This window comes from Phyllostomus hastatus, unplaced genomic scaffold (assembly GCF_019186645.2).
Source record: "Phyllostomus hastatus isolate PE091 unplaced genomic scaffold, TTU_PhHast_1.1 phas_scaffold_182, whole genome shotgun sequence".
Taxonomy (NCBI): domain Eukaryota; kingdom Metazoa; phylum Chordata; class Mammalia; order Chiroptera; family Phyllostomidae; genus Phyllostomus; species Phyllostomus hastatus.
The window spans coordinates 19,731,457-19,873,459 of NW_025334013.1; the positions used below are offsets into that span (position 1 = coordinate 19,731,457).

The 142,003-nt window shown below is 47.1% G+C and overlaps 4 protein-coding genes across 4 annotated transcripts; 2 read left to right on the forward strand and 2 right to left on the reverse strand.

Annotated features, from left to right (window-relative positions):
• Positions 1-9,084: 9,084 nt before the first annotated feature.
• SNRNP40 (small nuclear ribonucleoprotein U5 subunit 40) lies at positions 9,085-34,014 on the reverse strand. The gene is made up of 10 exons (XM_045859094.1): positions 33,825-34,014; positions 31,558-31,687; positions 30,197-30,290; positions 28,990-29,155; positions 22,548-22,670; positions 18,121-18,241; positions 16,118-16,200; positions 14,279-14,340; positions 10,314-10,417; positions 9,085-9,589 (listed from the first exon to the last, which is right to left on the reverse strand). The coding sequence occupies exons 1-10, from the start codon at positions 33,966-33,968 to the stop codon at positions 9,540-9,542; spliced, it is 1,077 nt and encodes a 358-aa protein (XP_045715050.1). The 5' UTR covers positions 33,969-34,014; the 3' UTR covers positions 9,085-9,539.
• Positions 34,015-34,189: 175 nt separating this feature from the next.
• On the forward strand, positions 34,190-87,840 carry ZCCHC17 (zinc finger CCHC-type containing 17). The gene is made up of 8 exons (XM_045858859.1): positions 34,190-34,289; positions 44,824-44,944; positions 52,791-52,848; positions 64,201-64,301; positions 65,690-65,781; positions 72,758-72,858; positions 74,522-74,664; positions 86,943-87,840. Exons 2-8 carry the CDS (start codon positions 44,879-44,881, stop codon positions 87,102-87,104), a joined length of 723 nt encoding a protein of 240 aa, XP_045714815.1. The 5' UTR covers positions 34,190-34,289; positions 44,824-44,878; the 3' UTR covers positions 87,105-87,840.
• A 755-nt stretch (positions 87,841-88,595) lies between these two features.
• Positions 88,596-95,395, reverse strand: FABP3 (fatty acid binding protein 3). The gene is made up of 4 exons (XM_045858860.1): positions 95,240-95,395; positions 92,232-92,404; positions 90,273-90,374; positions 88,596-88,871 (listed from the first exon to the last, which is right to left on the reverse strand). The coding sequence occupies exons 1-4, from the start codon at positions 95,310-95,312 to the stop codon at positions 88,818-88,820; spliced, it is 402 nt and encodes a 133-aa protein (XP_045714816.1). The 5' UTR covers positions 95,313-95,395; the 3' UTR covers positions 88,596-88,817.
• Positions 95,396-121,180: 25,785 nt separating this feature from the next.
• Positions 121,181-139,056, forward strand: SERINC2 (serine incorporator 2). The gene is made up of 10 exons (XM_045859064.1): positions 121,181-121,332; positions 129,510-129,671; positions 130,459-130,649; positions 131,087-131,166; positions 131,625-131,762; positions 132,918-133,087; positions 134,734-134,824; positions 135,148-135,277; positions 137,369-137,575; positions 138,495-139,056. The coding sequence occupies exons 1-10, from the start codon at positions 121,294-121,296 to the stop codon at positions 138,628-138,630; spliced, it is 1,344 nt and encodes a 447-aa protein (XP_045715020.1). The 5' UTR covers positions 121,181-121,293; the 3' UTR covers positions 138,631-139,056.
• Positions 139,057-142,003: the final 2,947 nt, after the last annotated feature.

Here is a 142,003-nt window from a genome sequence, read left to right on the forward strand (position 1 = left end):
CCAGAGGTGAGCCCTGCCGTTCCAGAACCCACGGCGGGAGCTTCCCAGTCAGGCTCCTAGGGGCGGGTCTGCCCAGGGGGGCAGCTGTGCCCAGCCCCCAACCCAGGCTGCAGTGGACAAGGGAGTCGGGAAGGGCTTGCCAGCAGAAGACAGCTCTCTCCAAGACGCCCTGGGGAGGCACTCAACGCTCAGACACACCTCAGGTCCATCTCATCATCATCCCTGCCCCATGCCTAACGTCTCCTAGTCTCTTGGTGATCAGGATCACTTAGGTGGGAATCCCTCATCCTCCCTCCAGGCTTCTCTCTCCCATCTGACCTGTGAACGGCACCTTCCAGCTAGTATTTATGAAATACCTACTATGTGCCAGGCTCTCCACTGGGGAGAAGGGGAGGCACTGGTCTCTGCAGTTACTGAGAGAAGTCTAGTGAGGAATTGTCCTTAAAACAAGAAAACACATAAATAAATACATAATGACGAATTCTGATGGGCGCCTTCAAGGGTAGTAAGGAGTAAAAGAGAGACTGAAGGGGCATAAATCAGGTCTGGAGACCAGGAAGGACCTCCCTGAGGAAATGACACTGATACTCGAGAAGGTAAGAGGAGAGAAGGAGAGCAGAAGAGTGGAGAATAGTATTCTGGCAGAAGAAGAAACAGACCAGATGTTTCTTATTCTTGCCATTCCTCCCCACTCTCACTAGTCCTCTCGTCTCAGAAGGCAGTATAATACTAAGACCACGGTTTGGACCCAAACAGCCTGGGTTCCAGAGCCAGCACTGCCACTTGTAAGCTGCTTACATAGTAAGCACTCAAATGCATTATTATCTACTTCCTAGGACTGGCTACATGATTTGTGGGGGCCAGTGCAGAATAAAAATGCAAGGCTCCTTGTTACCAAATTCAGAATGATGACAGGGCAGAGCATTACGCCGAGCACAGGGAGGGCCTTGCAGGACCAAAGCCAGCCCCATCTTCTCGCCGGGCTATTAAAATGGTCTCTTCACTGGTCTCCCTCCTCCACCCATCCCTTTGCGTGCCGCCTGGTGTTTTAAAGCATACAGGATACCCACAGAATTGCAACAGCATGGGCTGAGGCTTCCACTTGGAATAACAAGGTGAGATCATAGTGGGAACTTTTCTCAGCCATGCTTGGGCGAGAAACAGCTGTGTCCAACCAGGTTCCATGACTAGCAGGCTCCCAGGAGTCTGTGAAGTCCCTAAAATAATCTGCAAAGCTTCCTGTGAGCAGATGTGCCTTTTTCTGGGGAGAGGGTTCACAGCTTTCGTCAAATTCTCCAAAGAGTCCATTTCCACAAAAGAAGAACCACCAGCCCACAAAGGATCAGCTGAGATGTAACAGTCCACTACCAGACCCTCCGTGGGGCCTCTTCCAGAGGGAGCTTCTGCCGATTGCCTCTGCGATGCTATCAATGCGGTTCAATAGCAACAACCACAGCTACCATTTACTGAGCACTCTCTCTAAGCTAGGCGCTTCACATACATTGTCTCATTTAATCCTTACAATCGCAGTGGATTTCGCTGGGGCTGCGACTAGCCCTCGCCAGGTTTGTGGCTGCATCGTGTGTCTGGGACACCTGTTCCAAGGCCTGACTGACTCACTCTTAAGTCTGTCCCGTGGGACCAGGGGTGGCCTGGCTGACCTCAGCAGAACTAGCCTCTGGCCCCACGTCACTCCCACCTACAACAAGTCTTCCTGAAATAGGAATTCTTCAGACAAGAGTTCCTATTGAAATTTCAAATCTCAGCTCAACTGTCACTTCCTCCCCGAGGCCTTCCTGACCACTGTGATCTGGGAGAAGTGCCCTCTCTTTGAGCTCATGCGTGGTTTGTGATACCTTTGTTATAGCTTTTACTGAGATTTACTCTACTTGTCTGACTTTGTTTATTTCCCCCGATAGACTGTGAGCTCTACGAGGATAGCGACTGTGTTGTAAATTACCTCCACATCCTACAGGGCTGGGATCATGTCCGGAGTCAGCAAACATGTGGTGAATGAATGATCTTCCCAGCCCCAGGCCCCAGTGTATCTTGCGTCCTCTTACCCCTGGAATTCTGGGGTTCAAAGTGGGAGGGTGATCTAATTATAGGAACAGATGGAACTGTCCTAGCAAGAAGTTGGAGGGGTTTAGGAGCTGGGGATGATGTCGGGGGCCAGGTGCTTGTGAGTCCCCATAAAGGATGACTCATCCCTCAATCAGGGAAAGGTTGTAGGGAAAATGAAGCAGGTTTTAGTAACACAGGACAGAGATGATTCAGAACATGCCCACGCCTCCTGAGTGAGAAGGCAGAATCATGGTCAGCTCTAGAGAGGCGCAGTACGAGCTGCCGAAGTGATGAGATTCGTGGGCTGTGCAGAAGTTCCTTCCTTGACCTAAACCAAGGTGGGTCAGTGTTTGAACTTTTGTCCCTCTGGGAGTTAAAACACTGAGAGCTTTTGAGAAAGTTTGCTCATAAGATAGTCAAAATGTTCAACCTATTTCTCCCTCTTCCAAGTTAGAGGACAGAATGTGCTCACTAATTATAGTTTCTGGAGTGTTTTTCTTTCTTTCTTTTTTTTTAAAAAAGATTTTATTTATTTATTTTTAGAGAGGGGAAAGGGAGGGAGATAGGTTGAGAAACATGGATGTTCAAGAGACATGTTGATCGGTTGCCTCTCACATGCCGCCCCCAACTGGGGACCTGGTCTGAAACCCAGGCATGTGCCCTGACTGGGAATTGAACTGTCAACCTTTTGGTTTGCAGGCCACCACTCAGCCCACTGAGCTGCACACCAGCCAGGGCCTGACCAGCTCGGATGGCAGTAACACTTGTGGAAAGTTTCCTCTCCTCCCCTGGGCCTGTGGGGTCCAGATTCCCTAGCACGGAAACTTCTGACAGCCGAGACCCATCTCCCTTTGCGCCAGTTCTTGGAGGCCGCACAGGCTGTCAGTTAAATGCTGCCCTCAGGCCAGCTTAGCTGGGGACACTGAGAGGTGGCAAGTGGTCCCCTCCAATTGCTCCTGCAGCAACTCATTGGGCCCTTACTATGTTGCACTGGGCTTGTCCAAGGGCCAACCGGGGAGAGAAAAGCAGCTCAGGCCAGGTCCCTCCAGCGGGCCCCAAGTGCCCTCGTAGGGTTCTCAACCCCCCTGCTGGCTCCCCACCCCTTATTTTCCCCAAGTCCTCACCCAGGCGTCCTCTCACAGCGAACCAATTCATTTAATCCTAAAATCGCCATCTTAGAGTCTAAGGAAGACCACAGAGGTCCTCTAATGGACCGGCTCCCACGTGTCAGCGTACAGACCTGCACCTGAATCAGGGCCCCACACGAGCCCAGCTCAAGCAAAAACTCTGGAGTTGGGACCTGATGACGGGTATTTTATTTTATTTATTTTTTATTTTTTAAGTGACATTTTTAAAAAAGATTTATTTATTTTTAGAGAGGGAAGGGGGGAGAAAGAGAGAGATAGAAACATCAATGTGCGGTTGCTGGGGGCCATGGCCTGCAACCCAGGCATGTGCCCTGACTGGGAATTGAACCTGAGACACTTTGGTTCACAGCTTGCACGCAATCCACTGAGCTACGCCAGCCAGGGCTGATAATGGGTTTTAAAAACATGCTCCTCAGGAATTCCGACGAGCAGCTCTAACCCTTGATGTCAACACAACACAGGCGCTCCTGTCAAATGGTCACGCAGCTTCTGCTCACACACGTCCAGAGGGGAGGGACGCTGTGTCCACCCTGCGGACACCTCTGATGGGGCCGAGCTCTCTGTGGGTGTGACTCTGCCTTCTAACACTTTGTCTTGGCTCCGCACACTGAGGCCTCCCCGAATGAACACTGTCTCTTTTCCCGGATAACCTGATGTTTAAAGACAGCGATCGCATCTAGCTCCCTAGTTCCTACAACCGTTCCCCACAATGCTCTTCTCAGTGGGTCCTCGGAACCAAAGCATCCTCGGGTGTGGCCCTCTGACCACAACCAGGAAAGCTCTGCTGGCTCCCTTCCCACAAGACAAAATGCAAAACTGCCAGCCTGGCTGTGAAGACCCTTTGCAATCAGGCTGCCACGTTCTTCAAGGTTCCCACTCATCTGTGGTTCCTCCAGGGCGTCGTTACCACTGCACGCTATGTCGTGTTTGAAGGCACCCAGTTTGATCTCTGCTCACCCTCATTTCTCATCCCTGTTTCCCCCACCCCAAGTCTGTATTCCCCCCCTCCAACCTCCCTCCCTCCCTTCTTCCCAATTTCCAGTCCTCCTTTAGGATTCACTTTAAGTGTCAGTTCTGTAGTAAAGTTTTCTCTAATCGCTCCTCCAGTACTGCCTCCTCATTCGCCGGCATCCCTCTGACAGCAAGCATGCGTTGGATCGTGTTTGAATTGCTTATCTGTATGTCACTAAACTGTGTACGTGAGAAGACACAAAGCACAGATAGATGTGGTACATCCTTCTGGAGTGTCGCTTCTTATTTGGCGTTCAGTGATTTAAAACACTTATTACTGTAAAACAAGCACAACTCTTTTTTATGGAGCAGCACACGAAACACATATATTTAAACAGCTGATTTCACTGGGAAAAGAGGTAGGGGGCCTATTTTAGATGAAGAGACATCAGAGAGACAGAATGCCAAATGCGTGCAACTGGGTGGATTCCAGATTGAAAAATGCTGTGAAGACGTTTTTGATACTGAGGAAGTTCTAACAGGATCATTCGGTGGTGCTGGCGTTACAGAATCGACGCTAATTTCCTCAGGTGTGGTGATGGTGTCGTGGTTATAAAAGAGGATGTGCTCAGGAGAGACCTGCTGGAGTATTTAGAAATATTTGGGAGTAAAGAACTCTGTCACCACCTTACTTTCAACAGTCACCGGAAACGATGGATACTGACTGGTACGTGCGTGTGTGAGATCACTAAATCCAGGTGGAAGGGAAAGATGGGTTTTAACCTGCCGCAAGTTGAAAATATCGCTGAGTCCGAAGTGTATTTAATGCTGCCCCGTGGAGCATCAGTTGTTTACCCCCATGATTGTGCGGCTGGTCTGGGAGCGGTGGCTGCTGGCCCTGCCCAGCATCTTGAGAGAGTATCTTACCACACATTGCTAGCACGGGAAGAGATCAAAAGTCAAAATCCACCATATACTTTCTACTGAGTATGTATTGCTCTTGTACCACTGTGAAGTCGACCCACTGTACGTCAGCGGCTGTATGTGTATAGATAATTATGATCGAAAAATTTCCAAAGACAAAACAAAGTTGTAGGGCAGGAGAGTCATACATTTTACAAATTCATGGTAAAATTTCAAAGTTATTAATCTCAGGAGTCCCTCCCTCTGTTCCCGTTCTCCTCTGCCAAGTAAGGACACTTGATGGAAAAGCTTGAGGAGCCCTTGGTTTTGATCTCCCCACCATTCTGCTCTGTGAGCCTCCAAAGGGGCTAGGACTCAGTTTGTAATCTCGGAGCCCAGTACAGGGTCTGCCATAGAGGCGTGTTGAGTAAATGCTCCCTGAATAAGCAAAACCACTAACTTACATCCATGTGACCTTGGCAGAGCTGTATCTACACCGTCTCCCCTTCTGTAGGAGGAGGTCGGACTAGATGACCTAAGGTCTTTCCCTGTCCTAGCACCTTTGGATGCTGTAGTTGGGGCTTTCAGGGGTCAGCAGTCTTTTTCCCTGCACAAAACCCCAGAGTCCTACCAGGCAGAGATGACCAGTGAATCAGCCTCTGCTCTTTGGTCGAGCTCCTAAGACTTAGCTCAGCCTGGGCTTTGGGAGATGTGTTCTTGGCTCACACAGAACATGGGATTGAGCAGTGGTTTCCTTGAGATCCAAGGGGTGGCAGGGGAAGTCAACTTAGCTTTCCACTGCCCTCTTGGCTATAGTCATAGCTGTGGCTAAACTGGTGTCCTCCACCTTGATTACACATTGCAATTACTTAAGGAAACTTTAAAAAACCCCGATTTTCACCCTAGGGATTCTGATTTAATTGGTCTGGGGTATGAGCCAAACATCTGGATTTCTAAAGGCTCCCCAGATGACTCTGTGCATTCTAGGGCTGACAGCCTCGAAGGCCTACATCCTGGTGATGGGGTAATAGCACCGTTTCTGTCGCTGGGTCTTGAGCATTACTTCTTGGACCTGTTGACCTGTATGTGACAATCCAGTGAGATCACACCCACAGCACTGAGCCAAAAAGAACAGCGGAATAGGTAAGAACAGCTATTCATGAGCCAACGGGAGGCACCTTCGTGGCTCTCCTGGGAAAGAGGAAAACTTTCTGAGCCCGAAGAGCAGTGGTCCTCAAACTTGTATCAGAATCACCTGGAGGACTTGCTAAACCAGACAGAATACCTCCTTTCCCCAAAGTTTCTGATTCAGTAGGTCTCAGGTGGGGGTCTAAAATATGCATTTCTATCAAGTTCTCAGGTGATGGTGCTGCTGCTGCTGTTCCAGAGACTACCCTAGAGCACCACCGTTCTAGAGCAGGGCGTCTCAACAGCCCCACCCACGGCACTTCGGAGCACCTTTGGCCTCGACCCGCCACAGGTGCACGGCATCTTGCCAGTTGTGGTAACAAGTGTGTCCCCAGACGCTGCCACGTGTCCCTTGGGTGGCAAAATTGCCCAGTTTTAAGAACTACTGGTCTAGAGGACAAAAGTTAAAGAAGACTGTAAGAGTCTAGGGGGTTTCAGAGGCAAGTGAGGAAAAGAAGTCAAAGCCTGAAAGGAGGGAAGAGTCAGGATAGCTCAGGGCTGGCTGCAGAGAGGGCGGGCGCCCTTTCCGGAGAAAGATCATTTGGGTCTGGGGTAGGGACAATGAGCAGGCTCGGACCTCAGACTGGGCTCCAGTTGGCCCCACAGGAATGGGGGCTGTCTTTTAAATCTGGTCCCTCCCTCTGTCCTGGGACACAGCTGTCAAACTCTGGTCTCTTGGAAGGAGCAGTCTTGTCCTAACTCAGATGGCCTGACAGCTTTTCCCTCAGGCTCTGCCGCCGGCAGCCCCAAGTTGCCCCGAGCTCTCTCGCACCTGTCTCCCAGCACAAGCCTGGGGGTACCGACGGGAAGCAGGCCCTAGGGCCACCCGTGAGAAATCAGTACCTCGTAGCTGCACCATGCAGCAGCTCTGACAAAGGCCCTGACCTGTCCGAATCCGCCTGCCAATTCTGTCCACAAAACTCAACCAACCAGTGGGGAAAAAAAAACAACCCTCGGCTCTTTTAAATGCTAACAGTATTAAGTGCTAGAGACGGTAGAAGTCATAAAGGGAAATTAACTGAAAACCAGAGATGCCATTACTCATTCGGGAGCAATCTATCTCTCCCAAAGTGAGAATACAATTCACACCCTCTGGGGATATTTTATACTCAACTCTTTATTCCCCAGGCTAGGGCCTCTATTTCCTTCACATGCTAAGTGGTGCTGTTTCCTGCTAATGGCCTCTCCCCAGCCTCTGTAGGCACTTGGCAGGAGTGAAGAGGCTAAGGCTGGAGGGAGGCCTGTGCCGTCTCCAGGGCCTTTGTTCTACCCAATCACTGCCAACTTCTCAAGGTATTATTAATTAGGCTTTTAAAAGTGCAATGTCAAGGTTCAAGCCTTATTTTATCCCATGCCAAGAAAGATGGGTGAACGGAGGGTACTGGACTGAGGTACGTGGACCTTCACAGGGACTAGGGAGTAACCCGTGATAGTGCGCGAGGTGTGACGAGCAGCTTGCCAGACATCTTTGGCTAAACCTCTCCTTGTTAAAGGCATAATCACATATTGATAATTACTGCCCAGGCCTGAAATCTGAGTCACCATTCTCTTAGAAGATTCCACTATACTTTGTATATTAAAGGCTCTGAACAGTTCTGTAGTAATCTGTCTCACCATACTTAACCCAGGCTTCTTCAGATTTATTTGAGCATGAAATCTTTACACCCCAAGGTTGCTAGCGTACCCGGGACAGCGTTCTGTGGAATACACTTCAGGAAACTCAGGATTTGGCTCCTAATGAAGTCAGCAACTTTACCACCTGCCGCCCCCCACCTGTAACAATGCTGAAGTTCAATGAGCATGTTCCTCGTCCGCCTGGCAAAGCCCCCTCCCTTTTTAAGTCCCAATCTGAGCACAATCACATGATCTGGGAAACTTCCTCAACTCTCCCAGGCACAATCAGCTGCTATTTCCAGTGGTCTTTATTAAAATTTTATTCACTGTATGAAAAGTAACTGATCTGACAGCTTCAGCATCCTGTTAGTTCCTTCATGAGTAAGTTAAATATTGAGCATGTGCTCACTTTACCATCTTCTCTCTCGTATAATTTAAGATACAGAAGATTCAGGTTTGTGAGCTAAAAGTATAAAAAAATGTATTTAGAACAGGCTGGAGGTGTGAAGACCTCTGTGTTGAGATATGAGATTTCAGAAAAGACACGCTCCACTCCCCAGTGTCACGTGGAATCCACCAGTGCTGGTGTGTGCTCGGCACGGTCACCCCGTGATCCAGGGAGACAGCAACCTGTCTTGGGGATAGAAGACAATAAACAGCATTTCTTAATACTGCTGTCAATTTAAGAGAGACAAATAAGCAGAAACATAAACAAGTCTTGATATCATGGCCCAGTTATACCAAACTCTCATACCCCTTTTGAGCTGATTTGATGCAGACTCTCAGCCAGTGTCATTCCCGCCTGGTGAGACTGCCCCCAGGCTGCCCACTGCAGGAACCCTGAGTCTAGCAAACACTGCTCAGAAAAGCACTGTTGTTTTTTTTTTTTGGCAGGAAGGAGGGAGAATGGACAGACCCGTTCATTCAAGATCAGGTAAAAGGAAACAAGGTTCTTTCAGACCTTACTTGTCACTTTACTGCCATGGTTCCAACAGGGTAGCAGTGTTCGTTACTGATCACTATTCTGTCATTTTCACAAGAGTGAGTAAACCTACAAACACGTACAGGCAGGGGGAGCCCAAAACATCCCAACAAACAGCTTTTTGGAAGTCTAACTGAATTATTCCACCTGTCCACACCATGCCCCGCTCATATTTACAGTGATCAAGCAAAGGACGGACAGCAATAAATCCAGTCTGCACAGCTCTAGTAAAAAGGCATCTATTTGGCTTTTAATACAAAATGACTCAGAGAAACACAGAAAGAAAATATACAAGCCAGTTATTGAATTAAAAAAAAAAAACCAGCCCAAATTTCAGTCACAGTCTGTCTTCAGTCTGGATTAGAAAACAGGAAGCTGCACACCAAACAATGTCTGTTCCTTTGAAGGAATATTAAAAAGAAAAAAAAAAGTGAAGAAACAAATAAACAAACAACAACAACAAAAAAACAGTCCCTGAAATCTGGCAGGTGGTTGTTGAAGAGGCCACTGTACGCTTGCCTTGTTCAACCCGGTGAAATGAGATACACGTGGTGGTTGGAACACGGCCGCCTCCTTCCAGTTTCCCGGTCTTCACCCGAAGGGAGGGTGCTGGCCTGGGCGCCACTGGGCGCCGCGGACGCAGCCTGAGGTCCAGTGGCCCTGCAGTCGTCCACTCCTCATCCCCATCCTCACTGAATCTCCCCCATGTACAGTCTCTTGTCGCTGGACGCGGAGAGAACTGAGGTGAAAGAACAGAGAAGAGTAACCGGTCACAATGCAGGCTCAAGGAGACTTGGTTGGTGTTCAAGGGCTCTTATTTCAAGAGCCAATTTTGATATAAAAGAGCAATCGGATTTAGCTCAAATCCCCCTCCCCCTAAACACTATTCATGGGTAATTGTAGCCTGGCTTTCAACCCACGTCCTCGCAGGACCCCTGGGTGGACTGTGCCGCAGGAAATAACATTATCAGGTTCCAAATCCTGATGTGTCCTGTCAGTCACACCGTGGGAAAAAGATCATCTCAGTCACTCCAGAGAAGAATCAGTGCCGATGCTAGTCATTTTCAAAGTGTGCTTAGCCCTAGAGAGAGCCACATTTTCTCCTTAATTTCAAGGCCCATTATTTAGTTTACAAAATGAGTGGCTAGCCAATAAAACGTGAGTTGTTACAATTCAAATTTGAATATTAAGAAATATCATTCTTTTATCCAAATACTTAATTGAAACAGACTCAAAGCAAATAAACTCAAAGGAACGAGACCACCCAAGATCGCTCTGAGACTGAGAAGAAAATGAAACACTGCTCTTACCCCACCACTTACAACGGTGAGACTATAACGACAGCCACACAGAAAGTGTGCATGGACACACAGAAAATGGACAGCCACACCTGCCTCTGTATTCTCAGGGCCCCTTTTGGGGGATTCTGATAGTTTCCCTTTCCATAGTCTGGACAGACTTACTGATGGGCTCGTCGGGGTGGAAAGCGACTTCATTGATGGAGCCAGCATGGCCGGGCAACTTGTACAAAATCCTCCTGCTTGTGGTATCCCACACATACACAAACCTGCAAGGGATCATGAAGAAAAAAGTTAAGGCCTTTCAGAGCTGAGGATAGGGGAGAAGTATGGCTTTCTAAGGGGAATGGATGTAACAACTATTTACTCACCCATATTTATTGAACTGTATTCCGACTTTTAGAAATTAAGAATAAAGACTTTGACTAAGGCATGGACCTGCCCTTGAGCAACTGAATGGAGAACTAGAAAGAGCCAAAAATATCAGGATGACTGGTATTTTCAAACACAAGCTTATGAAATAGGAAAGAACATGGAGGAGAAAGAGTTTTCCCAATAGACCCCATACAGAAATCTTCCTCAAAGAGCACCCCATATAATTAGGCCGTTGTTAACATCATATGCATCCAGGAATGTCTTAAAGGTAACCCAATTCATGGTAGGTTGGGAACCTAGGTTGTAGAGGCACCTAAACTTCTAATACAATATTCAAATCACAGAGCCAGAGAAAGAACAGGAAATCTGTGCTATATAAACATAACCCAAATATACACTTGACCCAAATCTTGCAGTGAAAGAATACTGAATTCTAGCATGGGAAGGGGCCAAGAGAAATCAGGTAGTCTGAACTCATTTTACAGTAAGAAAACTATGGTACAGTGGACTTTTCCAAGGCGACACAATTCATCAGCGGCAGAACTAAAATCAGAATTCTTAGGATATCCCAGTACTCTCCTTTGTCTTACCACCCTCACACACCTTGTCCCCTCACCTCCTCCAAACGAAGTTCCTTTGACCCTCAATCTTGCTTGGATCATTTTAAGCTAAATAAAGGTAAATAAAGAGATATTGTCTTCATATGACCCCGCAAAGATAATGTTGGTAAATTTAAAGAACTCATGGTTTTCAAACAGGTTGCATACATTATTTATTAACACAGTAGTTTTGTTTGGGCAACAGCTAGCTAAAAGGGCACACTCACCAATACTTGACTATAATAAAATGCCTAGTTCTGATGTGGTAGTATTGAGTTGGCCAAAAAGTCCATTTAGCTTATTCCACAAAATAAAAGACACAGTTTTCATTTTCACCAATAACTTTATTGACTTGGTATTTTGAGTATGTCGGATATCTCCCACTATTGACTTCTAGTGGGTAGAAGCCAGGAGCGCTGCTCAGCATCTTCTCATGTATAACACAGCCCCGCAGCAAAGAATTCTTGGCCAGCACGTCAAGAGCACCAAGAAACTTCGCAAACCACTTCTGACACATTAATTCAATCAGGCACAGCACCTTCTCCACACACTGCACAAACTATTTTTGTGTTTCAGTTGTATTTTTACCTTTTTTGAAATAATAAAGCACAATATGTTGAAAATGTTGCTTATTTCCTTCCACATTCAATATCAAAATGGCTGCACAAAAATTCACCAATTTGGTTTTTTTTTAAATGCACACTGATATGACAGCTGTCACAATACAATCTAACAAAATTGTTTCAAATGAAGTTAAAGACAAGTAAGTGCTACTAGAGCCATCATAGGGGAAAAAACGAAACAAACTTTTTGGCCAACACAATAAACACTTTTGGTCTAAAATGGTGAAAGTGTCTATGAGTTCTGGAGTCAGAAAGACCTGGGTTCAAGTCTCAATGCAACTATTTAATACCTAAGTAATCTTAAACAATCATTTATATAACTTCTCTGAGCTGCTCTTTCCTTAGTTGTAAGGATGGAAACAATGCTGATCTCACAGTTTGGCTGAAAGAAACAGTAAGATAATGTATGCTAAGTGCCTAGCACACACAATTAATGATAGCTATTGCCATGACAAATACACTCATTATCAAGCAGAATCATATAAAATCAAGAGGTTGAATAAATCATTTATAGTAGAAAGACTGGCCAGTCTTCCTGTAGTCTATGATATTGACCTAAAAAATATGATAGGACTTAAAAAAATAGTTTATTTTTTATTGTATTTTTTTCAGTTACCATTTATCACCCTTATACCCTCTTCCACCCCCACCCGCCTACCTCCGTCATGACAGCAGTTTTGAAAGGTTTCAAGTCTGAACGTGAGGAGGTAGATGATTTGCAAGTAGAGAGAAAAAACTGGCCAAATCCAGGCCAAGCTGAAAAGCAGTTTTCTGAGAAGGAAGATTACATTTCCCAGACACATGAAGGCCAGCAGAACCCCAGATCTTTAAAGGTTTACTTCAAGGCCTCGCTCTCCATGGCTGCCAATTAGATACTAAATTTAGAGAGGTTCCATGTCCTATCGCTACTTTGGCATGGCAACATTCGGCAGGAACCCGCTCTTTATGTAACGGAGCTGCATGCTGACTTCGGGCTAATTGCAGAGGAGGCTTGTGATATCTGGCCAACTCCCAGCAGGTAGACAAGCAGACTTTCCCCAGGTCAGAGCCATGCTTCTACATGTAAGGCTTAAAGAAAAAGAGGGAGAAGAGGGAAGAGAGGACACTGAAGTCTGTGCCAATGTCAGAAACAAACTGCTCAGGAGAAGAGCTTAGGCGAACATCACTTAAAAACTTGATCACATAGGAAAGACACAATATCTCTACTGAAAACAATGTAAAAATACTTTAGGATGGTTCTTATTCTGTCAGAATGCAAGACACCTTCTGCTGTGGACCTGTTTAAGATCTTCAGCAGCTTGACAACAGAAAATCTCCTAGATTCCGCTTTAAGGAAGCATTCTAAACCACCGGGCCTCAAACCATCACCTGGACCTTCTCCTTCCCCCAGAAGATAGTCGAACACTTGTTCATTTTTCCTGCATTAACCTTGCCAGGAAACAAAAGCCCACTCTGGAATTTCGGGTATGCTCACAAACAGAAAGATGTGGGACAGGCCAAATGAGGCTTCTCTGTCCTGGCTGTGCCAGGGCCCCAAATAGGAGGAGGCCCTGGAACACACTGAGAGTCTAGGAAAGGCTTCATATCTGTGGGACGGCGCTTGTTTCAGCAGGGCAGCAAAAAAATCTCTACAGGGAAGAAAAGATGGGAGCCAAACCCAAAATTTGTCACCAGAGGGCTTCCTCCTCCTTTGCCATCCCACATCTATGGCCCAACAGCCTGGACACTTGGACACCCCTATTCAACCTCTGACCCCCTCCCAAGATAAGTCTCACCATATATATGCAGGGTAAAATTTGACTGCCATCCTTGAACGAGGAATTCATTCATATAATACTCACTGAGCACTCAGAATAGGGCTAAGACTCATTCTCGGACCTCTATGAGCAAATACTGTACAGGGGGTACCCCACTGTCTGTCTGACAATACGGTGTAATAAATGCTAACAAAAGTTAGGTGTACACAGTGTGACTACAGCACAAAACAGAGAAATTAGTCATGCCCGAGAGTTAAGGGAGAGGGACGGCCAGGAAAAGTTACGGACATAACAGAGAAAGGTGATCACCAGAGAGAGGAGTCTGAATATGGAGAAGAGGAGGGAGGGGAAGGAAGCCTGGGGGCACAGAGGATGCGGAACAGGGGACGCTCCGAGTGGGTGAGCACTGTGGTGATGGCGGGTGAGGAGGGTACACAACAGGTGTTTAAATAAACTGGGGCATGGCAGAAGAATGTGATAAAAAAAGAAACACTGGAGTCAGATTATGAGTCTGAAGTTTATTGTGGTGGCAAAAGGAATGCAACAGAATCAAAGAAATTATTTACCCTTCCGGTGTAAAATGTATCCAAAGTGGGCAGAATCGGTGTGTTTGTCTGATATGATCTTTAAGCTCTACACAGTGCACTCGGCTGCATCTCCGACTACAGCTATAATTGTATGTCTACTCCAGCTCAGAGTCTGCACTCAATGCGTCAAACATGAGAAGACACCTGCAGAGCTCCACCGCTCTTTACCACTCGCCCAGTAACCCCTACCTGTCGGCGGAGCCAGCTGCTATCTTGCTTCCATCAGGTGACCAAGAACATCTCAGAAGATTCTAAAATGATAACAAGCAGGAATTCAATGAAGACACTAATGTACTAAACTCTTCTTTATTAGACTACAGAATCATTGATTTCAAGTTTCTTAAGCAGAGTTTTAATTCCCCCCCCAGAAAGATGATTAGCAATTATTTTATATTCTGTGACCCAATACAGCATACTTTATAAGTTCACAATATAAAAACCAACTGCAGAAAATGCTTAATTTACAGTAGAGTGGACCTGGCAATAAAATTTTGTTCTACCTACAAAATGGAGGCTCTCTTTCCTCCATTTACCCCGACCCTCATTAAAAATTCTGATTATCTCAAAGAAAAAGAAAACCAAATTCAACAACAACAAAAGACTTGGTTTATAAAGTATAACAATCTCAATGGGATCTCAAAAGAAAACCATTAGTCTCTCTTATCAAAGTACCTGGGGGAAAGCTGCTTTCAAGAGCTGACCTGGGATGCCCTGGCTGATGTAGCTCAGTGGATTGAGCACAGGCTGCAAACCAAAGGTTTGCTGGTTCAATTTCCCAGTCAGGGCACATGCCTGGGTTGAGGGCCGGGTCCCCAGTAGGGGGAGCATGAGAGGTAACCACACATTGATGTTTCTCTCCCTCTTTCTTTCCTTCCTTTCTCTCTAAAAACAAATAAAATCTTAAAAAAAAAACCCACAAAAACCCAACCAACCAACCAACCAACCAAGAGCTGGCCTGGGATTTAAGAATTTAGAAAAAATTTCTGTCTCTCAGAATTTGGGCCACAGTAACTTGCTGAGGAGAGAGACGTATTGTATTTTGCCATGTATAGTGTGCTCACATGTACAATGCACACCCAAGTTTTTGGCCCAAATTTTCAGGAAAAAAACCTTTCATTTTAATTTTTTAAAATAATTTAATTTTTAAATTTTATTTATTTGGGGGGGAAGAAACATCAATGTGCGGTTGCTGGGGGCCTTGGCCTGCAACTCAGGCATGTGCCCTGACTGGGAATTGAAACTGCGATGCTTTGGTTCACAGCCTGAGCTCAATGCACTGAGCTACGCCAGCCAGGTCGTTTTAATTTTTTAACTCAAGTTTTTATTCATCTATATTTAAATATTTGTTTTTTGTATTATAAAGGAATTTTAGCATTTATTTTTGAACATATTATGGTACGAGAAATTTTGTGTAACAAATAATTACAAAACATAAGAACAGATACAAGGTATTTCAGGTACTACCTATGTATAATGGGCACCCTTATTTTTCCCTCAAAAATTTGGGCCAAAAAGTACACATTATACACAGTAAAATACAGTATTCTCTGGGCTCTAGTGGCTGGTCCCTGGGAAGAGGAGAGAGATTGTCTGGGTAATAGCCATGGGAGCCTGGGTCCCATTTGGAACACTAACCTAAGAGGGTCAAGGTTACCAAAGAATTAAAAAGATAGGAGTGAGTGTCTCGTTGAAGTTGGAAGTCCTACACTGGCGGGTTGGCCCCATGACTACTTATCTATGCGACTGCCTTCTAGCCTGTCCACCTATTAGTTTTGTTTCTAGCAAAAACAGTTTTGACGGATAACAGTGTTACTGGAATGCAGTTCTTCTTAGTGGAGCTACTGATCTCTATCCTCAGCACCATCTCTCCTTTTTAATTTAAACTGAGATAAGACTGACATAATACTGTATTAGTTTTAGGTGTACAGCATGATGATTTGATGTATGTAGATACTGCACCTAAGCACTCTTTTCAGTATTTCCTTGAATCAAATGGACAGTAGAACTCCTTTGCTGTGCGGAACTCACCTTTTCAAAGTTGTGCACATTTCCTTGAAATATCTTTACACATCTCTCTTTGGGAGCAAATGGTCGGACATCCCAGACCCGCACTGTGAATTCGAATAAACAGAGCAAAACAGTTATCAGCCCGAGGCCTCCTGAGAACCCAGTTGAAATCAGTATCCTGACAACAGACGCTGTCTCCTGGGGGGAGAGCGCGGAAAAAGGTCAACATGGTACACTGGAACCTGTGAAGGCTCTTTTTAAGAGGAATAAAAAATGCATTCAAGCCCCACCAACTGGGCCTAAGGGCACAGAGGAAACCTGAGGGGACAGGAAGGAAAAATGTCAAACACAATGCTGGGGACCTGCAACAAAGAGTAGCTGCATTTAACATTAATTTCAACAAAACATTTTATAAATGATTCCTTTTCCAATCCAAAGAGTTACATCTAGCAAAGCTTTGATATGGCAATCTAACCATCACTGACTGCTGAGACATTCAGTCTGTAAAAATCAAACTCAGGAATAACCTTTTCTAATTTTGCTCAGAGGGGCAGTTGCTGACAGTCTAAACTTGAACAAGGTCGGTCATGGTATGTGTGTGTGTGTGTGTATCTCAAAAGAGCCTGTATCAAGAATAAAAAAGTGAACTTTGATTCTAATTTTAGTTCATATATATCTATATCTATATATCTATATCTATATCTATATCTATATATATATATGGTGGTATCAGATAAATAGTGAGGTCCTTTGTGTTTTGGTCTCCTCTATAAAAAGAGAATAATACCACTTTTTTTTTTAAGCAAAGAGTATTTAAAAATCAAGTAAGATGACATATGTGAAAGGGCGCTAAAAGATTGGAGGCAATTAACAAAAATAAAGAATTTGTAATTTTATTATATAGCCATAACAAGAAATTCCTTTTCTCCTTATTTTAATAACCATTTTGGGAAGCTCATCTTTCCTTACTGTGAATAGTGCTAGAATTAGTCAACGGTAAATCCATCAAAATCAGAACATACGTGAGCAGTGTGGTGAACATACACAGCCACAGTGAGCAGTGGCTATAAGCTGTCATTTTAAATGTAAAAACAAAACAAAACAAAAGCACCACAAAACAGTCCTTGAAATCAGAGGTATAAAAAGGCAAAACTACGCATAAAGGTTTGCTACAGAGCTGACAATACAGACAGAAGGCAAACAATGCTCATTTGTTCAGCAAGTATTTACTGAGCGCCCACTGAGTGCGTAGCCACTGTTTTTATCACAAAATGTCAGTGAAAACTCTTTAGCTCCTGACAAGCCTATGAACTCGTATACCAGAGGGACATTTCCAAAGATATTAAGCATATCATCCAACAAGTCATCCTCCTTTTCTGCTACACCCATCCTCCCACCCAACAACTTAAAAACAGGCAAAGAAAAGAGTGGGTGTTTGTGTAAATTCAGAACGTTGAGGCGTTTTAATGAAGACCTGTTGTCACACCAATGCTTTGGAGTGGGAAAGGAAGACATAATGACAAAAGAGCACAACTGAGATCCAATAGGTCTATCGATCATCTGAGTTTGGTGCTCTTTGAAAATGCCTGAGAACTGCCTTGGATGGATTCCGGACTCTCATCTTTCTCAATAATCATCAAGAATTTCTTGTGTCCTGCTTGAATCCACAGTCTTGGATTCATAGCACAACAGAGCTAAAATAGGCCTTAAAAAGGAAAGACCAGTCCTCTTTTTTTAAAAAAATCAATGTGGAAGCCAATGCCCAGAGAGGAGAAATGTTATGAGCAAAGTCGCTCAGGGATTAGGTGGCGGAGCTGGGACTGGCATACTGGCTTCTGGACCACCTCTTCCAAATGCCTTCTATTACATGTCCTCCTAAGTGCCCTGGTGAAAATCTGTGAGCTGTCCTAACTCTTTACTTGGGCCCCCATTTATCCCAGCACACATTTCTAGCACCCAATGACCACTTTTCTTTAGGGTCCACAGAGACCGGGTATTTGAAGTGCTTTCCTTTCCAAAGTCACCTGTATTGTCCATTGCATTGGACAGGAGATAAGAGCCTTCAGAACTCAAACTCAGGCCAGTCACCGAATCTGCATGGCCTCTCATGGTGTAGGTCAGCTTGTTTTGGCGCAGGTCCCAGACCTGCACAACAAAAAAGGTGCTCTCAGAAATCAAGTTGTGAACAGCAAAGGAATAAAATTACTAAAGAGCCAATTGCCCGGAGAAATTGGTATCCCTTCTTAATCTGGCTCAGGATCAAGAATTACTTTACCACAAAATATAGGATTTTGTGATAAAGTAAAACTTTCCTCACAAAAACTTTCCTCTTTCTGAAAAGGGAGTCAAAGTTACTAAATATATTTGATTAGACAGATACAAACAAATTAATGTCAAATATTAAGATAAAGTTTAACAAAAAAAATAATGGAATTTATGGAACTATTTTCTAATCATAACAAAATATATCAGAACTAAAAAAACTAAGTAGCATTTAAAATGCTTAAACTATGATTCTTACCAAATAAAAACATACTATTATAACTATATAAAAATAAGTAGACGTGTTATATAACAAGGCATTATGATTGCAAGTACATTGTATATAACAGATAACATGCAAAAATATAGAGGCTTAAATTTTTTCATTTAATGTCATAATACGTATCTACAAACACACACTTCAGCTGAAAATAACCTAATGTCAAACAAAAAAATATAGTTATGGGTCACAAACACATTGCAACACTGTGAGTTCTCGTGCTACAGGTAGGACAGCAGAGTGGAAAGAGCAGAAATTTAGGATCAGACTAAACCAGTTTTTGTTACTTAAGACTTATATGTTTTGGCCACTAACCCTTTCTGACCCTGTTTCTGGTCTGTAAAATGGGAACAGCAACATTTACCCCTTGTGGTGGTGTGTGGATAGAATGCTTAGCAACATGTGCCTGGCACATAGCAGGCCCTCAATAATTGGTAGCTTTCATTAAACAACTCCTAAAGATAACTCTAAAGTTAAGCAAATATGGGAAATACAAAAATATACATATATTTACACGGACTATAACTATGTGAAAACTATATTAAAGCCAATAGAAAGGGTCTGAAATATCATATAGAAAAAGAACAGGCCCAGCTGGTGTGGCTCAGTGGATTGAGCACTGACCTGTAAAACAAAGGATCGCCAGTTTGATTTCCACTTGGGGCACATGCCTGGGTTGCAGGCCAGGTTCCCCAGTGTGGAGCATGAGAAAGGCAACCACACACTGATGTTTCTCTCCCTCTCTTTCTCCCTCCCTTCCCCTCTATCTAAAATAAATAAATAAAATATAAAAAAGAAAAGAAAAGAAAAGAAAAAAGAAAAAGAATAGCGCCCTGACTGTTGCAGCTCAGTGGACTGAGTGCTGGTCTGTGAACCAAAGAGTTGCCGGTTCGAGTCCCAGTCAGGGCACATTCTTGGGTCCCTGGTGGGGGCTGCGGGAGAGGCGACTATACATTGATGTTTCTCTCCCTCTTCCTGTCTCTCTCTAAACAACAACAACAACAACAACAACAAGAAAAGAATAGCAATTTCATTAGGGTCATTGGTATCACACATAATTTCCTCCAGATTTGATTTAATATTGCCATTTACCAAGAGTTTTTCTAAGTAAAAATTTTGCTGTCCCTTTAGGCAAGACACTTTTTCCTCATACAGAAATGAGGAAAATAGACAACTCCACTTCCTCATCAATAGCTCAATCATGTGTGGGATCTAACACACTTTACATATAGTCATTTTTCCCCATCAAGATGTGTACTGGATCAATAACCAGGAAAATTTTAAAAGGCTGATTTTTTAAAAAATTCAAACTGTTGTTCCTTTTTCAGAGAAGGCACTGATGAAATCTTTAGTTTTATAACAACTAAGAGAATGCAATTCACCATCTCTTACAGCGCTTGAGTGCTATTTCAGACTCTCCCCATTAAGGCCTGCACATAGTGTTTGTGCAAGGCCAGAATGTATATGGGGTTTGCCACACGAAAAGTGAGCTTATGGTAGCTGCACAAATCTATGCAGTATTAAAATTCATAAACCTGTACACTGAAAAAAGTTAATCTCACTGTATGCAAATTTAAATACTAACAGTAATACTAGTAATAATTTTAAAAGTACAAAAATTATCGTAACTTAATGACATTAACCTACTTTCATGTGTATAAGAAGGCTTCTAGCGATTCTAATGCTAGTGGGCTCCCAAACCTCACTCTGGGAAATAATGCATTAGCTATTAAGACGGTCTAATTAAGTTCCCATGCTCTAATTCCACACTTCCCATATCGTTATATGGTAGAAAGGATGAATTCTTGAAATGGTGAATTCTGAAGTACTTATGGGGACGCCGAGTAGCTGGTTGTATGCAGGGGTCTGAAGCTGAAGATCTGCTCTGGGAATACAGAGCCATCAGCCTAGAGGTGACAAGGTCATGGAAGTAGATGAGAACTTCCCAGGAAAAAGGGGTGGAGTGAAAAGAGCACCTAGGAAATCACTTTGAAGAGTGGTATTTAAAGAATGCACAGCAAGACTAGCTCACAGAAGTATTTGGGAAGAGTATGTCAGAGGGGTAGGAGATTATGTTGTTACAGCCAGTTGAATTAAAAAAAAAAAACAACTAAAAGAGTTTACTGGATTTACTTTTTAGAGCTTAAATTAAAAAAAAAAAAAATCCTGCCCTGGCTGGCGTAGCTCAGTGGATTGAGCGAGGGCTGCGAACCAATGTGTTGCAGGTTCGATCCCCAGTCAGGACACATGCCTGGGTTGCAGGCCACAGCCCCCAGAAACCGCACATTGATGTTTCTCTCTCCCTCCCTCCCTCCCTCTCCCTCCCTCCTCTCTCTAAAAATAAATAAATAAAATCTAAAAAAAAATAAAAAATCCTTATTTGATATGTTTATTGAATTTAGAGAAGGGAAAGAAGAGAGGGAGAAACACTGAATTGAGAGAAACATGGATCCATTGCCTCCTGTACGTGCCCCAACCAGGGATCAAATCTGCAACCTAGGTACGTGCCCTGACGGAGGATCAAACCCACAACCTTTGGCGTATGGGGACAATGCTCCGACCACCAGCAAAGGGCAGGTTTACTGGATTTAGAGATCACTGGTGACCTTGAGGAGAACAGCATCAATGACAATGGAGACAGAAGCGGATATGCTGAGGAGTGAAAGGGAGGTGGGGATTTAAGGCTGCGAGTGTAGGGAATCTTCAAATCTTCAGGGGGTTTCCCACAGGCACTAAGAGCAGGACCTGGAACCGAAAATTCTGAGGTCCCATCGCTATTAGCTGTATAACCTTGGGTTAGGTTGCTGCATCTCTCTTGGCTCAGTATCTTCATCTATAAAATGACATTAATGTACTTATTTTATAGTGTTGTTGTGAATTATTATTTTTTTTTATTATTAATCATTGTTCATATACAGTTTTCTCCTTTTTACTCCCAATCCAGTTCCCCCTCCCACCCGCCCCCCATCAATGTGTGGTTGCTGGAGGTCGTGGCCTGCAACCTAGGCATGTGCCCTGACTGGGAATCGAACCTGCGATGCCTGGTTCGCAGCCCGAGCTCAATCTACTGAGCTATGCCAGCCAGGGCTGTTGTGAATTATTAAACGAATGAATAACGTGAAGCTCTATGAACACGTGACAGAAAGTAAGCACTGTGGAAGTGTTAGGTGATGACATTATCATCACCATCACCATCACATCATCTTTCAAAAAGGCCGTGAAGGCGAAGGCAGACAGAACAGTAACAAGAGAATGCAGACTTGAGAGAAGATTCCTTACAACAACCTTGAGGTAGATGGTGTCATTATTACCCCGATACACATAAGGGAAAAACAGACACTTAAAGAAGTTAAAGGACTTGCTTGATGTCACAAAAAGTTAGAAAGTGGTGGAACTGGAATTAGAACCCAAGTCTTAAATGCTTGGGCTACACTGTACTGCTGCATGATCTACTGTCCCTCTCTCCGATGCCATTTTTCTCTCATTCTTACTTGTAGACTCTCCACAACTTCCTTTCGGAAGGAAGGAAAGGAAGGAAAGAACATACTGAGAAATCAGGGTAGAGAATCACCCTAACTGACTCACTGCTATTTTATTAGGCCAGCAAAGTCTTAAAAAAAAAAAATAAAAGAGGTTTTGCATGTCTTTAGGCAGGAAAGTGCACTCTTCATTTTCAGAGTGCCCCCACAGGGACCCCACACTTCCCATTAACTGCCTGGTCCCTGAGAGTACTTATTTGAGCAACCCTTGCCTTAGGAAGTCAATCAGGATAGGACAGAAAGAAAACAAGAACTATCTTCCTTTTCATTGGTATTAAGTGTAAGCTACCACAATCTCAGAAGTCTGAAAAGATTCACTTCTGTGAGTAAAGACAATGAAAGGGAAATGTAACATAAACACCAAACATACCTTGATATCATTGTCTATTCCACCAGAAATAATTTGGTCACTTGTGTCATTGAAGGTCACAGCTAATACCTGGTAGGTATTCTGAAATGTCTGAATGGCTGCTTTCTTCCGGATGTCCCAAAGCTGAAGCAGAAGAGGAGGAGAGTCTATGTGAACAACACTCCGACAAGTAATCGCATAATACACTCCTTGGCCTGAGGACTTTATGGAGGTGAACCCATTTCTATGAACATCCAATTCTGAAACTTCTCTGGGTAACCTAGTAACATGATGAGAAGTGACCACAATTTTGCCAGCATATCAGAAAGTTGGTGAAACAAATCACTTTGGTTATATTTTCAGAATCCTTTATTAAAATCTAAATATATATAGTTAATGAAATCCTCTACCTGCATATTCGTATATCCTTAGCACAGCAAGAATCTCAGACCAGTGTTTTCAAACAGGAGATCCTATCTTATTTATTAGGCTGCAACTTACATTTAAAAATATATATAGGAGGAGGGAGGTGGGGAAGGCTGGGTGGGTGGGCTGGGATGGGAGTAAAAGATAGAAAATTGTACTTGAACAACAATTAAAATGAAATTTAAAAAAATATATAGAGGGAATTATATCAGCAAAAACTGCATAGTTAAAAGACTGTCCCTCTATAAAAGCAGATTATTTAGAATGTCCTTCAGTTTGGGTTTGTCTGACATTTACTTATGATTAGATTTAAGTTATGCATCTTTGGCAGAAGTATCTTTAAATGATGCTGCATTTTCTTTTTATCCTATTGAGTGACTCACAATTTTGATTTGTTCCATTGCTAATAAAGTTCAATTCGATCATTTGATTAAGATGTTCTTTTGACAAACTTTCTTGCATAAGAAGTTCAAGGTACAGGGGTGTCAAACTCAATTTCACCAGGGGCCACATCAGCCTCACGGTTGCCTTCAAAAGGCCGAATGTAATTTTAACTCCTTAACCGGTAAGGAGTAGTTATATTTATATAGTTTTAAAATTATTTTGGCCCTTTGAAGGCAACCATGAGGCTGATGTGGCCCCTGGTGAAATTGAGTTTGACACCCCCGATCTAGTGCTTTCCTGCCCGGTCCTGCAATAACGAGCCCTGGTTCCTTTTAGTAGCAAAATGGTATTTAAAGCCAAGATCTGGGCAGTAGATATGCTCATCGTTCCGGGTGTTGTGATTCCTAAACTCCTTCAGTGGACAGTTAGAATATATAGTAGGTATACATAGGTATACACACACATCTACCTCTGTTTTTCCCTATACCCACCTGTTTATATATTAGATGTCCTGAGTTCACATTGATACTTCCAATGTGACACCAAGAACACAAGATGTATTTTAGTTTTCTCTCTCAGTATTGGTAACTCCTTTCTCTAACAGTAAGAAATCTATCTCCCATTATATTTATATTTACTTATTTGATCAAGCTTCCTATAAGTAACCAACCTCCCATATCCTTTTCCACCCTTCCCCTGCATGCATTTCCTCCTTTTCCTGTTTGAACTGTGATTCCTATTCTTGGTTGACTCTGTGGACCCCATTCGGGTCATCCTTCTGTGTGAACAAACATTCTCTTCACTCTGCTCAGGCTCTAATACCCGTCTCTAAGCTCCCCTTCCCCAGGGATGCCATCTTCATCCTGCTTAGCCCCAGACTCCCTACCTGAACTGTTCCCACCCTTTGTGGGCATCCTTAGGGCACTGACTCTCTAACCTGGGCAGTGCCCACTTTCTCCCCCCACCCCCACTGCCCCCAGTTCCCCACCGAGATACCTATCGTGTGTTGTGTGGACGCCTCCTTTATCCCACTCAGTCTCTGTCGCCCTATACCCGACTGTCCTCGTCCTCTGTAGGTGCTCTCTCCTTGGCTCCGACACACTACTCTGGGCCACTCTGGGCCACCCCCCACTTCTCACCCAAACACGTTCCCTGCTTTGGTCTACGTAATAAACCTAGAACTGAGCTGTTTGTGAAAGGGAACAATTTATCTACACACACACACGATTTCACCTGATTGCTTTATTAGAAGAATGAATTACTAAAAACAACTTAAAAACTACTGGTATGGATAATACCCAGGATATTACTAGACTGAAAATGCAAGTTAATGAAACCTTGGCTTCCTACTGGGCACTCTCACAAGTAAAACGGAACGTGATGGTTTTCCCCTTAGATAAGCAGAAGTTATTAAATTCCTGTACTTTTAAACCTAGTAACAGAAAATAGTAATACTAAAGCATTCCAACTTGACAACTAAAAAGTCTATGAAAAAGATTTTTTGATGAAGCATTAATTATAAATATATGGAAATTTAAAATAAGGAACCGGTTAAAAAGCAGTCATCTTCAGGTAATGTGACACACTGCACATTAAAAAAATACTACCTAGCTTGGATGGAGCTGGAAAGCATTACGCTAAGTGAAATAGGCCAGGCAGTGAAAGACAAATACCATATGATCTCACCTTTAACAGGAACCTAATGAACAAAACAAAGAAACAAGCAAAATATAACCAAAGACACTGAAATAGAGGACAGGCTGACAGTGACCAGAGGGGAGAGAAGAAGGAATTTCAGGGGAGAATGAAAAGGTTTTACAGGAACAAATTTAAAGGACACATGGACAAAAACTAGGGGGAGGGTGGTAATGGGAGGGAAGTAGGGAGGGTTGGGTGGGTGGGCTGGAATGGGAGTAAAAGGGAGAAAACTGTACTTGAACAATGATTAAAATAAAAAAATTTACACTTAAAATAGATATAATTTTGTTAACCCATGTGACACCAATAAATTCAATTTAAAAATTGAAAAAAATATATACTACCTTGACCAATAAAGTTAAAGTAGTTACTTCAAATCATGTTTAATTACAGGAGAAGAGAAGCAAAAAACTGAAGAAAGGAAAGGCTAGAAAAGACAGATGTATATTTACAATGGAGGGTGACAGAAAACAAAAAAGCTAAAAAAGATAAACATGAAGACAGAGATAAAGGAAAGACAAAATGAAAGAAACAGAGATTCCTGACTGGTGTGGCTCAGTGGATTGAGTGCCAACCTGTGAACCAAAGGGCCACCGGTTTGATTCCCAGTCAGGGCACATGCCTGGGTTGTGGGCCAGGTCCCCAGTGAAGGCTGCGCGAGAGGTAACTGCACACTGATGTTTCTCTCCCTCTTCTCCTCTTTCTCCTTCCCTTTCCCTCTCTCTAAAAATAAATTTTAAAAACATCTTTAAAAAAAAGTGAGAGAAAAGCAAAGGAAGGAAAGGCAGAAATAAGTAAAAATAGGTTCCTAGTTGTTTATTATGTCAGAACTTCAATAAAAGTTTGTAAACAAAATTCATCAGGGCACTCTCATCTCTAACTGCCCTTTGAAATGCCAATTATCCAATCAGCCACTGCCAAAAATCTCCAACTATATATAATACACCTAGGTTAAGAGTTCTGGCTTTTGAAGCCATTCCTAAGCCAGACTCTCCTCCTAGCCAAGCATCGAGGGGCCCCAAGCAATTACATTTATTTTGAAAACCATTTAGTAGAAAAACATCTCAAAGCAGATGTCAGTGTTACCACCTTTAATTACAGGAAAAAAAGCAAATTCATTTTAAAAAGAAACAATCACAAGTTTAGGGTGGTTTCTCAGAGGTATTCCTTTGAAGTCCCTCCCTATTTAATCATTTATATATCAGAGTCCAAAATTATTGCCAAAGAAAGAATAAAATGTTTTGTACTATAAAGCAGTGTATCCTCCTGTGCCTTTGAAATAAGCTACTAATTCTAGGCCTCATTCTCATCATTTGTAAAAAGAGACTTCTGGACAAGATCAATGGCTTCCACAATGTCAGAGACCTACTACATCAAATCATTTGAAGGATACATTTAAATTCTGATTCTTAAAAACACAATACCATTTACATTAGCATCCATAAAAAGAGAAATACTTAAGTATAAATTTAACAAGATATGTACAAAATCTATAGAGGAACACATCAAAACTCTCATGAATGAAACCAATGAACTAAATAAATGGCGAGATATTCCATGTTCATGGACAGAAAGACTCAATATTGTCAAGATGTCAGTTCTTTCAATTTGATCCATAGATTAAATGCAATTCAAACCAAAATTTTAGCAAGTTATTTTGTGGAAGTCAACCAACCAATTCTAAAGTTTATATGGGGGTCAAAAGACCTCAAATTGCCAACACAATATGGAAGGAGAACAACTAAGTTGAAGGACCAAGACTACCTAACTTCTAGACTTACTATAAAGCTACATAATCAAGACAGTGTGGCACTAGTGGAAAAACAGAGAAAAAAGTCGACGGAAGAGAAGAGAGCTCAGAAATAGACACCCATTAATAGTCAACTGATCTTTGACAAAGGAGCAAAGGTAATACAATGGAGCAAAGATAGTTCCTTCTACAAACGGTGCTTGGCAACTGGACATTCAAATGTCAAAAGAATGGATCTAAACACAGCCCTGATGCCCTTTCACAAAAATTAACTCAAGATGGATCACGGATCTAAATGTAAAACATAAAATATGAAACTCCTAGAATGTACCATAGGAGAAAACCTAGACAACTGTGGGTACAGCAATGCCTTTTTAGAGACTATACTGAAGGCATAATTCTATGAAAGAAATAATTGATATGCTGGACTTCACTGAAACTAAAAACTTCTGCTCTATGAAAGATGGTACCAAAAGAATGAGAAGTCAAGCACAGATTGAGAAAAAATATTTGCAAAAGACACATCTGATAAAAGACTGTTATTCAAAATATACAAAGAGCCCTGGCTGGTATAGCTCAGTGGATTAAGTGCTGGCCTGTGAACCAAAGGGTTGCTGGTTCAGTTCCCAGTCAGGGCACATGCCTGGGCTGAGGGCTGGTCCCCAGTAGGGGTTGTGCAAGAGCCACCCACACATTGATGTTTCTCTAAAAATAAATAAATAAAATTAAAAACCCCCAAAACAACAAAATATACAAAGAACTTTTAAAGCTCAAGTATAAGAAAACAGCCTGATTTAAAAAACGAGTTAAAAATATTAACAGATACCTCACCAGAAAAGATGTACAGATGATAAGCATATGAAAAGATGCTCCACAGCATATGTCAAATTAAAATGACGAGATACCACTACACGCATATTAGAAAAGCCAAAATCTGAAACTGGACACCAAATGCTGATGAGAATGTGGTGGAGCAACAAGGTCTCTTGCTCATTTGCAAATGAGACAATCACTCTGGAAGACAGACCAGCAGCTTCTTACAAACTATATACTCGTATCATACATTCCAGCAATTGCACTCCGTGGCATTTATCCACAAGAACCGAAAATGTACATCCACACAACCTGCACATGAATGTTTACAGCAGCTTTATTCATAACTGCCAACTCTTGGAAGCAATCAAGATGTCCTTCAGTAGGGAATACATAAATAACAGAATGTTATTTAGCACTAAAAAGAAACAAGTTATCAAGCCATGAAAAGACATAGAGGAATCTTAAATACACATTACTAAGAGAAAGAAGTGAATCTGAAAAAGCTATATACTGTATAATTCTAACTATATAGCATTCTGGAAAAGACACAATTATGGAGATGGTAAAATGATCAGTGGTTGCCAGGGCTTGGAAGGGATGAATAAGCAGAGCAGAGAGAATTTTTAATGCAGTGAAAACACTCTGTATAATACCATACTGATGAATTCATGTTGTTACACATTTGTCCAAACCCACTGAGTGTACAACACTAAAAGTGAACCCTACTGTAAACTGTGGACTTTGGGTAAACATGATGTGCCACTGTAGGTTCATTAGTCGGAACAAACGTACCACTCTGGTGTGGGAGGCTGTGCAAATGTGGTCGGTGGGTACAGGGGAAATCTCTACCTTCCCGCCTATTTTGCTGTAAAACTAAAACTACTCTAAAAATAAAAGTCTTAATTTTTAAAAAATCTCATTTCAGACCTACCGAACCAGAATCTAGGTATTTTTTAATAGGGTCTTAGGCTGATTCTGATGCGCACACAGGGTGAAAATCATTGGACTACACGACCTTTACGATCCCATCCTGGGTTACTAAACCATGTGCTGACATTTTTACAGACTGACTAATTTCACAACACATATACTACCGTCACCATTGGAAAGACTGAGAAACTGAAGATAAGAAAAGCGAACTGCCTAAGACCACACAGTTAAGTAAACAGCCAGGCCAAGAATCCAATTCAGGAGGTCTGTTTTATTCCAAGTTACATGGTCTGATATGGTTCAAATATTATTCTGTAGGAGACTTAAAGTGTCTGTTTTGAGAAACAACTGCTAAAACAAAGTTGTGGTGAGGAGGATGCAGACAGAGGGTAAGGCAAGACAAGGTTCCCATTATGTCACCTCAGAAACGGCAACACTCAGAGAGACAACAGCACCCACCTTAACTGTGCCATCATCACTGCCAGTGCAGACAAGCTGGGGGCCCCTCCTGGCTGGGTAACAGGAGTTCACAAATGAAGTGTGTCCCTTCAGCCTTTTAACCCTCTCGCCTGTTTCACTATCCCACACTGCCACAGTTTTATCTGTGGATGCTGAGAAGAGCATACTAGAAGGTAAGGAAGAAGAAAAAATAAAGTAAGTGAATACATATATCAGCAATCTATCTTTCCCACTTAAATCAAAGTTTTAGCCCTGGCTGGCGTAGCTCAATGGATTGAGTGTGGGCTGCGAACCAAAGCATCGCAGGTTCAATTCCCAGTAAGGGTACATGCCTGGGTTGCAGGCCATGACCCCCACAAACTACACATTGATGTCTCTCTCTCTTTCTCCCTCCCTTCCCTCTCTAAAACTAAATAAATAAAATCTTAAAAAAAATCAAAGTTTTAATTTTGTCTAAGGATAATTCCTAAGTTATAATTATTTTAGAGGGCTTCTTTTACTTAAATATTAATAGGAAAAGTATATACAAGGCTGTGCACCAGTTGATTCAGGGAACCCTAAGGTCTTAAAGGTCAAAGGTGTAAAACAATGAAACGTTTACTGAAATACCGGATGGGATCAATTACCTTTGTATAAACACATTCCTATGTTATCCATGGTTATTCTGAAATTATGCAATCATTAAAGTGTTTGCAATAAATAGTATGTTATGACAGATATGTTTAGGTGAATAAAGGGAAAAATCAACAAGATTGTAAATATGGCTTATAAAAACCACACAATTTTGAGTAGGAAAAAGGCTTGAGAAAAATGTATCATAATTTTAACAGTGATTATCTTTGGGCTGGTAGGAACATGGGTTATTTTTTTCATTTTTGTGTTGTTTTTTTTTAAGTTTCTCAAAATAGTATTTTATTACTTTTATAATAAAATAGCTAATTTCTACATAAAATTTATGTCTTAAGAAAACAAGTTTGTTTGAGATGTTGATATGTTAGATGACAGAGGTGACATATTGATAAATGCCTATATGCAACAGTAAACACCTTACTTGGAGTGACAGTGACAAAATAAAGTAACTGCCCAAATGCAGCAGTTTTTCACAGCATGGTCTCCTGAGAGAGAAAACGCACGGGTGAAAGGTGAAAGGATGCCGAGAAGAGTTAGCAGAAGCGGTGGCTGTCATTCCACCATGCGGAACACTCACCTGCCATCTGTGTTATAATGCAGTTCCATCACTGCTCCACTGTGTCCCTTCAATGTTGCATAGTTATCACAGTCACCGTAGACATTCCACAACACTGTTAGGGAGACAGGGGTTCTGTGAGCATTACCAAGCAAAAAAACTTAGTACTGGCCATGGAAAGGGTACTTTATTTTTAACATTTCATAAGGTAAGTTACTTAGTGGATATAATTTTTTAAATTTTCGGTTATTTTACTATATTTATAAAGTTGACACTCACTATTGCTTGTCTCTTATAGTGGCACTTATGGAAAACATAGGAAGCTGCCAATGACTTAAAGGCCATATAGCAATGACTATACTACAATTACTCAATTACTCAGTTCACATGTAGGAAGTACCTATAACATACCAGGTGCTGGGGTAAAATGAGGTAAATGAATAGACACAGTTACTGTCCTCAGAGAGCTTGCTCTGGCAAGGAGTAAGTTTAATGAGAATTATTAAGGAGCACTCCCATACATAATAAGGTACATATATACAGTAGTTTTTTCTTTTTGCTAATAAAACGATTTCTAGTTTGTTGGATAAAATGAAGCATATCAATAATTCAAGGATGTTCTGCAAAGATGCCTGAGCCTTCCAGATGCTGGCCACCGGAAAGTTTAAAGATCACAGAACTACAACACCTGAATCAAAACAGTGAACACCTGAACTACAATACTTAAACAGTATCATCCACCCTGAGGTGCAAAGAGCTGAAGGACTCACTTCATCTCACAAGGTGGCAAACGATGCCAGAAGAAATAAGTCAGAGGCTTTCATTGCCTTCTTTGTCAGTTTTTCTCACAACTCCCCTAAAGTGATTTTTTTCTACTTCTTTCTCAGAAATGGGTGTTCCTAACTAGAAGCTGAGAATCTGGTAGCAGATCCTAATGACGTATAGGTAGACTGACCAAGTGAGGTGCCCCTTTTAAGCTCTTCCTCTCCTTCCCATATGCTAAGATTCTGAGAGAGAATCAGGAGGAGGGCCTCTTACCTTTGGGGAAAAAAAATTATTTCTCTCTTCACTATTCCCATTAACTTGTTAAACCTGGAATTATTATCTTGCTAAACCAGGTCAAGATCTGCCTCCCTGAGGAAGATGTTCTCAAACTAGAGCAATTCACTTTCCAACTAGTAACAGAATTCCTTCTGTATTTACCAGTCGGATCCTGAGTTCTACAACCAAGACCGTTTGGCATTTTCATGACCCTATTTTAACATGTTAGCCAGCAGTTTGTTATGTGATCAGACTGATACCTATGGTGGCACCAAAGACTTTAAAAAATAATCATTATTCGGCTGAGAGTAATTACTCCAAATGAAAAAACTATGCCTTACATATCAGTCGGTCAAATCCTGCAGATGCCAAGGTGGATCCACTGGGGTGAAATTTGCAGCAGTACACTTCCCCTTCATGTCCTGAGAGAAGCATGATTGGCGCTTGAAGGGAGGAACACCTTGGAGGCCCCTGAACAAAAAAGAGACATACAGAGTAGTTATCGCATACCAGCAAAGGAAGCTGAAAAACTGGGGGTGGGGACAGTAGGGAAAAGACAAGGGGAACAGTGAGAACTGCAACTCTTCTCACATAAAGTGTGCCTCCCTTTTGATACTCTCCTGCTCAAGTTTCCAGTGCCAGCCTCTTCTACTGTGCTCCTCCCTCAGTCAGCCCCTGCCCTGTAGCCAACCTTGAACTGCTCCAACATGATAAACTCGTTTCTGCCTCAGGATGTTCACACTGGTTGCCCCAGACAGGAATCCCCTCCCCTACATTTTCCCGTTTGGCTCCTTTCAAATGTTTCCTGTTCAGAAAGTCTTTCCTCAGCCACTTCAATGAAGGCAGCACCAACCTCCCCTCTGTATCCCTCTCACCCTACTGTATCCCTCACAGCACTTACATCAGCTGAAATTACCCTCCTTCTGTGCTCGTTTACGTATTTCGTCTTCCTCACTAGAAAAGCTCTGAAACTGCAGGGATCCTCCCTGTGGCACTCAACACTATTTCCCCAATCTCCAGCTTGTTTAACGAACGCATGATTGAACTGAGCTTCCCAACAGCATTGCGAGGTACAGATTATTGGGAAAGTAGACCATAGTCCTTTTCACTATGGTCTTGACACTAAGTCTAGGCTAGGGCAATACGCTGGAACCTGGGCTGATATTCTTACTTGTCAGATAGATCAACAAGTAAGTACATTATCAGTAATTCCCAAAGCTCTTTAGTAGTTTCCAATGTATTCATTTACTTAAAAAAATAGTATGTGCCAGGCACTGCGAAAATAAACAGAGTTTGTGTTCTAGTGGGAAGCAGAGAGAGGGAGAGAAAACAAGTAAAACATATAGATGGAGGTATGTGGTATGAAGAAAAACAAAGCAGCAATGTGAGCTAGTGAGCATGGGGTACTACAATTTAAAGGGGGTCAGGAAAGCCCTGATTAAAAGTGATATTTGAACAAAGAATTGGAGGAGCTGAGTGTGCAAACCACCTGAACATTTGGAAGAAGAGTATTCTAGCAAAGGGAGCAGCAAATGCAAAGGATTTCAGGCGGGAGCATGAAAACCAGTGTGACTACAACAAGCGTGAGCAATGGAAAAATGGCAGATGAGAGAGGAAACGGCAAAAAGGACAAAAGGTTGTAAGGATTTTGGTTTGAGAGTGAGTGAAGTGGAGAGTCGTCAAAAGTTTTCAGCAGAGAGTAACAATCTGGAGTTTAGGATTCCTTTGGCTGGAGTGAGAACAGACTGACCACACAAGAGCAGAGACAGGAATACCAGAGGACCTCACTGCAAATACGCCAGGGGAGGTAATAATAGCTTGGAAGAGGAGCTAAGACGGAGGTGGTAGAAGTGGCAGCAACTGTAAATATATTTTGAAAACGGTGCCTGCCCGATTTCCTTGAGGAGTTGAGAGAGAGGACACGTATTTCTTTATCTGAGCCTAACAGCACAGGAAAGGTGTGATCAATACTTCTTACAAGAAATGCGGTAAAGGACACAAGTTCTGGGTTTAAAATCTGTTTCTATCACTACTAGAATAAGTTTGTTTTTCCATATACAAAGTGGATAACAGTTCCTAACTCTGTAAGATTAATGGCGTTTTCATTTGAAAAAGGCACTTACTACAAAGGCTCAATGAATGCTATTCCTCCGTTCTTGTTAACAATTCAAGAAATAAAGAGAAAAGCAACTTGCCCCGCCCCAAAGCGAGCTAGTATCATTAATTCCCTTCCTTCCTTCCTTCATTCATTCAATCTTCCTCACTCATTCATTATCCATCCACCCATTCTACACCCTTTTCTGAATGTTTAATCTATGCCGAATCCCCGGAAGATTTAGGATGGGCAAACTGTGGTCTCGATTTGGGGCTCGATGTCCTTAAATTTAATTCCAACGCCACCTCACAGGAAGGTCGAGACGCTGAGAACGGGCATCAAACAGGGAAACGTATGGAGTATCCGCAGGGTGTTAGTCGATTTTACAGTGTTTTTCTGCTTTAACTCCAGGCGGAGATTCCCGTTCCTCCCTGCAGTGCAGGCCGTTGCGGGATCACCCGGTACAGCGCTTAGATGGGCTGAGGGCCGAAGGCCGCCTGCTACTTCACTCACCGCTTGCAGCAAGGCGCCCGGCGCCGCCTGCTGCTGTCCCGCTCCGGGGCCAGACCCCGCCGCTCCCAACAGCAACTCATGCCGCTGCCTCTTGACTGGAACCAGCGGCAACTCCGGACCCTTGCGCTTCTGTTGTTCTATCATGGCGGCAGCCCTCTCCTCAGCGCTGCTACGAACCGCGCTGACACTTTGAAGCACCACACGATTGGTTCCGACTTAGTCTTTCCCCTAGAACTTCCGGCTTGGAGAAACCAATCAGTTTCCAATACTCCCCCATGCAACGCCCCCTAGATGGTCTCCTGTTACTGGTCAACTCTTTCTGATGTCACGAGAGTACGGTTCCAGGATTGGTAGATCGAGGTGGAGTCCCGCCTGGGCACGCTGTGTCTTGTGGGTGGAAGCGCGCTGACTGGGTTTTGGCGTTTCGCGCAATGCTGCGGCTTGGAGACCTGGACCTGACGCCTGGTAGGTATCGGGGAGGTCGGGGGCGGGCGGCTGCGGAATCTGGGGGCGGTCCCTCGGTTGTGTGGGGTGAGCCTGGACCTTCTCAGCTGAAGTTTTAATCGCAAGGGCTGGTGGTGGGCCCAGATATCCTAGCTCGGGTACGCGGTAGCTTGGATTCCCTTTCTAGGCTGGAGCAGAGCTTTGGGGTCTCTGTGGTTTCCTGGGGCCCTCGACGGCTGACTTCACGGAGCGCCTACCATGTCCATCCGTGTGCCAGGCGCCCCCAGAGAGAAAAGGCCTGTGTCCCAGCCTTCACTAGGGTCCTGTCTGAGGAGGCCGACTTGTTTCTGGAAGCTTTTTACTGGGCCTGCTCTGTGCCCCTGTGAAAGAGAGAAAGATGAGGGGAATGTCTGACTCCTGCCTCTCTAGAGCAGTCTCGTTGAGAAATTTGGACTCATACCTGTGACCTAGGCCTTTTTCTTAGTGGTCCAACTGATACTTACTGTGCAAAGCTTGGAAGGTACATTGTGAGCCAAACATGGTCCCTGACCTCAGGGGGTTGAATCTGGTGGAGAAAACAGATGTTCAACAAAGTATCTCACTAAGAAATGTAAAACAAGTGCGACTTAAGAGAGGCAGGCCCCTGATGTTTTGAGTGCTGAAATAAGCAGGAAGACTTATCTGAGGAAAGACGCCTGAAGTGATACCTTCAGAGAGAATTCCATTAGGTAGATGAAGAGAGGCCAACCATTCCATAAAGAACAATGCGTGCCGAGCCGCTGTGACAATAGGAGGAAAATGGCTAAAAAGCCCAGGGGGCAGTATGACCGATATGCAGAGAATGAGGAGGAGTATGGTACAAGTGATGAAGGCGGAGGCAGGTTGAGGTCAGACCTTACAGGACTTTGTAGCTTTTACTAGAAGACTGATGAGGTGTTTGTTTTTGGTTTATTTTTGATGAGGAGGTGCAGAGGGGGAGAGGGCTTGATCCCTCAGGGACTCAGTAGTAAACGGAAGAGAGATAGATACACTTAGGTGAGAGCTTTTGTCTGTGAGGACTGAGGTGTTGGTGGAACTGCAGAGAGTTGGACAGATTCCAGAGTTTTATAGGAGGTAAAATCAATAGCATTTGGTGATGGATTGGAGTCAAGGAGTGAAGAGTGAGGACTTCATTGTAACTCCTAGGTTTCTGGCCTATGGCAATGGGGTCATTTGGGGGGGGCGTGTGGGAAGGGGCAGGTCATCTTGATGTCCAGAAGGCAGTTTGAAATATGGCGTTGGAACTTAGAAAAAATGTATATATTTTTTGAAATATAAATTTGGGAGTAGTTTGTATTGATGGTGACTGAGCCATAAATGTGAGTGAGATCGCCTAAGTCAGGACCTTGATTAGTTCTAACAATTAATGGCCAAGAACAGGAGCGTGAGCCCACAGGAGAGAGAGAAGAAAGAGCTGAAGAGCAGGGTCGGAGGAATGCTGTCTCAGAAGCCAGGAACTGGGCCTGGAATTTGTAAAGGAGAGGAGAGGGTGTGGGAGGTAAAAGAGATGAGGGGTCACCACTGATCCAGTTGAGAGGGTGATGAAAAATTGAGTACATGGTAATGGGTGGGATCCAAAGTGTAGTTATAGGGAGCAGCCTGGGGAAGATGGACAACTTCTCCATTTAACAGAGAGGAAGAAGGAAATGAAGGCAATAGATACAGGTTGTTTATATGTTTGGTATTGGCAAAATTAGTTCTTTTCTCATGACCATTATTTTCTCTAGAAAGTATAAGGTGGAAATACTTAGAGTGAGAGAAGGTCAAAGATTTTAGAAGATTGCAGAAGATTTGGAACTCATAGAGTGTGGGGGAGTAGTTTACCAGAGAAATGTAGGTATTGCAGAAATTAAGGGCCCATTTGAAGTTGGAGATCATGATTTTTCCCCCCTAGCAATATCAGGCTATTTTGTGAAGTCTTGGAGAAAAATCTATCCATGTATGGCAAGGACTGTGGATTTGGTTTGCTTAACACACATTCCCATCTCTAATGTGCTTTCTCTTACTGAAAATTCTGGGACACTAAAAATGATCTCTGGGGCTGGAGGGAAGGAAGGTGGCAGGCGGAAAACTTGGAAAGAAAAGAGCTGTCTTCCCTCCCACCAAGAACGTACTTTCTTCTAAGGAACTGTAGTGGTGTGGATGCAGGTAGATTTTTTACACTGGGACGAGTTATTCCAGCATTTTTACCTGTACATTTCAAGTCATTCTTGCACATCAGTCCTTTCAGCAGAACCTGCCTTAGGCACTTAACTTTTTGTGGCTCAGGTGTGCCAAGACAAAAAAAAAAAATGGCCCAAATGGAAGAACAGATCAAAGCTACAGAAAAAATACAACTAAGCCACTAAGCGATAGCCAGCCTATCAGATGCATAGTTCAAAACATTGGTAATCAGGATGCCCACAGAATTGGTTGACTTTGGTTGCAAATTAGATGAAATAATGAAGACTACTCTGAGTGAAATGAAGGAAAATGTACAGGGATCCAACAGTAATGGGAAGGAAACTGGGACTCAGATCTTCCTCAGAAGGAAGAAACATCCAACCAGAAAAGAATGAAGAAACAAGAATTTTAAAAAAATGAGGAGAGGCTTAGGAACCTCCAGGACGTCTTTAAACATTCCAACATCCCAATCATAGGGGTACCAGAAGGAGAGGAGGAAGAGCAATAAATTGAAAACTTGTTTGAACAAATAATGAGGGAGAACTTCCCCAATCTGGCAAAGGAAAGAGACTTCCAGGAAGTTCAGGAAGGTCAGTGTCCCAAAGAAATTGGACCCAAGGAGGAACACACCAAGGCATATCATAATTACATTAGCCAAGATTAAAATGAAGGAGAGAATCTTAGAAGCAGCAAGAGAAAAGGAGACAGTTACCTACAAAGGAGTTTCCATAAGACTGTCAGCTGATTTCTCAAAAGAGACCTTACAGGCAAGAAGGGGCTAGAAAGAAGTATTCCAAGTCGTGAAAGGCAAGGACCTACATCCAAGATTACGCTATCCAGCAAAGCTTTAATTTAGAATGGAAAGGCAGATAAAGTGCTTCTCAGATAAGGTCAAGTTAAAGGAGTTCATCATCACCAAGCCCTTATTATATGAAATGTTAAAGGGATTTATCTAAGAAAAAGAAGATAAAAAATATGAACAGTAAAATGACAACTGACTCACAGGTATTAACAACCACACCGAAAACAAAAACAAAAGCAACTAAGCGAACAACTAGAACAGGAACAGAACCACAGAAATGGAGAGCACATGGAGGGTTATCAGCAAGGGAGTGAGGGGGGGGGAAAGGTACAGAGAATAAGTAGCATAAATGGTAGGTAGAAAATAGACAGGGGGAGGTTAAGAATAGTATAGGAAATGTAGAAGCCAAAGAACTTATCTGTATGATCCATGAACATGAACTAAAGGTGGGGGGATGTGGGTAGGAGGGGGTGTGCAGGGCAGAGGGGAATAAAGTGGGGGGGGGGAGGATGGGACAACTGTAATAGCATAATCAACAAAATATATTATTAAAAAATCTGTTGTTTTGGGGGGAAAAAAAAGATCTCTGGGCCTCCTTTATACCTTAGATGGGGATTGAATGTGGAACTGAGTGAAGTGTGCAGAGAAGGGCGAGAGGCATCCAGTTCTCTGGCAGGTACCGTAGCAGAAGCAGTGAGTTTCTTAGTCAACAGTGTTTTAGTTTAGTGACTTTCTACAATGACAGACGTGACTTTCTTGATTTTGGCAAGACTTTTTTTTTCTTGTGGGTTAGGGGTTGTTCCTGAAAGTTCTACCAGAGCCTGTTTCTATAGCTATTGAGGTATTCTATAAGCTACATAGTAACTGGTAGTAAGTCCCTTTCTGCTTTACCTAGCTAGAATGGATTCTAATGTCTGCACTAGTGTAAGGGTTGTGGTGTGTAGGTGAACTGTAGAGACAGAATTAAAGGGAGGTCAAGGTCACTATTGTTTGAATAATAGACTATGGAATCTAATCCGGATAGTGAGGAAAGTGAAGAAAAAGGAGAGGACGGATTGGAAGAAAACAGACAACAGACAAGTGTTCTGAACAGGTCAAAGAACAGTGTTCTCTGCTACAGGATTTTCTTTTTCTTTTTTAAGATTTTACTTATTTACTTTTAGAGAGAGGGATATGGAGGGAGAAAAAGAGGGAGAAAAACATCTCTGTGAGAGAGAAATATCCATCAGTTGTCCTGTACATGCCCTGCCAGGGACTGAACCTGCAGTCCCAGGTAGGGCCAGTCAGGGCCTTTCATTTATTCTTAATAAAAAGTCGTCACCTTTCAAACTTCCCTGCTTCTCCCAGGCCTTTCTTTTTTTTTTATTTTCTTAGTATTTTGAGCCTAGTCACTATTTTAGCTGTGATCATATGCATTGAATTGGTCACCATTATCCCTACCAGACTAGGAGGTCTTTGAGGACAGGGCCTATGTTGAAAAGGTTTGTTTAGTGGTAAGTGTAAATGGCCCTTGGAATGGCCTAAGATTTGTCTCTTTCTAGCTATGATTTTGGACGAGTAAATTCACTCTTGTAATACAGGGACATCTACTTTGTACACTTGTTTTAAGGATTGAAAGGTTTATGAAGTGCTAGCACAGGGCCTGATATATAAACATCAGTACATGTGCTGAATTTAATTCAATTTAAAATAGGGTAAAATTAAGTACTTCAGTATTTGAGTAGACAGTTTTAAATGTATATGTGCTTTACACTGTGCTAGGCACTGGAGATTTGAGGGATATGCTGATGTGCAAGATAAGGGCATGCTCAGAAGACTTTCATAATCTAAAAAGGGAAAGCCCTGGTAGGCATGGCTCCGTGAATTGAGCACCGGCCTGCAAACTGAAAGGTCTCTGATTCAGTTTCCAGTCAGGGCACATGCCTGGGTTGGGGGCCAGCTCCCCATTTGGGGGCATGCTAGAGGCAACAGATCTATGTATCTCCTGCATATACTGTTTCTCTCCTCTTTCTCTCTCTCTTCCCCTCTCTCAAAAAGTAAATAAATAAAATCTTTAAAAAGGTAAAAAAAAATGTTTGTAAATAGAATTTTAATTTCATCTGTGTCATTCATAGTTTTTGTGATTTCAAGATAGTTACTTAGCCTCTCTGTGTCTTGGTTTTTTGTCTGTAAAATGGCAACAAAAATTTCCTGTTTCGTGGAGTAGTCAAAAAGGGAATTAAATTAGTTAAGACAAGTAAAGCTTTTAGGTTAATACTTAGCAAATAGGAAGCACTCAAAAATTAGTAATTATTATTAGGGACTTGGAAGGGATTTTCAGGATTATTGACGGAAAGAACAGTGTGGAGTAGTCAAGTTAAGTATCGGCCTTGGGGCCCTGTACCAGCATGGCTCATCGTGAGCAGCCATTATCAAGTCACTTGATCTCTGTTAGTTTATTTTCAGTTAAATAGGAGTCATGGGCTGAATGAGCTCCATAATTCCTTTCAGCTTTCATAGTTTGAGTCCATTTGTGTGTGTGGGTGTGTGTGTGCATGTGCATGTTTTTAAAAAACTTTTTACTATTCTTTCTCTTTCATGCAATTTTGACCATTTTCTAACAGATCCATGACTAGGGTTCAGGAAAGAAGTAGCATTGCTCTAAGATAATTAATTGCTCTAGAAATGAGGCAGGAAGGAGGAAGGTTAGACCATTAGTTTGGGTTTTGAAAGTCTCCCATTTTCTGATCTGTCCAGAGTAGTGTATGGAACTCAGTGGCTTCTTCTGCATTCTTCAGACCAGAATGCTTTCTTCCTCCTTTCTCTACCTTGGTTTGGCACATAGTAAGGCTCTGTTCACTAGTTCAAGAAAACTTGGGGTACTTACTGTTTACCAGGCATTGGGAACACAAAACCAAATGAGAAATGGTCCTGGATACATGTTTGGATGAATGAATCCAGCCCTGGCTCATTGTTGCCTCCTCTGTGAATGGTGCCCTCTTGATTGGGGCCTATTTAGTGTTAGAGCTATATGCTATGAAGTTTAGGTGTGGAGTGTGAATTCTTCTTGAGGCGGTGGAGAATAGTGGTTGAGAATGCAGGTTCTGTAGGCATTCTGTCTCTGCTCATATCCCAGTATTTTTACTTACCAACTTATCTCAATTCGTGTACATAGGTTAAAGATGGATTAAAATTCCTTTTAATGCTCAGGGTTCTATCCAATCAGTACTGTTAAGTAACAGTAACAAATCTAAATCCAAACAAACTTAAAAACAACAAAAACCTTGGCCAGATCAGTAAGTGCGCACATGAAATGATGTCCCAAAGGGGCTGTGATGTACCTTATCAATGTAATATTGTTCTATGAACTTCTCTTTGCTTGAGAAGAGGGGAGACAGGATGTAGTCATTTTTCTTCCAGTTGCATGCACATTACAAAAAACTTTGAAACAATCACAAAATTATGGAAGTACAGTACAAATAACATTTCTTATGAATCATTTGAGAGTTTAGTTGTTGACCTAATGTCCCATCCCCCCTGAATACTTTAGGTTTCCTACAAACTAGGACATTCTTCTGTATAACCATGAAGTAATTACTAAAATCAGAAAATTAACATTGCCTTACTCAGGCCCTGCTTCTCCGTGCTTGGTCACTGATTCGCTGTTCCAGACTGCCCGATGAATGGATGATCTCATCACCCCATTCCTCCCCACACTGGGTTGCTCTTCTTTGCAGATGTCCTGCTCATCCAACCTAGATTTTGGCTTTACTCTCTGCTGCCATTCCCGTTATACCTACTATTCATTCTTTCCTTGCTCTGCCCCTTGCTTTGGGAAGGGAATGCCCAGTAATTGGGTCCTTATTGCTTTCCTACATGTTATAGTTTAAAACATTCAAGTAAAATGAAGTGCATAAGGAAGATGTTCTGTTTCTGGAACTATTGCAAAGCAACACCAAATGGTGCATCTCAATCTTTGTCAATTTACTTGCTTTTTTAAGTCTATAGATATGATCCGATCTGCCTGGACTGTATGTCAGTGTTTTATAAACCTTTTTTAAAAAAAAAGATTTTATTTATTTGTTTTTAAAGAGAAGGGAAGTGAGGGAAAAAGGGAGAGAAACATCAATTGGTTGCCTCTCACATATGCCCCAGCCAGGGACCAAACCCACATCCCAGACTTGTGCCCTGACCAGGAATTAAACCAGCGACCTTTCACTTCGTGGGATGTCTCCCAACTAACTGAGCCACACTGGTCAGGACTATTATAAACATTTTTTAAAGCAAAACAACTTTATTTCCCCCAAATAAAATCTTAACACAGAAACTTAATAGGTAAGCTGGATCAAAGCAGAATATACTGTTAAAAATAGTTCCTCCTCCTGTAACCTCTACTTGCTACCATAGCCCACCCAAGGCTGGGAAGGCAAGTGTGAATCAGTAATAATTGACCTATGCCTATTTTTTTATTTTCCCCCTTTTAAATTCTATTTATTTATTTACTTATTGATTGATTGACTTGAGAGAGAAAAACATCGATTCACGTTGTTCTACTTATTTATGCATTCATTGGTTGATTCTTTTTTTAAAAAGATTTTATTTATTTATTTTTAGAGAGGGAAGGGTGGGAGAAAGAGAGAGAAACATCAACGTGTGGTTGCTGGGGGTCATGGCCTGCAACCCAGGCATGTGCCCTGACTGGGAATCGAACCTGCGACACTTTGGTTCGTAGCCCTCGCTCAATCCACTGAACTACACCAGCCAGGACATTGGTTGATTCTTATATGTGTCCTAACTAGGGATTGAACCCACAACCTTGGTGTATTGGGATGATACTCCAATCAACTGAGCCATCCAGCTTTCCAAATGCTTTGACTGGGACCTCCCCCGGTTCTGGTTTCTTCGAGATTCTGCTCCTTGCACCTTTGATGTAGAGGCTCTCTTCTGGTTGGTTGGCCTAGACCCCTACCTCTTTGGCTCTCTTAAGCCCTATGCCCCCTAGATTTTTCAGAATTGACTTTTTAAAAAATAAAGTTGAATTTCCTAAGGAGCTTCTGAATAACCATCATAGAATCCTAATACTATAGAACATAGTATGAAAAAAATTTGTAATCCCATTAAAAAAAAATGACAACCCTCTACTTTCCTGAATTGTAAACATATATTGTTACACTTCAGGGCTTCCCTCAAAAATGCTGCTGGTTTCCTTCTTAAAGAATTGCATAGCCCTGGCTGGTGTAGTTCAGTGGATTGAGCGTGAACTGAGAACCAAAGCATCACAGGTTCGATTCCCAGTCAGGGCACATGCCTGGGTTGCAGGCCATAGCCTCCAGCAATCGCACATTGATGTTTCTCTCTCTCTTTCTCCCTCCCTTCCCTCTCTAAAAGTAAATAAATAAAATCTTTTAAAAAAAAAGAATTGCATAGGATTTCTCAGGCTACTCTTCTACAGAAGGAGCAAACAAGAGAACTTTAAACTTAGCTGCTCATATTCTTATCCCAGCAGAAATAAACAAGAAACAACTTAAGACTGTTTCCATTGTTACTGTCTTTCCACAACCTTTCTGTTGGAGGAGCAGGTGAGACTGAGATACATGTATTTGAGCTCATTTAGATATCCCACCTGCTGCTGCCTCTGTGGATCCTGTACCTCACTAATGCTCTACGAGTTGGAGGGATGATTTAAAAAACAAAACAAAACTGTATTTTTATTTTTAATGTTTTAAAAAGGTTTAATTTATTTATTTTTAGAGAGGGGAAGGGAGGGAAAAAGAGAGGGAGAGAAACATCACTGTGTGGTTGCTTCTCACATGGCCCCCACTGGGGACCTGGCCCACAACCCAGGCATGTGCCCTGACTGGTTTGTAGCCTGCGCTCAATCCACTGAGCTACAGCAGTCAAGGTGGAAGGTTTTTTGACAGAACCCTTGACCTCAGATTAATGACTTCTGTTTTAGGATGTGATGTGAAAGATGCTGGGCAGAGAGAAGGGAAGTACTAGAGTTGAGACTGCATAGCTGGGAAATGGAAGGAAGGATTCAACCAAGCTATGGTACTTGGATTTAACTTGCTTATCAGCTGTTTCTTAAGAACTGACAAATCTGCTTGCATTCTGTCTGTGCACTATTTGTAGAGTAATAATACACACCTCTGGCTGACCTAACCCAGAAAGGGAAAGTTTATGATAAGGATACAAGGTTGTCTTATGGAACTCAAGGACAGGGATGTTCGTGGGCATTGGGTGATACTAGAACCAGGATTTGGAAGGCTGACAGGATTTGCTTTTAGTTCTGTTTCAGGCAAGACGGTTTAGTTAATGGATGGTGATTGTAAATCAGGAAGAGTTAAAAAACAGGACCCTAAGTCATCATCTGAAAGTGAGGGGTGGCAGTTAGAGTTGAGGAGAGAAGAAAGTATTTGCTTATGAAAACTTAAGGAAAATAGTCTCAAGTGTTAATGGTGCCAAGTATAATTGGGAGGAAAAAAGAGAACCGAGGATCTGTCCAGCAGAGTAAAGGGGCATGGTTGAGAGCCCCTAGATTGCTAATTTCCTCTGTTTAAAACCAGGGAGCTGGGCAAGAGCACCTCTAAGGAATGCCCATTCAACTCCAAAGCAGTAAGACTTGTTCCCAAAGCAGAATAACTATCATTTAGGAGCTTGTTAGATGTGTACAGTCTCAGGTACCACCTCAGAATTGTAGTCTGTATTTTAACATGATCCACAAATAGTTACATGAATTTGGTATCTCTAACAATGGGTTATTATGTAGGCATTAAAAAAATAAGTGTGTGTATATTTGTATGTAAGAATTGCTCAAATATGTTAAGAAAATGGCTGTTAATTAATGATTAATGATTTCACAATTCCATTAAAACACTATATATAAAAAAGTATAAAAGGATATAAATAAAATTGAATTATAAATTATTTTCTTTATTATTCATGTACTATCTAACCTTATAAAATGAGCATGTGTGTTTTTAATTTTATCAGGAAAAGTAAACTATTCTTTCTCTTTTGAAGTCATTTCAGATTTAACACCTAGCATAGTGATTAAAAGTGTGGTCTCTGGTATCAGCCAGAGTTTGACTCTACCATTTTCTGGCTTTTTGACATAGGCATAGTAATTTGACCTCTGGAAGCTTTGATTTTCTCATCTGCATAACATGATAATAATAGAACCTCTATCTTGCTGTTTTTGAGAATTAAATGAGTGCCTGGACATAGTAAGTGCTTGATAAATGTTAGCTCTTATTACTACAGTTTTCCTTTTTTAAAGATCCATTTATACTGCCCTCCCCCACAAACCTTCCCTTGGCAAAAGAATACCAACAGTAGCAATTAAAACACAAGAGACAACAGTAGATTAATGCCCTTGGGTAAGTAACAAATTGAAAAGAAATAAGATCAAGGTTTCCAAAACTCCCCACAAATGGAATACACAAAAGAGATTTAGATGAAAGCACATGTGTTAGACCTATATTAATTATTCTGTAGCCTGGATTGTCTGCAGTTTTCTTCCTTAATACAGATGTCTCTCACATTGTTGTCTGGCTTCTTTCTTTGTGGCAGAACACTTGAATTAGCTTTAGCAGAAGAGATATGGAGGAGCCATAGAACACTAAGGATGAATTCAGGAAGACCCGAGACCATGGAGAACTTGCCTGCTCTCTACACTATCTTCCAAGGAGAGGTATATTTTTTTGTTTTTGAAAACTTACTTTTTTTTTTTTTGTTAAGCATAGATTGAGGGTGAAAAGCCTCTGGGTTTGGAACTCTTGTCCATTTTAGAATATAGTGAATATCACAGTTTAAACGGGAAGGGCTAGTGGAGCATCTGGCTGTCACCTGTGCCCCTTCTAAGCTCCAGACTTCTAGCTGCATACTTGACATCCTCATTCGGATACCTCACAGCATCTCTGATTTATGTTTTGAACTATTCAGGTGCCCACGCTAGAAATCTGGACATCATCCTTGATTTTTTTTTCTCTTGAATTGATCTTGATTTTCCCTCCCTCTGGAGCCCATTAGCAAGTCCTATCATTTCGACCTCCCAGATATATATCTGGGCTGTATGTTTCTTTGCTGTGGTACACTGTTCAGGCTCTCCACCTCTTCCCTGGCCACTACTAGGAACTCTCCTTTTATCATAGGCCCTCTGCCATCTGTTCTTTACATCATAGCCAGAATAACACTTTAAAAACAGATTTGGACAGTGCTGCTTTCGAGGCTTCTGACTACCCTTGAATACATCTAGACTTGTTTTTGTGACCCTGTATAACGTAGCTTCTACCTAGTCTGACAGTGTTGTTCTCTCCTGCTGTACTCGTTCCTAGCCACTCTATCCTCCTTACAGCCCGAAACATTCTGAGTTTGCTTCCTTCTCAGGACTTGCGCGTACTTTTGCTTCTAGCCACACTTTCCCACCAACTTCTCTCTTAGGTGTTAGATATAATGTCATCTCAAGAGATTTTTTTTTTTTACCTAAGTAAATAGATTTATCCTGCGTTTATCTGTGTACTTGTTTAACGTGTCTTTTTTCCTCACATGACACTAAGCTAACTCCATGAAGGCAGAGCCCTGTCTGTTTTGTTTAGTGTTGTCTAAGCCCCAGTTAGGTGGGTAGAAAGTGATAGGTTCTCAGTATTTCTTGATGACTGAGTGAATGGTCAGACTTTGAGGGACAACGCACTGTATTTGTTTTTAGAGTAAAGACTTTTGAATAAGACAAAACCTAGACTCCAGTCCTAGCTTTTTACTTACTGTGTGATCCTTCACACTGTCACTTGATCATTTGAGCCTTAGCTTTCTTTTTTCTTTTTCCTTTTTAGATTTTATTTATTTATTTTTAGAGAGAAGGGAAGGGAGGGAGAGAAAGAAACAAATATCTATGTGTGGTTGGCTCTCACGCAACCCCTACTGGGGACCTGGGCCCTCAACCCAGGCGTGTTCCCTGACTGGGAATCAAACCAGCAACCCTTTGGTTCACAGGCCCATGCTCAATCCACTGAGCTACACCAGCCAGAGCTGATTTTATTTATTTATTTATAAAGAGGGAAAGGGAAGGAGAAAGAGGGAGAGAAACATCAGTGTGTGGTTTTTTTTTTAATATATATTTTAAAGGTTTTATTTATTTATTTTTAGAGAGGAAAGGGAGGGAGATAGAGAAACATCAATGTGTGGTTGCTGGAGGTCATGGCCTGTAACCCAGGCATGTACCCCTGGCTGGGAATCGAACCTGCAACACTTTGGTTCGCAGCCCATGCTCAATCCACTGAGCTACGCCAGCCAGGCCTATGTGGTTGGTTTTTGCATGCCCCCTACTGGGGACCTGGCCCACAGCCCAGTCATGTGCATTAGACTCGGAATTGAACTGGCGACCATTTGGTTCGCAGGCCAGCACTCAATCCACTGAGCCACACCAGCCTGGGCATCAGCTTTCTTATTTATTTATTTTTTATTTATTATTATTTTTTTAATATTTAAAGTTCTATCAAATTATGAGGTACTTTAGCTTCTTTTTGAAGATTTTATTTATTTTAGAGAGAGGGAAGGGAGAGAGAGAGAAAAAAAAAATCAATGTGTGGTTGCTGGGGGCCATGGCCTGCAACCTAGGCATATGGCCTGACAGGTAATTGAACCTGCGATGCCTGGTTCACAGCCTGCGCTCAATCCACTGAGCTACACCAGCCAGGGCAGCTTTCTTATTTATTAAATTGAGAGAACTACTTCCAGAGGATTGCCATGGAGCTTTAAATAAGCTGTCATCTATAAAAACACAATGCCTGAGACAAGGTAGGAATTCATTAACGTTATCACTCTATCTCTTTTCTCTTGAAGCAAACATAAAGCCAAAAAATTGTTTTCAGTGTCTTATGAATAACTGTAGTATTTTAACTATCATTTTATGACATTTTTGCTTGCTTTGTGGTTGATAAATTTTCACCTCCTAATAATGTGAGGCCTTTGAAGACCCACTTTGTGACTGCCAATTGGTTATAGATAATTGTGGCTCTTGGCTTCTGTTAAGTTGGTCCCAACTTGTAGTGTAACAGTCATGATACAAAGGGTGATAGATTCTAACAAATAGCAAACAGCTCTGCTCTTAGAGCCTTTGTCCTTTAAGGCCCATAGTGTCCCTAAAGGTCAACGTACCAGGGCTCAGGAAAGGAAGTGGTAGTATTAGAGATGAAATGGATTTTTCCGATCACGAAGTCCTGACTTGTCAGCTGTTACACAAAAGGGAGTCCTCTGACCTCGACAGACTGACTCGGATTAATGGCGAAGTGGCTCCTGACCTACAGCTTTTTCTTATATGAGATGGGGCTTGTATTAGGGTAGGCTTTATATTTTACTGTCAGGGTGGATGGGCTAGACTAATGTTCAGAGAGAACTTCATGGTTCCAGCTTAGTATTTCAGGAGCACATTTTGAAAAATAATGGTTTAGAAGTTACCAGAATTAGGGACAGAGAAATTTTATGATAAATTGGAAATAAACTTTTCAAAATATTCATCCGAACAAACATTTAATGAGTATCTAATATTCACAAAGAAGACGTGGTTACATTAAAATAAAAAAAAAAAAAGGTTTTAAGCCCTGGCTGGTGTAGCTCAGTGGATTGAGCACGAGCTGTGAACCAAAGTGTCGCAGGTTCGATTCCCAGTCAGGGTGCGTTCCTGGATTGCAGGCCATGACCCCCAGCAAGCACACATTGATGTCTCTCTCTTTCTATCTCCCTCCCTTCCCTCTCTAAAAATAAATAAATAAAATCTTTAAAAAAAGTTTTTATAAGCCTAATGTAAATCAGCATTTTGACACATTTTGTCATTCTCTCTCCTAAGAAATTGTTAACCCCTTTTCTGGATAAGGAAACTTCTCAGAAGTTATGTCCAAATGGTTAATAAGTGGCAAAGCTGGGTTTCTGAAGTGCTCTCTCCAAGTCTGCTTTCTGCTACACTGTAGCTGGGGTTAACTGTGCGTAAATGCATGGAAAACTGAAAGATCTGTGAGAGAACTCTTAACTGAATTGAAGTGTAGAAGGAAGTTAGATGGTAAATCTGGTTGTTCCACAGTCATTTATTTGTATCTCTGTTATGGCATTAACTACAGTCTGTCTTGAATTGTTGTTACTTGTATATGTGTATATCTCCTCCACCAGCCTGTGAGTTACTGGAGAGCAGAGGCCATGGTTGTCTCATGTATCTTAGCAACTACTTCAAATTCATGTTAAAATAGTCTGGGCATCTCTTTTTTTAAAGTTGTTTTTATTTCAAAGTACTTCACATAGCATCTTGTATATAAGTGTTCAGTAAATGTTTGATTTAAATTGATCCTAAGTCTCTTAGGTCCCATTGTCACTGACTGGCGGTGCTGCCCTGATGCTAGCAGTTCTTGTCTTTAGCAGGCCCAGGAGGGCAGAGGGGCCCAGTGATCGAATAGCTGAGAAGCCATTATTCATCCTTCTCCTGTCCATTAAGGATGGTAGGGGACACAGGCATAGCAGTGGGAATTGGGATTTGGCTTAGCCTGGCCATAGCCAAAGAAATGCTGAGAGGAAATTGGTGCTGGAAAGTGGAAATGCATTGAACTGGAAGTCAAAATACTTCTGTTCCCTGCCTAGCCATGCTACTTTCTAACTTTGTGACTTTGCACAATTATCTTATGCTTCTGAGCCTCATATTGCTCATTTACATTATGGAGATAACTAGTTTCAAGGCCAATGCAACTTCTAATCTGAAGATGGTGAATTCATTTTACCCAAGCCCTGAGTCTAGTTGCAATAATTACTGAATTTTTTCCCCTGAGCTATTTAACTAATTATTCTGGGGACATCAGGGCAGACTGTGTAATCATCTATAGCAGGTGCCATTCTGTTAATTTCAACTCTGCCTGCACCTTAGGAGACACAGTGATGGAAACACCTGGTGCTGGATGCAGGCAAGAATGCCTTTTCCTAACTGAATCGTTGAGTGCATCCATTCTGGAGCCCATTAACCTTTCCTTTTGGGAGAGGCCAAGGGAAGGTCTGTCATAATATTTCCTAAAAAGATCAAAATGTGACACTGGAGCTTCAGGATTCAAAAATGAGATTGCCATAGTTTACAACAGCAAGGTGATTTGGGCTCCTACTTCCAGATGCTATTTTTAAGTTTGTTAGATAGTTTTGCCCTTTAATAATGTTACGCAATATGAAACATCTTACTCCTCTTTTTAGAACCCTGGAGCAAAAGCCAAAGTACCTTTGGTTAGTTCAGAAAGAAGGGATTTGCTTTTATTGTAATTAAAAATTAAAATCAGCCCCGAGTATTGTGGCTCAGTTGGTTGGGTGTTGTCCCACAACAGTGAAAGGTTGTCGGTTTGATTCCAGTCAGGGCACGTGCCTGGGTCATGGGTTTGGTCCTGGTCAGGGCACATATGAGAGGCAACCGATCATTATTTCTCTCTCACATTGATGTTTCTCTCCCTCTCTTTCTCCCTTCCACCCCTCTCTCCAAAAGTAAATAAATATTTTTAATTAAAATCATCTTTTTTTATCTATATGATCCTATCTTACAGAGAACAAATTGCTTTGTGAACTTGGGTAAGCATTTCATGTCTCTGATCTTCACTTTTCTCATTTGAAAAATGACAGGATTGGACCAGCTAATCTCTAAGGTCCTTCCCGCAGTTCTACCTTGCTTTGATTTTAAATGCTAGTGTCTGGTACTGTCCAGGTAGCTCATTTGGTTAGAGTGTCGTCCTGATACGCCAAGGTTGTGGGTTCAGTCCCCGGTCAGGGCACGTACAAGAAGCAACCAGTGAATGCGTAAATAAGTGGAACAACAAATCAATGTTACTCTCTCTTTTTCTTTCTTTCCCCTTCCTCTTTAAAGTCAATATAAATAGATAGATAGATAGATAGATAAATGTTAGTGTCTGCCTGATTTTACTGTTTCTTTTTTTTTGGGGGGGGCGCGATGGGGTAGCTCTCTGGTCCCTACTCCAGCATAGCATGTTCATCAGTGTAAAACAGAAGTTTCAAATTTTTGGTTCTTATCCCATTGTAAGTGCTCTATTTTGGAGATTTGTTTCAAGTGTTCTGTCCTAATATCCCCATTAACAAATGAGGAGAATGGAAATTTTTCTCCTGATTTTGAAGTGAGTAATGATGCTATTTGGTGATGTAGGAGACACTGAACTGGGACTCAGGGGACCTAGGATCTGTGCCTACCCTGTATCTAAGTTAGCTGTGTGCCTTCCCACCTTTCTGTGCTTCATTGTCTTGGACTGTAAATTATTAAAAAGCTAAAATTTGTTGAATGTACTTTGGGTGCCGGATACCAGGGCCAGTGCTTCATGTACATCATTTGTTATCTGCAGCAGCATAATGAGTGCAGTGGGAACTTAGGCCCTGAATGGTGACTTGTGCTCAACATCCCACAGGTAAGAAGTGGGAGAGGTGGGATTAGAAGCCACATCTTTCACTCCAAAGCCTGTGTTCTTTCCACACCTCCACTGTGTCACCTCATCTGCAGCATGGGAACCTATCATTTGTCCTTCTAAGATTGTTGCCAGGAGACAGAGACGATATCAACTGTCACATTGCTTTTGGCTGCTGGAATTTTATAGCTAACCAATGAGCAGCTGTAGTGAGCTAAGACTCCTTAGGTTCAGATCCCAGCACTGTTACTATTAGCTTTGAACATTGGTCAGGTTACTTAGTCTCTCCATGCATCAGTTTTGTCATCAATCAGATGGATATAATTAATAGTACCAACATTGTATGGTGTCAAGAGATTATGTAAAGCACTTTGAATGGTGTTTTGCATGTAGTAAGTATTCAATATATACAAGGGGGACCCCCCCAAAAAAAAACCAGAATTATTTTTTGGAGGGTGGGCTTCTTGTAGTACAGGCTTCCCCCTAGGTGAGTATTCCAGGAACTCATTGGAATCAGTGTGCCAGCTGGTGTTGTGAGGGGCTGTGTTCGGCTTTCAGTAAAAAACTTTTAAGACTCATTGTGTTTGCCCATTTGATTATGGGTGACTTAACCAGTACACCTGCCCACGCTGTGCTGAGTGTTCAGCAGTTTTTGACCAAAAACAGCTTGACCCCAGTGCCCCACCTTCCTTATTCACCCTATTTAGCCCTGACCAACTCCCCACTCCCACACACACACACGAAAAAAGTCCTCAAAAGGAAATGTTTTGCCGATGTGGAAGAGGTGAAAAAAAATGGCAGAAGCACTAAAAGTCATCAAAATTTATGAGTTTAAAAGCAGTTTTGATGCCCTGGCTGGTGCAGCTCAGTGGATTGAGTGTTGGCCTGTGAATCAAAGAGTCACCGGTTCAATTCCCAGCACATGCCTGGGTTGCAGGCCAGGTCCCCAGTAGGGGGTGCACAAGAGGCAACCATTTACTGATGTTTCTCTCCCTCTCTTTCTCCCTCCCTTCCCCTCTTTAAAAATAAATAAATAAAATCTTTTTTTAAAAAAAGTTGTTTTGAGTAATGGAAAAAATGTCTTGATAGGTGTATTGCAACATTTGGAGAGTACTTTGATGTTGACTGAAGTTTAAACATGTAAGAATAAATACACAACTTTTTATTATAAATAAATTACGTTTTTTGGGTCCTCTCTTGTGTTAGTGCATAGCAGTCCAGCAGGGATCGTCTTACTCTATCCCCTTGTTGTAGTTGTGGTGAACTGGAACAGTGAACAACTCATTGAAGTCACTGAAAATAGTAAAATGTATGTGTATACGATGGTATTGAATATTTTTCAAAAATAATAATGTATTTAGGGTCAATACAGTATGTAGTGACAACTGGAATCCCAATCCACTGGTGAAGGGAGTGGTCTAGAGGAAAGAGGGGAGGAGATAGTCGGAGTAATAATTTGGCAAGGGATCTGGGCCTTTCGTATGTAATATTACATATTACATAGTACATACAGACTGATCTGACCTCTCCCCCTTCATCTTAGATCAGCTCTGCACAAGACTTGAGGACAACTCTTTCTCTCTCTGATTATATCTTTTCAGTTTCTGTGAGATGTCTGTGTATTGGCTTTTTCTCTGTCTCGATAAAACTCAGACTCTGGTTTGAAGTGACCTAGAGTTGGCTTTGATTTGAACTTTAGGAGAAAGGGATGTCCTACATGATCTACCCCAAACTGTTGAAGTTCTCTGTGTTGGGATTGGAGGCCTCAATCCCAGCTAGGGCAAAGTGTGGCTTTATTACCCGAATTTCTGCTGTTTGTTCCTTTTGTTCATTTATTTCTTTGAAGAGTTCAGTAGGTGGATTTGGCATTCCTGGGTACTGTCATACCATCTGACAATAGTCCACTCTCACCAATGTTTTTAATGGGTTCACACATGCCTGTTAGTCTCAATTTTAAAAAGAATAGAAAGACTTTGACAAAACATCACAGTTTGGCAGCAGACGGAGAGAAGCAGCCAAATAACAAGTAGAAATTCAGAGTATAGGTTAAATGCTACAAAAGAGAGTCTATGTATATGACATTGATCCTTTTATATTTTTCCTTTTTTGTCTTTATAGGTTGCTATGGTGACAGACTATGGAGCCTTTATCAAAATCCCAGGCTGTCGGAAGCAAGGTGGGAACCTATAATGTGCAATTCAGCCTTCCCATTCCACCACCACATCCTAAATGGTGTCTTTGTTTTTAGGCAGTAGTTTTGTTTTCTTAGAGATACGAATACAGACAAGTGATGGCAGGTAATTTTTAGCAGGTCTTAAATCAGGAATAGCATTCTCTAACATGGAGGGAGGTTTGGGGTATAGCTGCTTGGGCTTACTTCTGGAACCAGCTCTTCCCCAAATTTCACATGTGACCCTAGGCAAGTCACTTGACCTCTTTTGTCTTTGGGTTTGGGGGAAAGGAAGCTACTTACTCTCTAAAGCTAACATTGTGAGTTTTTTAGTTACGGGACATGGAAAGGAAATACTAGTAGTATAACTAACACAAATATATATGTTATATATAATGCTTTAAATTTTCTTCATATATTGATAGGCATTTGTTGAACATTTTTGAAGAATCTCTTTCACAGCTATAATCTTATTTGTTTCTCAAAATAATTGTGGTAAGTAGAAAAGGCAAGTTTTACAGGCTGGTAGCCTGCTCAGAGTGATTTAGGTAGGTAATGGCATGTCCAGGGCTGGAACCCAGGCATCCTGATTTTTAGCATTACACTCCAAGTGGATCCAAAGACTCAACTTCATAATTTCTTGTGCTAGAATAATTTAAAGATTTTAATGGGAAAATGAAACCATAAGGATGTTATTAAAATAACATTTGACTGCATAAAAATAAAAAACTTTATTGCAAAAATGATCAGAAGCGAAGTTGAGACAATGAATTTAGTATTATGACAAAGAACTCGTAAAAAAGGGGTGAAGTAGGAAAAGGGACCAAGGATATGAAGGGATTTCACAAGGAAAAAAATAGCAGTTGATCAATAAATAATCTTGAAAGGTGCTTATGCTCCATATTGATTTAAAAAATAAAACAAAGGTACATTTATACAATGGAATAAGACTCAGGAATGGAAAGGAACAAAAATGAAGTACTGATATGCACAACAATCTGGATCAATCTCCAGAGAATAAACGGTGAGTGAAAAAAGGTTAATCCCAAAGATTGTACACTTTACTATCCCATTTATATAACATTCTTTTTAAAAACAGTTTAATGAAATACAACACATACCATATATTTTACCCAAAGTGTGTAATTCACTGGTTTTTACTGTGTTCGCAGAGCTTTGCAACCATCTCTACAGTCTAACTTGAGAACATTTTTGTCATCCCCCCAAAAAACGTATTCTGTACCTATTAATAGTCACCCCACATTTTCTATTACCATCCCTCTTTCCTCACCAGCTTTAGGCAACCAGCAGTCTGCTTTCTTTTTTCTTTTTTTCCTTTTCTTGTTAAAGGTATTTTTAAAAAAGATTTTATTTATTTTTAGACAGAGGGGAAGGGAGAGAGAAAGAGAGGGAGAGAAACATTAATGTGTAGTTGCCTCTCACACACCCCACACTGGGGAACCTGGCCCGGCAACCCAGACATGTGCCCTGACCAGGAATCAAACCAGCAACCCTTTGGTTTGCAGACTGGTGCTCAATCCACTGAGCCACACCAGCCAGGGCTGCTTTCTGTGTTTATGTACTTGCACATGTGGTCTTTTGTTATTGTCTTCTTTTTTTTTTTTTTAAGATTTTATTTATTTATTTTTAGAGAGGGAAGGGAGAGAGAGAGAGAGAGAGAAAGAGAGAGAGAAAGAGAGAGAGAGAGAAACATCAATGTGTGGTTGCTGGAGGTCATGGCCTGCAAATCAGGCATGTGCCCTGACTGTGAATCGAACTTGCAGCACTTTGGTTCACATCCCGAGCTCAGTCCACTAAGCTACGCCAGCCAGGGCTTGTTATTGTCTTCTTTACTTAGCGTGTTTTCAGGGTTTATCCATTTTGTAGCATGCATTAGTACTGCTTTTCTTTCTGCTGCCATCCCAGCATGTGGTATGGAATCAACAGCCAGTTCTCCAATTCTCTGATTCTTTGATACCAACCATGTATCCTACAATTCAATTCTGACACTACCTTAAGGTGGCATCAGGCTCCACAGGTTTAAGGGCTTAGTCACACAAGACTGCGGACACAGTTACCAGTATCGAGTCCCCAAGGTTACCCACACATCTGTCTGACTTGGCTACAAATTTAAAGGTTTCCATACCACCCTCCCAAGTTTCAGTAATTTTCTAAAACAACGCAAAAAAACTGAAGACAATGCTTTGCTTACTCATAAAATTTATTATAAATGACACAAATGAACAACCAAATGAGGAAGTATAAAGGACGAAGTCTAAAAACAGTCCCAAGTCGAGTTGAGGTGTATCATCCTGGCGGCATGGGGATGTATCTATCCGACAACTCGGAAGCTCTCCAGGCCTTATTGGTTAGGAGTTTTGTTTTTTTTTAATGGAGGCTCTATCATATAGGCACGATTGATTAAATCATTGACCTTGGTGATTTAACTCAATCTCTGGCCGCTCCTTTGTCCTTGAAAGTCAGGGAATAAGGCTGAAAGTTCTCACCTTCTAATCGCATGATTGGTTCCTCTCAAGCTTACCAGACTGCATCTTGAAGTTCTCTAGGGGCTCACCAATAGTTACTTCATAGCATGAACTTGGATACGGTTGAAAGGGGCTTGTCCTATAATAAGGCATTCTGATCACTTAGGAAATTCCAAGAGTTTAGGAGCCCTATACCAGGAACAAAGACCAAATATGTATGTCTTTTATTTAAAAAAAAAAGATTTTATTTATTTTTAGAGAGAGGGGAAGGGAGGGAGAAAGAGAGGAAGAGAAATATTAATGTGAAAGAGAAATGTGTGAGAGAAACATTGATTGGTTGCCTCTTGCATGCCCCCAACTGGGGGCCTGGCCCACAACCCAGGCATGTGCCCTGAGTAGGAATTGAACCAGCAACCTTTGTGTTCACAGGCTGGTGCTCAATCCACTGAGCTACACCAGCCAGGGCCCAAATATTTATATCTTATTATATCGCATATTAATACAGATGTTCTGGTTGTGATAGTGTTCTCTGGTTTTGCAAAATGTTATCTTTGGAGGAAACTGAGTAAAGGGAACACGGGGTCTCTGTAATATTTCTTTCAACTATAAGTGAATCTGAAATTATCTTAAATTTTTTTTTAAAGTGATTTAAAACACTCTGAAGGTCTTTGAGATTAGTGAATATTTTAAAGGTTGCTATTAATACCGGTAGTGGAAATGGGTATTTCCAGCAATAGTTTTGCTTATTATTGGGAGCATAAATCGTTACATGTTTTTGCAATGTCTATTTATATTTTTAATATACTTGCCCTTTAATTTAGCAATTATTCAGAGAATTTAGTTTTTAATACAGTGTTAAATAAATTACATACATCTATACAGTGGACAGTGCAAATGAATGGTAACTGTATTCTAAGATCTTGGGATGCCGATGCCATCCTCATTTTACCAGAAAAGGTCAATGGAAAGTTTTCCTACAATTCTACCACAGTGATACCCAGCTGATGGCAGTTGTAAAACACTATGGATTATAAGAAACATTCTAATTTCAGAGATGGTAAAGTGTGTATGTGGGAAGTGCTTCTCAGAATCCATGAGACAAGGTAACTTTCAATGTACTGAAATGGAAAGATGTCCAAGATAATAAAATGAAAAAGCATATTGCAAAAGAGTCTGTATAGCATGACCCCCCTCCCCTTTTAATGTATGTGTACGTGTGCCAGTGTATTTTAGAAATCATTGCCTACAGGGATGGGCAATAGTAGGTTTACAGTTTTAATACAAATGAATAATATAAGAATAAACTCGGTTTCATGTACTCACAACTGTAAGCCTACTTTTGCCCACCCCCTGTGTGTTTGGGAGAGTCTGGAAGCATGTCCAACAAAGCGTTAACAGTAGTTACCTCTGGGGAGGTCGACTTGCTTAGGAAGGCATGGGAGAAGGACTTACACTTCCTGCTATTTTTAAAACAAAAAAATTTTAAATAAAGTCCAATAGCTGATCTTTGGATAATAAAACCGTGCTCTAGCCTTGGAGACTACTATGCTGCAAATTGCATTTTGGCATTATAAACGGCTTACCAAGCAGTTTCCAAGCTAGCGGTAAGCAATCTGTAATAGTTTCTCATTTTATGGTGACTGGGATTTAATGAGGTGGAAACTCACCCCGGTGCCTATAGGGCATACACCTCTTTTGGTCTGAAGACAGATTTTCTTCGTGTACTTGCCATAGCTGCCAGAATCTGAAAATCCCATCCTTACTTGAGCATCTATGTGACAATTTGGGGACTATGTGGGGATGAAAGGCCTACCACGGTCCAGCAGTCAGTCAGCTCACTGGTGTGCATGCCCTGTCAGATGGTGCCTCCAAAGGTGGCTGCCAGCTTACACGTGAATCTGTCGGTTTGCCCGCTGTGCTGAGTGGGATCAGCCACAGAGGGAGAGCTCAGGGAGCCAAATAATTAGGTGGAAACTGAGTTCGAATCCTGGTTCTTCTACAGGTTTATTGGATAAGTTGAGCAGCTGCAGTGAATTTTAGATCCTCCGCTCTTAAAGGGGAAGATTATTAAGTCCCACCCTGAAAGGACTGAGCTATGAAATAACTCGGGTCTCCAGATTTTTACATTTTGGTTCAGAAAGGTAGACTCTAATCTGAGTTATTTTTATCAGGCTTCTATTCTCAGAATTGTTTACTACTGAGTTGAAATTCCGTTCCCAGTATTCAGATCTAAACTAGATTTTCTTTCCCCTATCATGATATTGTCCAAATAGAACTTTCTGTGATTAATGGAAATGTTCTGTTTCTGTCCTGATGTGTGTCCTGACACCAACCAGTTCTCCAGACACCGACCGGGTGTCTGACAGTACCGTTCAATTCTGACACTGCCTACCTGGAGTTAGTGTCAGATCCCACAGGTAAAGGGGGCCATTCTCACTCACAGACACCAGTTGCAAGTTCTAAGCCACTGGTACTTCTAATTTAGACTGGCTGTGAATCAAGGGGTCCCACCATCCTCTCCATGAGTTTGATAATTTGATACAGCAGCTCACAGAACTCAGGAAAACATTTGTCTTACATTTGCTGGTTTATTATAAAGGATACAATCAGGAACAGTCAAATGGAAGAGATGCATAGGGCAGGTTATGGGGGGGGGGCACACTCAGCTTCCATGCCATGCCCTCTGGCACACCACCCTCCAGCAATCTGACGTGTTCACTACGCTAATGCTCTCTGAATTTCATTATTCAAGAACTTTATAGAGCTCAGTCTCTAGCCTCTCTCCCTCTGTGCTGGGGGCTGTGGGGCTGAAAGTTCCGACTCTGATCACTTGGTCATTCTGCTGACCGGCCCCATCCAGAGACTGTCTAGGGCCCCCCCAAAAGTTACCTATTACTTTAAGTTCTGCTGTGATCAGAAGGACTCTTCATGAAAACAAAAGACTCCTATCACTGGGGAAATTTCGTGCAGGGACTAGAGGCAAAAACCAAATATATTTATGTTATACCACATCTGTACTGTGTAGTACAGTAGCTACTGACTTTACGTAGGTTATTTAAATTTAAATATAAACTTAAAATACTTATGTGGCTTGTGACTACAGTAGTGGGCAATACAGCCCTATACATTTATCAGGTTCTTTTTTTCCTCTAATATCCTTTGCCTACCAGCATTAAACTATGAAATTTTGACAGCAAAGATTGTTTGGTGTTATACTTGTAAGGTGCCTTGCTTATGGTATAAGCTCAAATAATCTGGCAATGAATTCCATTTAGCAAATCATTATTGAGTTCCATTTTTCAGTCACTGTAGGTGGGAACACAGATAAGAAAACACAGCCCGCTGTGTTCAGACTCTTCACAATCCAGAGATGTAAACAAATGACAAGGTAGTGCGATAAAGTGAGTGAGGCTGTAGTTAGTCCACTGAGCTCTTCAATGATGAGTAAGGTCCTCATATAGTATCTGAGGTATAGTGAACGTTTAGTAAATTTCATTAAATGAATAAATGAATTCTAGTCCCAGTTCCACCATTTCCTAGCTTCTTGACTTCAGCAAATTGCTTAGTCCTTGAGCCTTATTTTCCTTGTCTGTGAAATGGGAATGATCTATATATTTTAGAGCTTCTTAACTAGCAGGATCATGTTTTATTCATCCTTGGGTTCATTTTTGCTTACAATAGGGTGGATGTTCAGTAAATGTTTGGATGAATCCTTAGTCCCACAAGATAAAGTGTGTGAAAGCACTTTAACTTCTGTGCATACATCATTGTTGTATACCATTGGTTGACGATAACACTTGAAAGGCTGGAGAGGGAATTCAGGTCCCCCAAAGGTAAAGGGAGTCCTTTTCTTTTGACAGTTTTGGCTGCAGCTGTCCTCTGATGGTTTGTAATTTTCACCTCTTTCCTTTATTACCAGTGGAAGCTGTGAAGGAAATTGTTAAAGCTAACACAGTTGGGGCATGAATTTTACAGGTAGTGTAATAGGCTAACTCTGTTTTTCTTACGTGATGATTGAGTTGCTAGCCCTTTCCAAGTTGTCAGAATTTTTTTTTTTCTTTTGCCAGCAGTCACTCAGATGGGACTTGTTCTGTTTAAGTGTCATGTTGGGTTTTTTGAACATGATGATGGACTTGATATGCCCTTTGGGCATTTATGGCTTAATGTCAGAAATCCAGACGCAAACTGCCCTGAAGCACTCCCTTCCCTGTGGCAAGACAACCCAAGTGTTTTTGTTTCTGTTTCGTTTGGAGCATATGCCAGAACAGAATCAAGTGCCTTTGTGTTGTTTGTAGATGAGATCATCTTTCTCCTTTTTTCATTGAAAAGATGATACGGATCAGTGATTAAAAAAATGGAGCGATACCAGTATGATTTAGGAGACCTGACAGACTCGTGTTTGAATTGTAGTTCTTTCTCTGTCAGCTGTGACCCTGGGCAGTTTACTCAATTTCTGGACTATTTCCTGGTGTGAACCTGGGTCACAGGGTTGATGCGAAGATTACATGAATGGATTACATGAATTACATATTGTTTCTAGTGAGGTGCCAAGCACAGTGAGGGAACCTCAAATGTTATATTTGGTACCCTGTACCATATACACTTAATGCAGCTGTTGGGGTGTGTGGGTAATAATGAACTACCTACCAAGAATTCAGAGAATTCTGAATTCTGTCTTCTGAAAAATGAAACTAATGATGATAATTTGCCCATATAGAGTATAGGATTAGCCATAGATAGAAATATACTAGGTGATTGCCTGTAAATTGTGGCCGAAGAGATGGGAGCACTCAAGAGTTCAACAGGACAGTCTGGGTGTAAATACAGGTAGAAGGGACTGGAATGAACTTGTAATTTAGGAGACTGGCATCCAATTGATGTCTCATGGTTTGTCTAGGAGGAGATTATATGAACAGGTGAGAGGGGCTGTCATCCACAACATAGTAAAAGAAAGCCCCGGAATCTGAACTTGGTATTGTCTGTCTTATTTAGAGAGAAATGAATCTGATGACAGGAGCTAGAGAGATGGATTCTTTTATGAGGAAGTGATAGTCCATTAAACTTACTGGAAAAATATCTCAAGATATTTGTCACACTTTTGTTCTGATTTCATGTTGAAGCGGTTTCTGATCACAGGTCTAATTTTTCAGGTATTTGATACTGGGGCAATGGGTTGTTTACCTAGATAAAGACTGTGAATCTCACCCCTGGCTGGTGTGGTCAGTAGATTGAGTGCTGGCCTGCAAACCGACAGGTCTTCAGTTCAATTCCTAGTCAGGGCACATGCCTGGGTTGCTGGCCAGGTCCCCATCACAGGACTCAGGATAGGCAACCACACATTGATGTCTCTCTCCCTCTCTTCCTCCTTCTTTTACCCTCTTTAGAAATACGTAAGTAAAAATCTAAATAAAGGAAAATGCTAAGCCAGAAAGAAAAAAAAACTGTGAATCTTCCAGGTATAAGAAAAGAATATCCTCTATTACAAGTTAGTAAATTGGTGAATTGTGTCTAGCCCTGAACCAATCACTAAATTAACAATCTGGTTAATACATTTTAGTATATAAGCATCTGTATGCTGAAGGCTCCTACATTTATATCTCCAATTCATACCATTCCTCTGAGCAGCAGGCTTAGATTTATGAGTGCATACCTGACATTTGCATTCAAAACTGAGGGCTAGACCATTTCCCTTGTTCAAGTCACCCTATAAACTGAGGCGTTTTGGTAATAAGCTTTATGTCTCAACTATAAAAATCCTACATCCTAGTATAACTATTTTGACATTTCCTTTTGTGTCCATATGAGACATAGTTTTATATAATTTCAATTACAGTGTATGTCATTTTACATTTTGCATTTAAAATATTTTATGATTGCATGCTTATTATAGAAAAATACAAAAGAAAATGATCATTGTATGATATTACTACCACACAGAGATAGGCACTGTTAACATTTGGTGTGTTTCTTTATAGTTGCATATATACATAAAATTAAACATTGAGATTAAAATTATATTCTACATACTCATTTTGTAGCTTTTTATATTTATTGAACCATAACCATTTCTCTGATTTTTAAAATACTTTTAATAAATATTGCAATGGCATTATTCTGTCATTCACATGTACCACATGATCTTTTGTTTCCAATTTTAAACTATTCAATACTTTGAGAAGTGTTTAACCAAGAGAGGTGACCAGACCAAAAAAATAACCTGCTTTGAGATCAGGCTAGAGGACAAAAAATGGTAATGGCCATTATTTCTTTGTTTTTGGTACTCCAATAAGTAGACCTTCTGTTTCAGGAGAGAAAAAAAATGTTCACGGAAGTATATTAGGTTCAACATTAATTTCCTTCACAACTTCCATTTGCAATTGAGGAAAGAAGTGAATTTTAGAATGAGAAGACTGTTGCAGCCAAAAGTGCCAAAGTGAAAGGTTTCCCTTTCCCCTAGGACGCCTGAATTTCCTCTCCAGACATTCCAGTTAGGCTGGTCTGCTCATTTCACCATCACAGCATGGGGGTGGGAGGGAACCCAGCTCCTTGGAATTTACTCAATTTGGAGATTATGTGATGATCTAAAATTAAAAATGTGGGGTGTATAAAACACTTTGGAGGCACCAGAGTTATTCAGAGAGGTAGGCCATCAACCTCCAGAATCAGCTGAAGTAGGTATGTGAGGTCCAGTAACCATGGTAACTGAAGGGTCACAGGTTTGATTTCCATTCAGGGCACATGTCTGGGTTGTGGGCCAGGTCCCCAGTTGGGGGTGAAGGAGAGGCAGTGGATTGATGTGATGTTTCTCCCCCTCTTTCTCCCTTCCCTTCTTTCTAAAAATAAATACATAAAATCTAAAAACATTAAAAAAAGCAATGAGGAAAGTGAGCCATATTTTTTTAAAAATTGAAAACAAAAGAGAAAACCTGTAATTTTATGCCCTAGTTTAACCATTGTTAATAGCATTTTGGATCATTTCTTTGTAATTTTTAAAATCTACTTTAAGCATTTGTAATCACATTATACAATTTTGCATTGTATTTTGTTATTTACCTGGAAAAATGCTAGTTGCCCATAGTACCTGGCACATAGTAGACACTCAATAAATATTTACTAAAAATGAATTATTGATGTTTTAATGTAATTTTTTAACATTGTTTTTAATGGGCCGTCAAGTGGCTATGCTATAGTTCATTTATCCTTACCCTGTTGTTGGACATTAGGTTGTTTATAATTTTTTTCTCTCTTAAAAATACATTGCATATTTTGATGTTGATAGTTTTCCCAGATTCATATAGCTTTCTTATTACATATAAGATTATTTTCTTAGGATAGAGCCCCCAAAGTGATTATATGTCAAATTAATTATTAGCCAGAACTCTTGGTGCAAGGGCAGAAGCACAATTGAGAAACATTTTGTTAATTTTGCCTGGCAGTGCAGGATAAATAGAGCTTCCACCAGGGCTGTATCAATGATTAGTTTACATCTTCAGGGATTTATCTCTTGTTTACTGATATTCTTTGCTTCCCTCTTGCTGACTTTCGCCACCTGGTGGTAAAGATGGGCATTACTAACTTTTTGTAGTTTACAATCCTGACAGAAGCCTTGAAAAAGATGTTTTAATTTAGCTAGTGTCTTGTGTCTGTCCATGAACCAATCAATTACTGTAGCCAGCGGGGTGAAATACCTTGACTAACTAAGCCTGTGTGTGGGTCCACAGTTGGGGCTCATGTCGGCTCCAACCAAATTACATGGACTTGAGAATGTAATGAAGGTGTTCTCCAAGAAAGGACCTTGGGCAGACAGGAAAAGAACATCTGTAGTAAATATGTGATTGTGTCATTATTAGGTTATTTAATAATTATTACATATTTTAATTATTTTAAAATTAGTTTTATTAAATATTTTATCACTCTTGATAGCCTTTGCTAGATGATTTCTAAAAATTTATGCCAGCCCTAGCAATATTTCTTATTTTACTATATTCTCATCAACTTCAGGTATTATTATTTTCTAAACATTTTGCTAATTTAATAGATTAAAATTGTACTTTGTTTATATTTCCCTTTTTCATGTAACAGCTATCATAAATATCCTGTGTAACTATAACTTGAATAGCTGCTAACTCTTGCTTTTGATAAATTTACCATAGTTTACCAAGCTATTTTTCAATTATTGGTTATTTAGGCTATTTTAATGTGTTTTTTTTATTTTTAACATTTGTAGGTAATAATATTACAAGTATTTTTATATGCCCATACATTTTTGTGAGGTTTTTCTTTTGGAAAAATTTCAGTGATGATATTTTTGCATCACAAGTATAACATCTTTATGTCCTTTGCTTTAAAGAATTTTACCAATTGGTATTTTTCCCATATTATGTAAGTATAGTTATTGCATTACATTTTACTAATATTGAGCACTATTTTAGAGAATATTTGTTAGTTGAGTAGGTATAAAAATGATTTCAAATTGTTTTAATTTGTGATTTTAAATCAATGAACATTTTCTTAGTGACTCCCCAACTCCCATCTCTCTTTTTATTTAAAAGATTTTATTTATTTTTTTTAGAGAGAGGTGAAGGGAGGAAGAAAGAGGGAGATAAATATTGATGTATAAAAAGAAGCATCTTTAGGTTTCCTCTCACATGCCCCCAAGTGGGGACCTGGCCCACAACCCAGGCAGGTACCCTGACTGGGAATTGAACTGGTGACCTTTCTGTTTGCAGGCTAGTGCTCAGCCCACTGAACCACACCAGCCAGGGACCCAGCTGCCACCTTACTGTTAACTTTGTTATTCAGAGTATCTAGGCATAGAGTATAACACCAGACGTACCTTGTGCTTTATTTGATTGTTTTTTCTTGTGCCCAGGTCTGGTCCATAGAACTCACATGTCATCCTGCCGTGTGGATAAGCCTTCTGAGATAGTAGATGTTGGAGACAAAGTATGGGTGAAGCTTATTGGCCGAGAGGTAAAGTTCTATGCAACTTTTTCATCTGGTTAGAAAGGATTAAGAAAGGCTTGGATTTTCCTGGTATTTCATGGTAGCAAATATATATATGTTGTTAACTATGGCTGAGAATCTCATTTTGAATCCTGCCACCATAATCTGACCTGAATTTAAACCTTCTGTCTGGCTCTTCTGCAAACTCAGAAGGAATGGTGTGAACTACAGTAAGTGTGGTACAAGTGCATGTTTATAAAACTTCCCTCCCTGAAGTTTGCCCAAATGGTAGATGTGAAGAACTAAAAGGAAAGAAGGAAACTTAATCTATGGGTCTAGGCCTTAATAGCCTTTCACAAACTTTAAAGAATTCTTGCCATGTACACTTCAATGTGAACCAAAACAAAAAGGACATAGAGTTTACAGTCATTTTTCCTAATACTTGACTCTGTGCAACACGAGGGAAGTGAGAAAGCTCTGAAGGAGCCTGTTAGCAGCTCACTTGAGAGCATGTGGGCTGTGTGTGGGTGGGTAGAGCAGAGCGGAAATACGAACGTACACAAGGCCTGCTCTTCTCCCAGAGAATGGCAGGGGAGACAGGCCCGAGAGAGGTTATTCAACAGTACTTGAGTGTTAAATATGTGCTCGGTCTGAGGGATTCAAGAGTGAACCAGACATAAGTGATTCCAGCTGTTACAGAACTTACATAGAATATAACTGGAGGAGACAAAAAAAAGTAAACAAATTAAAAATGATTACAATCACGATAAGTGCTATAATGGGTCCAAACAATATGAGAGGTAGATTTAGATCAAGTGGTCAGGAACAGGCTTTATGAGCAGATGGAATATGAGCCGAGACCCAGAGTAAAAGGAGGTAGTCATGAAAAGTTGGGTAAGAATATTCTAGAGAAAGAACATAGCTGGTGCAAAACCCTGAAGTGCAGGGCTTCAAGTGCTCGAGGAAGCAAAAAACCAGTGTGGCTAACAACTGTTCATGTTTACAGAAGCTCTAGACTAAGTCCAAAAGGAGATCTGGTCTCCTGGGGTGTTCTGAAACCCATTCTGGGTTCATGGATCTCTGCATCGATCATTTTGCTGAACTCACCTAGAAGAAACAGCTTTCCTTTGCTGCTGGGTTACCTGGGCAGGCCTTGGATTTCCGAGCAACTATTTTTGTCTCCCCCCCCCCCCAAGAGGGACAAGAATGAGATAAAAAACATTTCCTAAAATTCTTCTGCCACAGGATCTGCCTATTATGCTTATTAGTGCCACCAGTGCTTTTAGCATAGGACCATGGCTGTTAGAGGAGTTGTTTGTTATGATGACAGCAGCTTTGATTCTTAGATCATTCTAGATCAGAAGTCTAAATAATATACTGTGAGATTTTGGTGACTTTGCTTTTGTCTTTTTCAGATGAAAAATGATAGGATAAAAGTATCCCTCTCCATGAAAGTTGTCAACCAAGGGACTGGAAAAGACCTTGACCCCAACAACGTTATCATTGAGTAGGTAAAAGGTTTGGAAAGGCTAAAATTCTTCTGCCTCTCAAACCGTAGAATGCTGTAGTGAATCAGGCTGACTGGGAACCCTGCCATTTATAGACTGTGATGAGCAATATAACCTTTATGATTCTTGGTGTTTAGAGGTATAAAGTGTTATAGATGACACTTCTAACATGCAAAGCTCCCAGCGCAGAAGTGCTCCGTTGTTGGTTTTGTATTCCTCTCCCTATTCTTTCTGTTTCTGTTCTTTTTTTTTAAAAAATATTTTATTTATTTATTTATTAGAGAGGGAAGGGAGGGAGAGAGAGAGAGATCAATGTGCGGTTGCTGGGAGTCATGGCCTACAACCCAGGCATGTACCCTGACTGGGAATCGAACCTGCGACACTTTGGTTCACAGCCCACGCTCAATCCACTGAGCTACGCCAGCCAGGTGTTTCTGCTCTTTAACCAGTTAGCCAGCGAGCATTCCTGAAGTACCTGTTATTTGCTTCTCTCCTGGCACTGGGACTGAGAAAGATAGAGACCAAAGAGGAAGGTAGGGCAATCTAGGAGCCACCCAGGGGGGCTTAGATGCCTGTCTCTTAGGGTGCCCTGCACTCTGAGCACAGCCACTTTCGTTGACTCTTCTGACCTTTAATGTAGGTGTGGAAGATTTTCTGTTTATGTAGAATGATGTCCGGTGATATGGGGAATTTACCATCTGTCTCAAACTATTTCTTGAATATATATGCCAGTGATTTCTAACCAGGGGTCCCTCAATCCTTACAATCCCTTGAAAAGGAGTCTTGGGGGTTTATGAACTGCTTCCAATATTTGAGAAAGCCAGCCAAAAGCATACATTTATCCTCGGGTTAACCATGGTATTATTTTGTTGCTTTTAATGATAAAATACCACATTATTTATGTCATGCTAATCAGGTGCTCTCAGTGGCAGTTACGTTACAGATTAATTTTTTTAAAAAAACAAGAAAAGAATGTTATTTGAGTGGGATCTTGGTGATGAAAAGTTTGGAAACCCTGTCTTTATTGTTCTCAGTGAAATCACTTTGGATATGAAGGAATTTTACCTAAAAGGAAGGGAAGTGATATTTATTAGATATACACTGTGTGCTAGGTGTTAGGCAAGTCAGTTTCTATACATTAATAGTGCACCTAATATGCATAACAACCTGCAAAGACTGAGTGTTCTCTCTAGTTTCTAGCCTGATGCTTGGTAATTACTTGCCTGTGATTATATAGCAAATTATCACAGTTTAGGATCTTTAATCTCAGTGTCTCTGACATTAAAGCTAATGCCCTTTTCACCACATGATGCTTCTAGCTGTTGCATGTGACTTACAGAGTTTTTCATATTTCTGTAGTTTGGTCTGTAAATATTGACATGTTTGTAGGGCCGTTATTGACAAAACACTTTCCATTTGCCGTAGAAATCTTTTATAATTCAGCTCAGAAATGTTCTTTAATTCTTGCCTTTACTGATTGCATTGTAATAAATTGCTTCTGCTCTGAATAATTCTATGCTAAAAAGACTCATTAAGAAGCAATGAAATTTCTCAAAGCCACCCTTATAAGGGTAAAATACAAAAACAAGTAAGATAAAAAGAGCTACTTCTCTTTCTCAAGACAATAAGAGTAGGAAAGGGAAAGGGCTCCTTGGGTTTATGCTGGACGTATTTCCACATATACACTATTTCTAGTGATAACCAAGGGGCTGAACAGTAACTTTTATTGTAACTATTTCTAGAGCTGCACCCAGGAAAGAAGAATGGCATAATGGAATGATGACAGGTTTTAGAGTTAGACTTGAATCAGAAAGAGTCCTAATTCTGCCCCAAGTAGTATATGACCTTGAGCAGATTACCTAAGTCTCTCTGACTCCTAATTCTTCACTCTAAAATGGAGGTAATGACACCTACATCTCAGAAATGATGGAATGATTTAAATAAAATCTTGTTTGTAAATAGCCTAGCTTATTGTCTAGCCTATAATAGAACTTAATTTATAATAGCTACTTGTAGTTACTGTTTTATGATTCTTTGTCTTTCTTCTAATATTCGTGATTATCATACCTTTTCTTTTGAATGAATGAATGAATGAATAAGGCTGTGAGAATAGGAGCTGCATCTTATCTTTCTTATTTCCTGTAGTGCCTGATGTGTAGCAGCCATTTAGTTAGTGCATCAATTTATTCCTTTGTTCAGCAAGTACTCACTGGGTTCATATCTACTTGAGGTACAGTGGCAATACCAAGTTTTCTGTAAGGGCCTCACTGCCTAGTATAATGAAATAATTATGCAGATAACTTTAATATAGGGAAACATGTAATAAATGCTAAAAGAGCAGTTTAAAGGAAGGATTCTACACCCTGGCTGGTGACTCAGTGGATTGGGTGCCAGCCTACAAACCAAAAGGTCACTGGTTTGATTCCCAGTTGGGGGTACATGCCTGGGTTGTGGGCCAGGTCCCCCGTACCCCTACGTGTGAGAGGAACCACACATTGATGTTGCTCTCCCTCTCTCTTCCCCCTCTCTCTAAAAATAAATAAAATCTTTTACGTTTTTTTTTTTTTTTAAGGATTCTAGGAGTTAGTTTGAAGAGGAAGAGTTGATTTAAGGCCCCGATGATCAGAGAAGTAGCATTTGAACTAGGTCTTGAAGACCTAGTAATAACCAAGGCCTTAACCATTCTGTATTTCTTTCCCTGACTGTATCCTATACACATTTCAGTCTTAGCACATATCACACTTTATTGTTCCATATATTTGTTTCTTCTCTAGATCATGAGCCCTTTTTGCAACATTTTACTTACGTTTGTTTTCCTGGCACCTTTGCCAGGAAAGGATAAGATTTTGTCAGGCAGGAGGGGCAGGAATGGTATTCCGAGCAGAAGAAATAGTTTGAGGAAAGACATGAGGCAGAGAAGCACATGACACTTTCAGGAGTCTTGTTTAAGGAAAGGGGAGGGTTTGATCAAGTACTAGAGTGTAAACCTTGAAAGATATGTTGGGTTCAGATCGTGAAGAGCTTTGGATACCAGACAAAGAGTGTGGATTTTTTTTTTTAAGCCTTTAAATGGGGAAAGACTCCTGATCAGACTATTCTCTCCAGGTCTCCCACTCTCTGGCTTTGCCCTGTTATGCTCAGTATCTTCGAGTTGCCTTTAGCCACGGAGTTTGTCAGCTGGCTTTCATTTTCCACCAAAATCTAGCTATCTCAGATTTCATTCCCTCGGGCCCCGAGGACTTACCAAGGTCATCTAATAAATGAGTCTGCAAATGGAAAGGGGCTAAAGTCAGTTTCCAATTAGGTAAGACAGCATGGTATAGTCTTTAGAAAAACCATTTATGATTCCCCAAAATATTATTATCTGTTTATATATCTCTCTGCTGCTGCTAGACTATCAGCTCCTTGAGGAAAGGACCAGGTCCCATCATTTTAATATACTTACTCATATCACTAGTACTAGCCCTGGTGCTTGCCACTTATTAATTGAGCTGGAAAAAAAAAAAAGATTAATCCAACTACTTGTGTTGGAGGGATTGGAGGAGGAAAATTGGACACAGAGAGACCATTGAAAGTATTATTACATTTTTAAAAAGATTTTATTTGTTTATTTTTAGAGAGAGGGGAAGGAGAAAGAGGGGGAAACATCAATATGTGGTTGCCCCTCGAGTGCCTCCTACTGGGGACCTACACCACAACCCAGCCATGTGTTGTCCTGACTGGGAATCGAACTGGTGACCCTTTGGTTCTCAGGCTGGATCTCAATACACTGAGTCACACCAGCCAGGTCTAGGTATTAATACAGTTTACCTGAAATGTAATGAAGCCTAAGCCCTGGCCGGGTGCTCAGTGGGTTAGAGCGTCATTCCAATACACAAAGTTTGTGGGTTCGATCCCCGGTCAGGGCACATACAAAAAGCAACCAAAGAATGCAACAATAAGTGGAACAACAAATCAATGTTTCTCTCTCTTCTCTTTCTCCCTCTCTCTTCATGTGCTCGCACATGCTCTCTCTTTTCTTCCCTCTCTCTAAAATCAATAAACTTTAAAAATGTTAAAAAAAATGTAATGAAACCTAAACTAGCATGATGGCAATAAGGACAGAAAGGGAGACGTGGTGAGTGACACATTTGTTGAATTGAGTGTTAGGTAGGAGGTATGATTTTGTTTGTAGTATGTTAGAATCCACAGAATATTGGAATCGATTATAATGAGGGTTGGCTTAACTTTCAACTGACAGCCACTTGAAACGCAGCTCTACAAATAAGGACATCTGAAAGCCATGGCATTGGTGGCTGCTCAAGTTGTCTTCAAAGATCCTGCCCTATTTTTTTAATTTTATTTTATTGTGGTGAGAATACAACATCAGATCTACATGTTTAACAGCTTTTTAAGTGTATGATAGAGTCCTGTTGACTATAGATACAGTGTTGTACATTAGACCTATAGAACTTAACTGATCTTGATTAAACTTTATGCCTCTTGATACGTAACTCCCTGTTTCTCTGTCCACTCCCCTTGCCTTCGTTTTTGGTACTCAAGCCTCACTCTTGGAATGGGTCCTCTCACATGACTCCTCAGACTCCTGTCACTTGAGTAAGGTTCTTCTAGGGTAAAAGCTAGGGGTCTGAGCAGACATTTCCAGAACGTAAATCATACGCTCATCTGTATCGTCCGACTAGGTAGCAACTAGTTGCATATGGCTATGTAAGTGTAAATTAATTAAAAGTAAATAAAATATCCAGTTCCTCAGTCAGTAGCCACATTCGAAGTGCAGCTATTGGCTGCAGACATAAGCAGTAAATAGTACAGACATAACTTTATAGAACATTGCCATTACTTCATTCTATTGGATATGGTGTGCTAGGGAATATGCTTGCTACCTGCCTAGATATAGAGAAGAATAAGGCATAGCCTTTAACTTTGAAGTCCTGTACATGGTATAGTAGGTGAGGCAAAGTGAAAAGATCTAACAAAATAAAGTGAATTATAAAAGACATAATATTTTAGCTGAACTTTCGAGAGTGACTGGGACAAGAACATGGAATGTCTTTGTCCTCCCCCTTGCCTCTCTGGAGCCTGCATATCCCAGGAAAATGCTGGCTAAGCTTTGTTCTGCCTTGATATTGTCATCCTGCATTTCTCTAGGTAATGTGATTCTTTCAACAGAATATTTCTGTTTTTGTTGAACTCCATACTGACCCAGAGAATGGTTGGAAAAATCTTAGGTAAAGTCAGAGTTTAAAGTTAAAGAGATTCAGGTAAAGAAAAAAATATTTTAGGTGAAGAGCAAAGGAATTTCAACATTTATAGCCATTGCTTGCCTTGCCTTGGGCCAAGGTGCCAGGAAAACAAAGAAGTAAAATATTGCAGAAAGTACTTATAATCTAGAGAAGAAACGTAAATACATGGTGCAATAAAGTGTGATATGTGCTAAGACTGAAGTGGGTACAGGGTTCAGGTAGAGTTTGAAAGAGAGTGACTAAGGCAGCAGTCTTCAGTGAAACATTTTCTGAGTACATCCTCTGTGAAGGTATTGTGTGTTACAGTAAAGGTAAACAATAAGAGCTAAGATAACGGGGGTGCTTAGGCTCTGCCGGTGGGGGCCTATTGTTAAGCACACTGTGGAAGACTGTCTGGCAGTGTCTGCTAAAGCGGATGCCCACAACCTAATAGTTCCACTGCTGCCTGGAGCTGGGCATTTCCCAGTAGAAATGCATGTAGTATATGTATGTTTACCAAAAGATGTGCGAGAAAGTCCATAGAAGCACTGTTCAGAATAGAAATTACTCAAGTACTTTACATCAACAGCAAAATATAGCAAATTAGAACGAACTACATACAACAGTGTGGATGGATCTCACAAATAAGTGGGAAAAGGAAAAAAACAGACACAGAAGGATCCATATCCTATGATTCCATTTATATAATTTACAAAAATAAGTAAAACTAGTCTACACTGGTAGAATCAGAGCAGTGGTTACCACCGGGGGGAGGCATGGTAACTAGAGGGGCTTCTGAGGTGCTGGTAGTGTTCTGTCTCCATCTGAGTACTGGTGACTTGGATATGCTCACATTGTGAAAATCACAAGCTGTGTGCTGGGAACACTTTCCTTTATGTATATTATTCCTTGGTCAAAAGCTTAGGACTTTTAGATGTGCTATGGGAATGTGAACAAAGAGAGGAATTCTGGCTCAGGGAAGAATACTTGGTAGCAGGAGAGGGGGTACTTCAGCTGAGCCTTACCGTGTTTGGTGTGGGGAGGTGGGAGTAAGGAGGAGAGGCAGAGCATTTCAGAGAGAACCGCACAAGCAAAAGCAGTGAACCGTCTGAAGAACGTAAAACAGTTTGGTTTGGCTAGAGCATATTGTACAGGTAAAAATAAGGCTGGAAAAGTAGGTTAAAGGCAGAATGTCGAAGTAAGGAATTTGGACTTGATTTTCTGGGAAGTCTTTGAAGATCTTTTCAACCCACGAGTGACCTTGTAAGGCAGGGATGTTCATTTCCACCGGGGGCCACATCAGCCTCGTGGTTGCCTTCAAAGGGCCAAAATCATTTTAGGACTGTATAAATGTAACTACTCCTTAATGGTGAAGGAGTTGAAACTACATTCGGCCCTTTGAAGGCAACTGTGAGGCTGTTGTGGCCCCCAGTGAAAATGAGTTTGATACCCCTGTTGTAACGGTTGTAGGAGACTTAGCGAGGTGAGTAAATTATGTCTTTATCCTCTGTTCATCAGTTGGATGAAGTCTAGTCCATTCATAATTATTAATTCAGAGCCTGTCTTGAATGAAAAAACTCTTATTTCATGCCGTTGCTTTTACCACATGTCTTCTTATGCCCAATGCTTTTCCTTCTTTCTTCCTTCTGCCTGCCAAAAGCAAGACAAAAAACCAACACACAGAATGACCTTGTAGTATCTCTGGCCACAACTCTTAAGAGAGCCAACAGACACAGTATCCTTTTCATTACAGGCAAGAAGAGAGGCGGAGACGGTCCTTCCAGGATTACACTGGGCAGAAGATCACCCTTGAGGCTGTCCTGAACACTACCTGCAAGAAGTGTGGCTGTAAAGGTAAGGTGAAGCCTGTTTCAGTCTTTCTCTCCGTATAGACAGACCCTTTAGTGGATGAGCAGCCTAGTGAGTTTAATTCACCCTGTTTTTAATCCAGGTGATGGCCTTACATCAGAGTCCATGGCTTGCTACTTTTCCTTTCTTTTTCTGAATGCTAACTCTGCTGCTGGCCCTGGTTATATGTTACCACCACCTCTCCCCACCTTCTGCAGCTGATGCCCCCCTACCTGGGCAAGGCCCCAGGTGCTATGCCAGGGAGGTAAGAGTGTTGGATTATGATTAACACTCTAAATGTTATCTCCAAGGACCATTGTTGTTCGGCTGCAAGAATTAAGCAGCTGAAAATATATTCTTTAAGGATCCAGGTTAAACCCTTTCTTGGTCATCTCTTTAACTTCAGAGTTTTGAATACAATATCCCTGTAGTAATAAAGAACACACGCTAGTCATTTACTTTTAGCTCTGTTTCCTCAGGTTTCCTCCAGTCCTACTCAAATATTAAAGAGCTCTTTCAGCCTGACTTCCTTGCTGGAGCTATAATGAGAGGGATTGCCAACTTCTCGTTTTCAGAGTGACCTCAATTTGTCACTGCTTCTCCCTGGCCTTCCATCTACCCAGCCTTGTGATATTTCTACAATGACTGGTAGCATCCTTTGTGCCCTGGGTGAGGTTGTGGGGATTAGGCCCCTACTTATCATTAATCTAGAGTGAGGAAGGGAAAGTAAAATTGAGAGAAAAAATACCTCCTCAGGGCAATTGTGGGAGCATTCCCTGCATTTGGAAAATTTTATGCTGTATTCCTCTTCCAGGCACCATCCAGCTTCTGGATTCAGTTACAGAGTAGTTTATGTATGTTTTTGATGATCTTATCCAGTTCTCTGTGTCGCTGAGATAGGATCTACAACAAACTTAGACAAAACCAGCTGTGTAGCCTCTGGTAAAGGGGCCTTTGATAGCACTTTAGGCCCAACCAGCAAAGGCTGGGCCAAAGGTGGTTGGTTTTGGCGCAACAGAAAGAGCGTAGGGCAGGGAGGCACAAGACCCCAGGTAAGTTTTAGCTTTGCTGCTGTGTGACCTTGAGCTACTTCTCTACTCTGGACCTTCATATTCTCTGCAAATGCAGTGTTGGATTTGATGATCTCTAGGGCTCTTGCCAGACCTGACAGTCTGTGAATGCTGAGTGCCCCTAGGTGACTGTGCCTGTGTCTCTGTGTGCTAGCTTGGATGCTGCCTTCCTGCCAGCTGCCCTAGAACTCTCTTCCTTTAGGGCCCTGGCCTGCCACTTGGCTCCCTCTACTAAGCATTCTGCTCTCTGGAGCAGCCTATTGTTGTCAGGAATAAGTTCCAAACACATCTTTAAAAATTGCTAAGCTCCACTGCTAATAGAGGGCAGCACCAGCCTGCATCCTCATATCCTCGCCATTTCCAAAGCAGCACCAGTGTTTCTCACAGCTTCAGGACCAGCTGCTACTCAGGCTCTGGTTGAGTGAGCAATGCTTTCTTGAGGTGACAGAAAATCTGCTCTGAATCCAAAAGCTGCTCTGAATGAACTGAGTAACAGCTGCTGAACCAGCTAGCCCCTTCCAGGAGCCTCTGGGGAAGATCCACCTGCTGAGAGGAAGACTGATTCTTCCCTCTCTACCTTTCCTGCTTCCCTTCTGCAGGCCACTTTGCAAAGGATTGTTTCATGCAGCCAGGTGGGACCAAATACTCTCTGATACCTGATGAAGATGAAGAGAAGGAAGAAGCAAAGTCGGCAGAGTTTGAGAAGCCTGACCCCACGAAGAATTCTAGAAAAAGAAAGAAAGTGAGTGCTATCTTGCTTTTGTTTATCAGATGTTTTTTTGTTTTAAAATGAAAATGTACTATTTCCAGATACGTTAGAAATACTGAAAAACCTAAAGAATATTAGCATCTCCTGTAATCTTTCTACCCAGGGAAACTCTTATAGTATTTTTGGTATATTCTAATCTTTTTTCTAGGTAACAATTTATACACACACACACACACACACACACACACACACAAATGATACTACATATACATATAAACATAAAATTATGGTCATACTAGGTATGGTTTATATCCTATTCTTTTCATTATACTTATCAAAAGCATTTTCTAATACCCTTAAGTGTTCTTCAGAAACTTGATTTAAGAGCAACATATGGTATTGTGCCCTATGGCTGTATGATGTTTTATTTAATATTTTTTCTATTAGTTTTGATTACTTCCGTCCTCAATTTTGGCCACGTATCTTATTGTTTTCTTTGGATAAGAGTGTCTTGTCTCACTGAGTTCTGTCTCTTACCTAGTGCTACTCACAGCAGAAGAATTCACGAAACACACTGTGGTGCAGAAAAACAGTGCATTTGTTCTTTGTCACACACTACACGGAGGACATGGGAAAAAATTATGCTATACTTTGGTCAGAAAATCGTGGTTCTCATGTTGTATAGTATTTTTGTAATTGTGGGCAGTTAATTTTTGAGGTTTGGTTTTGTTTTATTTAAAGCTTAAGCAAACCTTTGTTGCAGTCCGCTTGTCCTAGGCACTGCAAACCTGGCAATACAAAAATTGTGATAAAGTCCTTGTCCTCAGTGGGCACTATCTACAGATTACATACTGTCTCCGTTTTATGGGTGAAAAGGCCTATTTTAACACTGTAAGAATTAGCCAAGTGTATGAATAACAATTTATTGGTCTGCGTGTTCTCTCCCTGGGTGATCACATCCTTTCTAGGACTTTGGCTGCCTTGGTGACTTCCGCATCTCTAACTAGTATCCCACAGCTACCTCACACTTTGGCTTGGAGTCCATCGGACTTAGGTTGGAGGCCCTTCTGTGCTACTTACTAGCTATGTGACTTTGGGCTAAGTTCAAAATGGGATTGTTCTGATCTTTGATGACAGTGTGTCTCTCATGTGCCCTGGGACAGAACCCATAACCCTGTCACTTTGCTGGATGATGCCCACCCAACTGCAGGCCACACCGGTGCTTTATTTATTTATGTTCTTAAGATTTTTATTTTTAGAGAGAGGAGAAAGGAGGGAGAGAAACATCTATTAGTAGCCTCTCGTATGCCCCCAACTGGGGACCTGGCCTGCAACCTAGGCATGTGCCCTGATCAGAAATTGAACTGGCAACCTTTTCGTCTGCAGGCCAGTGCTCAGTCCACTGAACCACATTAGCCAGGCCTATATTGCTTTATTCCAAACATAGGACTTAGCCTTACAAACCTTTATTATTTCTTTTTTTTTTTTAATCCTCACTCAAGAACATGTTTCCACTGATTTTAGAGAGAGGGGAAGGGGGAGCGAGAGAAAGATACTGATGTGAGAGAGGAACATCAACTGGCTGCCTCCCACGCACACCCCGACTGGGGGCCAAACCCACAGCCTCCCTGTGCACAGAATGATGCGCCAGCCGACTGAGCCACATGGCCAGGGCTCCTGCCTTTTATTGCTTTTCCTTTCTTTCTTTCTTTTTTTTTTTTTTTTTGTTTGTTTATCATGCCTTTATTTCTGGATGTTAGTGTTTCCAGAAGCTTCCTTGTAGAGATCTGAGGAGTTGATTTAAAGAGGGAAAAGGGAAGTTTCCACTATGTAACCTCATTATTGAAATATAAAACAAAGGAAAGGCAGTCCATAATCTGACTACTTCACCAGAGTTTTTGTTATTGTGGCGCATATTCTCTACCAGCCGTTTTAAATGCTTCACCTAGGTGTAATAAAAATGTACGTACAGTTTTGTTTCCTGCTGGTTTACTTTGTCAGAAGCATGTCTCCATTTTTGTCACGTAGTCTCGGCGCTGCTCATTTGCAGTGACAGCACCGTATCACATCAGGTGGGTGCTGAGGAATTGCGTTTTTGTTTTGTGTTTTGTGTGTAGTAAAGTAAGGGTCCAACTTCATTTTTTTTACATGTGGCTATCCTGTTTTCGTAGCACTCTTTGTTGAAAAGACTTTTTTCCTATTGAATGGTCTTGGCACCCTTCCTCAAAATCATTTGACCATGTACCTGAGGCTTTATTTCTGGCTCTCTACTCTATACCGTTGGTCTCTATGTCTGTCTTTATGCTAGCACAACACTGTTTTGATTATTTTTACCTTGTAGTAAGTTTTGAAATCAGGAAATGTGAGTTCTTCAGATTTGGTCTTTTTTGAAATGATTTTGGGTATTTGGCGTCCCTTGAAATTTCATATGAATTTTAGGATGTATTTTTTATTTCTGCAAAAATGTGATTGGAATTTTGATAAGGTCATATCAAATCCATAGATTGCTTTGTGCATTATTGACATATTAACCAACCCATGAATACAGATGTTTTTCCACTTATTTGTATTGTCTTTAATTTCTTTCAGCAGTGTTTTGTAGTTTTCAGAGTACAAGCATTTTTGCCTCTTTGCTTAAGTTTAGTCCTAATAACTGTTTTGTTCTCTTTGATGTAAATGGAATTGTTTTCTTAAAAAATTTTTTGATTGCTCATTGTTAGTGTATAGTAGAAATACAGCTGATTTGGAGATACTGATTTTTGTCCTGCAGCTTTGCTGAATTCATTTAATAGTTCTAACAGGTTTTTTTGTGGAGTCTTTAGGATTTTCTGCGTATAAGATCATATCTGCACACAGGTAATTTTACTTTTTTAGTAAAGCTAGATTTTTAACTGTGATTTTGTTTGTTTCAGGGATTTTTTTCTTGCCTCTTTCAACCTTTTATTTTGTTTTATTTTATTTATTTTTTAGAGAGTGGGAAAGGGAGAGAGAAAGAGAGGCAGAGAAACATCAATTGGTTGTCTCCGCACACCCCAACCAGGTATCTGGCCCACAACCCAGGCATGTGCCTTGACTGGGAATCGAACCTGTTACCTTTCAATTTGCAGTCTGATGCTCAGTCCACTGAGCCATACCAGCCAGAGCTTTCTTCTAACCTTTTAGGGTCTAAATGATATTTGTCAGATTCCTAAAATGGTTCTGTAGTTATCTCACTACTCACTTCCATAGTAAGGTTGTTTTTCCATTGTTTAATACACTTATTGCAATTAGTTATTGCTTTGTTTCTGAAGCTGCTTTGACATATTTCATTTTATCAAAATATTTATTAAGCATTTGCTAGATATGTAGCTCTTCTAGGTATGACCTTCTTGGTCATTACCCTGCTCATTCTCCTACTCTCTGTCACTGTTCACCTAGTAGAGAAATGGTCTGTGAACAGTGGCAGTAACAATCATCAGACCTTAGTTATTTTTTTAAATACTTGTGTGTATATGAACATCTAACTCGCAAATCCTCTTTGTTTAAAAAGTGTTCTAGGGAGTTGGAACCATTAAAACTTCCCCCTTGGTGTCCACTGTTTCTCCCAAAATATAATCTAGCTTCATTATCTTTTTACTTCATTATAAATTCCTTTATTATCTTTTATGTCTTATATTTATTTAGCACTTACAGCTTATAAACTGTTTTTCTATTTTTATTTTGTTTTATCCTTATGCAATTCTATGACGTAGTCAGAGTAAGTATTATTATCCCACAGTTTTACATATAAGGAAGTGGAGATTAAGAGAAATGTCTCACCAGAAGTCACACAACTCTAAGGGAGCGCAGAAATAGGAACTCAGGTCTTTAGGTTACTAGCCCAATATTCTTTTTGTTTTATTTTGTTTTAAATTGATTTTTAAAGAGAGAAGAGGAGAAAGAGAAACATCAATTTGTTTTACTACTTATTTATGCATTCACTGGTTGCTTCTTGTATGTGCCCTGACCGGGGATTGAACCTGCAACCTTGCATATCAGAGACAATACTCTAAGCAACTGAGCTACCCAGCCAGGGCCCCAGTATTCTTTTCATTATACCACATTTCAGCCATTAATCCATCTAGCTCTTTAATTACTTATTTACTCAACAAATATGTATTGAGTGTCTCATATAGGTCTGTTGTGTATCGTGTTAGGTGCTTGAGTATCAGGACCATAGGGCACTTTTTTTGCCCTGTCACCATCTACCTTTAGCAACCATTAGATGTTATCTTTATTTTATTTTTTTTAAATTCTCACCCAAGGTTATGTTTATTGTTTTCAGAGGGAAGGGGAGAGGGAGAAAGAGAAAGAGAGAAACATTGATGTGAGAGAGAAAAATCGATTGGCTGCCTCCCGTACTTGCCCTGACTGGGGATCAAACCCACAACCTAGGTATGTGCCGTGACCTTGAATTGAACCTGCAACCTTTTGGTGCTCCAACCAACTGAGCCACCCTGTCAGGGCTGATGTTACCTTTGATCTATTTCTGTTTACAACCATAAATCAAGATTCTAGGCCTCCTATCTGTTTTCTTTACACTCTAAATTTTTTATTCTAAAGGGAGATTGGCTTTCCTTATACTAAAAACTTCTACCTGAGATGGATATTTTAGAGTAAGAGTGGCAGATTCAGTTGCTCATTCTAGCATGAATTGACTGTGAGAGCCAAATATGGAACCGAGCAGGTTCATCTGAAGGGAAATGCCTTCCACAGTCCATGTTGCTGAACAGGGTTGTGGGTAGCAGGAATGCCTACTGTGTGGAAAGCATATATGATGAATAACTCAAAATGAAATAAAGGTCATACGTAGCATCTGCACTCAAGCAGCTAATATTATAAGGGGAATAATAAGCATCCAAAGTATGGTGGTAAAGGGCAGAAACTTACTTCAAGAGGGTTATTGGATCTCATAGAAATCCAGTGATAGGAAGTGAAGTATGGCTGGGCCACCCAGAACTGGAATCAGAAAGGAACAGAGTATTGGGGTCTCATCTCTGCTTCCTCACGTGACCACTTCCTTGTCCCACTTATTTCTGTAGTCTGGTGGGAGGAATGCCTAATGTAAAGCCTCTAAGGCAGAAGAAGATTCTAGGCATGATGGGGAACTGAGAAATGGCCTAGGATAAAGAAAGGATGTTACCAGTCCTGGCTGGTGTGGCTCAGTGGATTGTGTGCCAGCCTGCGAACCACAGGGTTGCCAGTTTGATTCCCAGTCAGGGCACATGCCTGGGCTAGAGCCAGGTCCTCAGTAGGGGGCATTAGAGAGGCAACCACTCATTGATGTTTCCCTCTCCCTCCCTTTCCCTCTCTTTAAAAATAAATAAATGAAATCCTTAAAAAAAAAAAAAGGATGTTACCTGTTCCAAATAATGCCTGGCACATAATAGGCATGCACGAGCTACCTTAGAATAGATAGACTCCGTAATCTCTGCTGTCTGTAGCTCCTCAGGTTCCATTGCTCAGTGAGACCTGCCCTCAGTTTGGAGAGTAATAGGGACTGACTCCTGCTGCTGGTAGATAACAACAAAGGGAGGAGCAGAGGCAGGAGTAAGAGGTCTTCTGGCCCGGAGCCCCCAATCTTTTTATCGAGTATGCACGTACTGAATGTCTGCCCTTGTCCAAAAACCTAGTGTGCCTTGGTTTAGTTCTATATACCCATTTGGTACCGTGACAGTTTTCGTCTGAAAATTGTAAGTCATTTTTGTTGGGCATAATTAGAACAAGAAGAAACTATGTTGCAAATGGAATTGGGATATGAAGTGGTTGGCCGAAACAGGAATAGAGATTTTTGTCACGAAGTCCTGGATAATTTTCCTGTGAACCTGTGGTCTGTGCTTTGCTGGCCTCTTCCACTTAAGTCATGTGCCATCATGGGTCTTTCTGAGTCACTGTTATATTATGAGGAAGCATGTGCCTCAGGATCAGGCTGTCCACTGATTATAGTGAAGTTTAGCTATATTTGATCCAGAATGTAATTTTCTCCTTTTGATATGGCTACTATAATTACTCTCTGCTGGACTATATATAGGAGAACAGAAATAGGAATGTCATCCCGTGGCTGCAAGGCTGGCTCTGTCCTGTCGTCCAGAGAACTTTTGGAGCTCATCTGAGAGAGACTCTGATTGCCAGCCCTGGGCCCATGTGCTCGAGCATGGAGAGTAGTCCAGCATAGTCTGTGCAAAAGCCTTCATTCAGTGATTCCCCTTCTGTGGAATAAAGTCTAAGTCCCTTTAAGACTCTTCACAATCTAAGCAAAAAAAAAAAAAAGACTCTTCACAATCTGTCCAACTTCCCAGCATCATCTTTCACAGTCCCTTCGCAAACACACTGTCTTCCACTCTGATTCATTAAAAGCACCTGCTGTGCACCAAGCTCTGTTCTGGTCATTGCAGGTACAATAGTGAACAAGACAGGTACATGTCTTCATGTACCTACATTCTAATGGGGTCACAGACAATAAACTGGTAAGCAAATACAAAGCAAGTTTTATGGAGGAAAATTAATTTGGGTAGAGACACAGGGAGATCTGGTTTGGAGACAGGTGGGATAAGTGACTTGGCATTTCAGATAGGGTGGTAAGGGCAGGCCTTTCTCATAAAGCATCATTTGAGTGAATATTTGAAGGAAGTGAGAAAGCAAGCTACTCATAAGTGGAGAGAAAGCATTTCAGCAGTTATAATAGCCAGCTGTTGGGAGTGACCTTGGCATGTTCAAGGAATGGTAAGGAGGCCGGTGTAGCTGGAGTGAAGTAAATGAGAAGAAGGGAAGTGTGGGGAACCCAGGGCTGTCTAGGAGAATATGAAGACCTCAGCTTTCACTTAGAGCAAGACAGATGTCATTAGAGGTTTTGACTAGAGGGATGACATGTTCTAAATTACCATTTAAGAGAATTATTTTGGCTGCTATTTGTAAACTTAGATGGTTAGAAAGCAAGGGTGGCAGCAGGTAGTGGCCAATGTTAATAATCCAGGTGAGATGGCGGTGGCTTAGGCTGGAGTGAGAGTGGAGGGAGCGCAGAGAAGTGAGGTGAAGTGTGGCTGTTTTGCAGGTAGAGCCGACAGTGATTGTTGAGTGGCTGGGCATGAGGTCGGAAAGAACAGTTAAAGATGACTAACAGGGAGATTTGAGCTAAGAGGAGAAGGAATGCAGAAGAGTGGAAGTGGGGCTGAGTTTTGAGTTGCTGTCTATGAAGATGGGCAAGAAAGCTGGAGGGGAGTAGGACTGGGAGGGGGCAAGGCGTAGAGGTTGGGAGCCTGTCGGATTACCCACATGGAGGTGTCGAGCAAGCAGCGGGATGTATAGTTCAGAGGTAAAGGAGAGGTGCGGGTAAGAGAGAAATTTAGAGAGAATATAGTCAATAATAATGTAATGTGACACGGTAACTGGGCTTATCATAGTTATCACTTTGTAATGCATATAAATATTGAATCACTGTATTGGACATCTCAAACTAATACAATACTGTAAGTCAAGTATACTTCACTAAAAAGGACATAAATTTGGGAGCCATCTACATATCGATGGTATTTAAGTTCATATATGAGATCACCTGGAGAGTAAATACAGGGAAGAGAAGGGGTTTAAGGACGTGAGCCCTAGAATGTTCCAACTTTTAGAGATCGAACCAGCAAAGAAGACTGAAAGGGAACAGCCAGGAGAGTCGGCAGAAAAGGAAGAGCATGTGGTGGAAGTGAAGTGAGGAGTGTGTTGCAAGGAAAATGGATTGTGTTGAATACAGCTGATCAAGTAAACGAGGCCCAAGAACTGACCACAGACTTGGCCGTGTGGAGTTCACTGGCCACTTGGACAAGAGCAATTACAGTAGAGTGGTGCGGTAACAGCCTGGTTAAAGTTGTTCGGGAGAGTTTTTATTTGTTTATTTGTTGTTTAGGAATGAGCCAGTAAAGAGGGGGAAATTGGTGCAAAAGAGAAGGGACAGTTCCTGGGCCAGTGTTGCGTAGGAGAGAAGGGATGAGATCCCGTGCGTGATTAAGCCACACGGGATAATTTGTCACTCTTGAAAGGTCTGTCAAGCATTTGTCTCGGTCTGCCCTCCCTTTGTGGGAAGGGCCTCGCGCCCCTTCTCCCGTCAGCACTGCCGCCACCGCTCCACCCGCTAAGCTGGCATCCACAGCACGTCCATGCCCTTCACGCAGCGTCCTCAGACTCCCCGGCCATGACTGATTTCTTTCCCCTGTATGTCCATAGCCTGTCTTTTGTACTGTTCTCACATCATTTCCATGGCCTGTCCAGTATCTTAATTATTCTTTTTCCTTGCTTAGATAGTTTGTTCCTTCTAGGGTCCTGGTCCCTAATTTCTGACCTCATCCAGCTATTATCAAAACCAAATTAATCAGTAGATATATCTGGCTCATAGAAGGTAATCACCAAATATTTGTTGAATAAATGTACTGTGTGATTGTGCGGAGTTATTACTCCCTTTTTCGATGAGGTTGGCTTAGGTTTGGAAGAATGGTGCCAGGCTCCACTCACTGAGTGTGTTTGCTTTGTTATCTCCTACTAATGCCAATACTACTCTCTATTTGTATGAATTCTATTAAGAAATCCTAGTGTTGTCACTCCTAAGCAACACTATATGTAATGATGGGTCTCTAAAGTGCTTTGTAGGTGGTAAAGTTCAGTAAATATTTGTGAGTTGATTAATAACACTTTTTTTTTTTTCCTGTGGTCTTACCTTTTCCAATCTGTGATAAGCTGGTGCTCTATAGGAACTTCTAGCCAGGAATTACCCTCTGTCCTGTTTCCCAAAAATTCACCCTAGAGAATCAAATTATCTCTTGAGAATCAATCATTTCTCAAAAATAATTCTTAGCCCTGGCTGTGTAGCTCAGTTGGTTAGAGCGTCACCCAGATATGTCAAGGTCGTGGGTTCAATCCCTGGTCAGGGCACATACAAGAAGCACCAATGAATACATAAATAAGTAGAATAACAAGTCAGTGTTTTTCTCTCTCTCTAAAATCAATAAATAAAAAAACTAGTTAAAAAATAATAATTCTTAAGAATAAATAAAAATAGTAAGTGCTTGCTTGCCTGCTTTTTGACCAAATCAGTGCCTTTTGGTTGGGAGGTACTAAGTTAGATACTACCTGTAATCCAGACAGGGCTAAAAAGAACATCCACATTGGGACCCAGACTGAGTCAAATACAGGTTCTACCACTCGGGCAAGTCTCTTTATCTCAGTCAACCTCTCTGAAGTTATTATTTTCTTTTCTGAAAATATAGGGGTAGTAATACCCACATAGTAGATTTGCTGTGAAGGTTAGATGAGGGGCGTGTCAGAAGTGCCTAGCTCGGCATCCAAAGTATGTACTCAGTACATGTTAGTTGCTGTTATTCCCCTTTCTCAGTTTTTGATTTTTTCTCTTACACTGGTTTGCCACCTTCCTGTTCCAGAACTGTAGAGAACACGGTGGGCTGGCTGGTGTGGCACGAGGTGTGTGCTTTTCCTAGAGAGCAGTTTTGAGCCATGGCTTCTTTGCTGGGTCCCTCCTGGCCTGTCTGCCTAGGGCTCACACCCCGGTCATTCCTTTCCCCTCTGTCTTCTCTTCTCCCTGGAATGCAGTTGGGCGACCAGAAGGTAGTTTCACCTTTGGCTGTCCATTGTTTTTCACCCCAGCTCCCAAGTTTCCTTTTGAACTACAACTTCTGAAGTGATTGTTGTTTGTTCTGTAGCTGAAAAGTTTTAACACACAGTGAAAATGATGTTATCTGCTAGAGGACTAGATTTTCTTTGGTTGGGTTGCAAAAGAGCTTTTGCATCAAGATTGAGGTTTAAGAGTTTCCTTATTAAGTAGAGTACACATTGTGGCATGCTAGGGTCCTCAAGTGATTTGCTTTTCTCTTTTCTTCTCCTGAGCCTGCATCTTTGAGAGAGAGCAAGATGGAAATAATGCCAAACTCTGTGTAAGAAAGGACCACATTCCCATCACTGCAGTGTGCATTGACTGATTTGATGTACTTTCTCTGAGTTGCTGTTTTCTCATTTGTAAAATGGGACTAAAAATTCCTGAATTTTGGCCTTACCAGATTGTTATAATAAGGTAAGGGAGGCAGAGAGCTTGATAAACTGGAGTGCTACTTGGATGTAAGGAGCGTTATTACTTTCCTTCCTCATTTTCTCAGGCTGGGCCAGGCTTAAGGGGAATGGGTGCCAGACTCTGCATTTATGTGTATTTTCTTCCCCAGGAGCCTGCCTTGTCTAAGGGGCAGAACCTGGTGAGACTCCCAAGCCCGTATAGCCTGTGAGGAGCTTCCATGATCTTGCCCCCCAGGAAACTGCAGTACCTTAACCAGACCATTAATTTGCCAACTCTCAGCTCCTCCCAGCTGTGGTCTCTATAGCTTGGTAATATGGGCCTAGGAAGCTTCCCCTCTCTCTACTCCACTGAAGACTCCAAGAAAAAATATCTGGTTTAATTGCCTTTCAGAACTTTGACTTATCTGCCATAGGTGTGTGGCCAGGTTGTCAGAACATTCTGGAGTTCTCTGAAATGAGAGAACAATCATTACTTCTAGCGACCCTTGAGTGTCTACCATATATCAGGCACTATAGTTAGAACTTAGGTTTAATGCTCGTAGCATCCTTTGAAGTAGCTAGTTATTATTTGCAATTTACTGAAAAGAACACTAAGGTTCAAAAAAGTTAAGCCTCTTGTTACCAAGTCACACTGGTACTAAGTGATAAAATTGGAATTTGAACTTCCCTCTATCTTATTACAAAATTGTAGTTCTGGTCATCATGCCACGAGGCCTCCCAGCACTGTATAGAGAGGCTGTGTGCTACAGAGGAAGATTCAGGGGATTCCCAGTCCCGTGATCCACGTGCAGATCCCAGCCCTGCCTGTGGCAAGTGGCTGTCAGCTTCTCTGGCCGCGGATGTTGTCTCATTAAATCTTAACCACAGCCGCGTGACTTCTCTCTTTTTCTCTCTCTCGCGCTATTTGTCACTCTGTTTTACATTTGAGGAAACTTAGTATCGTGAAATAAAGTGCCCAGGGTTACAGAATAGTAAATGGCAAAGCCAGAGCTCTGGTCTGTCTAATACCTGGTTCGGCGTTGTGTCCACCATTTGTCACGGCCAGCTTCTAAGACCTGGTGCATCACTCTGGCAGCCTTACAGCTTTCGGGATGCTGGTTGAAAGCCTATAGGAGCAAGAGCCTCACCCTCTTCTGCTCTGTTTCTTTCTCTTCCCATAGTCTCTCTTCTCAGAAACTTCACTAAGGCGATATAAACATCTGTAATTCAAGGAGAAGGTTTATGCAAAGCTTAAAAACTGCCCAGAGCCTGGGAATCTGCCTTCCAGAGTTTGTGCTGTTACTGTGGCAGCAAGGTGGTGTGGGGAGTTTTCAGAAAATCCTTTCTGAACTTTTTTCTTTATCATATAATCTTGTAAGGTTGTTGCAAAGGTTAGAAATGATAAATATTCAGAGGCAGCAGGTAGAGTCTTATTAATTCATGGCAGTCATTTACCCTGGCAGCAGGGTCTAATAGAAACCAGAGTGGGCGTCAGGAGTCCTAAATCTCTTACTCTTATTTTGTGACCTTGGGCGTGTGAAGCACTGTCTCCGGATAGACTAGGTGATCTCTAAGGACTCTTTGCAGCTTTAATTATCTGTGCTTTTAAAAATGAAAATAATAAATGTTTGTTTAAAAAATCAGGCTGGAACCTGGCTGGCGTAGCTCAGTGGATTGAGCGCGGGCTGCAAACCAAAGCATCGCATGTTTGATTCCCAGTCAGGGCACATGCCTGGGATGCAGGCCACAGCCCCCAGCAACCGCACATTGATGTTTCTCTCTCTCTCTCTCTTTCTCCCTCCCTTCCCTCTCTAAAAATAAATAAATAAAATCTTTTAAAAAATCAGGCTGGACAGAATTATATGAAATAAAAAGTGAAAGAACCCTATCTTTCCCTATTCAATACATTCCCGAGATATTGCTTACCACTTTGTATACTCTGTTTTTTTCTGTATATTGTAAATACATACAGGTATACGTAAATATGTGTGTATATACACATTGTGTGTTAGGCATGTGTACATGTGTGTATGAGTACAAGTATGTTAAATACACTAGAATCTAGAGTGTACACTGTATTATGACTTGATCTTTTACTTGCTTTGAGCATTTTTCTTCTTGATAATTGAAGGTTTAATTTATTCTTTTTAATTAATATTTTATAATTTATTAAGTGGTCACCTATGGATTACATGTCATGATTTTTTAAAGCAAATACACACATACCATGTTGAGTTTAATTTTCTTTCCAGGAGAAGAAGAAAAAGAAACATAGAGACAAGAAGTCATCTGACTCCGACAGCTCAGACTCTGAGAGTGATACAGGCAAGAGGGCAAGGCGCACATCAAAAGACAGCAAGGCAGCAAAGAAGAAGAAGAAGAAGAAGAAACACAAGAAGAAGCACAAGGAGTGAGGGTGCAAAGAGTAGAGGGGGTGGTTGAGAGAAGGAACCAGGAGCCTTGTGCCTTGCAGCCCTGGCTCCTAAAAGACCCAGTAGTGAGAATGTGGCCTCCCACCCCATGACTTCCCTCCCATGGGAGTTGGCTTCCCCTCAAGTAGCAGGCAGGTTTGGGAGTTACACGTCAGAAGCATCTGCTTGAATGAGTTGTTTCCTTGTCATTCCTGGTCCATTTGCAAGTGACACCTGCAGCTTACCCATCCATTCACCCAACATCTTTTATTCAGCAGGAGGTCCTATTATCCTCTCCAGCTGCCACTGCCAGAGCCTGATTCCTGTGCAGGAGTCCAGGCTAGAGCCACAGTTATTGCTGTGGAGGTGAGTCTGGCTGTAGTTGGAGGACAGAGTGATTGGCCCCTCCCTGTTGGTTTGCCCTGGGCTGATTGGTGGGTGATCTCTGCTGCACCCAACCAGCACTGGGGCAGATAGGAGACTGGCAGTCTGAGAATATGGTAAGAAGTGGTGCTCACTTTTTCCATGTCCCTAATGTAATAATTTTACTATGCTAGAAGTGACAGCCAATGGTTGCAGCCACAAAACCATTGTTCACAGTGACTGAGCTTGTGTGTGACATTCTGCCAGACCACCAAACCAGAGAACTCAAGCCAAGATCATTGCTTCACTTTGTGTTTACCACTGTATGAGTCAATTGGTTCCACTTCAGGTTTCTGCTTAAATTCCTGGCACTAAATGGAAGTGTGTTTGGTTTTAGACTTACTGAAAGTTCTTATTGCTAAAATAGCTATTCCCAGACTGAACTTACAGACTTAAAAGTCACTGAGTCTACATGAATTGACAGGAAACCATTTAATAAGTTACCTTAGACTGTGGGGAGAGGCCCAGCTGAGGTGCAGAGCCAGGTGTACTAGCGGGTACTTAGATCACTTACAAGTCCCCTTCTTTAATGCCCAGATGACCTCTTCTCTCAGAGCTGCTTGAGGACCAGCGAGAATTTATAACTGAGCAATGGCCTGGGGTGTGAGTGGGAGCTCAGCAGTCATCTTGGCCAGTGAGCATTTTCTCCTACCACCATGGTGCAAGCCTGGGTCCTTTGTCCTGAGCCTGCGTTCTGGAAGGAGACCACAGCATTGCACAGAGAAGAGCGACTATCCAGACCCAAGGGCATTCAGTACAGCTGGGCCTGAGGTGATAGTTCAGCAGCCAGGCCTGGGGAAGCCCTGCTACTGATTGATTATTCCAGGCTGGCCCAGCTCATTTGGCCATTTGGAGAGGAAGTAAAGGCAAGGTATAGGTACAGCTATTACATTACTGTACGTGTAAGGTGGTGCAGGGCCACAGCTACCACTGTCCCCGAGACTGTCCACTTCAGTCTCCTCCAGTGCTTCTTCCTGCATGACCTTCAGGCAGATGTGTCTGCCCACTCTCTGACACGGGGACACCGAGACTCCCAGCATCATGTCATCAAAGGCAAACAGGCAACTGGGCTGTCTTGTCCCTGCTTTATTGACCTCAGAACACTCTTTGGATGCAGTTAGAAAAACAAACACAATGGTACTGGAACCGGATCCAGGATGGTGCACCTGACCCTGGGAGAATTTCCCCAACCGAGGTGAATTTATACAAAATGCCAGAGGAAAAAATGAGGCAATCTGGTGCTGAGTCCAGTGGGCAGTTGGCAGAGGAGCAGTCAGTGAAGGAGCGGGCAGGTCACGCATCTTTCTCGTAGGTGCGAGTACAGACTACGTTGCCGTGGGTGAGTGTCTGGAAGGGGAGAGAGTCTGGTTAGGGCACGGCTGAGGGCACAAACGGGACCGCTCTCCATCCTGACGGCAGGAGCCCTCTACCTCCATCCTAATAATCCTCAGTTACTAGCTATGTGCCAGGCGCTTTACATGTATTGTTTTTTCCAATACTTGTACCAGGTCTTTTAAGTTATGCATGTAATCCCTTTTTAGATACTTAGGAAAATGAGCCTTGAGAGAGGAAGTAACTTGGTCAAGATCTCAGAGTGTTTCTCTTTCCCTTGCACCATTCTTCTCCCTTCACCCCTAATGCCTGAGATGCACCTAGCATGTAGTAGACATGTAGCTGAATACAAATATCCAGAGACTCCCAGGGAAGGACTGTGCTAGGCCACCAACTCTCCTTCCTTCCCTTACTTGGGGTAGGCCCAGGGCATCCAGCCTGGTGACATAGAGCCAGCCCCATGGTCTTGCCACAGCTGATCGCCCAGTGAGCATTTGGCCCCGCATATCTCATTTCTACCGAAGGCAGTCACCTTGTCCGTAACTCTGCAGGGACCTCTGCTCTGTGAGTGCAAGAATGCGGCAAGCAGGTCACACTGACCCAAGAAGGTCTGCCGTGGAGATGCTGAAGTGGAAACCTGAGGCCCTGCGGAATTAGGGGTAGATGGCTGCTGTCTCCCCCCCATGGGCCTGGGGGTGTTCAGTCAAGCCTACATTCTCTGAGTGGAGTCCCCAGGTTTGTCCCTAAACCGATCTGCCAGCATGGTCGCCACTTCCTGTCCAGCTCTATCCAGGCACTGCAGTAGGCCAGGTGTGAAAGGCACTCAGAGCGGCTGGGGCTGGAATGAGGAAAGGACTGTGCCGTCACGTCGGTGCCCTAGCCTGTCACTGTCTACGGGCTTCACACGTGGTGGCAGTGCCCTAGGGAGGAGGGAAAAGGGGATGCTGTGGTAGGTGGGAGCCTTTCTTAGGGACTCGGGATCAGACCCGGCCCTGTTTTCCCCTCTGGGGTGAGGCAAAGCGGCAGCACAGGAGGAGACTAAGGCTGTGGAGCACCTGCTGTCTTCCTCCCATGTCAGTGATGCCTTATGTATGCTCTTCACCCACTGTGTCCTTCAGACGTCCCAGCAGCCCTGCAGAGGCGGTTTCTGGGACCTGTTTTGACATGGAGGACTTGAAGGTGACTTGTCCAAAGTCACACAGCCTGTAAGTTCAGATTGAAACCTAGGACTGAGATGTGAGTCCAAAGCCCTACACAGAAAATTCCCACCTAATGCCACCCCCGGCCTGTCCTCCACTCCCCACTGTCCCAGCTGCCAGCACGGCCAGGGGAAAACTTCGGCTTTTTACAACAAGCTTGGCTGAAGGCGCAGCAGTAGTAATCAGCTGGGTGAAGCTCCAAATCTGTCCATCTTACCAGGATGAGTTTTCCATCAACGAGCTCCCGTACAAGTGTTGTTTCTTGCCCATCCCATTTCTGCACGTGGATAAGTTTGCCTCCATCCAGCGTCACAGTTGACTGTGGAAAGAGGGTGGAGGCCTGAGATGTGATCTGAGCCAGGATTGAGACAGCATGATGGGGTCTGGTCCCTGGGCCTCTGGCCCAAACTAATGATGGTGCTAGGCCCAGAGCTCAGGCAGCCCACCTCCAACCTAGCCCTGCACGATGTCTAGATCACTTCCAGCCTCTGCTCCACCGCTGCCTGTCTGGGGGAGGGGCCTTCAGGTGTTGGACAAGTAGGAAGAGACAGGCAGCCTGGCTCTCAGAAGCACTACCAGCCTTCAAGATGGACATTTAACCTGTACTTGAATTAAGTGATGCCACAGCCTCGGTGCCCCTAAGATACAAGGGGCATGTGCCTACCTATATCCCTGGGAAAGACTGGTGAGGAGTCCTGAGACTCCCGTCTAGTGATCACACATAATGTCTGAAAGACCCATGAGGATGATGGAGGGGGTGTTGGAAAATTAGACTTCCCTCCCTGTGTTCCTACTGCTCTTGGTCCACATCATATGACCCCTTCAGCTGACAAGTGGGCAGCAACTGCCAGGTCCTGGGTCGGGGTGCCCTTGGATTGTTCCATGGCTCTGGCCAAATGCCCATTTAGTCTTCTGGGTGCTACCAGCCTGTATCAGCTGGTTCTTACCTGGCAGCTCTCCCAGGTCTCTCCTCCAGGAATTTGGGGGCTCTAAGGGGCCCTGACTGAGCAGAGTTCAGTGGAAGAATCTGAGACAGCTGTATACATGTGTTTGGGGCTGGGAGGTGATGTATCCTTAGCACCACCTTACTCCCAATCCCTTAGTTTTTGCCCACTCGCAGCAAATTATTTTTAGCCTGGCATCCCAGGAAACTTGTTTAGTTGGGAGTTTTGCCCCTCAAGAAGGTGGGCTAGTTCAAGGAGGTACAGGCATGTGTTCGGGGCAGCTGTTTCTTTCCCAGGTAGGCTGCCATCTTTAGGCACCAGCCAAGCTCTCTGCTGCCAGCCTCCCGTGTGCTCCTAGGCTGGGCATCGGTTTCCTCCACAAAGAAGAGCCCAGACGCTCCCCTTCCTAGGGGCAGCTGCGAGGAGGAGGAAACAGCTGAAGCACTGAAGGGTAGTGTCCGGTGGGGCACCCTGTAGAGATCAAATCCCCTTTGTTCTCGCGTTCCTCGCCCAGGGAGGCCCAAGCAAGTTGCCAAGAAAGCCACTGCAGGGTGACAAGCCCTGAGCTGGAGGTAGGTGCCCTCTTCATCCCTGGAAGGAGGTGGACTAAGGCTTGGTTGGAAGACTCTACAAACACACCCAAGACAAAGTCCTGTGCAGACCACAGCTTATCCTGCCTGTGGACTGGCAGCACTGGGAACACTTCCTCAGGGTCACTGGCCACGTCTGGGAGGTGGCAACTGGAGAAGAGGAGGCATCTGAGTGGGTCTCAGCTCCTTATCCCCAGTTGCGTCCTTTGTTGCTGGAGGCCAGGATGACCTACTAACTCAGTGGAGGGCCCTGACTTCTGGCCCTCGTTCCTGAAACACCTGAGGTAACGGCCATGGCCGCTACCAGTTCCCCATCTATGGTAGGGGGAAGAAACCCAGAGTTACTGCGTGCCATGCAGTGACCCTCCAGCCAGAACTGGCGTAGACACAAGTCAGAACATCCCGGCCCCCTGCAGGCCACTCCCAGGGGCAGCTGGTACATGCTTCTCAAGAAGAGAGGAGGAAAACGAGAGGACAGGACCAACATGCATTTAGCACTGTTCCTGCTATGGCCCTTGTTTTATTTCAATCCCCCATAATCGCCTGCCCCTCAGGGTGCAATAATAGGATGCAAGACTGCCGGTTTATTCCCCTTCAGGGTCTCAACATCCTCGATCACCCGTGTCCCCTTCCTTTACTCACCTTGACCTTCCTGTCGTCGGCTGTTGTCTCATCAAACTCCACACCCAGCTTGAAGCTGACCTCTGTATTCTTGAAGGTGCTTTGGGTTTTTATGGTGATAGTGTCCCCATTTATTTCGATGACTGTGGTAGGCTTGGTCATATTGGCCACCTGCCTGGTAGCAAAACCCACACCTGAGGGCAGAGGGAAGGTACAAGGAGCTCAACAGACAACTCGCTGGCTGTGGGAAAGGGGAGAAGAGGATGAGACCAAATACAAGGGGACAGATGCGAAAATTGAGATAAGAGTTGAAGCCAGGGTCCCAAACCTGAACTGGTTGACTGCAGAGCTCACTTAACTGCTCAGCTTTCGTGTCTCACGGCTGGAGCACAGGGCTCCCTCCCAGGATACCTGGGCAGTTTTCAACCACAGGCTAAGAAATGTGAGTTTTGCCTTACAAGGCCTTGGGAGAAGAGTGTTCCACTTTGGAAATTTTACCCCGAGACACACTGGTGCTTATCGCAGACTTAGGAGGTAGGCACAAGGGCATGTCTGCCTCACTGCACAGATACAGGAGAGGCCCACAGTGGTGGTGCAGTCAGGACTCAAATCCAGGTCTGCTGGCTCCCAGTCTAAGGCCCATGGGGACTCCCAACCCAAACATGGCTTCCCTGGGTGCTGGGCACAGCCCGAGTGTCCTGCAAGGGTGGGGAACCAGGAGCTCTTAGGCAATCTCAGGCGTGTCCCTGCGGTCTGCCCCTTTGCCTCCAACCTCCCAAGACTGCCTGGCCCCTCTGCCCTCAGGAGGCTATGCTGAGCTATCCTCCAGGGCAGAGGCAAAGTAGGAACAGCCCAGTGGAGTGAGGTGGTGTGCATAATGTCCCCATAGTGCTTGTTGGCAGCTAGCCCATGCCCTCCATGGGTTATTGTACTTGAAATGCTCATAAAAGCCGTTAACGGTGCTGGTTTTTATTAGCCCCATTTTACAGAGGCTCAGAAGGTAAAGCGACTTGCCCAAAGTCAGAGAGTAAGTGATTGGCCTAGATTTGAACCTAGGCTCCAAAATTCTCTGCTGTTCCCGCTGGGCCACCCTGCCTCCCGTGATGTGTGCCTGTGCTCACTGGTACTGCCTTTCCCCCCTGAGACCTGTTGGCCTAAAACGAAGGGCACAAGCAGCTGGCCCATCCCGCCTGGCCAGTGAGGGACTTTGGCCTTACCCCTCAACTGTCAGAGTGAGTGCGGCCAGTTCCACCCCACCCGCCAGCAGAGATCTGGCACCAGGAGTTCTGTTTGCTTAGGACCCACCTGGAGAGGTGGAGTGTTTGAGGAAGGAATGAATCCTCTGGAGAGTGAGGGAGGGACCAAGCCGGGAGGAGCCGAGAATGAAACTGGGCTGACAGAATTTAGGGGGCTTGAGGAGACGTGGGTTCTACTTGGAAATGAAGTCGGAGCCGTTTACCGAGAGAGCTGAGGAGGGGCTTTCTTCCCTGTGGGCCTCAGCCCTTCTGTTGGTAGGACCAGAAAAGCAGGTTGGGTGGCCTCTCAGCCCCCTAGCCCAAGTTGGGGCAAGACAAGGAAGCAAGGGTGGTGAGGACGTTGCAGCTCACTCAGGGAACCAGTCTTCAGTTGGAATGTCTGCTGTGAGAGGCAGAACTAGCCCTGGGCATTCCACCTTTCCCAACAGCTGCCCAGAAGTCGCTGGACATAGTGCCCAGCCTAAGACCTCAAGAGCCAACGCTTGTGGTCCCTATTTCAGGAAAGGGTTAGGAATAGGGGTGAGAGGTGCCTGGAGTGGATCTTCCCCCCTCCTTCGGACATCTGCTGCAATCCAGCCCGCCTTCCCTGGGAGCAAGGAAGGGAACGCTTTCCCTGTGCCAGCCAGGAGATCTAGGGTAATCCCGGAGCTGGGGGTTCCAAGCCAGGCTACCACCCTCTCCATCCAAGCACAGAGCTCCAAGAGGGGAAGGGCTGAGGACACTCATTAGATAAGCAGTTCCAATTACTCCCACCCACAGCGCCCGTATGGAAACCGATCTGGGTTGCAGATCAAGAAATCTAGGTTTTCTGTTCTGCTGTGGAATTTTTATGACAAGTTTCTACTTTCTTTGGGTCTCAGTTTCCCCATCTGTTGAACTAAGCAAGGTATGGGGATCTCCAAGGACTTCACCTATAAGATTCTTTGAGTTTTTATCCTTCTGCATCCCAACACCACACCCTCCTAGACCAAAGACCCTCCCTGCCCTTAACAAGTCTTGGCCTTGCTCTAGGCCCCTTTGTTGCACCCTGGACACCCAATTTCCACTGCACCCTTCCCTAGTGAGTAGCAAAGCCTTGGGCTGTAGCTGATGTCGGGATCTCTTGTCCCACCTTACCACTGTGATTAAAGGCTCATTACAAACCACTGCAGGACAAGGTCAGAGACTGGTGAGAACGAGGGTGTCCTCCAGAGGAAATCCCTTCCCCTAACCCAACACGGAGAAGCAGAGGCTGTTGCTAACTGTGTGGACTCCTAACTCACCTCCTCATAATGTCCCATCACCCGAGTCACCCACTCTTCCATCTCGCCCCTGCTGGGAATCCCCCAATTCCGTAAGCCAGAGTACACTCCCCATACAGCCCATTCCCTCCCTGTGTTCACAATTTTTAATTCCTAAACCACGGGTGCTGCTGCTCTCGTCCTCCCCTGGCTAGCCTCCCACCTTGGATCAATGCTCTCTTTTTACCCAAACCCTCCAGAACATACACCCCTCTTCCTGGAAAGCACCTCTCAACCCCCACAGGACCAGCACATCTACCTCCTTAAGCCTCCCCTTCTGAGAATCCTTCTTGCCAGGTTCAGGCCATAAAAGACCCCTCCCAACAGGCCGCGGATGCCTAGCCCAGGCTGCCCCCTTTCCCGCAACCCTTATCCCCAACCTTGATCGGGAGAGATGCTGCAAGCGTGCAGGGTACCAGCCAGAGAGGGAGCGCGGCGCCGGCTGGGCACGCGGCCAGCCCCACCGCCGCCTAGCATCCCAAGCCCTGCTCACCGAGTGACTTCATGTAGTCATCGAAATTCTTGCTGTCCACTAGCTTCCAGGTGCCTGCAAAGGCGTCCACCATGATGAGGCTGGGCTAAGCTAAGAAAGAAGAAGCGACTAAGCTAGCAAGGGAGGACTCCGCGATCCGCGCCTCCCAGCCCGCGCTGCCGCTTTAAATAGCTCACGCATCACGTGAGGAGGCGTGGCCCACACCTCCCCGCCTTCCGCTTCCGAAATAGGAAGCCCCAAGCTGGCTGCTCACCCTCTACAGGGTGGCCGCCCATCCCCCAGCCCGCCGAAGTGGAGGGGACAGCAAGTGGTGCCAGGCTAGCCTGCGTCAGCGTGGTGCCTGGCCTTCGAGGCCCTTGCTCCGGGCTGGCAGGAGAAGCTCCCTTCCTTGGCCTCAAGGCCTTCTTCGGAATCCGAGAAGGAAGCAGCTGGGGGCTCTGAGCCGGCGAGCTGTGGCGCACGCCACGGACGTCTTCCATCCCCCAGTCTCTCCCCAGCTTGGGGTTAGAGCAGAGATGAGAGACCCTAGAGCAGAAGGGAAACTTGCCCTTGGTCTGATGACCACGCCGGCAAACCTCTGGCTGACTCTTCACAGAGCAGGCGTCTTGGCCCCCCTTTTACAGGCGAGGAACTAAGAGGGGAACTGACAAGGTCACACGAAGAGAGAGGAACCCAGACTGCAAACCTGGTCTAGCTGGTTCTTTGGCCACTCCCCAAGGACCACTGGCCGGGAGGTTACCGGGGGCACCCTCGGTGGCTAAACCGCCCCTGTGCCTTCTGTCTGCTCCCAGGAAAGTGTGACCCTACCCAGCACGCCCTCCCCACACGTGCTGGCCCCTCCCAGAGGAATGTCTGCTGCGCGCCTGTCTGCCCAGCAGTCCAACTCCCCAAACACGCTGCCAGTGCTCCAGGCTTCTCTGATCTCCATGCACAGCTCTGGGCATTTGCTGTGGTCCTTCCCTCCTCATCTTTCTTCAGAAGTTCTGTCCCTCACCTGCCTGGCTGCTGCAGCCCCCACCCGCTGCCCTTTCTCTGACTTCTGCACACCAGCAAGCGGTCAGTCACCTCCTTTAAGGAGATGGCTCAGTGTCTGACTCCTTACAGTTCACAAAGCACTGTCAATAATAACGTCCACCTTATAATTGACGTTTACTGCATGCTGAGGGCATTAACTACATTCTCTTGTTGAACTTTTAGAACAAAATCCATGATGTAGGTGTTATCATTAACCCTGCTTTACAGATTTGCAAACCAAAGCTTAGGGGAGCCATTCATTTCAGTTAATAAAGCACCCGCCTTGTGCTGGGCCCTGAGACAGGCTCTGGAGAGACAACCATGAATAAGACACACCCACATAGCTCACCTTCGGGTGGGCAGACACAAAACTACCGTGGTGGCTTTCAGGGGAGGCCTAGCCTGATCCAGGGGCTCAGGGGAGACTTCCCAGAGGAAGTGAGTGTAAGCAAATTCCCCATAGGCGGCCCTGCGCAGGGGAGTGGTGCCCAGCTGAACTTCAGCCAGTAGAAGTCCACCCAGGGGGACAGGCAGGAGCTGCAGGTCCTGCAGCCCTGGGCTCCTGCCCCCTCTGCCACACACTTACAGTGTGGCAGCCCCCCCCCCCGACCCCCCACACGCTGGACCTCTGTTCCTCCACGTGGAAATAGAGAGCATCTGCCCTCACCTCTTTTTCCCCGTCCGGGAAGGAGGCCATGGAGGAAGAGCCCTCTCTCTCCCAAGGTCTTGGTTATTTTGGATAAGTCCACTTGCCAGAAGACTGAGGGGCCTATTTCTGCCAAAACTACAGGGACAGGCCTCGGCTGGGCATGGAGCCCTGGGGACCTAACTGCCAGAGCAGTTGCCGGGTGGGGGTGGGGATGTGGGATGGTTTCTAACTCAAGGTCACAGCCTGTAGACACAGGGCCTCCTCTTTCCAAGACTGGGTGGCTGGAGACAGGGACCCAGAGCTGCCTCCCTACAAAGTCCTTCTGCTGCAGAGGTGGCGAGCTGGGGCAGGCAGGCAGACTCTGTTCCAGCTCCGATCCCATTGGGTCCCAGCCGTGTGGCTGTGGGCAGTTCACTTAGGCCGCCCCAAGTCTTTGTTTCACCTTGAAAACGGAGGTGGTGACAGTATTGACCCCACAAAGGTATTTGGGGATCACATGAGATAAAGCGTTTAAAATGCTGAGCGTGGTAGACTTCATAAATTAGGTTCACTCCTGCTGCTGCTGCTGCTATTATTTTTTTAAGATTTCATTTATTTATTTTTAGAGACAGGGAAGGAGAAAGAGGGAGAGAAACATCAATGTGTGGTTGCCTCTCACCGCCCCCCCCCCCCTACACACACACACCAGGGACCTGACCCTCATGCAGGCTCGGCATGGGCTCTGACTGGGCATCAAACCGGAGACCCTTTGGTCCGCAGGCCGGTGCTCAATCCACTGAGCCACACTGTCCAGGGCTGCTGCCATTATTATTATCTCCATGGATAGTACAGGGGTCCTAGGACCTGGTCACAGCTCTGTCCCTCACCTGCTACTCCACCCAAGGCAGATTGCTTTGCTTCTCTAATCCTCAATTTTCTTGTTTCTGAGACAGGATTAGAAAATGCTGCAGCTGTGAGGAAAGGGCGAGAGAGGTCTTCGGGATGGGTTGAGGGGGATACTGCCAGAAAGCCCCTTGGCTCCCTCTTTTGGGCCCCACCTATGTTGAATGGCATGGTGCTTTGAGGAACTCCAGACAAATCCGAGACCCACTGTTCTCGCCGCCCTGCACCCGTCTCCCCACTGCGCTCAGGCCTGAGTCATCAAAGCTGACTCCTCAGCTGCACCCTATCTCCTTTCCACCTGGCTCTCATCTTCCTGTTTAAGTATGTACAGTCTTCTGCTCATCCCTCTGATTACCTGTATCCTCCTTGCCCTGTTGTGCTCACTTCATCTGGGGAGAGAGAGGTAAAGAGAGGGCACACGAACCCTGTCCCATTTCCTGCTCCTCTCTCTTGCCCTGACAGGTCCAAACGTGTATATAACATCTGGCAGGCAGCAGGACCAATCCCTGGCAAGAAAGAGCAGCATTTCCCCAGCCCTCGCCCTATGGTGATGTCACTGTTCTCTGTTTCTGAGACAACCACAGGCTGCGAAGATGGGGAGGAGGAGACATGAGTAGCCAGGAGAGAGCCAATGAGAAGGGCTGGCAGCACCGGGTGATCCATGGGGCCATAGGAGGGAGGAGAGGGAGGCCTACTCAGCACCTTCCGCTGTTCCCTGGATCCTCCCTGCCATCCGGACACCTCCACTGTGGAACGAGCTGCTGGCACAGGGAAAGATGCCAGAAGGCCCGAGAAGCCGAGCTGGAGGCTGCACCAACCCAGGGGCCCAGGGACATGGAGACACCCTTTGCCTCTTCAGGGCCAAAGCCTGTGAATGCTGGCCATCCACACCCCACCCCTGAGTGCCTGAAACCGGGGATTTTTCTCTTTGGCTGCCAATGGTGGCAGGGACTCTGTGTCTCTGCCTGCCACGGAACCCTCAGCTTTCTCCACACCCTTTAAACCCTCCCTTGGTTTGTGGTGTACCCAGAAGCGGTATCTTTGGAAAGAGGCCTGGTTCTAAGTCCCAAGTCCCCCACTTACTAGCTAGAGACCTACGCAAGTCCCTTCCCCTTCCTGAGTCTCCTCTCCTCCCAGAGGGGGGAAGGCCATCTTCTTCCCCGGACTGGTATGACAATGAAGAGAGATACCGTGGAAAGCCTAACATACACTAAAGCTCAACAACTGGAGCTCCCCTTCTCCCTTTTGGGTCTCCTTCCCAGGGCATTCTTCCCAGAGGTGCGCGAGAATGAGCCACGTATTCCTCCTCCTCACTGAGGTCCCTGAGTGCCTTCAGATACCGCAGAGAAGTGTCCTCATCGCTCCCTTCCTCTCCCGTTCAATAATTTTAAATAATTCTTCGCTTCCACCAATCTCAGCAGAGCGCCTCCTGTGCCCAGGCACTGCACTGGGCTCTGGGGGGATTCAGTGCGAGCGGGGGAGCTGTGGCCCTGCCCTCTCTCAACGTGAGAACCGGCCAAACCGGCCAGAGGATTTTTACAAACATTTATTTGAGCCAAACAGAGGATATGCCTGGTGTTAGGGTGGTCGGTGACGCGGGCTGTGAAAGAATTCACAAAGAGAGGAAAGTGCCAAGAGCAAAGTTTTTTTATTTTCACTTTCCCAAGGGAGGGAAAGGGCTGGTGTGGAGACGTGCACGGACAGGCACGGTGAGGCGCCGGGGCTGGGAGTTTTCAATCAGTTCACAGGCTGGGCGTGGGGCACGGTGTTTCAGTTGGGCTGCAGCCTGTTTCCATGTTATCTCTGGGTGCGGGGTCCGGTGGTTCTTGTGGTCTAGTCTGTCCTGTTCCATAAGTTCCCAGAGCCTCTGTGCCTTCAGGGAATTTTCCAGTAATTTTCAGTAATTTTCTAGTTCTGAGGATAAAACAGTTAGAGTCAGTCATGCTTTATAGCCCTGAGAGAGAGGGCCTGAAAAAGGGGCTTATGTCCTATGACCTGGGAGCAAGATTTCCACAGACTAAGTGCTTTTGAGAATAATTTTGCACTTTCTTCTATGCGTTTGAGGTTAAGGAGGGAACATAAGGAAGATTACATGAAGGTGGAAGAAACCAAGATGGGGATGGGATTGCAAAATAGTTAAGATTATGTGATTTCTGCCCTGGCTGGTGTGGCTCAGTGGATTGAGTGCGGGTTGTGAGCCAAAGGGTTCCCAGTTCGATTCCTAGTCGGGGCACATGCCTGGGTTGCAGGCCAGGTCCCCGGTGAGGCCCACGTGAGAGGCAAGCACACATTGATGTTGCTTTCCCTCTCTCTCTCCCTCCCTTCCCCTCTCTCTAAAAATAAATAAATAAACAAAATCTTTAAAAAAAGATTATGTGATTTCTTGAAGGTGGTCATGCAGTAGAAGTAGGGGTCTGGAGGGTGGTCCTGCATTAGACTGAGGGCCTGAAAAGGGGCATTTCAAAGACCTATTCGTTGGCCTAGACGCCGCAGCAAAGGAGAAGGCTTGCTTAAGGCGAAGATAAACCGTTTGCTACACAAGGTCTAGGCCTGGGGCCCAACCACCCCCGCGACTTGGCCAGTTTGGAATGTACGCCCAGATGGCCCTGTGAGATGACTTTCCAGAGAACCCCATTCCTGGCAGAACCCCCCTGAGCTCACAGTGCGGGAGGCTGCAGCCACAGCAGGTGGAATGGAGGGTTCTTTCTGCCTCTAGGAAACCGCTTCCTTGTTCCTCAAGAGTTCCAGATACTGTGGGTCTGAGAGAACAGAGGATGGCAAAAGACAGAGGTGTATTCAACACCGGTTAGCTGCCAAGAAGCTGCTGACGGTGGGAGAACAGAACAGTCCCCGGAAGGACAACAATGGCCCTCTCTGGACGGGAGGTGGGGGTGCAGCTCGGAGTGAAGGGGCAGCCTCCTCTGCCTTCCGGAAACCAGCTGTCCTACCTGCTGCTGCAAGAAGAAAGCCCATACTCTTTAGCCTTGGCTTATCTGTTTTATCAGTCTGCTTTATTACCGGAACATGCCTCCTGGAAGAGTACCTGGCAGATAGTAGGCGTGAATGAATGTTGAATGAATGAATGAATGAATCTCTCCACATCTGTAGTGTGTGGGCCTCTGGAACGAGATGTACCTGGGTTCCAAATCCTGCCTCTGTGGCTTATATACCAGTGGTGTCTTTGGGCAAGTCAGGACCTCTCTGGATCTCAATTTCTTTTCCTAAAAATTTTATCTATTTTTAGAGAGAGGGTAAGGGAGAGAGAGACAGAGGAAGAGAAACATCAATGTGCGGTTGCTTCTCACACACCCCCTGCTGGGGGCCTGGTTATCAACCCAGCCGTGTGTCCTGACTGGGAATTGAACCTGCGACCCTTTGGTTTGCAGGCTGGCACTCAGTCCACTGACCCACACCAGCCAGGATGGATCTCAGTTTCTTTTCCTGCAAAAAACCCAGCCAGCTGCCCAAGGACTCTGGGAAGATAAAGTAGAATAAGCCTAGGAGTGCAGTACAAAGGTTAATTGTTTCTCTTCTCAGCCTCCTTCCCTGGCTGCCCGTGGTCCTCAGCGCAAGAGCAAGACCCCCATCCCTTGCCTCATGGCCCTCCGGTTCTGGCCCCCCACCTCTAAGCTCTCCACACTGCACTCGCCCCCCTCTTAGTGCCATGGAGGAGCACCGTATTTCTCACTCGCTGTTTGCTTAGAATAAATACTCTTCCACCCCAGCCCCTACTCCTTCCTCCTGCAAGCCCCACCTTCCTTATCATGGCACTTCCCGTGCTCTCCTGCGGTCCTTTGGTCTCAGGGTCTGTCTTTCCTATCATACCAGGACCCAGTCCCTGCGACTCTGTGCTGTGTCCACGGGGCCTGGCATGGATTTGGGGAGAGGACAGACAGTCTCTCTGGAGCAAAGAAAGCCACTGGTCCTCTCAGTGTTCTCTCTGTTTGAAAATTCTGCCACCTATTCTCAGCTTTCCTCCGGCCTAAGGATCCTGTCTCATGGCCTCCTTTCCACTCCATCCGCGTGGGCCGCGGCCGGGGCCACTTCCGGTGTGCAGTGGCGCCCCCAGCGGGCCCGGGCGGAGCCGCCTTCCCGGCAGCGGGCGTGGCGTGCGTCTCAGTGGGCGCTCTGAGGGCGGCCCGGCTGAGACAGCTGTCACCCCACCGACGGCCAGGGTTCACTCGGCTGGGCTGACCCGCTACGGGAGTGTCCCCTTCCTCCCTCACCACTCCGTGTGTGAAGAGGAGAGGACTGTTCTGCGGCCAAAGGCATATGAGTAGCTGCGCTCTCCTGCTAGACCTCCACACAGGCGTTCTGTGGGGACAGCCGCCTCCAGCTCTCTGTGGCAGCTCTCTCTGGGGGCAGGGCTGTTTCCCAGAAAGCCATCAAACCAGATCCCAGACTTGGAGCTGCTTCCGGCGTGTTCCCCGAACTACTGCTCTATCAAATGAAAAATTTGCCTGTGCAAGAATACAAATAATATTAGATTAGGTAAGGTATAATTAGAACCAATGATTCAACAGTCACTCCCTAGAGTACACTTCATTCAGGAACAGCCTGCTGAAAATTCTGGGAAGACTTCCAGGAGGCCTGATGAGCCAGGTTGGCTGTGGACAGGTGACCACTCCGGGTCCTTAGATAGGGAAGTTGGCAAGCGACGACAGGGGGCCTGGCAGGGAGAGGGTCTTGGCCTCAGGAGTCTGGGGCCAGGTGTGTTCCAGGAAGCAGGTACAGAGCCAAAGCTGTTAGCCTGGCTTGATCTGTTTCAGGGGCCTGGGATTTGGGGGTCGCCTGGGGGTTGGTTGGGAGCAGCACCCCTGGGCTCTCCAGTAAACAGAGGCACTGGACAGGGAAAGGAAGGAGTCGTGTGCAGGAAGGACTGGGTTGGCTGGGGGCGGACCTGGCCGGGAGCCCATGCTGGGAGATCTCCCTTCTGGGGGTGGGAGGTGGGAAGATCAAGACACTGGAGAACGGAATCAGAGTCCAGAGGGGATGGTGTCAGCGGGATAAAACTACCCTCCCGGCAATGGGGTCCTCAGTGCGGGGGTAAGAAGGGCTCAGGGCGGCCTCAGGACCCGAGGGCTGGCTCTCTGTGTGCGCTCAGGTCCCCTCCCTGTTTGATGAGCCGGTGTAGGAGCCGTCAGTGGCGGCAGAGGAGAGCAGGTGGGGAGACCACCGGTAGGGCAGTTGGGAGACACGGTGGCAGCTGTGTGAACTTGGCCAGTCAAGCTCTCTGTGCCCGTCTCTTCCTCTATGTGAAGGGGATAGTGATGCCCACCCCTCAGGGTTGTTGGAAGGACCAAAAGAGATGGCAGGTGTTGAGAAGCCTTGTATGCCTCGAAGCGTGGCACAGAAAATGATCGCTAACTTCAGTACGACACTTGTCAAGTGCCAGGCCGGACTCAGCAGCTTTCTGTCTCATCATCCTTATATAACCCTGAAAATAGCCCAGCGGGGCAGGTACTATTGTCCCCATCCCCAGTGGATAGGTGAGAGCTGGGCTTTTGCGCCAGGATCTCTAGACCTTGTGCGGCTCACCACTGTTCCACGTCGCCTTTCCCCGTGAGAGTCTTCACCCTGCCTTGCTCCGTGACCTTGGGCCTATCTCTTCATTCCAGTGTTCCCTTGCCCTGGTAAGGGGTTGGCCAGATGGTCTCTTTAATCCTTTAAGCTTTGGCAGTTGGTGACTCAGGGAAAGAACTTCCAAGTGGGGAAGAGGGTGAGGTGGGGCGGAACGGAGAAAGAACAAACTTTTCCAGTGCCCCTGCCCCAGCCCTGCCCCCTCCTCAAATGGGTGGACTGGCAGCCTCCCCTTTGCCCTATAAGCTGTGGGGCCAAGGGAGCAGGTGACACTCAGGCCCGGCCTGAAATACTCACTGGTCACTGAGGTCACCAAGGTTTGAGTGCCAGGACTGACCGCCAGCAGTCTGGCTCGCAGACCCCAGAGGGCAGCAGGGCCACAGCCGGCCTGAGCCACACTTCTTCGTGTCCAGCCGCCTGTCCTGGGCTCCTGCCCCCTCGCTCAGGGTCAGTCTACCTGGGCAGCAGGCCTGGTCTAGGCCCCGGAATGAGGTTATTTCTAGATGTCCTCTCTGTCTCCTTGGCCTGAAACTCCAGCCAAGTCAGGAAACATGCACACGCACGCACACATACACACACATTCTCTATCACTCATTGAACTTGACTGCCCCTGGCTTGGTGCCTGGCCCTGTACAGGGTACTGATAACCCACAGATGACCCAGACTTGGTTCCCACCCTTACAGAGATGGGGGAGGTGCGAGCGTCTCCAGGCCATGCCAATACAGAAAGGCTATCACTACCCCAGAGGGCTGTGTGCAGACCATGGAAGACCAGAGGAGGGCGCTGCTGGGCCTGCAAGGAGAGTCAGGAAAGACTTCACACAGTAGATATGCTTTTGGGCTGGGGCTTGAAGGACACATAGGAGTCCTCCCGATTTGGGAAGAGAAATTGGGAAGGCAGAGGGGAAAAGCATTGTTAAGGAAAGAAGAAATTTTCTAAATTGCTTTTTAGATTTTATTTATTTATTTTTAGAGAAAGAGGAGAAGGGGGTTAGAAAGAGAGAGACAGAAACATCAGTAGATCGGCTGCGTTTCACATGCTCCCAACTGGGGACCTGGCCCTCAACCCAGGCACATGCCCTGACTGGGAATTGAACCGGCGACCTTTCGGTTAGCAGGCCAGCACTCTGTTCACTGAGCCACAACCTCCAGGGCGGAAGGTTTCCCTGATGATTGACCTATGATGAAGGAAGAGGATGAAAGTGGCAAGGGATGGGACTGGGAAGACAGTTTAAGATCAGACAGGAGACCTTGCCTGTCTCCTGGAGGCAATGCGGAGTCTGCAGAGTCACTGAGGGCTGGGGGCAGGGCAGCGACATGATCTGACTTGCATTCTGGTAGGAGCTCTCGGGCTGTCGGGCTGTCGTGCGGAGGAGGCTGGTGAGGAGGCAGTGGCAGCTGTCCCAGTCCGCGCGCCCAAGCCTGCAGCCAGCAGGAACGGCAGCGGGGAGGGGCACACCTGTCCTAATTAAAGGCATGACCTGGCAGCGGCACAGGTCTTTCTCTTGGCCAGAAATTAGGTATATGGCCACATCTAGCTGCAAGCGAGATTGGAAAACATGGTTATTATTCTGGACTGGCTGTTAGCCTAGGAAAATGGAGAGAATGGAAGTCTCTAACACAGTGGTTACAAGTCTCTCTGAAATCTGATTTCCTGAGTTTCAGTCCTGCCTTACCACACTCACCAGCTGTGTGGGCAGGTCACTCACTCTCTCTGTGCCTCGGTGCCTCGTCTGACAGTACGGTGAGCTGACACACCAAGACGTAGGGGAGGGCCTGGCATGTATTGAGGCTCAGGACTGTCTTTACCCTTGGAGAGAAGGGGCTGTTCAGGGGGCAGTTTCTACCTGAGCCCCTGGCGGAGCTGAGGCGCCCGTATGAGGGCTGGGTGCGGCTACGGCAGCCAGGACTACTTAGCCCATCCCTTAAACCGAGGGTTTAGCTGAGGCAAAGGACGCTGGGAGTAGGGCATGGGGGACTGGGGCGGGGAGAGTTGGTCCTAGGAGAAGAAAGGTCGATTTTGGAAGGAATGCAAGAATAAGCGGCCCAAGAAAAATACCCCTGGGCCTAGCGTTTCAGAGGCAGCCCCGCCCATAGCCCCTCTCACAGGACAACCCCTCTCCCAGGACCAGGAGGAGGAGGTCAGTTCTGAGTCAAGAGCACTTGAAGCCAGGCACAAACCGGCTGCTGTGTGACCCCAGGCCTCCAGACACCACTGCCCGTCTCTGAACCTGGGCCTTCCTATCTGGAAGCTGGGGATCGTTTATCCTGCCTTCCGCGACGTGATCACAGAGATTAGATGTTAGTCCGGGCCCTGGAATTGGGTTGCGACGACTGTAGGGTTGAGCGCCGGGGAGAGCTGGGTCGCAGCAGATGACAGCGCGCCCCCTCGTGGGGAGGGAGAGCATCGCAGCTCTGTCCTGCTAAGCGACTTGCCCTGTCCTATCTTCTCCTTCATTTGGCTGTTTCCCAGCCTACTGGCTTTGAAACAGGGTGAGATAAGACAGCTAATACGGGAAGGAGAGGGGAAGGGCCCAGAGGATTAGGGTAGGAGGGAGAAGTGGGGAGGAAGATAAAGCAACTTCAGGAAAAAGGCAGAGCTGTAAGACAGAAGGCTCATGGACAGGGAAAATACCAAGTTAACGTGAGAAAGGAGGTGTTTAGAGTTAGAGTTGAAGGAACCCATTTTTCTCATATTCAGGCCCAGATGGGGAGCTTGCTGAGGGCAGGTGCTGTGCATGTTCACTCCTTTGTCCCCTTCGCAGGGCACGGCATAGGCCCCCAGGTTGGCTGTCAGAGTTTGTTGGTTGAACCCCAGGGTCGCCCCCTGCCTGGGCCTTCCTGAAGTCCCCCACCCAGGTCCTACTTAGGGGAAGATCTGAAAGGCAGCTTTGGGGAAAAGGGAATGCATCTGGGTGGCTGGAGACCGGGCCCCAGGCAGGCCTCTCTCATGGCCTTGCTCTCTGACCTGGGGCAAACCACTAGCCCTCTGGAGCGGTCTCCCCACTGAAGTATTGTGTGTGTGTGAGTGGGGGGGTGGGGGGGTTGTGGTTTGAGAACTATATTTGCACCAGAGAATTCTGTCTTCAAACAAATTCTTAGGTGAAAGTCCAGGAGACGAAACAAATAAAAGGGAGCTGTACTAATGGAAGCCAGGCCTGGAACCTACTTGTGTGGTCCTGGGGCTTGAATGGCTCTCTCGGCCAGGCCCCACCCCGCCGGCCCCGCCGGCCCCCCCACCCCGGTTGCCCCACCCCTGCCTGGTCTTCCTGCAGCCTGGGGGCAGGAACAAGGTGATGGGGGGCCTGGGTGTCCAAGCAGCTTTGGCAAAGTGTAGGCAGGGTCCCTCTCCAGGTGCCCTTCTATTCCTGGGAAGGGGCACCACAACCTACCCATGAAGACATAGAGGTCCCACCCCAGGTCTTCAGATTCCAGGGCCTCTGGGTGCTTAGCAGAGCTTGGAGTAGGGGGCTGAGGGGAGGAGAAGTGAGGGGAACCACGAGATTTGGTCCGGAAATGCCCACCTGACCCAAGCGGGCCAACCAGATCCTTTGTCTGGGGATTGTGGGTCTGGCTAGTCCCAGCTCAACTTGTTGACTGTAAGCTGCTGCCTTCACTTTCACTGCTGTTGGCACTACAGAGGGAGTGGGGAGTTGCTTGTGCTCTGGGCTACGGTCATGATTGCTCTTCCTTGGGTATCCTTCTTTCACGCTTCGGATAAGTCCTGCTTCTGTTTCAGGCGGCCTGATACATTGCTACTACTTGTAGTCCCATAGCCTTCTGTATGGCACTTGCACTGGAAAATGTCAAAGGAAAGAAAGCACCACAAAGCCCCTGAATGTGTTGGTTTTATTGGCATTGCTGACAGTGAAGTACCCCGAAGCACGGAGCTGTGTCCTGCGAATGTCCCCGATGGAAGCATGAAGTCCTCTGTCACTTTGTCCTGAAAATACTTCACCCGGGAAGAGGGCTTTTCCAAGAAAAAAAAATTGCTTTGAAAAGGACTTTATTAAACTTTCAGCCCTGGCGGTGCAGCTTAGTGTGGATTGAGTGCCAGCCTGTGAACCAAAGAGTCACTGGTTCAATTCCCACATGCCTGGGTTTCCAGCCCAGTCCCCAGTAGGGGATGTGTGAGAGGCAACCAATCAATGTATATCAATGTTTCTCTCCCTCTCTTTTTCTCTCCCTTCCTTTCTCTTTAAAAATAAAAAAAATAAAATCTTAAAAAAAACACTTTCATTTGTCCTGTGGTATGCTGGCAGATGTTTGACAGCTGGTTCTTCAGAAATCCAGATGCATACATTACAGATGTGCATATGTTTATTATAAACTGTACTGACATAATTAAAGGATGTGGAGCACACAATTTGCCAAATTCTTGTACCTGCAGTCAGCCTCGGGTTGTAATTCGACAACAGTTTGAAATGGAGCCGCATTCCAGTCTGCTGACTGCTTCCCCAGTGCGCGCATGGGCGTTCTGGCCACGGCGCGGCGCGCTCTCCCGACGCGCTGTTTCTCCCTTTCCTCCCCGCGTGCGCATTCAACTGCAGCCGCTTTCGGTTTCAGCTCCTCAATTCAGTCTGCACTACTAACATTTCATCCATCACTTTCTTTTTTTATGCTTATTTTTTTTATCCATCACTTCCTTTAGCCTACAAAGTCAACCAAACACATCAAGCTCTGAACACGGAGTTGGGAAGACCCGCGCGGAGCCCGCGGTGTGTCGAAGCCCCACTGTGCAGGCACAACAGATGCGCGCGACCTCAGGAGAATAGGGAGTAGTAAAATCTCCAGGAAGTGAGGGTTTCAAGTGTTATCTTTGTGTTAATATAATTTATTTAATTGTGAATCAACACAACTTCATCTCTAAGAACGACTATCCAACGGCGGGTGTGCGAAGTTTCTGGAACTTCGGCAACCGGCTCTGGGGAGCCGGTGTGAGCCGGCTCTGCGCACTGTCGACTTGTCCCCACCCCGAGCAGTCCCGTTGACCTCTTGTCAGCCAGAAGCCCCGAGAACGGAAAGACAGTGGCGAAACCATTTGCCTGGAAAAGTTTGAGCTGGTCTGTGCCTGGGAGCAGAAGAAGGAACCTGAAGCAGTGACTCTATCAACTTCAAGGTCAGGACACATCAACCTGGTATTTTGGCATGGCCGTGTTGGTTCCTCCGCACCGAATGTGAGATTGTTGTCTTTTATGATTAAGCGCTCAGTGGAATCCTGAGCCTTGGCCTCCCTCTGTGGCCGAGACTCACCCCACTCATCACGGCCAGTAGTTACCTGTGTTCACCTCAGGCACCCAAGCAGGAAGGGGCAGCCCTTCTCGTTCGCTAGACTTTTCTATCCACATTACAACGGGCTTGTCCTCTTTTCCAGGGAGAGGTCGAATTGTCACTGAGAGCAACATTGTTGCATAAGTCGATGCGGTAGGAAAAACTGCTCAGTTTTGACGAACGCAGTGCCCTTCATACTCCTTCTCATCCTCCTCGCAGGTCACCTCCTGGCACCGAGTGTTTTCTCAATACATATGTCAGGTTAAAAATCCCGAATGTATGTTCAACTCCATGCGATGAGTTTGACCCAGTCCTTCCCTCAAGGCCCCTACCTTCTCCTCTTGATCTCCCTGGAGACACAGTTCCCACCGGGACCCCTGACGGTCAGAGCCAGAGGGGTCTGAGCCCATTGGGTCCCATCAGATACTCACTGAGGCCCAGGGAAGGGCGGGCACTTGCCTAAGCTCGCGCCGCTTATGAATGGGATGGAAACCAAGCTTGATGCCTCCAATAAGGGAGTTAGTAAAGTCCCTTCGCAGAGACAGGGAAACGGGCCTAGAGAGGAAGGTGGGCGCAAACTCAGCAGGTGAGAGGTCTGGGAATTCTCCCGGCAAACCCAGATCTCCTCAAGACCTTCCCCTTCCTCTTGGGGCTTGGCAATGAGACTTGCACTCAGGGTCAGGGGTCAGGACTCAGGAGGGGTCTCCTGTCTCAGAACTGATGGAGGAATGCACCAATTTGTCCACAAGGGGGCACTTCAGAGCCCACATAGGAGAGCGGTCAGCTCACTGAACTGCCAGCCTTGGTTTAGCTATACTTGGGCCAGACAGGACAGACCAGGCGCTGGGAGGAGGGGGCCTTGCCGAGATCACCCTGAGAGCCAGAGGCAGATCTGGCACCTGACCCGTACACCCTGGCTAAGGCGGCGTTGCACCTCGGCCTGGGACACCCAACGGTGCGGAGCCACACCCTGCCTCGCCCTGTTCTGTCCAGCGCGCCCCCTTCCCTGCTGCCCCCTGTCATCACAGGTCTTTGAGGTTTAGGAAACATTTCTGTGCTGTCTGCTTACCGGCTTTGTTTGTGTGGAGAAGAGGGTGGGCCTGGGGTTAGACGAGGGGGCTCCAGTCAGCTACTCAGACTCAGACCCGGTTCACACCCCCCCGTGGCTCCTCTCCTTACCTGTAAGGCGGACACTTCTCTCAGGGGGTTGCTGAGAGGGCTAAATGAGATGACAAATCAAGCCCCTGGGAGCTTTTTATTAGGACGGAAGCCCGCGCCAGCCTCCTGGGAGAGAGGCGAAACCAAGGCGGCAGAACTGAGGCTCAGAGAGGTCCCACTCAGGTGAGCAAACCTGGTGCGTGCACACCGCGCCACAACCCGCGGGGGGAACAAACAGGCGCGGGTGTGTGCGGGTCAGGGGAGCAGCTGGCTTTATGCAGCGCCAGGGCTCGGGTGGGCCCGTGTTTTCCCAGCCATGTGTCCATATGGCTTGCTTTGGAGACACTATTGTTCCTTTTGCTTTTTTTTAATAGTTCATTTTTATTGCATTTTCCATTACCACTTATCCCCCATATCCTCTTCCACTCCCCCCCCCCACTCTCCCCCCTTCCTTTTGCTTTGAATGGCCCTCGTGGCCACTGTTCTCCACTTCCGGGTTACCCTGCAGGACCAGGTACCTTCCTGCTGAACTGGGGGGTCCCAGTGTGGTTTGGGGTCATTCTAATGGGCCCCCTCTGGGCTCTGGCTGCTGTCCACAGGACCCTCACCACCAGCTCCATCCCTCTTCCCCCTCCAGCCTGGGGAGGCCTCTGGTCTGCCCATCTGCTTGTATTGGGAGCAGGGAGAGAAGGAAAAGGTCAAAACCCCAGGAGAGACACAAGCAGATCAGCTACATCAGTAGTGTTTCCGGGCGCCTCATGTGCACCAAGCACTGCTCCGGGCCTTCAGGTTGCAGCTGTGAGCCAGCAGACGCAGTCGCTCCCCTGGGGGGAGCTGGAGGGGCAGGCGGGCCGGTTGTAATGGCTACGGTGGAGGGAGCTCTACTCCGCGCCAGGTCGGTGTCATTTCGTTCACACCTTCCAACAACGCGATGATGTGAGTGCTGCTGTTATCCCCATTGTACAGGCGAGGAAGTAGAGGCACAGAGAGGTGCGGCGACTTGCCCAGGCTAGTAGATAGTAGGGGTGGGATTCTGACCCCGGCGGTCTGAACATTAAACACGGTCACCGGGTAGAGAAGGGCTGGCCCTGCGTCCCGCTGAGGAGCGCGCAGCGTTTCCTGGAGGAGGAGGTGGCGGTGCCCGCGGCGTGTGAGCGGAGACAGGCCCAATGATCAGAAGGCCCTGTGCCCAGTTCTGCGGGATGAGCAAGGCAGACAGAGAGGACAGCGATGAGAAGGCCCCGAGATAAGAGTGGACTCGATTCTCCCGGGACTGGAGAGAGAGCTGCTGTGGGGGGGAGGGGGCAGGAAATGAAGGGGGGAGAGGGGTAGGAGGTGAGCAAAGGAGCACAGGCACCCGACCGGCCGTGTAAAACTCCGCGGGCGGCTGGCAGACCTCTGGGCCTCCTTCCCGGAGCTGGGTAGGGCCGAGCCCTACGCCCGTAAACCCAAAGAGGTCATTATCTCTCCGCCCCTGCGGGCAGCTGGGGCGCCCACTGCTGGGGCCCCTTCTAACCTCTCATTGCGCCTGGTGCCCTGAGGACCACCCAGCTTCCGGGAAAAATGGGGCCGCGGGGGCGGGGGGGGGGGGTGCTGGGTGGAAGACCGGAAGGGCTGACCCCTGAGTCAGAGGTCCTGAGATCTGGCCCAGCAGTGGCAAAGGCACTTTGATTGGCGTCGTTGAGGTCACCCAACCTTGATGACCTGGCCCTGAGCCAAGCTGTCCCATTGGTGCCCCTAACTTCCTGGCCTAACCTCTCAGGACCTCTGACAGGAAAGGCCCCTCTGAAGGCACTAATAAGCACCCCCTCTTCTGGATTCCAGGGCTTTCTCCCTGCCCCCGGCTCCTTCCGGAGACCAGGCATTGCCCCTACGCCTACCCTTCCCCCAGATCCTGGGGGTTCGGCGGAGGCCAGTGCAGCCTCTGCCTGGCTTCCTGGTCCAGCCCACAAGGAATCTGCACAGATGGACGCCTTCCCCGCCGGGGCTGCTCGCTCTGCTCGGGCTGGCCTTCCAACTTTCCTTAGCGTTGGAAATTCCTCCTACGTCCTGCTTCAAGGTGGAGCAGATTGATTCCTTTCCATTTTGCTTTTTCTCTCCCTTTCTTTCTCCCTCTGTCCCTCCCTTTCTTCCTTTTTACCTATTCATTCATTTCATTCATACATTTTGGTCATTCATTCATTTGGCTTCTGCCAGGCACTGGGAGCACAAGGTAGGGGTGGGGGGAAGACAGACCCTGGGTCAAGGAGAACGTTGTCCTGTGTGAGAGGCAGAAAGTTAAAGCAGGACTAACTACATAATTGGCGGGTCCCAGTGCAAAATAAAAATGCAAGGCCCCTATGAAAAATTATTAAGCATTTCGAAACAACAGAGCGACAGCAGAGGATCGTACCAATCGAGGGCACTTCCTGAGTACAGGGGCCCTTCTGCAGAGGTCGCATGCCCATGACACTGTCCCTGTAAACGAGTGATTCCATCAGACCTGTGTGGTGGCGGGTGAGCCTGGGAGGCATCCAGGAGGAGGTGATGTCCACACACTGCCAACCTGAATATCCATCAACTGGTGAATGAAGAAGCAAAATGTGCTATATTTATGTAATAAAATATTACTTGATAATAAAAAGGAACGAAACACCGATACATGCTATGCCATGGATGAGCCTTAAAAATATGTTAAGTGGAAGATGACACAAAATGTCACACTGTACAATTACATTATATAAAATGTGCAGAACAGGCTAATTCATAGAGACAGGAATAGATTAGTGGTTGCCAGGCCATGAAGGGAGAGAAGAGGAGTGACTGCCTAGTGGGTGCAAAGTCTCTTTTGGGGGTGCTGAAAACGACCTGGAGTTGGTGGTGGTGGCTGCCCAGCCCTGTGAGTGTGCTAAAAACCACTGGATTGTACACTTCAAAACAGGTGGATTTGCCCTGGCTGGTGTGGCTCAGTAGATTGAGCGCCAGCCTGTGAACCTAAAGGTTGCTGGTTCAATCCCCAGTCAGGGCACATGCCTGGGTTGTGGGGCCAGGCCCCTAGTAGGGGGTGTGAGAGAGAAGCTCCGGGACGTACTGGCCTGGGCAGGGCCAGGGCTCTGTCTGTTGTACTCCCTGCTGTGCCCCCAGGTCCTAGGGCCCCACCTGCACCCTGTGCATACACGTTTCTGATCGGGGGAGGCATGTGCTAGATGCCAGTGAGCCCTGCGTGGGGTGCTGCGGTTCCAGAGCTCAAACCCCCACAAGGGCAGTTTAATAAGCAGACAGACACTACATTAGGGAGAGGGTAAAGGAGTAAGACACTTTCAGGTGGTGATAAATGTCATGAAGAAAATAAAGTGATGGGGGATGAGGGCTAATTTAGCTTCAGTGGTCCCAGGAGCCTTACTAAGAAGCTGACTTTTCTTTTTTTAAGATAGTATTTATTTACTTTTAGAGAAAGGGAGGGAGAGAAACATCCATTAACGTGTGGTTGCACCTCATATACCCCCTCCTGGGGACCTGGCCAGCAACCCAGGCACATGCCCTGACTGGGAATTGAACCAGGGGCCCTTTGGTTCACAGGCCGGTGCTCAGTCCACTGAGCCACACCAGCCAGTGCAGAAGTTGACTTCTGAATGGAGGATATCCACTGACAGTATTAAGAAAACATTTTAATGGTGTAAAAAATGCTCCTGGTAGCAGGTTACATGAAAACACAGGACGCAGCCCTGGCCGGTGGCTCAGCTGGCTGCAGCATCCTCCTGTCCACCAAAAGGCTGCCATTTTGATGTTCCGGTCAGGACGTGTACCCGGGTTGGGGTCTGACTCCCGGTCGGGCCACATGCGGGAGGCAAGGGGTCGCTGTTTCTAGCTCTCTTCCCCCCTCGCCCTCCATCCCCCAAAAAGGACAGGGACACAGAACTATCTCAAGTGTAGATTGTTTTCTGGGAAATGTGCAATGTTAAATAGATTAGAATGAGACATATCATAGCGTGTTGCGGGGCGGAATCCATCAGCGATTTCTTTTACTCTTTTTAAGGGTTCCTGTACTTTCCCAATTCCCTGAAGGTTATGTATTCCACCGTGTGAGGCCCCACCACATGCAAATCTGGGAGCTGGATCCTGTGCTGAACCAACTCGGACACATATAATAATTGGGAGACATGACATCCAGAGTAAAGTTATTTTTTCAAAAGATGAATGAAATTATTTTGGTAGATGTGCCAAAAAACAGACTGGAAGCCTCAGTCCTGTTAGGAGGCGGTTGCAGCGGCCGGTGGCCAGGGGCTGGGGTGGGGCTTGCTCGGGAAGGAGCGGAAAGCCAGGGAACACCTTTCAATACCGACTGTGCGTACCGGGGTCAGTCCCTTCCCCTGTCTCGGCCTCAGTTTCCCCATCTGTGAAACGAGAGGAGATACTGGTTGTGGGCTTTGCTGGTTTTTTATAACTTCCCACTTCCCGTTCACCCCAGGCCCCGGAACTCCCTCTCTGTTCCGATGGATTTTACTGCTGTGGGACCTCATCTGAGTGAATCTCGCAGTATTTGCCCTTTTGTGTCTGGCCAATCTCCCTGCGCAGGCTGTCACTCCTGTGTGGCAGGTGTCAGAATCGCTTTCCTTTTAAAGACTGAGTAATACTCCACCGTACGGATATACATTAGGTGTCTGGGACAGTGTAGGGCTCTCAATGCCCACGTCTCTGTCCTCTGTGGGGCTGATTGCTGCCTGGTGTCGCAGGGGGGGCTGACTTCCCACAGACTTCCCCTCTTCTCCTGTCGCCCCATAGCCAGCAGCCCCGGAAATGAAGGGCTTTGGCTAAACACCTGCCGCCTTCTCTCTGGGGCTTCAGCAGCCGGGCCAGGCCTGGGGCAGGGCAGGTGTGGGGAGCTAATGATGGCCTGCTGGGGGCCCGCGGGGGGCCTGCTCTGATTACAGGGAGCCCTGCCCTTCCCTGCCTGAACTGGCCTGGAAGCAGCCTGCGCACACCCAGCTGTTCCAGAGGCCCTGCTGAGACAGACTGTGGAACCCGGGGTAGCAGCTGCCGAAACGCTTTGGCTCTGGGGTCTGAAATAACAGATGTGAGTCATGGTGAAGCCAGCGGGCTCATGGGAGGTTCTTCTCTGGGGCTGTAAGAGCCACTGTTCCTTGGAGTTTTAATAGACTTATCATGTGCCAAGCATTGGAAGTGAATTCTCTGATTTAACCTCTCGCAGCCCTGCAAGGTTGGTATTATTACCCCCATGTTACAGGGGAGTAAACTGAGGCTTGGAGAGCCTTGCCTGGGACCATGCAGCCAGGCATGGGCCCAGGTTCTGTGCTGAAGCCTGGTACTCATCCACAGCTCTGCAGTTGGGTGCGAGTCTCTTTGGGGAGCTTCCTGATGGTGGGCAGATGAGGGGGCAGTGGGCAGAGATTACCTGCCTTTCCTGCATCGACCAGGGCTGCAATTCTTGTAGTTGCTTGGGGGTTCTGCCTCAAAATGTGTGAAAGCTGCAGCTGTATTTCACCTCATATGTTTTATAGATGGAAAGGCTGAGGCCCTGAGTGGGGCAGGGAGCTGGCCAGGGGCTCTTGGACAGGATCCGGGGCAGAGCCAGGAGTAGAAGCCAGGTCCTGCCCCCAAATCGTGGGCTGTTTCTGGTGCCCACCTGGCCCCCTGGGTCCTGTGTGTAACCCATGTGGGCAGGAGAGCCACCTTGGGCCTCACCTCTGGGCCTGCTGGGCATGGACCCCCTGCAGTGACTGGAGGGGGGAGGGGCAGACACGGCAGGCAGTGGGGACGGAGAATAGAACCTGGGCTGGGACTCAGTGGTGACTCTGCTGCTGACTTGCTGTGTGGCTTGGGCAGCTCCATTCTCTCTAGACCTCAGTTTCCCCATCTGTACAATGAGCGGGTACTGACGGGTTGGGCCTAAAGGCACAGGACGTGGCGGGGGGGAGGAATGCCCAGGACCAGACAGGCAGTAATGCATGTAAGGGAGGGGAGGGAGGAGCCGCCAGGCTGCAGGAGGGCTCTGGACGTCCTGCCTTTGCCTCACCTCACCTCCCTCCAGGAAACACCTCCGTTTCGGCCACCCACACTTCCGCTGCTGGCCCGGGGACGCGGGGACGCTGCTTGGCTGATTGAGCTTGTCCACGCCTTAGATAACAGAGTTCTTGGTCCCCAAGGCTGCCCTGGGGCTGGCGGCCACCCTTCCTCAGCCCAGAGACATCCTCCCAGCCCAGCAACGGTGCTGGCCACTGGGCACTTGGAAGAGGCAGAGCCCCTGGGGTGGCTCACACACGAGTGTCAGCCTCGCGCACCTACATGGGCATGTGCACGCCCACCCGAGTACCTCCCACCCGCGTACCTCACACAGCAGGGCCTCGCACAGGCCCAGAGAGGCACAGCCAGTTCTGGTTTTTATTTATTTATTTATTTATTTTAAAGATTTTATTCATTTATTATTAGAGAGAGAAGGGAGGGAGAAAGAGAGAGAGAGAGAAACATCAATGTGTGGTTGCTGGGGGTCATGGCCTGCAACCAAGGCATGTGTCCTGACTGGGAATTGAACCTGTGACACTTTGGTTCCCAGCCCACGCTCAATCCACTGAGCTACACCAGCCAGGGCTTAGTTCTGGTTTTTGAGGCTCTCAGTGGTTAAAAATGAAGAGATACCACGAAAAATACCACGAAAAATCGTGGTATTTTTACACGTTTTTATTTTAAAATAAAAGTCTTTTAACACACACTCACAAACAAAAGCAATGCAATTCAGGGCTTCAAAGGATGATTTCAGGAATGATTAAAAAACGTGAATTCACAGTGCTGTGTTGTCAGTGATGGGGCAGAAGTTTACAATTGTGAGTAGAACTTTCTATTCTTCCCATCTGGTGCATGACTTTTGGGTCTAGACTCCTAGCCTCCCCTGAGTTTACACTGTTTCTTAACACTGTGCTGTGGAAAATTTCACGCGTCCAGAAAGGTTGCAAGAATGGCCCAGTGAACACCCATACCGCACCCCTGGTACCTACAGCGAACACCTTGCAGTACAGGGTTTGCGTTATCGCGTAGCCACCCCTCTCCCCATTCTTCTTTCCTTCCATCCATCCATCCCTCCATCCCTCCAGTCCATCCGTCCGTCGATTCATCCGTCCCTCCAATCCATCCATCCATCCATCCATCTCATTTTTGCTGCATTTTGGAGGCTTATGAATGTGAGGCCTGGGCCGTAGGACAGTCCCTCCCCTCAGCCTTCTCCCCTGCGCGACAACCCCGCTGCACACACTCACACGCCAAACCCCCAGGGGTGCGTACCACGTATGCCTCACCCATGTCCCCCAGTTCACACATGCCCACTCGCCCCGCACAGCCGTATGCAAACACCGCACATGCTCACTCATGCACACATGCACACGTCACACACACACACACGGTGCCCACCTGTGCATCCACGGCAGACCCTCGACGTCTGTGAGGGAAGCATCCAGAGTCCTTTTGGAAGCCTCAGGCCTGTCCCTCCCAGGGAGCCCGGGCCAGGTCCTGCCTTACTCTGCACCCCGCATTGCTGGGCAGATGTCAGGGGCTCCCCTGCAGTTCCTCACCCCACTTGTCCCACCTTTTTCCTCTCCACCACAGTCTGCTCACCTCCTAGCACGGCCCACTGAGAAAATCTCCCACAAAGGCTCCTTCTAGAGTGTTCCCGCATGTGGGTACAAAGCCCACCAAACTGTCACTCCTCCCAGCGGGCAGGGACTGTGTCGGCCCTGCTCACGCCATGTCCCCAGCATCCGGCACACAGTGGGCCTCTCTGTGCTGATTGTAAAAGGAACAAAAGCCACACCATGGTTCACACACCGGGCAGCCTCAGGGACACGCTCATCACACACGCACCAGGTGTGCATCCACACACGAGTGGACACGCACTCTGTGCGCACACCCATCTGCCTCTCTCCCTACTCTCCAGATGAAGTCAATTCCAGGACCCCGGTCCTTTCCCAAAGCCTTGGTCACCCGAGACCCCAGTGAGCTCATCTGCTGGACGGTGAGGCTCAAGTGTGGCCGGTGACCATGTGCTCAGGGCCCCCAGCCAGGCCCTGTGTGTCTGGGCAGCGGGGGTGCAGGGCCAGCTTTGGAGTCTGACAGCACCGCGCTCCATCCTCGCTCTGTGCGTCACCGCTGTGCACATTCCACACGTGATTTACGTGCAGGCCAGTCCACTCCCCGGAGCATCAGTTTGCTCATCTGTTAAGTGGGGAAAACAGTTCCCACCTTTAAAGTGCCTTTCAGGAGATGCTCTTGGTTGTGCCTGGCATGTTGTATGCATTAAAAGTGGTTGCTGTGGATTTCTTATCATCTTTGCCCCAGACTCTCATGTACCCTTTCGGAGGGAGGGCAGACTTGGTGGGGGGCTGTGTATGGAGAGAGTGGGTGGGAGTGGGTGGTGCTTCTGTGACCGCCTCTCCCAGATCCTCCCCCTATCCCAAGCCCTCATTATCCCACATGCATATTCATAAGGGATAATTTCAGCCCTGCTCTGTAAATGTGTCAGAAGTGGGAAGTAGAGGCCAGTGCGGAGAGTGGAGCCCAGGGCACAGGAGCCTCTGAGTCCCCATGGATGGGAGGATGGTGAGAAGGGATGGGGCAAGAATGGGTTGTGACTACTGAGGGTCACTGGGGGCTGGAGGAGGGGGTTGTGCCCATATTACAGATTTGGAAACCGAGGCCCAGTGAGAGCAGATTAAATAAAGAACCCTTGGAGTGACTGGCCTAAGAAGCCAGAGCCTGCTTCCTCTGGGCCCTGGAGAGCTGAGCCTCTGTAAGGGCTGGGCAATAGGCACCGGGGTATGGACCAAGGGGCCCCTGCATGTTGCTCTCACCGGATACAGTTTGCAAGGCGATGCACGGCTGGAAGAGCTGCAGTGAGTCTTGACCCTCAGTGAGGCTCAGAGAGGTTGGGTGACTTTCCAAGAACACAGTCACTGATGGCGATCTTGCCTTTGGAGGGGTGAGAGGCAGCAATTGCGGCCCCAGGCGGGAGGCTCAAGTCTGGGAGGAAGGCTGCTCAGGACACAGGGAAATGACTCTTCTTTGCCTAGCACCTCACTTCATCTCCTCAAAGGTCCCCTGACATACCCAGAGCAAAAATGATTATCTCCATTTTCCAGATGAGAAACATGAGGCTGAAAGAGGGAGAGCCGCCGGGACAAGGCCCCACAGTGAGTATTCGCGGAGCAGGCTGGCCCCTGCTCATGGGGTGACACAAGGTGGGGGATGTGAGAGTCTCTGTCACCTCGTCCTGGGCAGGGTGGGGCCCGGACAGTGACAGTCCGTCACCCTGCTCTGGAGAGTTCCCATCTAAAACCAAAGAGGGCTGTCTTCTCTACACTTGAGTCAGTCCCTCACCCGTGTCACATAACTGCCTACTCCTTAGGATGCGTTGTCGGTGCTTACGGCTGCTCTGCGAGGGTGAGCAGGATAACCACCCCGGGCCAGGGGAGGGGGCGGAGGCACAAGGAGGTGAAGTGGCCCCAGGTCACCGGAGGCTGTGACAGGACGGGAATCTCTGGTGCTGTCCTGCTCTTGTCTCGGGTGCTTTCTACTTGACCAGCTCATGGGAAAGGGTGGGGCTGAGGGATGGAAAATTTGGCCCTTAGGACAGAAGTGTCAGAAGGAGTTGACTCTGGGGCGAGGCTGTGAGGAGCCTGCTTGGTGGCATTCCAGGCACAGGAGACTGCTAGGTGGGAGGAGACCTTGCATGGGCTGTTTTTGGGTCGGTCAGTCCCGGGGGGGGGGGGCGGGGGGGGATGAGGAAACTGGGCTTGAGGTAAAAGTTCAGACGTTCACTTAGCAAGCATGTACTCCCTCAGTGTCAGAGGTGAACCCGACAGACCCCGGGCGGCTCAGAGCCTCCGAAGGGCCTCGGACCAGGGAAGGGCCGCACGTGCCACTGGACAGAAAAAGAGGTGGACTGGCTATTGTCACCTCCGCTTTCCAAGCCAGGCAGTGAGACGTCAGGGCCAGGCCTCGGGTGTGAGATCCAGCGGGCTGGGGGTCTTCTAGCTCTGGCCGTCTGAGCAGTGTGGCCTTGAGCAACCACACGACGACAACAGCAGCCTCACGGGCAGTGTTCCCCCAGCGCTCAGCTGGCGCACGGCCATGCCACTTCACTTCTTGGGGCCCCAGTTTCCTCGCCTGTAACCTGGAGTCAGATGGGCAGTGAGCCTGCTTTCAGGGCTACCTCGGGGTGGAGTGGGACCGTGTCAAAGAAAGAGTTTGGTACGTGGTGCGGCTTTGTGGTAACTTGTGTTCCTCGTGAGGTCATCACTGCGGCTCATGTTGCGGAAACACAGGGCAATGGGAGGAATGTGCACTCCTCATAGGGCCAGATAGAGTTTTGGAGGTGGCGTTGGTGGTTCTCTTCACCGGGAAGGTACGGGATATGTGAGCAAGGCCTCAGCGGGCAGACACGGGGAGGAGGAGGAAAAGAACTTTCCGGGAGAAGGACATCACGTGGGCACACGCTGGGGGAGCAGAGGCGTGGGGAGCACTTGCGGGCGAGTCCTGGCACAGCTGATGGCTAAGCCTGGATCTTCAGTCCTGGGGCCATCTGTGCAGAGTCCAGATTTCCTTTCCTAACATATCTTGTGTGGAGTCGAACGAAGAGAGGGCTGGAGGGCCAGCCTTGAGTAATTACCGCACGCATTTCTGGGTCCCTGCCACCTGTCCCTTTGGGGCTGAATGGTCTGCCAGGAATGTGACCCACTCGCCCTTTCTGACCTTCTTAGCTGGGGGCCAGGCTTTGGGCGTCCTACGGAGGACGAGCCACCGAACAGGGTGGCCTGGGGCGCATGTGCGACTCGCGGCTTCCAGGAGTCAGCGGAGCTTGCTGTACAGGTGGGCGGAGGGGAGGGCAGCTGGAAGCGTGCAAGGCCAGGGTCTTAGATGAAACCGGAACGACGGGGAGCTCACATTTGTCAAGCATCTGCTGTGTTGTAACGGCCCTGTGACAGGTGTCCTAACTTTACAGATGGAGGAGCGGGCTCAGAGAGGTGAAGTGACTTTGTTTCTCCATCCAATCATTTATCTTCCAACTCCGATGCATTGGGCAGAGGCTCTGCGCCAAGTGCGGAGGAGTCAGGGGTGACCACCTCTCGGCTTCTGACCCCTGCAGGGGGGACAGTGTTGTGAGTTCACACTGTGGCCTCGTGGGGCTCGAACCCAGGTCCCAAACGTTCACTTGGGACCAGGACACGAGCCCCCGACAGAATCTGGTTCGGTAGCCCGGCTCGCACAGCCGCTCCACCCACTTTCCCTGCAGGTCCCGCCCAGTGCACCTGACCTAGGTAAGTCTCCGGAGGCCCCTAGCGCCGCCGGAAAACGGTGAGCGGCTTTGGCAGGTGGGGCGGGGCCGGGGCGGGGCCATGGGGCGGGGGCGGGGCCAGGCCGGGACTCCCGAAGTCCGACCGGATCCCGCGGCCCGCGCCCCTCCACCGCGCCCCACGCCCCGCGCCCCGCGCCCCGCGCCGGAGCCGCCGCCGCCGTCATGGGGGCCTGCCTGGGCGCCTGCTCCGTGCTCAGCTGCGTGAGTCCCCACCCGCACCCACCGCGCTCCGCCGGCTCACTTTCGTCCCGTCTTCTCCCTCCAGTTTCTTCGTTTTCCTTCCTCCAAACTAGTCTTTCTGGACCCGCACCCTGCCTCCGCGCCCCTCGACTCCCCCACTCCCACCCCCAACCCCAGCCCTTGCCCGCAGGCGCCGGGGACAGCTGCTGTCCCAGGCTCCGGTTACCGCGGGGGAGGGTTTGGGGCACGCCGGGGCGGGGGAGGGGAGTGCTCTCTGCGGGCGCTCCTCCCAGGAACTGGGGAGACTGAGGCCCACAGCCCGGGGTGGGCGTTGTGGCCCCACCGCGCGCAACTTCGAGACGTCCTCCAAGTGCGCGTTTTCTGGTCCCTGTCCCAGACGCTCTTTGTGTGTGTGGCCTGTCTGGTCCCTGGACCTCCCTGTCGCGGGTCCTTCTCTGTCCCTGTCTCTGGCAATCTCTCCGTCAGTCTGTCTGCCCCATCCCGTCTGCCTCAGTTTGTCCATTTGTATTTGCTTGATATCTGTCTCTGTCCGTTCATTCGTCTGGCTGTCTTTGTCCCTCCGTAGCTTTTCCATCTGTCATTGTCCACAGTTCGGAGTCTGTCCATTTGTCCGCCCGTCCCATCGGTCTCTTTGCGTCCTGGTCTCTGCCTCATCCCATTGGCTAACTCCTGGGCGCCTCTCCAGACCCTTCCCTTCTGGGCCCCAGGCCGAAATGGGCAGTGGGGAGTGGGGAGTGGGGAGGAAGCCCCTGACGGCCTTCCTAAAACGCCTGTAAGTGAGTCCTGTTAGGGTTGCCGCCTCCACCTGGGCCAGTTCAGGGCTGGAAGGCCCGAGAGTTGAGGGAGGTTGGGGTGTGTGGGGGAGGGAGTACCTGGTCGCCAGGCTCAGGGCCCGGTGGGCACGTCAGTCTCTGTTTGGGGCCACAGCCAGCATAGGGGCGGAGCTTCAGCCAGACCCCAGATGAGAGGCCCCTTCTTTTCCTTTTCCCCTCATTAAATCCGAGGCTCATTCAGGCAGCCCCTCCCCCTCTGCCCCACACAAAGAGGAGCAGAGAGGAGGAGGGGGGTCTGTGGCCGCTGAGTCTCAGAACTCGCTTTCCTTTGTGTGTGTTAGGATGGGGGGCGGGTAGGGGCGAGAGCTGGGGGATGTAGAGATTTACTTCACAGCCATTTCTTGAGAATGATATGTGAACAGAGAGGCTGCAGACTGGGTCTCTGGGCAGTCTCTTGTCCTCTCTGGCCCTCCGTGTCCCCATCTGTGAAGTGTGTGTGTGTGTGTGTGTGTGTGTGCGCGCGTGTGTTCATGCTCATGTGGAGGAGAAATCAAGAGCTGGTCCCTGAGATGCCTCCCTGTCCAGTGAAGTGAAGGTTTGGGCTGGGTCTCTGGCCAGGAAGGATTTGCTTCCTGGTTGGGGAGAGAAGGTTTCCCTGGAGTGGACCAGGCAGCCATCTGGCTGGGCTGGCCTGAGGGCAGGGGGCGTTGAGGGGAGGCCCGCCCACACCCTGTGCCTCTGTCTCCCCGCCTGCCTCCTTCATGCCGCTGTTGGGAAGATTAAAAAGTGCCCCGCCCAAATAATGGCACGCTCTCTAAATGGGAGCTATGGTTATTATCATCTTGGAAATGTGGGTGGAGAATTTCCTCTGGAGCCAAGTGCTTCTGACTCATCGAATCTTACCGTGCTGAGGCCAGAAGGCACCTGACAGGCCTGTCGCAAACCTCAGCTCACGGAGGAGGAGATTGCAGCACAGAGAGGGCAGCTGGCAGCCGAAGGGTGCACAGTGACAGGATGGGGCACTGCAGTCAGGGTTAAAATCCGATTTGTAACCCACGTTTCTTCCCCCACCCCAGGTGCCTGGGAGGGAGGGCTGGCCCTGGGAAGAACAGGGTTTCACTTAGCGACTGTCTGCTGTCGGCCAGTGACCTCCTTTCAGTGGCCTCGGACATTTCCTGTGCTCCTCCCACACACCAGGCACTGTGCTGAGCTCCTCACACCTGTGGTCCCCTCAGCCCTGTGAGGTGGTTATCCCATTCGACAAGTGGCAGTGCCAACGGAGGCCACCGCTCACAGCATCCTCTCTGTGTGCCCCGTGCCCACTGCCCAGAGCTGTTCAGTGGTGGCACAGGCCCAGCACCGCAGCGAGCACTTTATATGTATCTCTGCACTTAACCCTTCCAAGGACCCCAGTGAGGCAGTTAATACTGTGCCCATTCCACAGATGAGGAAGCTGGATCCAAAGAACTGAGACCAGGGGAAAGTCAGATTCCAGACTCCTCATTGTGTGTGCTGGCCGGTATTTATTCCCTCTGACAGTGCCACTCGTTGCAATTGATGCCATCGGGGCTGTGTTTGTTAGCCATCCATTTTCATATCTATCATGGTTCTTGAAATATACTATGAGCTCCTTGAAGAAAAAAAGTTAAAATAGTAAATTTTATGTTATGTCTATTCTGCCACGCACCGGACACCCATCACAACCTGTTTCGATGGAGGTTTGCTGGACAGGAGGGAAGCTTTGGTACGGGGTTTTCAGGCGTCCTTAGTGGGGTGGGGGCGGTGGGGGAGACTTTTGTACCCTTCCAGCAGGAGGCATTTGCACCGGCATTTGTACTGGGCCAAAGGTGAGTCCTGGCCTGGACGAGGTAAGATGGATGGGCCCCTCAGCGAGTGGGAATCACCAGGCAAACCGGCACACGGCACAGCAGATGGTGAGCAAATATGTATTTAGTGAGGCCTGCCCTGTGCACCGGAGTGTGGAAGACCTTTGGGTCAGACTGGCCGGACTCAGGTCCTGGCTTGGCCTCTTCTCAGCTCCAGGACGTGGGCGGGCACTTCCTCTCCCCTTGTTTGTAAAATGGAGAGAACAATGGCACCTGCCTCTCAGCACATGGTGGGGATCCAGTGGGACTGAGACGAACACGCCAACGTCGTTAGCGTGAAGCTGGCACGCAGCAGCCGCTCTGCAACACCCCCGCGTGGTAGATTTCTCTAGAGGACGTTTAAGGAAGCGGTGAAGCTGGTGGAACCAAGGCTGCGGAAGTCGAGCCCAGGCTCTGAACCACTTTCCTGCTCTGCCCAGGAGCCCATGGGACGAATGGAGAGACTGAGTCCCACGGAGGAGAAAGGAGACTTGTCTGAGGTCACATTGCACCTTGGTGGCAGAGCCAAGACTCTAGGCCCTCTCTCCATTCTTAGCGAAAAAGTAACTGTGCTGGAGTCGTGTGGGGCCGAGTTCTCCTCCCTGCGTCTGTGCAGGTCTGGGCCGGCCCAGCCAGTGATGACGGGCAGTTCTCAAAGTCTCCGCAGTGCACTCCGCCCTGGCCGGGACCCGATTTTTGTTTAATTATGGCAAAATAGACATAACCTAAATTTTGCTACTTTGCCTTTTTTTTAGTCTTCAAGGAGCTTGTGATTTTAAGAAACAGGATATATATGAAAACAGATACCTGACAAAAATCCAGCCTAGTGACATCAGCCTCAGCAAGTGGCACTGTCAGAAGGGGCAGATATTATCGGCTAGGGCACACAGGGAGAATTCTTGAGTCTGACCTCTCCTCGGTGTCAGTCCTCTGGGTTACTGAAAACAAGCCCTGGTCCCGCCCGCCCCCCCCCGCCCCCCCTCCCCAGTTCCCAAACACACTGCGCCCCACTGCCTTGATCTGTCCTCCGTCCTGCGGCCCAGCGATATTTCCAAAATGCAAATCGGATGTTGTACCTCTTCTTCAGCAGTGCTTCCCCCTCGCCTTCGGGAGGAAACCCAGACTCCTGGGCCTGGCCTGCAGGGACCCTGGGCCTCACTCTTCCAGCTTCTTTTGTTGCCCAGCTACCCCGAAAATACAAGGTTCCTCTCAGCTTTGCTTGCATTGTTCCCTTTGTAGGAATACCCTTCCCTTCCTCACTTGGCTTACTTACTAGTCTTCCTCGAAAGCTCTCTGCCCCCTCCTTTTTTCTTTTGCTGTGGTAAAACGCACATAACCCGAAGGGCGCCGTGGTCAGCACTGTGAGCGTGCAGCTCGGGAGCCTTAGGTGCACGGCCCGCTGCCATGCTGCCGTGCGGGCCCTCGCGGCCTTCCCCTCCAGCACCTTCTCACCTCCCCCCAAACCGAGACTCCCGATACATTAAGTAAGGATTCCTCCTTCCCGCCCTGGTGACCGCCTCTCCACTTTCTGCCTTATGAGTCTGGTGGCTCTAGGTACCTCACGTAAGTGGAGTCACACGGTATTTATATTTTTGTGATTGGCTTATTTGACTTAGCATAATGTCCTCAAGGTTCGTCCATGTTGTAGCAGGTTGTGAGAATTTTGTTCCTTGTTAAGGCTGAATAATATTCCATTGTATGTATCTACCGCATCCGATGCTCAGTGGACACTTGGCTTGCTTCCACCTTTCGGTTTTTGTGAATCGTGCTGCTGTGAACGTGGGGCATGGATATCTGCCCGACGAGTCCCCACCTTTGGTTCTCTTGAGTGTGACCCAGGAATGGAGGGCCAGTTCGTTTTTGACAAAACAGCTTTAAACTGTGGCCCCAGCCCTCAGCTGCCTACCCCACCCACCCAGTGCCCCAGAAGTGGTTCTATGTCCCTGGCTCTGGTGACAACCAGGAGAGGGGGAATGACTCAGTGACAGCCTGTTTCCACCATGCCAAACCAAGCACGCTCCAGAGCTGTCTCCCTTGGCTTGGAAGGTAGTGAGCTCCCTGTCGTTGACAGCAGGCAAGCAGCGGAGGAGAACCAGCTGCCTTACTGGTGATCCTGCATTAGAGAGAGGCCGGACTGGTTGAGACCAAGCAGCCTTGCTGCTGGAAGACTCTAAGACCCAGAGCTTCCTCAGTTCTGAGTTCTCCATTCAGAGAGTCTGGCTGGTGCTAAGGCTAGCATTATTCTGGTGCTTTTGCATTGCTGCCTTTCCCCTGAGTGCGTTTGGTGGGGGAAGTGTTACATTCGGCCTCAGCCTTGCCCATTGTGTCGTAAGCATTAGTCTAGGTTGTTCTGCGGCCTGGTGACCTTCATCTTTCCTGCCTCTGTGACACCATGGAGTACATGGGCCACCACTGGTCCCTGGGCATTTCGGGCATCTGCAGATTCTTGAGATTCTAATAAGCTCCTAACATTTAGAGCTTTGTGTCTATCTTACTATTTCTTCCTTAATTGAACACTTTTATTTTTAAATAATAAAACCAACTGTATTGGGGTGTAATTTCATTACATTGAGTTACGTGCACCCACTTAAGTGTTACTTCCCCCTCTGCTCCATTTAGCAGACATGTCCCTCTTAGGGAGCACCACAGTGCGTTGCTGGGCATTTGTTTCCAGTTTCCCCCTTTTATTTTCCTGGTGTGAACAGTGCCGCAGTGGCCTCGGAGTGTACCGGCATGCCCGCATCTGCCCTTCCTCCCACCGCCGGTACTTCTGTGGGAAGAGGTTCTTGGAGGAGCCGCTCCAGAGAGAGGTGGAGGACTGTCAGGGTGCGTGAGTGTTCCCAGGCGGCTCCGGAAGCAGCTGGGAGCTGGCGTGTGTTTTTCTCCTCCTGACCTGGTCTGTCTGGCTACTGGCTGGGCCCTTGCAAATCCGGAGGTTTCGGGTGTCAGGAACACCTGGATTTTCATCTCTAAAAAGCAGAGTGCATTGAAAGGCCAGGCTCCCTGACTGCAGCGGGGCAGCGTTTCTTGCATCTCAAATGTCCTCAGTTGAAATAGTAACAAGCCGGAGCTGGGCCCTGCCCCGGGCACGTGGGCCGCTGGCTCCTGAGGTCGGTGCCCGTCCACCTCCCTTGGTTTTCTCTGGCGTCGGTGGCCCTGTTTTCCTGACTGGAGTCTTTTGAAATTAAACCAGACCGTTCAATTAAATCAGGGCATTAGTGAGCCCTTGGTGCAGGTAGACCTGAGCTGAATCCCAGCTCCTCGGCTTCTCCCGTGTGACCTTGGTCACGTTACCTCTGAGCCTCAGTTTCCCCATCGGTAAACGGGAGGTTCCAACACCCTTGCACCCTAGTGTTGGCGAGGCTTCGTGTAGCTAGGGCGCTTACCACAGTGCCTGGGACCGAGCAGCTCTCACCCAGGGAAGCTGTCACTCGCGGTCGTGACTGGGCTCTCAGCACTGCTGTCCCCTTGCTGTGTGGCGAGTTTTGTAACCTCTCCGATCTCAGTTTCCTCATCTGTAAAGTGGGAACGGAGAGTCAGCCCTGTCTGATAACCGGAATGCTCTGTGCGGTTTATAAAACTCTTTCATGGCATTTGCTTGTGTCCTCACCTCCAAACGATGGCCGTGACAGGAGCCAGGGCTTGTGGTGGGGGCTGCAAGTTGCTGGGTGGGTGAACCGTTATGATTTGGCCCATGAGGGAGAATTTCTTTTTGCAAACATTTCATGTAGCATTCATGTCCTTGGTGTTGCAGCAGAGAGCTGGTGAGAAGGAGCAGTTGCAGGGGCCTTCCCAGTCGGGGGCGGGAAGGGGGAACAGGAAGGCGGATACCTCTCAAGCAGAGTGTGTGTGCTTTACGCCTTGTGACCAGCCCAGAGAGCAGGGTGCTGGGTCTCAGAAGGGAAAGGTCCCCTTTCAGCCCGTTTGCCACAAACCTGATGGTTCAGCATAAGGCTGTTCCGGTCCATCCTGGCTTCAAACTCCTGAGCGGTTGCCCCTGCTGTTCGGGTGAACACTGGGGTTTAGCGCGTGGCTGCCAGGTCCTGCCAGCCTGGCTGCCCTCGCCCCTCACTGCTCGCTGCCTGTCGTGAAGCTTTAGCCACAAGGTCCTTCTTTTCATTCCTGCCTGCCCCAGAGCCACCTCAGGCTCTGTCCCCTCTGTCCGGGGCACTCTTTCTTCGCCTCGGTCAGGAGAGTGCATCCTCGTCCTTCAGCTCTCAGCTAAACTGTCACTTCTTCATGGAAGTGACGCCACCCCCGACCTAAACAAGGCCCCCCCAGCAGTCACTCCTGGCAGCACACAGGTTCTCTTCCTAGCACTTACTGTGACGGGTGTGATGCTTTGTTAATGTCGCTCCTGCCCTTGGAGACTCCCCGAGGGCGGGGCCTGTGCCTTTCTAGACTCTTTGCTAGAGTCCTGGGTGAGGAGTTGGCGCTGTTTGTGGGAAGGTAAACAGTTTAGCAGGTGTAACTGGAAGTGGGCCCTTTTCCTCAAAGGCTGGGCTGGTGACCCAGCTCCCAGAGAGGTGAGGCTCTTGTCGGGGTGCCGGCTATGGATGCTGTGGCATCCCCAGCCCCTGAATGGTGTCCGTCAGCCCCAGACTGGGAAGGGTGGCCGCCAGCTTGGGCAGCAGAGCCCGGACAGGGAAAGGGTTAGACCGCCACCACCGCGGTCCCAAACCGGTCCAGGCGCAGAGCGGGAAACCCCAGCTGCTCACAATTCTTCATTCCATTCATTCATTCATTCCACAGGTGTTCATCATGCACTTTCCTGCTCTTTCCCGAGGCCTTAACACGTGTCTGGTGCTACACCAAACACTTTAGATAGTCACTGAGCCCCTACTCTGTGCTGGACACTGGGAATACCCCAGTGAGCAAAAGAGACAAAAATCTCTCCCTGGGGGCGCTTCCCTGCCAGAAACAGGAGGCAGACACACACAAGTAAAATGTGAATCTTAACAGATGGTAGTCGGGTAAGTTCTATGGAGAAAAACGAAGCGAGGAAGGGGAGGGGAGTGGAGGAGGTTACAAATTAAAACTTCTATTTCATTCTCACAACTGCCGTGTGGAAAGTAAGTCCCCTTCTGCTTCCTGTTTTGTAGAAGAGGAAACTGAGGTTCAGAGAGGTTGAATGCGCTGTAAAAGCTCACACAGCTAATCAGTGATGGAGCTAGCCTTCTGGATTTCTAAACATTTATTTTTATTTTTTTACTGCTCCGATTCCCTGTAAGCGACCAACGGTGTGGCCCGACTCTTTCTCTCTGGAGCCACGGTGATGCCCGAGATAGGTCCAGGTCTGAATCTGGGTTCTTCTCCCGCTGGCTGCGTGACCGCGTGTGACCCAGCTTCTTCCCGGCTTGGTTTCCTCAGCCTCCCCCTCAGGCTGGAGAGTTAAGCGGGATCACACTTGCCTGCTGCCGGATAGGCAGGTGCACATTAGAGGCGTCGCACGGGCAGGGCAGCGGTGGGTGCTGTGAGCCTGGGCGAGGACGGGGAAAGGAGGCGGAGAGTAAAGGTGCTGTCCCTGCGCTCCCCGCAGGCGTCCTGCCTCTGCGGCTCTGCCCCCTGCATCCTGTGTGGCTGCTGCCCCTCCAGCCGCAACTCCACCGTCAGCCGCCTCATCTTCACGTTCTTCCTCTTCCTGGGCGTGCTGGTGTCCATCATCATGCTGAGTCCCGGCGTGGAGAGTCAGCTCCACAAGGTGCGTAGCCCCAGCGGTGGGGGTGGGGGTGGGGTGTGCTGGGGGAGCAGCCTGTGGGGCCTGGCCTCTGGTGAAGGCTCAGCTGCTAGGGGGCCCAGGCTTGGGGTCCCAGTGGATCAAGAAGAGGTGGGCGGGAGGGTTCCCGTGCGTTTCTTCACATGGGAAGGAGGGTTTGAGCCTCACATGGGATTCCTGGTTCTTGTAAGCCTGGTCCCCTTGGAAAATCACGTTAACCATTACTGCCCTAAGACACTGGCCCGGGCAAGCTCTCCCCCCTTTAATGCCCAAGCCCAGTGTGGGGGGTCACAGATGGCCCAGCAGAGACCCAGTGGAACATTGAGGCCAGGGGCTGTGACATTTTAGGGTGCGTGAAGGTATGGGTCCCCTGGGCGGGGGGTATGGAAATGCAGTCTCGGACCTGCCTTAGAGACTAGTTCTGTAGGGGAGGGGCCTCAGAATCTTGGTTTCCCCCAGAGTATCAGGGGCTTCTGGTGTAGGTGTGGGGTGGAGGGCACTTTGGGAAATCATGCGTTAGACACTGCCATGCATTCCTGGGGCCGTGGCATGATGACAAGGGACTAGACCAATACTGACAAGATGTAACTGGACCGGCTGTCTGCTCAGGGCGTGGGGGAGGGACACCCCTAGGACTTCAGCCCCAGAAGTGGGAGGCCGGCTCCGTCCAGCCCCAGGCCCTTCTGGGGAGCCTCCCTCTGGGCAGGCCTGGGCAGCACCGGGCCTCCGGGGGGGGGGCGGGGCCATCAAGCTGCTCTGTCTGTCTCCGCAGCTGCCTTGGGCCTGTGAGGAGGGGCCCCGGACCCCCCTCGTCCAGCTGAGCCACATCGACTGCAGCTCCCTGCTGGGCCAGCGCGCTGTCTACCGCATGTGCTTCGCCACAGCAGCCTTCTTCTTCCTCTTCACGCTGCTCATGCTCTTCGTGCGCAGCAGCCGCGACCCCAGGGCCGCCATCCAGAACGGGTGAGGGTGGCCGCCTGCCTCCGGCCCTCCCGCAGTGGTGCCCCATCCACCCCCGCCGGTTCTCAGACACCTCCAGATCCTCCCCTCACACTCAGGAGGCAGGAAGGCGCAGCAGGCGGTCAGCAACTTTAGCTTTCTCCGATTCCCAGATGAGGAAGTAAAGCTCCGAAAGGGCAACAACATGCCATGGCCGCACAGCATTTAGGGACACAGTGGGGGCCAAAACCCTGGTGACCACCCTCAGCCCTACTTGGTCCTTCCCTCTGCCCCTTGGGGCTTTTTCTAGGGCCGGGACAGACTTCCTGTGCCCACCAGACCATCGGAAAAGTCCCTCTTCGCCTCTCCCGGTTCTCGCTCTTTGGGGGGTGAGGTTCTGGGGGCCGGGCCTGTCCCTCCAGCCCTGCTCAGCTCCTGCCTGTCCTCACCCTGCCCCACAGGTTTTGGTTCTTTAAGTTCCTGATCTTTGTGGGCATCACTGTGGGCGCCTTCTACATCCCCGACGGCTCCTTCTCCAACAGTAGGTGGTCTTGGTGGGGAGGGTTGGGGGCTGCCAGGAGGCACGTGGGCTTCCTGAGGGAGGAGAACTGGTGGGGGCTGCTCTTGGCCCCGAGACCCAGACCCCAGGCTGCTGACTGGGTCCTCAGCGCCGAGTCAGGACGCCGCACTCCGGTGCTTGGCCGTATGGCCTTTGGGCAACTTCGGGGTGGGGAGGGGCTCGAGGGGACCTGCTTTGCCCCTGAGCCATTCCCTGCCACACTCTGTCTCGGTGCAGGGCTAGGAGCTCTCTGAGAGCAGGGACTTTGCTTTTTCTCGTCTGGTACAGGGCGTGGCACACACGACTACTGATTGGTCGATGTGTGTGGGAGGGGCCTGCCCCGGGACTCCCCGGGAGCCTGGTGGGTCGGGAGCCCTGGAGCTCAGGCTTCGCCCCATGGCCAGACCAGCTCGCCTCTCTCCCCCTCTCTCCCCGTCCAGTCTGGTTCTACTTCGGCGTCGTGGGCTCCTTCATCTTCATCCTTATCCAGCTGGCGCTGCTCATCGACTTTGCGCACTCCTGGAACCAGCACTGGCTGGGCAATGCCGAGGAGCGCGACTCCCGCGCCTGGTATGCAGGTCAGTGCCGCCGCCGGCCTCGGGCGGGCCTGAGCTACCGGAGGAATCAGGGATCTTTGAATCTTTTTTAAAATATATTTTATTTATTTATTCTTAGAGACTGGAAGGGAGGGAGAAAGAGAAAGAAACATCAGTGTGTGGCTGCCTCTCACGTGGCCCCCATTGGGGACCTGGCCGGAAACCCAGGCATGTGCCCTGACTGGGAGTTGAACCTGCAATGCCTTGGTTCTCAGCCCGCACTCGATCCACTGAGCTACGCCAGCCAGGGCTGATCTTTGAATCTTGATGAAATTGTGGAGCACATCTCAAGCAGCCCCGCCTCAGTGCAGGCATTGAACCGGGAGGGAGGGGGTTGGTGTGGTTAGGGGCAGCTGATTCCAGGGTGACTTCTGGGGATCAGAGGAGAGAGGAACTGGAGAGGCCTCGGAGGAGTCTGGTTCAGCAGTTCCTGCGGAATATGCCACGCACAGCCAGTCTAGACCAAACTTCAAATGACACTTGGTCATTGAAACCCCAGTGGCAGCACTGGCTGGTGTGGCTCAGTGGATTGAGCACCAGCCTGGGAAGCTAAAGGTTGACAGTTTGATTCCCAGTCAGGGCACATGCCTGGGTTATGGGCCAGGCCCCCAGTAGGAGGCGTGCGAGAGGCAGCCGATGTTTCTCACACATTGATGTTGCTCTCCCTCTCTTTCTCCCTTCCCCCTCTCTAAGAATAAATAAAATATCAGAAAAGAGTTACCTCTCTAATCTGAAAGGAAAGAAACCCCACTGGCAGAAAGGGGCCCTGTCCAATTCTCTCTCCCTTCTTCTCGGTCCCTCAAAAAGAAAGGCTCACTGAGGCGCAGGCCTGCTGGTTTCCCCGCCTCCGGACAGTCTCCGACGGAGCAGACCGCCACCCCTCCAGTTCAGTTTGGGCTGCTTTGTTTTCATGGCTTTTATTTGCACAGTTACTCTGTTTATGAAGAGTGAATCATTTTAGTTCCGGATGGGGCAAAAACTCACAAAAGTGTGGGTGAGTGATACAAGTTCAGGAGACACGGGTGTCACTCCTTGAACGACAAAGCTGAGGCCCAAGACAGGGTTGCCCGACAAGCCCCCGGAGGGAGCGGGTGTCCCTGTGCCTCCTGACCACCCCGCTTGCCGCCCTCCTGCCAGGCCTCTTCTCCTTCACCCTGCTCTTCTACTCGCTGTCTATCGCGGCCGTGACCCTGCTCTTCATTTACTACACCCAGCCCGGCGCCTGCTCCGAGGGCAAGGTCTTCATCAGCCTCAACCTCACCCTCTGTGTCTGCGTCTCCATCATCTCCGTCCTGCCCAAGGTCCAGGTGAGCTCCCGGTCTCTGCGCGGCCTGGAACCAGGCCCGCTGGGGTGCGCGGACATCCTGCGGGAACCTGGAGTCCCGGGGCAGAGCTGCCAGTCACAGAGGCTTCACTGAGGGTGTGGGCTCCCCGTCAGCCTCCCCGGGGTGCAGCCTTGGCTCTCACGTCCACACGCGAGGTGGCTTCGGGGGCAGGGCTTCAATCCCTCCGTGCCTCTCTCTTCCGGGATGTAAAACGGGGATAATGATACCTGCTGTGTGGAGTTGCTCTCAGGATTGAGATCATATTTGTGAACACCCAGAACAGTGCTTTTCCTATCCATAGCCACCAGACATTGGCTATTGTTATCCTTATTGTTGTTTTTATGTAAATTGGGAGAATGTTAGGGAGGGTCACTGAGCAATGGTTCCTAGACACCTGAAGAGGTGGCGTTAGGCAGTGCAATTCCACAGTTTCCACTTGCAGACTGTCTGGGGTTCCCAAGTAATTGTTTTTCTTCAGAAAGAAAGCCTTCCAAGTCAGTGGTTCTTTCCAGTTCAGGATCTCAGCCCACCAGGGGTTTCAAAGGCAGCTTAGGAAGTCTTTGGGGGGTCTTTAGCAGAAAGTTTTGGAACCTTCCTTCTGGTCAGAGCCTTCATTTCCCATTAAGAAAATTGAAGCCCAGAGAGGGTGATGCCTCCGTTTCAGGTTACACAGCAATCAGTATTTGTGCAGCAAATACCTCATGAGCACTTACTGCATGCCAAGCGCCCTTTCCAATATTGGGGATACAGCTGTGAGGAAGAGGAGGAAGAGTAAGCATACCAGCTAGCAGTTAATGGCCTCTGTCGTGTCGTGTGGTCCTTGCACCGTCATTGGCCCCACTTTACCGACAAGGAGACAGAGGCTTAGGGGAGGAAAGAGACTTGCCCAAGGTCACACGGCTGTAAGAGGTGGAGCCGGGACCGAACCCAGGCAGACTGGCTCCAGAGCCTGGGCCGTTGCAGAGCTTAGATCCATATTTTCAAGTGTGCATGTGGCGAAGGGTGGGGAAGAGTAATCAGTAGACCAGGCAGAGGAAGGTGGCTTGGGATGAGCGTTGTGCGGGAAACAAAGAGGGCGTGGGTTCGAAGGCAGGCAGCACCAGGGCTGCCCTGGGCAGGGTTTTCAGGGCCTTGTTGGGGGTCCTGTTTGCGCTGAGGCCTGAAAGCCGAAGAGGGGCTGCCCATGCAGAGATACAGGATGGAGCGTGTCAGGCAGAGGGCGCGGTGAGAACAAGGGCCCCGAGGTGGGAGAGGGTGCAGCACATTGCACAGACGGCAAGGCGACCACTGAGGCCCGGTGTAGTCAGCAGGGAGGAGCACGGGTGGGTGGGGGTCAGGTGCAGATGAAGGTGGGACAAGTCAGGGAGGGCTTTAGTTCAGAGGGTGGAGGGATGCCCCCCTTGCAGGGTTCTCAGCAGAGAAGCAAGGGGGTGACCTGTTAGGAGAAAGAATTAGGACTCCACCTCTGGGTAGGCAAGGTGGACAGTGGGTGGCCTGGGTGGTGCATTTTCCCAAAGGCTGTGGCGTGCCTGGCCCTAGGGAGGTGGGGGTTTCTGAGGTCCCCTTGCTGGGGAGTGGGGGTGTCCCCGAGTCTGGCGGGGCTCCTACTGAGGGACTGCTCTCACCAGGAAGCCCAGCCCAACTCGGGCCTGCTGCAGGCCTCCGCCGTCACGCTCTACACCATGTTCGTCACCTGGCTGGCCCTGTCCAACGTCCCTGGTGAGTACGGGCCCGGGCTCGAGGAGGCCTGGCCTTGTTCTTGGGCTAGAACAGCCCTCTAGGGGGCTGGGCGCCTCACTGGTGACGGTGATGGGGACACCCCAGCCCAGCCCACGCTAAGGCTTCGTCTGTCAGGGACTCGGGGGGACCCCGTCTGTCTCCGGAGCTGTCTCTCATTGTGTCTATCTGTCACTGGGACTGGGGTGGTGGGCTGTGTGTCTGTCTGCCTGTCCATTTGGGCTGGCCCTCGGCCCATCCTCAGGGCTAACTGGCCCTCAGACCTGGCCCGCATGGCCTGACGGTGACCATGCTCCTATCCCCAGACCAGAAATGCAACCCCCACTTTGACAATGGGACAGCCCTGACAGGCCCTGAGGGCTACGTGACCCAGTGGTGGGATGCGCCAAGCATCGTGGGGCTCATCATCTTCATCCTGTGCACCTTATTCATCAGGTATGCGGGGGTCTGGCTGCTGGGGACCCGGAGCCGGGGGTGAGGGGAGGATGCGGGAGCCGAGACACCAGGCTGGAAGCAGTGTGCCCAGCCCTTGCGTTGTGCTGGAGGGGAAAGGAAGCCCCTCAGAGGACGCAGTGTGACTGGGCGGCCGGGGCCCTTTCCTGCACACTGGGCTGCTGCTATGTGCCCAGCTCAGTTGGGTGCCAGCAGCCGTGGGGTCAGGGACAGAGCCGGACTGGGGCCAGTGGGTCCAGGCTCTGTCACTCACCTGCTGTGTGGCCTTGGGCTAAGTGGCTTCACCTTTCTGAGCTTCAGTTTCCTCCTTAGTAAAAGGAGGATGATAACCTCCAATGCCCAAGGTGGCTGGGACCCCACGATCTCACCCGAGAGAGAGCCGCTCATTGTTAAGATCACTTGTTAAGAACTTGTTTTCAAGGGGCACCTCAGCAAGTGCCTATCGGTGTGAACTCTGGAACCTGGCTGCCTGCACATGAACCCGGCACCACCACTTACTAGCCGCGTGATCTTGTAAAAGTCACTTAACTTTGCTGTGCCTCAGTTTCCTTGTCTGTAAAATAGGGATAAAAATAGTACCTACCTCATCGGATTGTTGTAGGGTTATAGGTGAGTTAGAACGTGGTACAAGGACTTAGAAAGAGCTTGATGAGTAGCAGGCACCAAATAAGTTGTCTGCTGTTATTGCAAATCACTGTGAACCTCTGCACGGCTGGGTGGGGGTGGCTGTTTTGTGAGCCTCGCTCAGGGAATGCTCCGGTGCCGCTCTGTTTATCCTGAGTCAGGCAGACGCTGCGCTGCCTCCCCGGGGCCCAGCCCTTCCCCAGGGCTGCTTCCGCTGTCTGCCCCTGGCTCCCCGGAGGGTGCCTCTGCCCAGCTCCTCCAGGGGCACCACCCCCGCCTCCAGGCCCGGGGCTGGAACGTTCTGAGGCTGTTTCACGTTTTGTTTTGTTTGGGTCTTTTTAAGAGCATTTTCTCCAAGTCAAGTCTGGGCAGTTTACAAACATCTTTGGCCTTCGTCACCTCATTTGATTCTGTTTTCAGTCTGGAAAGGCCCTATCACCTGGATCCCAGCGGGAAATGAGGCTCAGTGTTGAAGGGCCACTGTCTGAGGCATCTGAGGCCGTGAGCACCCAGTGGCCATGGGCTGGAGCATGCCGTCCCCCCCTCCAGCCCCCACCCCCCAGGCTCCCTGAGCTTCCTGATGCTTCTCATACTCACACCTCTCTGGCCTGAGGTCACTGGCCAGCACCTCTGGGAGCCTGGCGGGGATGGGGGTGGGGGTGGGGGTGGGGGCCTGTGCGTTCCCAGCTCTTAAAACACAGCAGGCAAAGGAGCATGAGCAGCTTTCGCCCAGTGAGATTGCTCAGGTGTAAGCTCACGCGTACACAGTTTTTTGGTGAGTGGGGTCAACTGCAGCTCAGCAAGTTTGACCTTCAAATTGTATGTGTGCCTCAGACTGTTAACTGTTCACAACGTCAGACCTCATTATAGAAGACCAGTGACCGAAAAATCATTACTCTTACTCTTTTAAAAATTATAGACACGGAGGGGAGGTAATTGATAAAACCACTTACCTAAAACTAATAAAAGGAAAACAAACTTAATAGCAAATGAGTATTGTTAATTATTAACATTATTAATAATTGTAGTACCTGGCATGGTGCTTTGCAGTCCTGGCAAATGAACAACCAGAGTAATAGCGGTGGTTTATTTATTTATACTCGGTACCAGGCACAGTGCTAGGGACTTTACATCAGTGTTCTGTTAGTCTTCCCAGCAGCCCTGTAAGGGAGGAACTCTTGTACCTGGTTTTAGAGACAAGGAATCAGAGGCTCGGAGAGGTTGCGTGTCGTGCCCAAGTTCATAAGGGGAGCAGGGGTAGAGCTGAGCGTCAAAGTGGTTCATTAGCTCCTGGGCGCAGGACCAGCCACCGGGTCACGGGCCCCCTGGGCTCTGGACCGTCGTGCCCACGGTTGTCACCTCCAGGGCCTGGCTCAGGAGGCCCCCTGGCACTGCACGCCTCCCATCTCGGAGGCTACAGCCTTGACTATCCCCCTCCCTCCCCTGCAGTGTTCGCTCCTCCGACCACCGGCAGGTGAACAGCCTGATGCGGACTGAGGAGTGCCCGCCCATAGCAGAGGCCACGCAGCAGCAGGAGGAGGCAGGCCGGGCCTATGACAATGAGCAGGACGGCGTCACCTACAGCTACTCCTTCTTCCACTTCTGCCTGGTGCTGGCCTCCCTGCACACCATGATGACGCTCACCAACTGGTACAGGTGCGTGCAGCCTGGCTGGGCAGGTGCCTTGGCGGGGAGTAGGGGCGTGCACATCTTCTCTCTTCTGGCTCCTCACCGGGGTTTTCCTGATGCCCGCTCATGGCTTGGGCATGGAGGAGTCTATCTAGGACCCTCCGTGGTGCCTGCCCCATGCATGACCTGGTTTCCCTGCCAGTGACAGCTCAGGTCCTGGCACCTTCAGAAGTTCCAGAAGAGTGGGGATCACAGGAGGCAGGGCTGGGCCTGTGCAGGGCAGACCAGGTTTGCAGAGCAGGTGTGGCAATGTGGCTTATGGAGTTAGATCTAGGATTCATGGTTGGTGGGTTAGGATCAGGGTACAGAGGTCAGAATCAAAGCCACAGGGCTAAGAATAGGAATAATGAAGCCAAGAGTTGGAATTGGGCCAGATATAAAGTCACAAATTTGGTCACGTGATTAAAATTGGGGTTAGGAGGCCATAAAGCCAGTATTGAAATGGTCAAGTCAAGGGGCTAAGAACAAGGCCAGGGACTGGGGTCACAGGGTTAAGGGTCAGAATTGAGATCAGATATCAAAACTGTGGTCCTAGGATCAAGGGTCAGGAATGGGGTTAGAGGGTCAGAGTCCAGATCAGAGGTCAGGTCTAAGGCCGAGAGCCCTAGGGTTCCGAAGTCAGGGACCAGAGTCAGGTCACAATATTAGAGTCAAGGACTGAGGTCAAGGTTGGAACTGAGGTCAGGCAGGGTCAGGTCTGTGGTACAAGGTCAAGAGTTATGTTTAGAGTCTTAAGGTCAAGTGTCAAAAACACCAGAGACGGGGACTGGAGTTACAGGACAAGAACCAAAGTTGAAGTCGGGGTCACAGCTGGACCGTAAAGTCAGGGCCAGGGCGGAGGTCAGGTCGGGGGGACCGGACTCACCGGGATGGCGGTGTGTTCCAGACCCAGTGAGGCGCGGAGGATGATCAGCACCTGGACCGCCGTGTGGGTGAAGATCTGTGCCAGCTGGGCCGGGCTGCTCCTCTACCTGTGGACCCTGGTCGCCCCCCTCCTCCTGCCCAACCGTGACTTCAGCTGAGGCGGCCCCTGCCGCCTGCCCACCTGGTGCCTCGGGGATGGGCGGCAGTCGGCCGGGCTGCCCCGCCCCGCCCGCCGCCAGCACTTGCCCTTCAGCTGGGCGCCTTCTTCTTAGTGCCTTCAGGGGTGGGAGCCTCAGGCCCACGCCCGAGCCTCACCCTCTGCTGCCCCCAGACCGCGGGGCTTCCTCTTTCTTCCCTTTGCCCCCGTCACCTACGCTCACCTTCTTGGGGGACAAGGCCCCTTGTTCCCGGCGCCCCAGGAGAGGGACCTGGAGGAGACGCTCCGGGAGCACTCACCGCAGCGGACGCCCAGCACCGGGCACTGGTGTCCCGACCACGTCCCCAGAGCGCCACCCCCCCGCCTTCCTCGAGTCCGTGCCTTACAGAGTCTCTGAGACTTTGCCCAATAAAGAAGCCGCAACGTGTGCCTCATGTCCTCTGCCCCTCACCCTCAGTGCGGTCCCCGCCGACGTGGGGCTGGTGTGGCAGCTGGCTGGGGACGGAATGTCAGGGCTGAGGGGCCAGACCACCAGGGGCCTCAAGGGCCAGGCAGAGAGGCCTGGGCTATGTCCTCTGGGTCCTGGGGGCCGGGGATGGGGGCTATAGAGCCCGTAGAGGAAGGGGGGGGCTCTGAATAAAGAGACTGTAGGGGTCTGGAAAGAGGGCCTGGAGCCATGGCCACGTGAGGGGCGTTGAGGCCGGAGCCAGAGCAGAGGGGGGCTGTCTTCAGAGCCATCTTACCAGTGTCTGCCCTGAGGTCCTATCCACCTCCGACTTGCCTCCAGGGTCCTGCCAAGGAGCTTGTCACCATTCTCTTCTTCCCATCATAGACATTAGCGCCTGCTCTGGGCCAGATGCCTTGGGGAAAGGGGGAGAGCCAGCTGGGGAGGGGCCAAGTTGGCCTGGATCGACCTGCAAGGCCGAGGTGGGGGTCGGGGGTGCTCCAGTGGGGCTCTGGCAAGTCCCCCCTGCCCCTGGGCCCTGGCTCCTCATTCGTCAGACGGGAAAATGTCACCCCTCCCAGAGTGCCATGGGGCTCAGAGGAAGCAGCTTCCCCATCTCTGAAGGGACACAGTGATGTGGGGGTGGGGGGCACACAGGCCCCTGGCTAGGGCCCCCGAGCCCCGAGCCCAGTCCTGATGTTGTGATGACTGACCGCAGGCCAGACTGCCTGGCATGGGGCAGGCGGTATCAAGAGGAAAACATGAACCTCGCCCCAGGGGACCTGGCTGGGATTTAGGCCGATGCCATCACTTGCAGTGTGACCTCGGGCAAGGGGCATACCTCCACTGGCCTTGCTTTCTGTATTAGGAAACGAAGGCAGTAGGATTAGGCTGTCCGACAGTTAAAGCCTGTTTGCCCACCTTGGCTGCACGGCCCTCAGCGCTCTGGTCCAGGTCGTCACAGAGGACGAGTCCGTGATGGTCTTTGTGAGAAGGCCTTCTCTCTAGTCTTGATGGCCCACTACTCTCCCAACTGCCCCCTCCACACATGTACACACATGTACACTAGCATGTACACAGGTGAGCACAAATGCAGACGTGCAGATATGTATAGAGCACATGCATAGACACACATGCTCAAGCACATGCATGCAGGCACATGAGGACACATGCAATGGACTGCCAGTCGATACCCACTCACCCCTCCTCTCGGCGCCTGCCTGCGGGGGCTAGAAAGCAGAAACCGTAGTTCCCAGACTCCCTTTCAGTTCTGAGAGGTGTGAGGTTCAGCCAATTGGAGAAACTTCCACAACCTTTGGAAGGGGCAAGATTCTGCAGACAAGGACTGTGTGCTGACGCTTGTGCTTTTCTGCGGCCAATTCCAGGGAATGGGCACCAGGTTCGGGAGGGTAAGAGGCAGGGCTAGTGGTGTCCCTCGGTTGTGGCGGGTGGGGCTCTCCCTGCTCCTGGCGGCGTCAGCGGGCAGCTCCCTGGGCAGCCCTTGTCTGTGGTGTGGTATTGGGAGATGCTCCTGAGAGCTCAACCTTAAATTTGTTTCTTTCAGGTCTCCCAATTCTTTATAACACATAACACTCAGCAACACATTTCCTCCTGCTTAAACCATTAGAGCAGTGCGTTCTGTCCTCTGCACCTACACCTTCAGGTTTTAGCTCATATTCCTGACCTCTAAGTTGGACTGAGTCCTCGGTTATGAGCGTGTTTTTCCTGTGACCTCTGACACTTGACATCTGATCAGTGTTTGTTCTCTCAAAGTCTGGATTCTATTCACATCCTCTCAACAAATATTTGGTGGACATGCGTGAGCTCTCAGTGCTGGAGATAACAGCCATTCACGTGATGGGTTGGAGTAGGAGCTCGGTAAATATTAAGGAGAGACACATTAAGCAGGTCAACAGAATAATAAATAAGGTAATTTCAGGTCATGAAAAGCATTGTGGCAATAGGACATAAAGGAATGGAGCATTGGGAAGGTTTCTGTTGGCACAGGGGTGGTTAGGGGGAGCCTCTTTGAATGGGTCATTTGAGCTGAGACCTGAGGGAGGAACCAGCCATAGGACAGCTTGGGAAAAAGGAGTCCAAGCAAGTGCAGAGGCCCTGACACCGGAAGGGGCTTGGAGTGTTTGAGGAAGAGCGGACAGGACAGTGTAACGGGGGAAGGGGAAGACATAAGCGGGGTTGTATCTTGTAGAGTGTGAAAATTAATAAAGGGAAACCTCACCACAGTGGAGTTGGGAGGCCAGCAGGGGGAGCTCTCACACAGTACCGCTGCATGTCAATTGCAGGAAAATATTTGTCAATTACCCCAATAGAATGGCCAGTAGCAAAGAATGATCAGTTACAGATCCCAACAGGAAAAGATGTACATTGTATCTCCAACAAGAATTTGACTACCCTAGCAGCTCAGCCAATGAGAAACCCTCACGTCCCTGAACTCTCGCTTTTCCTCAATGGATTTTCTTCCAGAACAATCCCCCTCCTGGGTTTGAATCCTGCCACCAGCACTAACTACTGTGTGATTTTGGGTGAACACCTTGATCTTTCTGGACCTCTGTTTCTCTATGTGGAAATGGGTTTGGTAACAATCCCTGCTCCTAAGGGTGGCGGTGAGCATCCAGAAACTGCTTAGCCCCCAGCCCCGGTACACGGGAGGCAGGCGAGGACGGTGCACGGGTCTGCCTCCCCGGGAAGCCCCTGCTGGCAGTGGCAGAGGGCCAGCTGCGGTGCTCCCAGGCAGGCCGTGGCCCATCCCAGTGGCCCCGCCCCACTTGTGACGGCCTTGCCCCTGTCTGTCTGAGGGGTCGCTTGCCCTTTTCTGTCCTGCTCCAGGAGCCGGGCTTCTTCCCTCTCAGTGCCTCGGAGGAGGGGACAGCGGCACCATGGCCCCCAGTACGGCCATCCGCCAGACTTG

Bases quoted from the DNA above. Each gene is read 5' to 3' on its own strand.
- SERINC2 (XM_045859064.1), top strand. From the start codon at position 121,294: ATGGGGGCCTGCCTGGGCGCCTGCTCCGTGCTCAGCTGC. The intron at 129,672-130,458 runs GTGCGTAGCCCC...CTGTCTCCGCAG, and splicing joins TGGAGAGTCAGCTCCACAAG to CTGCCTTGGGCCTGTGAGGA. The intron at 133,088-134,733 runs GTGAGCTCCCGG...TGCTCTCACCAG, and splicing joins CCGTCCTGCCCAAGGTCCAG to GAAGCCCAGCCCAACTCGGG.
- SNRNP40 (XM_045859094.1), bottom strand. From the start codon at position 33,968: ATGATAGAACAACAGAAGCGCAAGGGTCCGGAGTTGCCGCTGGTTCCA. The intron at 22,671-28,989 runs GTGGGTGCTGTT...CTTCTGCTTCAG, and splicing joins GTGATGATGGCACAGTTAAG to CTTTGGGACATCCGGAAGAA. The intron at 10,418-14,278 runs GTAGGGGTTACT...GATCCCTTGCAG, and splicing joins GCAGCTGGCTCCGCCGACAG to GTTTGTGTATGTGTGGGATA.
- ZCCHC17 (XM_045858859.1), top strand. From the start codon at position 44,879: ATGAATTCAGGAAGACCCGAGACCATGGAGAACTTGCCTGCTCTCTAC. The intron at 44,945-52,790 runs GTATATTTTTTT...TTGTCTTTATAG, and splicing joins ACACTATCTTCCAAGGAGAG to GTTGCTATGGTGACAGACTA. The intron at 64,302-65,689 runs GTAAAGTTCTAT...TGTCTTTTTCAG, and splicing joins TGAAGCTTATTGGCCGAGAG to ATGAAAAATGATAGGATAAA.
- FABP3 (XM_045858860.1), bottom strand. From the start codon at position 95,312: ATGGTGGACGCCTTTGCAGGCACCTGGAAGCTAGTGGACAGCAAGAAT. The intron at 92,405-95,239 runs GTGAGCAGGGCT...CTCTGCCCTCAG, and splicing joins TGACTACATGAAGTCACTCG to GTGTGGGTTTTGCTACCAGG. The intron at 88,872-90,272 runs GTAAGATGGACA...CTCCCCTTCCAG, and splicing joins TTGATGGAAAACTCATCCTG to ACACTCACCCACGGCAACGT.